This window comes from Nycticebus coucang, chromosome 1 (assembly GCF_027406575.1).
Source record: "Nycticebus coucang isolate mNycCou1 chromosome 1, mNycCou1.pri, whole genome shotgun sequence".
In the NCBI taxonomy this organism is placed as follows: Eukaryota; Metazoa; Chordata; class Mammalia; order Primates; family Lorisidae; genus Nycticebus; species Nycticebus coucang.
In genome coordinates, this window is record NC_069780.1 from 37,775,020 (window position 1) to 37,919,198 (window position 144,179).

The 144,179-nt window shown below is 38.5% G+C and overlaps 1 protein-coding gene and 1 pseudogene across 2 annotated transcripts; both read left to right on the forward strand.

Annotated features, from left to right (window-relative positions):
• The first annotated feature begins 22,602 nt into the window (after positions 1–22,602).
• ENPEP (glutamyl aminopeptidase) lies at positions 22,603–112,067 on the forward strand. Of its 2 annotated transcripts, none has more exons than XM_053566197.1 (20): positions 22,603–23,532; positions 34,895–35,036; positions 37,535–37,666; positions 49,948–50,068; positions 52,418–52,572; positions 53,213–53,326; positions 56,281–56,415; positions 58,859–58,924; positions 63,559–63,624; positions 63,758–63,909; positions 71,507–71,586; positions 80,834–80,970; positions 81,122–81,180; positions 87,984–88,134; positions 89,194–89,267; positions 89,369–89,473; positions 89,560–89,730; positions 93,618–93,758; positions 110,077–110,155; positions 111,271–112,067. In XM_053566197.1, the coding sequence occupies exons 1-20, from the start codon at positions 22,892–22,894 to the stop codon at positions 111,421–111,423; spliced, it is 2,874 nt and encodes a 957-aa protein (XP_053422172.1). In that variant the 5' UTR covers positions 22,603–22,891; the 3' UTR covers positions 111,424–112,067. The 2 variants fall into 2 exon arrangements, with proteins under 2 accessions (XP_053422172.1, XP_053422203.1); XM_053566228.1 differs by having other exon boundaries at positions 81,125–81,180.
• LOC128591771 (uncharacterized) lies at positions 26,791–26,865 on the forward strand (annotated as a pseudogene).
• Positions 112,068–144,179: the final 32,112 nt, after the last annotated feature.

Below are 144,179 nucleotides of genomic sequence, written 5' to 3' on the forward strand. Positions count from 1 at the left end.
GCTGAGTGGAGTTGACATTGTAGTTGGGGAGATAGGGCACATTGATACACCAGTGAGTAAAATAATTTTGGGGAAAACACTTTGAAAAATTCAACATATAATGGGACAGAAAGTGCTGAGAAGGAGAAGAGCAGCAAGAAAGAAGCTAAGGGAGTGAGCACAGTGGTCTCTGCAGAGTTGACGCTGAGGCACGGATGAGGCAAAGGAGTTAGGCTTATGAAGATGCTGGCAAAATGTGTTTTGAGCAAGCAGAGTAGCCCAGAAATGGGATTCCAAATGCTCAAGGAACAAAAAGAAAGTTACAGAGAATGGAGCCCTGGGGCTGTAACGGCACCAGATCAATCTGGCTCAACTTTTAAATCACAAAGTTGTGATTGTTTTTCAGTTGCCATGGACCCCAGGTTAAGATCATGTTAGCTGAGCCTTCCCAGATGAACCAAGTGTGCAACAGTGATGGGTGGAACCTGTGTGCTAGGACTAGACCAAGGAGTGGAGTCTGAATGAAAAGGCTGATACTGCGTGGCAGGACCCAGAGTCCAGCTGGATCAGGCTGTGGCATCACTCATGGCAGGATCCATGATCCTCTGACAGATCACGCCTCATTACCCTATGCTTATAAAAACAGCTCAGCCCCTCGTTAGGGACACACTGCCTCACTACTACCTCTAGTGTACTCCTCCTTAGTGTGCCCAGTAATAAATCCCCTTGTTAGGAGCAACTTGGTAGTGTCTGTTGACCCGATGTTCACCAACTGGAAGGACCCCTTCATGGAAGGGGTAGCGGATATAAGAAAAGAGAGCTGGGAGAAAAGTGTGTCAATGTTGCTCCAATTGCATTGGGAAGCTCTTGAGTTTTAAGCAGGGAAGTATTGTGATTTATATTTTTAAGTGGTTACTATGACTGCTGTGTATTCTCTCTCTCTCAACAGAGTCTGACGATGTTGCCCAGGATAGAATGCTATGGTGTCAGCTTAGCTCACAGCAACCTCAAACTCCTGGGTTCAGGTGATACTACTGCCTCACTCTCCCTAGTAGCTGGGACTACAGGTGCACAGCCAGCTAATTTTTTCTATTTTTAGTAGAGATAAGATCTGACTCTTACTCATTCTGGTCTCCAAATCCTAAGCGCAAGGGATCTTCCTGCCTCAGCCACCCACAGTGCTAGGATTATAGGTATGAGCCACCACGCCCAGCCCTGCTGTATTTCCCTCCCTCCCAACTAAAGTTCGTTCATTCTTTCTTTCTCTCTCTGTCTCTCTTTCTTTTCTTTCTTTCCTTCCTTCCTTTCTCTCTCTCTCCCCCCCCACTTCCCTCTGTCACTCTTTTTCTCTTTCATTCTCTTTTGAGACAGCATCTCACTCTGCTGCCCTGAGTGGAGTGCCATGGCATCTTAGCTCACAGCAACCTGAAACTCCTAGGCTCTAGCAATTCTTTTGCCTCAGCCTCCTGAGTAGCTGGGAATATAGGTGCCTGACACAATGTCTGAATAGTTTTTCTATTTTTAGTAGATAGCATCTCGCTCAGGTTGGTTTCGAACCCCTGAGCTCAGGGAATCCACTTGCTTCGGCCTCCCAGAGTGATAGGATGGGCCTCCCACCACGCTAGCCCCTTGCTGTATTTTTCTATATAAAATTTAGTCTTTTCTCATGAGGAAAGTAAACTTTATATAGGAAAATTTCATAAAACTTTTCCTTAATAAAAAATAAAATCAGATTTAAAATGTGAGATATTTGTATGTTCTAATGTGCATTTATCTGAATATCAGATGTCTTAATAAGGGCTTATTAAAGTGTATGTGTTATTTGAGCAGCTTGTAAGCCACATTGTACAAACTTTCTCCGAGGGAAGGAGTAAAATGTAATAGTGTCCTAAAGAGAGACCTAGGACGGGCCGTGGGGTGGGAAGGGGAAATGATTACTCGAGGGGAATGTGTCACATATGGAATGGAAAACTCAGCACAAATAGGATGCAAACAATCAAAATAAAAAAAAAATTATGGAAAATTGCACAAAAAGGGAACCCAGATAAGGAATTAAACTTATCCTAATAAACCAGAAGTATGGAATTGTGTTAAAAATAGATTTACAAAATCCAAATCCAAAATGGATTTGTATTTTTTAGAGATAGGATAAAACTAAATTTCTCTTAGTTTATTTAGCTTAATGGATCAAGATTTGAAGAAGGGCTGTTATTACAGTACAGGGAAGTGGCAGTTACTAATAAACATGTAGATTTTTCCAGAAGAACTTTGGCCTGGTGTAATTATATGTGTGTGTTTGTGAGTGCGTCTGTGTTTATTTTCACAAAATACTCAAGAACATATCTTTAGAAAAACACTCTAAAACAAAACAAAATAAAAACAACATAAAACTGCTAAAGAATTTTCCCATAATTGTATCACAAAAGAAAACCACTATTTTTAACATTTTATGATTTATTATCTTTTTTCTATACATATATATTGCTATAACAGCAGTTTAATATAACTCATATCTTTCTTTTTTTTTTTTGAGGAAGAGTTTTCCTATGTCACTCTCAGTAGAGTGCTGTGGTGACACAGCTCACAACAATCTCAAACTCCTGGGCTTAAGCGATTCTCTTGCCTCAGCTCCCCAAGTAGCTGGGACCACAAGTGCCCGCCACAACGTCTGGCTATTTTTGTTGTTGTTGTTGCGGTTGTCATTATTGTTTGGCAGACCCAGGCTGGGTTCCAACCCACCAGCCTCGGTGTATGTGGCCAGTGCCCTAACCGCTGAGCTATGGGCGCTGAGCCCATTTTATTGTTTGACTTATCCTTTTTTATATACATCTACTACATTATTTCCATTTTCTTCTTTGTTTACAATAAGCCGGCATTGGTTAATAATTAAAACAGCTAAAAACAACATTATCATAATAATCACTTACTATATTATAGATAAAGCTGGTTAAATGCTGTTATACACACATAGTTACGTTTTTAAATTTTTAATTAAAAGAGGAAGTGAAGTTTTCTTTCAACTGAAATTTTATCTGGTCATCATTCCCTCCACTCATTCCACCCGTGTAATATGTTTAAGGAATCTGGTACTGTACAATACAATGTGGGGAAGACGAAGGGCTTAGAAAACAAAATGAATAAATCTAAATCCTAAAATACTGAATGAGGAGGAGATACACATCATCTCAAAAAGTAGAAAACAATTTAAAGTAGCAAACATGTGTAACACAGGGCACAGCATAAGTTCTGCAGCACTTGGGGACAAAGTGAAATGAAGTCCATGACAGTAAGGTCAGTTTGTTTGGACAAACAGTTGTATGCCAGGCATTGTACCAAATTTCAAGAACACAAAAGAGCATGAGATCCTCCCAAAGCTCTCAAGCTGTGCTGCCCACTAGGTAGCCACTCCCAGGAGAATGGAGCATTTAAAATGTGGCTAGTCCATAGGCGGGCCCGTAGCTCAGTGGTTATAGCCCCGGACACATACACTGAGGTTGGGGGTTCCTTTTTCCTTCTTTCTTTGTTTTTTTTTGGCTGGGGTTGGGTTTGAAACCACCACCTCCAGTATATGGGGCCAGCACCCTATCATTGAGCCACAGGAGCTGCCCTGAGGCTGGGGGATTCCAACCAGCCCAGGCCTGCTAAATAACAATGACAACTGCAACTCCAAGAAAAGAATAGCAGGGCGTTGTGGCGGCCACCTGTAGTCCCAGCTACCAGGGGACTGCGTAACAACTGCACTCTACTGAGGGTGACATAATAAGACTCTGTCTCAAAAAAAAAATGTGGCTAGTCCAAACTGAGATATGCTATGAGCATAAAACACATTAGGTCTCAATATTACCATAAGAAGAATTACCATATATTATTAATTTTTATATTAATACATGTGTTTATTTTGAACACAGGAGATTATAATGTTTTAGATATATTGACCTAAATAAAGTATATTACTAAAATCAATTTCACCTATTTCTTTTCTTTTTTTTTGAGGCAGTGTCTCAAGCTGTTGCATTGGGTAGAGTGCTATGGTGTCACAGCTCACAGGAACCTCCAACTCTTGGGCTTAAGCAATTCACTTGCCTTAGCCTCCCAAGTACCTGGGACTATAGGCACCTGCCACAATACCTGGCTATTTTTTGGTGGTAGTTGTCGTTATTGTTTGGTGGGCTCTGGCTGGATTCCAACCCTCCAGCTCCTGCATACATGGCTGGTGCCTGTAGCTCACTATTATTTCTATTAATCAGTGCTGCTCTGGATTTTTAAGTCTGGGTAGTGAAATGGCACATTAAATCTGTATAATATAACCTATCCAGAGTGCCAAGAGCTGGGAAAGAGAAACTATAAATGGACAAACGTCCATTATATGCCCACTAGTCTGTGAGGAGGAGGGAGTCTTGGTTAATGTCTAGAAAAAACGAATATACTGAAAATAAAACATGGCAAGGAGCGAGGAGTAATAATATTTTGCCTGAGACCAACTGAATTGTAAGTGATCATAGAATATGGACATGAGGCTCGGTGCCTGTAACACAGTGGTTACGGAGCCAGCCATATGCACCAAGGCTGGCGGGTTCGAACCCAGCCCAATCCTTCTAAACAACAATGACAACTGCAACAGAAAATGGCCAAGTGTTGTGGTGAGCTCCTGTAGTCCCAGCTACTTGGTAGACTGAGGCAAGAGAATTGCTTAAGCCTAAGAGTTGGAGGTTGCTGTGAGCTGTGACGCCCGGCACTCTGCTGAGGGTGACATAGTGAGACCCTGTCTCAAAAAAAAAGCATATGGATGTGGACACAGGTGGGCATAGTATGGAACTTCAGGAGAAAATCTGGATTAGTGTTGAAATTTGCGGCTTCTTTGAGTAGATGTGTTGCTTGAAGTTATAAGATTGAGTTATCAAAAGGGAGAAGAGAAAGACCAAAGAGGAAGTGCATTGGTGGGCAGGAGGAGGAGGCAGAGCCAGAGCAAGGTAATGGCACTGGGAGAGGAAATGGAGGGAAGAAAAGTGGTTCATTCATTTGTTTCTTCACTATTCTTCTATTTACATTAATGCAGTCTTCAGTCAGTAAACATTTTTAAAATAGCAACTCTGTGGCAGGTATTGTGAGGATTTCTGGAAATAGGACAATAAACACATAATGGAGAAAATAGTGTGATGCAAGGGGAGGGCTGAGTAGGGAGAGCTGTGATGAAGGGGAGGGCTGAGTAGGGACGGTGGGGAGGGCTGAGTAGGGAGAGCTGTGATGAAGGGGAGGGCTGAGTAGGGACGGTGGGGAGGGCTGAGTAGGGACAGCTGTGATGAAGGGGAGGGCTGAGTAGGGACGGCTGTGATGAAGTGGGGGGCTGAGTAGGGACGGCTATGGAAGTGAAACAATCTAGAGGCCAGTAGCTTTGCACAGTGACAACTGGTGAGCAAAACTATCATTAGACCACACCACCAACACAAGAAGCTAAATTAATCAGATGGGATTAGAAGATTACCAAATAAGGCACAAAATGAAGTAATCAAATGTTTAATTATTTTTATTTTTGCTAAATAGATACAGACTAAAGCAGAGTTTCTCAGCTTTGGCACCATTGCCATTTGGGTTGCAGAATACACGGGGAGAGTGTCCTAGGCATTGTTGACGTTCAGCCACATCCAAGGTCTTTACCCCAGGGAAGCCAAAAGCAATGCACCCCTAGCTCATTTGTGACAATCTAAACATCTTCAAATATCGCCAAATGTCCCCTGGAAGGAGGCAAAGTCACCCTTGATTGACAACCACTGACCTAAAGTAGAAATTCAGAGATTAAGTAAAACTAATACGTTGGGTAAAGAGTATTACTTAAAGATGCTAGTCATGCTAGCATCTTTTTTATGGCTGAACAGTCTTTCATGGTATACATATGCCACAGTTGATGGGCACTTAGGTTGTTGCCACAACTTTGTGATTGTGAAGTGAGACTTTGCATCTTTTGTATTTACCTGGATGATTTGGAGAACATTCTCCTAAGTAGCTCAAGAATGGAAAAGCAAGCATCCCATGTAGTCAGTATTAAGCTGAAAGTAGTAATCAACTACCATGGGCCCACATGAGAGAAAAACACGATTAAATTCAAGAAGAATTTAATAACTACAATGTTGGGGTATACAACACATTGCTTGGGTGAAGGACTCAACTGTAACTTGGACTTTACCTTACAAACACAATGTAACCTAATCTAATGTACCCTCATGTTAATCCAAAATAAAAAACAATACATTTATTTATGACAGAGTCTTACTTTTTTGCCCTCTATAGAGTGCTGTGGCTCACAGCAACCCCAAACTCTTGGGCTCAAGAGATTCTCTTGTCTCAGCCTCCCAAGTAGCTGGGACTACAGACGCCTGCCATAATGCTTGGCTAGTTTTAGAGATGGAGTCTGGCTCCGGCTGAGGCTAGTCTCGAACCTGTGAGCTCATGCAATCCACCTGCTTTGGCCTCCCCGTGTCCTAGGATTATAGGGGTGAGCCACTGCACCCAGTCCAAAACTAATAAATTTAAATACTCATACTAGCAGATATTTCCTTCAGCTACTGATTGCTTAATACAGGAGAGTTTTATTTCTCATATAAGGGTCAGTGGCGGTGTGGCGTTAGGAAGGGGATGTGTTCATTTGGAAGCTCAGATTCCTTCCATTGTGTGACTCTTGTACCTCTAATATGTAGCTTTCAAGATTTTCCTGGTTATCAACATTTAGCTGGCAGGCAAAGGAAGAGACAGCGTAGGATTGCATAGGTGGTTTTTATAGGCCAGGTGAAGAAGAGAATATAGTACTTTCTCCACATTCCATTGGTCAAAATGAAGTCACATTTCCGTAGTAAAGAAGGCTGACAAATGCTGGTAGCTGTGAGTGCAGGAGGAAGGGATATTTATCTCATGAACAATTAGCCAGTTACTGCTAATAAGCCAAAGGTGACCTTGGACCTCAAGTGTAATTTTGTCTTTCATTATCAAATGTGAATGTTTACACGAATCAAGTTAATAAAATTCTTAGATAAATCTCTGTGTTTCTTATTGCCTTGTACAGTCTGTTGCTTTAGAGTCAGCAGTATTGAGTTTCAGTTGACAAGAAAAATCAACTAAACTAATAAGGGGGGGAAGGGGGAAAAAAACCCCACAAAACCCCCAAAACTTAAATAAGGAATTCTACACCGGGTGACATGCGCTCATTATGCCAATTGCTTTATAAGCAGTAGGAGAAAATTAGAAAGGCCAGTCTGCAAAAAGATGCAGGACAGAAAGATCAAGTGTCGTGAACGAAATCACAGGATTGGTTCAGAATTTGAACTCATAGCTGGAGTCAGCACATGACCAGCTGCCTGGATGTGGATCTGGGTAAAGTCACTTTATGTCTGTAATGCTGTATTTGAAACATGAAAAATTAGGCATCAACAAAATGACCTAATTCTATTTGTATTAAAAGTCCAAAATTAGGAAATCTACACAGGAAAAAAATAATAAATGGCATGGGTTGGGTTGGTGTGGGTTGAAGAGAAATGGGAACACTGATTCCACAGAATCTCTTCATTATAGCGGGAATGCTACAAACTAGATTGTGTTAATGACTTCACAACTCTTTGCACCCACATTAAAATATTGATTTGCGGCTTGGCACCTGTGGCTCAAGCAGCTAAGGCACCAGCCACATACACCTGAACTGGCAGTTCGAATCCAGCCTGGGCCAGCCAAACAACAATGACGGCTGCAACCAAAAAATATCTGGGCGTTGTGGCGGGCACCTGTAGTCCCCGCTACTTGGGAGGCAGAGGCAGGAGAATTGCTTGAGCCCAGGAGTTGGAGGTTGCTGTGAGCTGTGATGCCACAGCACTCTACCCAGGGTGACAGCTTGAGGTTCTGTCTCAAAAAAAAAAAAAAAACAACTATATATATATAGATAGATAGATAGATTTGCACACGTTAAAAAAAGAAAATAAAATAGATTTAATTAAAATGGCCTGAAATAAGTCAGCTTCTCAAATCTATTACTTATTTAAAAAACAGAATAACAATTAGTTTTCATTAAATGGCATTAATGTATCACATTTTGCAGTCTTATTCTTTTGTTTTTTTACTATTCTAACATTTATCATCCTTTAACTATCGATAATAATCTGGGCAGTCTTTACATTACCTAAATTATAAGACTACTTTTTGAACACCCCCAGGTAGATAGGAATACTCTTAGGACACTGGAGCATAAAAAGTAATGTGATGTTCACTCCAGCTGGGCTCCTGTTGGGGACAGGTTTCTCCCAGTGTATTGGTACGCTTGACACCCAGATAAATATGCCTTATATTTACATCTTGTAGTACATTTTTCTTTAGAAACACTATTAACAATGTAATCTGTTGCCCACATTATCTGTATAGGTCTATGTAGCCTGTAAGGTAGCTGAAATACAAAATTGTTCCGAGGCCATAAATAGTATCAAATTCCTCCTTTTAGATTTGGAGGCAGCCGAGTGTGGCAAGTGACAGCTGGGGCTCCTAATCACTAACTCATAGCATTGCTGGATGCACTAAAAGGACAGTAACTAAAAGACGTCTGGCACCAAGCATGTACCATGGAGGCTGATTCTATTCCATTTGGTTTCCTTCCTCTTTTCTTCCACTTGAATGCAATTACCTCTACCTCCCCCCCCCATTTGTCCATTTGTTTCTATGGTATTCCAAAGAACAAATAAAATGATCTTTTGGAAAATAAAGAGTTGCTGTACCTAAGCCATCGCTAGAATGGGAAATGGGGTAAATCGCTTTGCATGTATCCCCCCTTCACAGTAAAACAAGTCTGCTCAGGGAAAAAATAATCAAGTTAAAGTAAATATTCAGAATAGCCATACAAGGAAATATGCATCAACTGTGAGCATGCTTTGTAGCCAAATAGCTTTTCTGTATATGTGAAGAAAGGAAAGACGTGCTTTGCACAGAGCCTCAGGCTTCTGTACAAATTCCAGCAGCAACAGGCACAGCGTGTTTCTTCTTATGTCCTGTCAATCTGTCACTGGATTAAAATGAACCCTGAAACGAGGGGGGCCAGTCTGTGGCAGAGAGAGTTCACTGATCATCAAAGACACACACCCCTCTCTCAAAGGGTGGAGCTGTTGAGGCCTGTGTCCCAGCCCCCTTGCTATTAAGAGTAGCCGGATGATTTGTTCTGGCCAATGGATGCCAGAGAAAGGGATGTGGGTGACTTCCGGGCCCAGGTGATTGGGTTCCTCACATCCTCTTCCTGGCCACCTTGGAGGCTGCATAGTGAAGAGGAAAACATCACAATATACAGGGAGCCCGAGTCACTCCTTGGAAAAGTATTATCCGGGAGAGAACTCTAACATTATTTATTTGGGATGTGTCTGAGTGAGAAAGGTGACAAATGAATGATATAAACTATGAATGTTTATAGCAGTTAGGGAAGGAATGGATATTGTGGTCTGTCTGGATCAGGGAAGGTTCACTTGAGAAGAGAGGTAAGCTGGATCCAGAGAATGTACTAGAATGAGAGGGAGACGAAAAGAAACCCAGGCAGGAGCATGGTGTTGGCAATGGATCATTTATATTTGCAAGACAATCAATAGGCCATTTGGCTTGGGGGTAAATTTGGAAAGGGATTTTGAGAGATTAGGAGCCCCCTGTAGAGAAGGGAGGTGGTTTTGATTGCATAGGTGAAACTTGATCTTATCAGTGAATGGGACTCCCTGAAGATGTCTGCGGAGCCCTGCAATACGACTAAGCAACATGAAAGATGATTTTAGGAAGAAGATAGGAGCTAGGAGAGCAAGAAAAATAAAATAAATAAATAAAAAGAAAAGAAAAGAAAACACAGCCAGTTAAGGTGCTGGGGAGGACAGGGGCAGTAGGTAGTCAACGACAGAAGTACAAATACCCTGCTATCCTCAGTCCTGTCTTTCTGTCTTCCATGAATATGATACATTCAAGTCATGTTTGTGCTCCCTTGAAGTGTGGCAGCAGACTTTATCAATTTCCCTTTTCCTGTTTGCCAACAAATATTCTGACTTTGTTTGTGGCAGCCATGTGTGCTATCCTGGGGATGAACTGGGGTTATTCACGTCAGTTATTTCCACGACATTCCTCTCTACCAGCTGAAGCTGCAGCGAACACGCAAGTCAGGCCTTGCCAAGGACATGGAGGGGATGCCTCCCGAAGGCTTCTGGGAAATCTTTCTTCACAAGAAAGAACTACTTGAGAGGAAACTTTTTACTCTTCTTCACCCCTTCCACTTCCTGCTTTTCATTGTGATTGTGATTTCTGGAGCATGGCCACCAGCTTAAGACCACCAACAAAAATGGTGGAATGAAAAGGTAGGCAGAGCTTAGCTTCTTGATGACATTTCTGAGTTGCCAAACATGGTGGTACTTCCTGCTTTAGACTTGCTATGGGAGATAATTTGATGTCTTTATAGATTTTTGCCACAGTTAGCTAAGTTTTCTGTTACTTGGAACTAACAGCATCTCTTGATTTATAGACTCCAAAATAAATTCTTTCTCAAAAGGCATCTATGGGTGACACCTGTGGCTCAAAGGAGTAGGGCACCGGCCCCATAAGCTGGAGGTGGTGGGTTCAAACCCAGCCCCAGCCAAAAAACTGCCAAATAAATAAATAAATAAAAGGCATCTTAAGTTTCACTGTACCTGACGGTTTCACACAGGGAGCTATATTTGAATCCTGACTAAAGATATTGTAAACAATCAAGCTAAGACCCTCGCAGTACATGCATAGAAATATCTTAACCTAGATACCAAAGATGTCAGATAAACCAAGAATGAGTCATTAGCAATCCTTTAAAAGCTAAATGGAAAACAAGACATCAAAGGAGAGTATCTAAAATACAAAAGTCAAATAATTTACCAGATTACCTGCCAATGATAAGAGTACATATAAAAGGGGCAAAGCATTTAGATACAAAAATTTTACTATATTCAAAAGGTGTTATTTTGCCCTGGATTTGTAACATTATCAACCCCCCTAAAGAAAAGCATTTATAATTAAAGCTTTAAAATCAGAAGTGAATATAATTTTTCCCCAAACATAAATTTAATGAAGGATTCCAATAAACAATATACATTTTATATAGAACTACATATATCTTTGTTACTGAACAAGTAATTTATCAACCTATTAGCAAATATTCTACAGAAAAGGCAGGAAAATAAATGCATAAAAATCCCTTAAAGCCTTGAGCAAAATCTATACATGTCCCAAGGAACAAAAACAAGTTCTGAAGTATATGTCTAGAAAATCAGAAGTGAATGGAGGAAGATGTGCTTTTGTGCAAAAAGTGAAGTTTCTCCTAATCTGACCCTTTTCCTACTTGAAAAAGTTCAACTCCTGAGGCTATGTTTTCATTTGTGTTTTTATTTAGTGCCTTTCCAACAAGTGAAATGCCTGATGCATTGTGATTCTCAATAATGTTTGTTGAAAGAATATCTAAAAGCTGCTGTACTATTTTTTGTGGATGCTGTAACACATTACTACAAACTTGGTGGCTTAAAATAACAGAAATTTATTCTTTCACATTTTTGGAGGCCAGGAGTCCAAAATGAGTGTCAATGAGCCAAAATCAAAGCTACCTCACTCCAGAAGCTGTAGGAACAAATCTGTTCCTTGAGTCTTCTGGTGACTCCCAACATCTCTTGGCTGGGGGCTGCATTTCTCCAATCTTTAAGACCAGGATCTTTAAATCTCTTTCTGCTCATTTTCATATCACTTCTATCTTTGTGTAAAATCCCTTCTTCCCTTCTTTAAGGACATGCGAGATCGTATTTAGGGCCTCTCATAATAATCCAACGTAATATCCCATATCAAAATGCTAAACTTAATCATAACTGCAAAGGTTGTTAAAAAAAAACAAACTTTATTTATTTTACTGTTTTATACTCCTTGGCCATCTCCCTCCACCAAAGATACTTTTAAAAAAATTAGATAACATTCCCATGTTCCTGGTATTATGATGTGGATATCTTTGTGGGGAGGAGGCATTTTTTAGCTTAAGACAAAAGCCTTCTGAAAAAGCAATAAACTGAAAACAGAAGAAATGCCAAATAGAGAAAACACCAAAAGGAGAACTCTAATGTTCCTCTTACCCATGTGGATAACTTTGATCATCTTAATGCGGTTAAAGTCTTTATTTACTTCCAAGAAAAACAAAAATTGAAGACAACTTTATTAGGTTAAAATTAATGTGGCAATAAAGAAATCGCAAACCAACCAGCTAGTGCTAATAAATAAAAATTGAAAATAGCAGACATTTCCTCTGAAATAAATAATTAATAGTATCTAAGGTAAAGAATTCTAAGGTCTATTAGAACTTTTGTAGGCAACATGATCCAAAATCATCATTACTCGTATAATGTGCTTGGACTCTTAATGGAGTAAAGGAACATTGGGTGAGATAGTTTTTCTACATCAACATTATTTTTGTAGATTTCCTAAGATAGAAGAGAGAGAAGGAAATTTTGCCAAGAATTCTGACACTACAAAGGCTGACAGGAAATGATGAGTGAATTAGGCATTTCAGGAAGTTTTAAAACTCTTCAGAATGCAGAGCTATTATTGAGTGCACTGAGAAATATAGAAAGATAATTCTGAAATTCTTAGAACAACAAAAACGTAGGCTATCCTATCACTATTATTTTTCTCCTACTCTTTCTACATCCAGCCACTTTGTCCCAATATATTGACTGTTGCAAGTTAGGAAACTCAATAAAGAGTATACATTTTTCTCATCACCCCATGGAATATTCTCCAAAATTGATCATATCCTAGGCCACAAAACAAACCTCAACAGAATAAAAGAATTGAAATTTTACCTTGTATCTTCTCAGACCACAAGGCACTTAAGGTGGAACTCAACTCCAACAAAAATGTTTAACTCCAGGGCGGCACCTGTGGCTCAAAGGAGTAGGGCGCCGGCCCCATATGCCGGAGGTGTTGGGTTCAAACCCAGCCCTGGCCAAAAACTACAAAAAAAAAAAAAAAAAAAAAAAAGCGTTCAACCCCACACAAAGGCATGGAAATTAAACAACTTTCTGTTGATTGACAGTTGGGTGCAGGAAGAAATAAAAGAGGTAATCATTAACTTCCTTGAGCATAACAACAATGAAGACACAAGCTACCACCAAAACCTGTGGGATGCTGCAAAAGCAGTTCTGACAGGAAAATTTCTCGCTTTTGATGCTCACATTCAAAAAACAGAAAGAAAGAACAAACTCATAAGCCATCTGATGAAATTGGAAAAAGAAGAACAATCTAAGCCTAAACCCAGCAGAAGAAAAGAAATATCCAAAATTAAATCAGAGATTTATGACATTGAAAACAAAAGAATCATTCAGAAAATTAATGAAACAAGGAGTTGGGTTTTTGAAAAAATAAATAAAATAGATAAACCTTTGGCTAGAGTAACTAGAAATGAAAAAGTAAAATCTCTGGTAACCTCAATCAGAAATGATAAAGGGGAAATAACAACTGATGCCACAGAGATACAAGAGATCATCTCTGAATACTACCAGAAACTCTATGCCCAGAAATTTGACAATGTGAAGAAAATGGATCAATGTTTGGAATCACACCCTCTCCCTAGACTTAGCCAGGCAGAAATAGCCTGGCTATTTCTTAGCCAGGAAGAAATAGAGCTCCTGAACAGACCAATTTCAACCACTGAGATTAAAGAAACAATAAAACATCTTCCAACAAAAAAATGCCCTGGTCCGGATGGCTTCACACCAGAATTCTATCAAACCTTTAAAGAATAGCTAATTCCCATACTGCAGAAATTACTCCAAAAAAATTGAGGAGGAAGGAAACTTCCCCAACATGTTTTATGAAGCAAACATCACCCTGATACCAAAACCAGGAAAAGACCCAACTAAAAAGGAGAATTTCAGACCAATTTCACTCGTAATATAGTTGCAAAAATTCTCAACAAAATCCAGCCAATAGATTACAGCTTATTATTAAAAAAGTCATACATCATGATCAAGTAGGTTTCATCCCAGGGATGCAAACCTGGTTTAATATACGCAAGTCTATAAACGTTATACACCGCAAAACCCAAGATCATATATGATCTTCTCAATAGATGCAGAAAAAGCATTTGATAAAATACAGCTTCCTTTTCTAATTAGAACACCGAGGAGTATAGGCATGCAAGGCACATTTCTTTTTTTTTTTTAATTGTTGGGGATTCATTGAGAGTACAATACAAGGCACATTTCTTAAACTGGTCAAAGCTATCTATGACAAACCCACAGCTACTATTTTATTGAATGGAGTAAAACTGAAAGCTTTTCCTCTTAGAACTGGAACCAGACAAGGTTGTCCTCTGTCACCTTTACTATTCAACATAGTCCTGGAAGTTCTAGCCAATACAATTAGGCAAGACAAGGAAATAAAGGGAATCCAAATGGGAGCAGAGGAGGTCAAACTCTCCCTCTTTGATGACACTATGATCTAATACTTAGAGAACCACAAGACTCCTGAAAGTCATCAACAAAATACAGTAATGTCTCAGGATATCAAATCAATGTCCACAAGTCAGTAGCCTTTGTATACGGCAATAACAGTCAAGATGAGAGGCTAATTAGGGACACAACTCCCTTCATCATAGCTTCAAATCAAATGAAATACCTAGGAATAAAACTAACAAAGGAGGGAAGAACCTCCATAAAGAAAATTATGAAACCCTAAATATTAACAAATGGAAGAACCTACCATGTTCATGGTTGGGAAGAATCAACACTGTTAAAATGTTTATACTTTCCAAAGCCATCTACAGATTCAAAGCCATTCCTATTAAAATATCAACATCGTAATTTCAAGATTTGGAAAAAATGATTCTGCATTTTGTATGGAACCAGAAAAAAACCCGAAAAGCTAAGGCAGTTCTTAGTAATAAAAACAAAGCCAGGGGAATCAGCATACCAGATTTTAGGCTGTACGACAAAGCCATAGAGGTCAAGACAGCATGGTACTGGCACAAAAATAGAAACATAGATGTTTGGAATCGAACAGAAAACCAAGAAATGAAACTAACATCTTACAACCACCTAATTGTCGATAAACCAAACAAGAACATATCTTGGGGGAAAGACTCCCTATTCAATAAATGGTGCTGGGAGAACTGGATATCCACATGTAAAAGACTGAAACTGGGACCCACACCTTTCTCCACTCACAAAAATTGATTCAAGATGGATAAAGGACTTAAATTTAGGGCATGAAACAAAAATCCTCCAAGAAAGCATAGGAAAAACACTGGAAGATATTGGCCTGGGGAAAGACTTCATGAAGAAGACTGCCATGGCAATTGCAACAACAATAAAAATAAAAATTAAGTCCTTTTCAGGACTTAATTAAACTGAAAAGCTTCTGCACAGCTAAGGAGACAACAACCAAAGCAAATACACAACCTACACATTGGGAAAGGATATTTGCATATTTTGAATCAGACAAAAGCTTGATAACTAGGATCTATAGAGAACTCAAATTAATCCACATGAAAAAAGCCAACAATCCCATATGTCAATGGGCAAGAGACATGAATAGAACCTTCTCTAAAGAAGACAGACAAATGGCTAGCAAACATATGGAAAAATGTTCATCATCCCTAATTATTAGAGAAATGCAAATCAAAACCACCCTGAGATACCATCTAACCCCAGTGAGAATGGCCTACATCACAGAATCTCGAAACTACAGATGCTGGAGTGGATGTGGAGAGAAGGGAACACTTTTACACTGCTGGTGGGACTGCAAACTAGTACAACCTTTCTGGAAGGAAGTATGGAGAAACCTCAAAGCACTCAAGCTAGACCTCCCATTTGATCCTACAGTCCCGTTACTGGGCATCTACCCAGAAGGAAAAAAATCCTTTTATCATAAAGACACTTGCACTAGACTGTTTATCACAGCCCAATTTACAATCGCCAAAATGTGGAAACAGCCTAAATGCCCACCAACCCAGGAATGGATTAACAAGCTGTGGTATATGTACACCATGGAATACTATTCAGACATTTAAAAAGATGGAGACTTTACAGCCTTTGTATCAACCTGGATGGAAGTGAAAGACATTATTCTTAGTAAAGCATCACAAGAATGGAGAAGCATGAATCCTATGTACTCGATTTTGATATGATGGCAATTAATGACAATTAATGACATGCTGGAGGTGGGGGAAGGGGAGACCAGACAGAGAAAGGAGAAGGGAGGGTGGGGGAAAGGAAGAGTAGAGAGACGGAAGGAGGGAGGGGGTGGGGTCTTGATGTGTACCACACCTTTTGGGGACAAGACATGATTGTATTTACCTAACAAATGCAATCAGTGTAACCTGGTGTCTTGTACCCTCAATGAATTCCCAACAATAAAAAAAAAAATAATAATAATAATAAATCCTTTCGTTTTATTGTGTTTGCTTTTTTAACTATTTTCAAAACTTCTACATGCTGAGAACAAAGCAGGATTTTAGGCAGGGATCCACCATCTCATCTCACAACTGGCTGAGTCAGCGCTTCTGTTCCTAAGTCCCCTTAAATGTTTCTTACAGATAAATGGCATTTGCCAGCCTGTCTTTTTGGCCTCTTTTATATAAACCTGTACTCCTCGAAACTTCCTTTCCTTTCCCTTTTCCTTTCCCTCAATCCATTGTCCTGGGTAGAGAGCTGTAGCATCATCCTAGCTCACAGAAACCTCAAACTGTCAGGCTCAAGTTATTCCCTTGCTTCAGCGACCCTAGTAGCTGTAACTATAGGCATGTGCCACCACATTGGACTAGTTTTTCTATTTTTAGTAGAGATGGGGGTCCCACTCAGCTCAGGTTGGTCTCAAACTCCTGAATGAGCTCAATTAATCCTTCTGCCTTGGGCTCCTAGAGTGTTAGGACCACTGTGCCTGGTCTCTGGTGTTTTTCTTTAAATGCATTTACCCATGTAGTGGATACTGTTGGTGCACTGCTCATATCCCTTTCCCCAGTCTGCTCATTCACACCTCACAATGGACATTAGCAGAGATTCACCCTCAGTGCCTCACTTACCTGGCCCAGGTGATTGCTATTTATCTACTTCTACAAACGGTTGGCAGTTAAAGACTCACTGCCGCAGAGACCTAAGGGTGACCAAAGTGAGGCCACCTCAGTGCTGTAATGTGTGCTCTAGGGTCTCCCTGGGATCAGAATTAGGTAGGTCTCCAGTCAAAGTGTGTCTTTCCTTGAGCTGCCCAGCTTGGGTTCCCTGGAGCACGGTCTCCATAAACCTCTTGAATCCTCGTCTCATGGCCTCCTTCTAAGGAATGTGACCCAGGGTGGTACCAGGAATGAACGTAGGAAGCCAAAGCTAAGTATAGTTTCTGGAGTTGAACAACCCCCCTCTCCCCGAGACGGCAGAGCAGTGGGCATCACAGATGGTAAGTGGGGGGCTGAGAGTTCTGGGGCCTGTGTCAAGCTGGAGGATTCCTAGTATTTTACCGGCAGTAAACTGGAAGGAGCTACCGGAAACTCACTGCTGGTACATTGTTTCTGTTTTTGGAAGTTATACAAGGCATGATAAAAATTGGAGTGTGGATTTGGATGGCTACTAACAAATGCTACTGATGCTCTGAAGAGAGAAAAGATCAGATCTGTTGCTCATCAATTACAGTAAAATGTGAGCATCAAAGGGACAAAAAACAGAAACAAAGTAACTAAACAACCAAAGCAGGGCTCTACACACATGCTTTTAAGAGTATTCACTAAGATTTCTCTTAACGCCCACATGTCAATATTTACTCTAGAATTCCTTACCTAATACATATTTTAAAAAAGTAAATACTGAGTCAACAATTATTTATTGAGTTATTGAATGAATGAATGAATAGTAGCCCACAGGCAAATACTTTTTCGAGGGGCAGGCCAAGTGAACTTATTCTGAGAGCAAACCAAATGAATAACAGGAATATAATCCTTGTTTGTGAATTGAGAAATCCTGGTGCCCATGAGGGATGTGGGTGGAAAGTATTGTGAGCATGAATCTGTGTTTCCCAGAAACCCTGCTGAGAATTCTCAAATCATCCTGGAAACAACCAGAAAAACCATTGTTCCATTGACTTTTATTTTTTATTGGATCTGTTTTGGAGATTTATTTTTTTTCTCATCTTCTTTTAAAATCCTCCTTTTTCTTTCTCTCCCTTTCCCTTTCCTTTGCCTCTCGCCCTTTCTCATTCTTCTCTTTCTCATCTTCTTTACTAAGTATTTCCTCGAATTGTGCCAGTCATTGGACAAATGCAGCATTTACCAACCAACAAAAATTAGCTGGCGCTGGCAGAACATTGTCTGTCTTAAAACTATTCCTCACATTTGCAGCAGTTTTCAGCTCTGGGAAAAAGTTAATCTAGTTCACTTAGCCTTAAAACCAATTGAACATTTTTTTTATTATTGTTATTTTTTAGAGCCCAACTACAACCTGGTGTGTATTAAACATTTTAAAACAGTTGCTGAGGCCAAATAAAAGATCAAGAATAAAACACAGGCATTAAAATTACAAGCTAATTGTCCAAGATCACAAAGAACATTGCCAATATGGCTTTAGAACTCATAGTTAGCAGAATCAGGCACAAAGGTGCTCTCCTTTTTCCCTCTAACTGAACCTTTGATGTTTGGAAATGCATGGATTGACCATGGGAATTTATAGAACTTACATGCTCTATGGCAGTGATCTTGTGGTAAGATGGAACGAAACTGGTTCAGATGCTCCCTGGAGCATCTGTGGCGATACAGCCCAATTTGTTGATTCTGTTTCCTATATATCTGTGGCAGTACAGCCCAATTTGTTGATTCTGTTTCCTCCTCTGGGAATCTCGCTTGCCATTTTGTTTGCTATTGTCCTGAACCACAGGGTTTAGCTCTGATAAACTGGATAAAGGGCCAGCTAAACAAGCACACTGCAGTGTTAGTTGTTGACAACATTTCTACATACACAGCTAGTGCTGGGGTGAATCAACAGCACCTGCTATCATGTGCGTATAGCTTGTTTGTCCCTACCCAAACTGTTGGGCAGTGAAAACTCATGGGGAGTGTTGAGGTCATGAGAGCTGTATTCTTTACCTAATACACCCCTCGAGGGTGGCTTGTGGCCATTCTGTAACAGTGAGCTCTCGCTTAGGCAAGACTGGATCAGTCCTCTGGAGAAAGCGCATGTAAACAGCCAGGACACCTTTGCGTTGTGCCTATTTCCATGTGTCTGCTTCCCCTTTGATCTTCTGCACTGATTTGATGCAGCACTTAAGTCCTCACCAGAAGCAGAAGATGCCACATACTTTTCATAAAACCTGCATAACTGTATCCTAAATATATCTTTTTAAAAATAAATTATCCAGGCTCAGATATTGTGTTATAACAAACCAAACAAAACTAAAACAGCAACTTATGTACAAAGAAGACCCAAGAGCCTCTGTGGGATGTATAATTCCTGGCACCTAACAGAAAAGCTTTAAATCAAAGCTCTAAGTGAAAAAGAGAGGTGCACATTAAGTATTCAATATTATAGTGGGTCTCTGGTGTCAGTCTACCTGCCGTGGGAAGGAATTGGCCAAGAAGTTGCTCACCTACTCTAGATCAGATGTGATTTCCAGGTCCTCAACTCCGGGGCACAGCTTTCCAGTCTTTCCTGGAATTTGAACTGAATTTATTTTATCTCAACATTTGTAGTATATAATGTCCACTGACCCTTACCATTCTGGATTCTTGGTGTTCTTCTTTCCCGCCCTTATTCATTTATTCATTCATTTGGTTATTCAGTAAGGAATCAATAAACACTTACTGAGTGTTGAATAAGGAACAAGTACTGGACTGTGTACTAAAAAATGGGTAATGATATTACATACATTATTAAAATCTATGGTGGGGGTGTGTGATCTAGGATCTATAATGAACAGCTCTCCATTCACTCTAGGCTTGGATCTAATAAGTGGAAATTGACCAGGGTAGTAAATTTTCAAATCACCTACATCTATTGCAGATTAATTCAATGTAAGATTGTCCAGCATAAACTGGTTAGTCTAAGTGGGTGCCTGTGATGATTCACTGGTCTTATGGGAATAGATTCTCATTCTAAATCTCTCTTCTCCCTCCCAAGACTACCTTGATTGTTAATGTGGAATGAGGCCTTTCAAGGTCAAGAGGCTTCTGCCTCAGACCCAGTCTTCCAGTGTCAGTGAGAGGAAGAGCACTGCAATGGAAACTGGTGTCAAATTTGAGAGCTGGGGGCTGTATATGTAGTGAGCCCTGACATGTTGATCATGACAAGTTTAGCGCACAGGCTGGCTTTGCTCCCTCCACTCATCTGTGTTTTACCTCTATCATATTAGGCAACCCTAATATGATGATCCTGATAAGAGGTGGTCCCCTTAACTGAATGTAGACACCTCACACAGGTTGATACTAATAAGATACTGTGGCTAGAACTGGACCTTAGCTTCAAAATTTACACACATATGCATACACACTATATACCTGGATAGAAGAGATTTTATTTCTTCTAGCAATAAAATGCATTTAGATAATGTATCCCTTATACATGGAATTTCAGGCAGAGTAGGAGGGATATTTCATAGCAGGTGGCCATTCTCAATCCTCCTTGACAGTACTCTTCCCCAAGGGTCTACTATCTTTGTTCAATCTAGTCCAAGCACAGGGTTTACTGATAAAATTGCTGCCTTTTTAGATAAGGTCAACTTTAAGAAATTTCATGTGTTTACCTTTTCTGAAATTGAAAAGAAAGTTTACAGTTTAATATAATTTTATGTACACTGCTCCAAATGCTTTTCCTTCTGTTTTTCCTTTCAATATGTTGAAGTATATTTGGTCCATCGTTTGCCTTTTATTTTTGAGAAATACATCAAAATACGTCACCCATCCAACATTTAGAGAAATACAGATAATCTTTTCAATAAAAGGGAGTTTCAAGGGCTAAAATTCAGGAAGGTCATTCACCAAATTTAAACAAACTATTATCTCAAAAAATTCATTGCTTCAGAATGTAAAATTAATAAATACAAGGTCGACCTATAATTTAGTCTTCCCTTTAATTCTTTTTATCTCATTAACTATTTTATGATAAACGACAGAAATGGTATAGAGTGAAATGAACCCTTTTACTTTTAAAGGTTTTTGTTGTTGTTATTGTTGTTGTTTAGTTTGCATATTAGAACAATTCAAAGCAGCATTTCTCAGAGTGTGTTTCACAGAACATAAGTCCCTCAGAAAAGTTCCTCACCAAAAAAGGCTCTCTTGTCAACTAAATGTGGAAAGCACTCCCACGAGTTTTTCTCTCTGGAAGGCTCACAATGTGCTCATATGTCACCCTTAGAGGCTCTGAGAAAGTGGAGGCTAATGAACAAAGATTTTTATTATAACTTTACCTAACCCAGCATTGTCTGCTCGGCAAGTATATCTATTAATATCCATAGATTGCACTTTTGGAAATACTAACTTTTTTATAGTTACCTAAGCCTTGAATATTTCTCCTCTTCAGAGATGGAGGCAGGGTAATGTAGGGGAGATACTACATATACGGCCATGGACTCAGACACCCTGTGCTCAAACCCCAGTTCTGCTACTGACCGGTTTTGTGGCCTTGAGCAATTACTTAATCTCTTCAAATATCAAGTCCTCCCATCTCTAAAATCCGTATGTTAATAGTACCAAATTCATAGGGTGGTTGGGAAGATTTAAATAACTCCTACAAAATACTTACCATTATATCTGGCATATAGAAAACTCTCAAGATTTTTATAATTATTTTTGTACTGCTATTTCTAGAGATGGCTTGGGTCTCTACATCTAAGCTACCCATAAGTATGAAGGTTATTGTGATTTCCTGTCCCTCTACTTTGTCATTCAGAAGCAAGATTTGCAGTGGTAATAGTTCTCTCAACAGGCTGGCTTTCCAATCTGAAACATGCTTCAAACCTGCTCCACCACATCAAAATCTACAGAAGTTCATGTCACTTGGGGGCAAACTGCAGACACAAGACCTTCTTTGTCTTGGAATTTCAAGCCTTTCCTCTTTTTGATTTCTGTCTTCTAATGCTTTCCAGCTCCACTACTGCTTTGAATATTTTCTTCATGTTCTCCTTCTCTCTTTCATCCGATATACACTGCACTGATTCAGTGTTACCTGGCTGTGCTGTGCTAATTCACCAATTTAAAAAATGTTTACTGAGTAGGTCTCTGAATCTTTGTATCACACTCTTGAGCACCCAAATTCAGGACATGACCTCTCCAAAGGGCAGGGTTTGAATGTTTACATAATAAAAGGGAAAAGAATGGATAGAAAACATTTAGCTTCTTGGGAAGCTACCTGATAAAAATAGCCGAAATTCAAGAAGCCTTTTAGTTAAGAAAAAGAGAGAGTGTGAACCGAACAGGAAGAAGCCGCAGACCTAGTGGCAAAGGTTGAGATTTTCTACCGTAAGCACACCTCACCTAAACGCTTTCTCCCTGAAAGCTGCTGACAGAGCTTTGGCAAAGGATCATCCTCTCTTGGTTGATAAGCTAAGCCCTGTTTTATATTTAACTTGCTGGAGTGCAGGAAGGGTAGGGGTGGGGATGCGTGGTTTATAAGAGGAGCTGTGACAATACTCTGGGCAGCAGTCTTCCTCCAGCTCGCCTCCCCTGAAGGACTCCTCATTCCAACCCCTCCTTGTTTCCGCCTTCATCCTTGAGGGGCCGGTGGGAACGTGGAGAGAGAGAGGAAAAGACGCCAGAAGCCAGAGAGAGGTGTGGGAAAAACGAAACCAGGCTGCCACACCAGGGGATCCCTTCCAATTTAAAAAGGAAGTCTGCTGACGTTAGTGAAATTTAACATCCTTTTATGTGTAACTTTTGACTTGGGAAACAAACATGAACTTTGCAGAGGGAGAGGGCTCTAAGAGATACTGCATTAAAACAAAACATGTGGCCATTATCTGTGCGGTGGTGGTGGGAGTAGGCTTAATAGTAGGACTTGCTGTGGGCTTGACCAGATCGTGTGACTCCAGCGGAGACTCGGGACAGGGCTCAACGCCGGCTCCTTCCCACCTGCCCTCCACTGCTAGTCCTTCGGATCTTCCTCCCCAGGACCGGGACATCTGTCCTGCCAGCGAAGATGAAAGTGGGGAGTGGACAAACTTCAGGCTGCCGGACTTCATCAGCCCTGTACACTACGACCTGGAGGTGCAGCCCCGGCTGGAGGAGGACACGTACACGGGCACCGTGACCATCTCCATCAATGTGAGCAGGCCCACCCGGCACCTGTGGCTGCACCTCCGGGAGACGAGGATCACCCAGCTCCCGGCCCTGAAGAGGCCCTCAGGGGAGCAGGTGCCCGTGAAGAGGTGCTTCGAGTACAAAAAGCAGGAGTACGTGGTGGTGGAGGCCGAAGAAGACCTTCCCCCCAGCGGCGGTGACGGTCTCTACGCCCTGACCTTGGAGTTCGCCGGCTGGCTGAACGGCTCCCTCGTGGGGTTTTACAGGACCACATACACGGAGAACGGGCAAACCAAGTAAATATCCGTTTTGCTTTACATCCCCGAGGCTCACATACCTGCTTTCTGTTTCTTTTCCTTTCCTTTTCACTTTCCACCTTTTCATTATTTTGTGGGTCTGATCTTCCTCTGCCCTTGGTTTCAATTCCGCCCGCCGTCTGGAAAGTACAAATTGTTGCTCTGCTGTATTTTAAAAGTCGATCATAAAACTGTAAAGTAGTGAAAGAACTGCACGAAGTAAAACATCCGTGTAAGTCATTATTCCAGCAGGAGAAACCATGGGAGAGTGCACCCTGTCCTTAATATTTACAGAAATTGTGTCCGATTTTAAAACCAGGTATGTTGGGAAAATTTCCCCCAGGGATATTCTTGTATGGCAATGATGCTAAACTCAACTTTTAGGTGAAGTGATTTTAAACTCATTTTAGGTGAAAAATTAGTAAATGTTAATTACTGTGTTGTCCTTTTATTAGAGAAGAAAAACACTGAAAAATTACATGAGATTCACAGACTTGTCTTTGCGCCTTCATCTAGGAAGGCAGGCAGGATGGTGTCTTTTTTATCTTGTATGGTGGGAACCCTGTTTTACATATAGGCTTTCAGGAAATCCTGGTTGAGTTCACACATCAGTAGGAGCATATGGATCAATCTGGGGGCTCATGGCTTGTCTTGCAATATGCAAAGGTAATGCCAAGCCTTTTCAACATAAAAGGCACACTGAGTAACTTAGTGCATACGAATATTTTTTGCACTAAGACGTTGATATGTGTGTGTGTATGTGTGTGTGTGTGTGTGTGTGTGAGTGAATGAGCACTCGGGCATAGTCTACCCACCTGCCCACCTGCCCACCTGCTATTTGTATTAATCTGTGGCATTACTATAGCTATGTTAAAGGCATAAACTTTATCAATGAACTCAAAAAACCTTCCTGCTGTGGACGTGGCCCTTGAATCAGAGAGGAAGGCTGCACCACACCTCAGGTGTCACAGGACTGGAGAGAACCTTGACTTTTTCCTGATTAGATTCCAATGAGGTAAATGATTAGAAAAGTTTTGCGTTGTGATTCAGAAATGTAAGTATACTGAATAGTCCTTTCCTCTGTCGTTTGAAGCATTTTATAGAGGAAAGCAAATCTTTTGATCCAAATTTTTCCTACTGTTTGTTAAAGAGACCTAGGACTAAAAGAAACATTTAAATATCCCTGTATTACTGTGTGATATCCTAATAGAGAGGAAATAACTTGAAGAAAATATTCAGAGGGATCAAGCTTATCTAGAGTCTATATCTTAATATTGCTGACAGCAAAACAATCTTCTTTATTATTTACATATTTTTCTGTTTATAAAAATTGTATTTCTGAAAGCATAAAAAATTATAAAAAAGGAAAATCAAAATAACCTATAAATAATATTACCACCTAGAGGTAATTCCTATTAACATGTTAATTTTACATTCTAATATTTTTCTAGGCAATCAAAATTGTAAATGCATTATTTCTGTTCTATCAATCTATGTACCTTTTTAGCTTAATACATTATGAACATTTCCCTTTATTCTTAAATACTTTTAAGAATCTTATTTTAGGCTGAGTGTGGTCGCTCACACCTATAACCTTAGCACCTTGGGATGCAGAGGCAGGAGGATTGCTTGAGCTCAAGAGTTCAAGACCAGTCTGAGCAAGAGCAAGACCGTCTCTCCTAAAAATAGAAAAACTAGCTGGGCATTGTGGTGGCTGCCTATGTTCCAGCTGCTTGGGAGGCTGAGCAGGAGGATAGCTTGAAGTTCTGTGAGCTAGGCTGATGCACCCTGGCATTCTAGTTTGGGGCAACAGTGAGACTCTGTCTCAAAATAAATAAATAAATCCCATTTTAAGGATTACCACAATATTCCATTGTATGAATGCACCACTTAAAACTAATTCCCTATTTTTGAAGATTTGAGTTGCTTCCAGTATTTTATTATTATAAATAAGACATGAAAGAACGTAATTGTAAATATATCTTTATATATGTATCAGTTTATTTCCTTTGGTTAGGATATAGTGCTAAAAATAGAATTGACAGGCTAAAGGATACAAATGTATTAAGAAACTTTCTTTTTTTTTTTTTTTTTGTAGAGACAGAGTCTCACTTTATGGCCCTGGGTAGAGTGCCGTGGCCTCACACAGCTCACAGCAACCTCCAACTCCTGGGCTTAAGTGATTCTCTTGCCTCAGTCTCCCGAGTAGCTGGGACTACAGGTGCCTGCCACAACGCCCAGCTATTGTTTTGGTTGCAATTCAGCCAGGGCCAAGTTTGAACCTGCCACCCTCGGTATATGGGGCCGGCGCCTTACCGACTGAGCCACAGGCGCCGCCCTATTAAGAAACTTTTAACTTCTATTTTGCTTATTTATTATATAAATAATATACATTATTTGCAGAAAACTTGGAAACAGAGAAAACGATAAGAAAAAAATAAAAATTCGTACAAGAATTTATCACCCAAGTATGGCCGTGGTTGACGGACTCTTCTAGTATTTTGTCTTGAAGATAACACCGCATTATTATATTGAATGCAGGATGTTTTAACATCCTTTTTCAATATAGCAACAATGCTTTAACATGTCATTTGGTATCATGCCACAAGCGAGTTGATGGATATGTGGTAAGCCATTCTATGACGCCAGTGTGATTTATTCAACTTTTCCATTAAATGTGAGTGTTTAATTTGCTTCTACATTTTTACCTATGAGCACCTAGAAGAATACAATGAACATCTTTGTTAATAACTGTGAACATTTTCTCATATTTTTATGAGAAAATCCCTAGAAGATTGGCCAAAACCACATACGTGTGAATGCATGTATTTGTGTCTGTATGTATACACACATGTATAATGTATATACCCATGAACATGTGTATGCGTGCGTGTCTTCAAACTGACTTTCAGAAAGTAAGTTCCAAATTCCATTTCCACCAACAGTGCATAAAAGTGCCTATTTCTCTAAGCCTTACTAGGGAAATAGGCACAAAAAATCATTGACACAATGGTTTTTTAAAGTGTTTGCCAGCTTATTGGAGAAAAGGGCACTGTAAAGAGATTCTAAAAATTCAGTGGTGAAAAGCGAAAACGAGTCAAAACTTTTAAATTATTATTACTAAAGCTTTAACACTCCTTCATAGAGTGTGGAGACAATAGAAATTTCATCTGAGCAAAGAACAAAATATTTATAAAAGAAATAAAATTTTACACACACTAGAAGGCCAAAAAATATGGGGCCCCATAGTTTCCATTTATGGCTTCTCAGCCTTTTGGCTAAGATCAAGTGTAGCATGTCATTTCCGTTAAAAAATTTATTTATGTACTTTATAAGTCTGGAAAAATATTATATAATCAAATATATACTATACATTGTGACTCTTTGGATTGTTTTACTATACCAGTTAATTTGACCATAAAATACATACCCGAGAGCCGTCATTCTGAAACTCCACTGACTTAATTTTTTGTTGGAAAGTACTAAGTGACAGCAAGATTGGCAAGTAAGGCTGATGCTCAGCGAGGCTCTCCCTGGCGTTCCCGACTGTGTTTTCACTGGGGGAAGTCGAAGCTCCCCCTTTACACAGGACGCTGCCAGTTCTGTACTGCACACACAGTTTTGAAACAGTTCTGGCGTCTGCTCAACAAACTCATTTAGGCTAAATGGAATATTTTTTGTTTTCCTCGTTGTGAAATATTTCAAGCACATGAGAAAAGTGCATTATGGTTTTTTTTTTAAGCCTGGGAGTAACATTTTGACAACGCAGCCTCCAGGAATTCTCATCCACAGAGTCCATATAAGGGTTGCCAGAGTGAGTTCACTGGGAGTAGCACCATTCTTTCATATAGTAGGGGGAGCTTCATCTTATACCATGTCCATACAATTTTTTTTTTTTCGAGACAGAGTCTCGCTTTATCCTCCTTGGTGGAGTGCCGTGGCATCATAGTTCATAGCAACCTCAAAGTCTTGGGCTCAAGCTATCCTCTTGCCTCAGCCTCCCAAGTAGCTGGGACTATAGGTGCCTGCCATAACACCCCGCTGGTTTTAGAGATGTGAATATCATCATAGGAATACACTGGAAGTATGCAGTCAAAATTATATGGTCTGACCTTTCTGTCTTAATGTGAAATTTAACTCCAGGATTGAGTATTAACAGTTTGGGATATTAATGCAATGACCACAATTCAAATTAATTAAACATGATTGCACTGTGTAAGTAACCCAAATTACTTGATTTCTGCAAACACAGCCCTGGATCTCACAAAGAGGAGACAACTATCCAAGATTCTTTGCCTCAAGATGGAAAGGCAGAGGGAGAAGCGGAGAAGTGTAGGAGCTGGAGTTCCTTAGCAACAACTTCCACCCGATCTTGCTGGAGACAGACTTATAGTGAGGTTTGGAGAAAGAAGTTTAGAAACATCAAAAGTCACTTTTTCTTTATTGATCTACCTCTTCTGAATCTGTTACTTAGGGTGTGAGGAATAAAAACATTTAGAAAATCTGGAACTCTTGGAATTTTTCCCTGCCCACCCTTTCTTTCTTCCCATTCTTTCTCAGGGTGTTACATCACATTTCGTTGTTCTCTTCCCAACCAGAGTGCCCCTCTGCTCAAATCTCCAAAGTACGTATCTTCTTCTCTCTGAGGTTCAGCATTTCCTTCTCAGCATCTGAATGGTGCTCACTCAGCATTCCTCCAAGTGTGTCCCCCAGAGTCCTAGTTGCATGGGATCTTAGTGATATCATTGGGGGTGGGGGAACAAAAACAAAACTAGGGAGGGATTCTGTTAGTTTGGGCAGTAATACTGTTAAAATAAATACAAAGTGATCTGTTTTTGTTTTTGGATGATGGAACTTTTCAAAGACTTTTATTGTACGAAAATGTGCACCCCTACTCTAAGGAATGACCTAGAGTGCAGTTTCCCAGTTATCTGTGACTAGGGACTCTTCTGTGGCATTCCTAAGGGTAGGGATTTATCTGCCTTGTTTATGGCCTAGCGCACGAGAAGCACTCAAATATTATTGAATGAATATATGGAAACATTTTCACAGTCAAGCTTTCACAGTGCTGTCTAGAACATTCTGGGACCTACTTCATCACCCAGCCCCTTTCCCATAAATGAGTCCAACTTCCACCAAGAACATCTCTTCCCTCTTAGTCAGGGTGGAAATTTTCCTTTGGTTCATTTTCTCCCCATTCTGTGAAAGGGAAGAGTTTACAATTTTTTCCTTTTGGTTTAAGAATGCAATCTTCATACTTAAAGGACTGAGAAATAGTAGAATGGACAAGGAACATGAAAATAAGTTAACGGAGCTTCAGATCTTTTCTAGTTTGGGTTTTCAGAGTGTTCTTCTTGCATTGTTAGGATTTAAGCTGGATTTTGATATTATGGTGAAATTTCTTTTTTTTTTTTTTTTTTATATTTATTTTTTTTTTTGTAGAGACAGAGTCTCACTTTATGGCCCTCGGTAGAGTGCCATGGCGTCACACGGCTCACAGCAACCTCCAACTCCTGGGCTTACGCGATTCTCTTGCCTCAGCCTCCCGAGCAGCTGGGACTACAGGCGCCTGCCACAACGCCCGGCTATTTTTTGTTGCAGTTTGGCCGGGGCTGGGTTTGAACCCGCCATCCTCGGCATATGGGGCCGGCGCCCTACTCACTGAGCCACAGGCGCTGCCCATTATGGTGAAATTTCAATAGGCACAGACAAGTGAGAATATATCAAGGCAAAAAGGAAAGGGATCAAGTGAGAAAAACAGAGAAGGGATGAGAAAATTAATTCGTAGGGGGAAGTTTCTATGAAGAGGCCAGCTAGAGATAACTCAGGAAAGCAGGCAGGAAGAAAAGGAAGAAAGGTTATGATAAGCTTTAGGATGGAAAAATCAATGTGGATGGTGAAGGAAAGCACTAACTCTCCACCTGGGTATTTGGGAAATAGAGCAACAATCCAGGAAAAAGGAAAGGAGGATCAGATAGAACAGTGATTTCAGGGAAGAGAGAATAGGACACAGTGGTGAAAATTGTTTGGAGGGAAGGTTTCCAGGATTTTCAGATTGATTAACTATGGGGAAGGGTGAATTAAAGTTATAGATTTAGGCTGCCCTAGATATCTGATCTGGCTGAGAGCCCTCAGCTTTAATTGATATTAAAAATGGAAGGCAGAGAGCTGGTTTGGAAGGTTATAGATTCCGTGCCAGAGGTGTTGATGGCCTGCCAGACATATAAGAAGAGATAACTAGTAGCCAGTTGGATAAATAAGTCTGAAGCACAAGCTTAGAATCTGTGATAAAGATTTAGGAATTGAGTGGAAATAACAAGGAGATGATCTTAGCTGTGTGTGTATGTGCGTGTGCGTGTGTGTGAGAGAGAGAGAGATTCTCACATGCATGATGTCTAGATATACTCAAGCATGCAGATATTTCATCTTTTTTTTTTTGCAGTTTTTGGCCAGGGCTGGGTTTGAACCCGCCACCTCTGGCATGTGGGGCCAGCGCCCTACTCCTTGAAATTTTTGTTATATGTTATATGTCAATTTATTCATTATAGTCTTAGATTGACATAGCAAGCTATTATTCCATTATCAATAAAAATAGATTTTCTTTTTAGTCTTGTTTACTTGGTGCAGGAGGCTAAGTAATTTCCTTTATACTGGAAGTGAGGAAACAAAAAGAAATTTTACTTGACTTTGAATATCTTCTACATAGAAAAAAGTAAAATTCGAAAATAAAGTTAAAGTAATTAACTGGTTCATTCAAACCACCATAAAAAAAAACCACACTAGGGTCTGAATAATCTAGGTGGGTGTCTTGCACTGTCCAGCTCCCCGACACATTTCTGGAGTCCTGTAGTCAGTGTGCACAGACCCTTAGGAATGTGGCGGCCTCTCCTGCATCAGAAGCCCTTTGTTTAAGGATTTCACCTCGACCTTGCTGTATATTTTGCTAGCTCATCTTATTAAATTGCTGAACACAGGCTGAGAGTCTTCATTAGAAACAGCATGCCAGATGATTTATGAGATAATCAGGTAGCTCTTTGTTTTGTTTTCAAAGTTGACTCAGGGTGAACCAAGCTGAGACTTGTGTCATTGCCTCTCTCCCTTCCTCTAAGTCATTGTGATCTGATCACTCGGAGAAGTGTGCTTCCTTTTCGTAAATAAGTAAATCACAGAGAATACTGTTGTGCTGCACTAGGTGTAGTAAGTGACTTACTACATTATCATGGTGTGGAGAGGCCCCTGTGGAAAAGCAGCTTCCCTTAGCACGCTGCGCCGCACGAAGATTTTTCAGGGCATACCCAAGACTCACTCTGAACATGTGCTAGTCGTCAGGCTTGTCTTATTAATGTGCAACACAAATTGTCTGATTTTCAAAAGAACTTTCCATCACTGAATAAAACCTCCTCAAAGAAGTTGTGATCTGCGAAGTGGTTTTGTATCGCCATCTCATTTATCTTGTTTTCAAATTCGCATATACCTCAGCATTTGGAAATGATGAGTGACTGTTGATGGAACTTAGCATATATAAATAGGGGTTTTTGAGTTATTTAGAAGTTCATCAGAAAATGACAGGTTACCATTTTTAAACATTGCCTATAGTATTTATATACCAAGTAATTTTGTTTCAGTACATATTCCAGTCAAATGCATTTTAAGTATTTTGGATTGTGGAAAATGCTATGTCAGAAAGCATAGTTAGCACCTGCATGTATAAGATACAGAATAAGATACATCCTAACCCCATTATGTAAATTTTCAGAGAGTTTCAAATGTATCACTGGAGGTGATCAACACCCTCTGACTTTCCCATGACCTGTGAGGAGGCTCCCCCATGCTCTGTTAACTAAGTTTTACAGATGAGGACACAAGGTTTGACATTTGGGGGCTGAGATGCATCTAGCGTAGGGTCGGAATCTAAGGATTTTGCTCTTCGTAGCTCTCTGGTTGATGAATGTCACTTTACCTACAGCAGTGTAAATCCAGGTCACAGGAATGGTGTTACACTTGTGATTAACAATCAAGGAGAGGCCCACCAAGGTAGACCAAACACACTGTACAGAGACGTCTCCAGCACGGTACTGTTTCCTGTCCAGAGGCAAGTTCAAGAATACTGTAATGGAGGGAGACAATTTTTGCCTACAATCAAGAGAGAAGGCAAGAAAAAGGTTGAAAATTCTTTTCTCTCTTGGGTCCTCTGGAGTGTATTTACTCTCTAGCATCTAGCAGAGCGTGAAATAAAGTATTCGAAAACCTACCTAAAGGCTATTGCTTAGGAAAATGTCATTCCACTCCCTCTTTGCCCTCACCTACCACACACGAAGTCGTGCACACACAGAGACACATGCCGATTCTCAAATGAGTCAGCTGGCTTATTCCTGAGGAATGACTAAGCTGAAACTTTCTTCCAGAGAGTGACTTTTCCTTTTCCTCTGCTTCTAGAAGAAACCAGAAGCCAAAGGAATTCTTCTTCAGAAGAAGAAAAAGGCAGCTGACTAAACATGGGGTTGGAGCTTGGTGAATCTTATAAAATCTTAATATTGTGGGACCGTGTATAGGTTTCTTTATATTCTATATATAACTATATATGTATATGGTTAACTACAAACTCCAGTTGACTACAAGGCTAATTATTCTATTACAGAATAAATTCTTAGCTGAGAATTTCCTTGGGTAACTTTTTATTTTAAACTAATTACAAACTTACAGAAAAGTTATAGGAATAGAACAAGGACCTGCTAGAAATAGGCAGTGTACCCAGATTCGCCAACTGTTTACATTTTATACTAATTCCACCCCCATCCCTTTAAGAGAGTACCTTCAGATACTGTTCCCTTTTACCCTTTAACATCAGAGTATATTTCTTAAGTACTGAGGCATTCCCTAAAATAAGCACAGTACAATAAAATCAGGAAATGTAACACGATACCATTATCTAAATCACAATCCATAATCACATTTCTTTAATTGACCCAATCATGTCTTTGTAAGGATGCAGTCTGGAAATTATTTGTTGCATTTAATGTCACACCCTTTTAGACATCTTTACTCTAGAAAGTCCTTTAGCCCTTCTTTGTCTTTATCACCACTGATATTTTTGAAGAGCACAGGCCAGTTATTTTGAGAATGTCCCTCAATTTTAGTTTGTCTGACTGTCCTTATGATTTGAAAATGCAACTCAAGCATTTTTGTCAGGAATATCACAGAAGTGATGTCGTGTCCCCCTCAACAAATTAAGAAACAAATCTTGTTGGTTTGGACTATCATTAGTGATGCCACATTTCTTTTTTTTTTCTCTCCCCCTTTTTTTTTTTTATTAAATCATAGCTGTGTACATTAATGTGATCATAGGGCACCGTACCGTTGTTTCATAGACCGTTTGACACATTTTCATCACACTGGTTAACATAGCCTTCCTGGCATTTACTTAGTTATTGTGCTAAGACATTTACATTCCACATTTACTGAGTTTCACATGTACTCTTGTAAGATGCACCGCAGGTGTAATCCCACCAATCTCCCTCCCTCTGCCTACTTCCCCCCTCCCTCTCCTCCCTCTCCCCCTTCCCCCTATTCTTAGGTTGTAACTGGGTTATAGCTTTCATGTGAAAACCCTAAATTAGTTTCATAGTAGGGCTGAGTACACTGGATACTTTTTCTTCCGTTCTTGAGATACTTTACAGTGATGCCACATTTCATTGCTAATTTAAGGTAGTATACAACAAGTTTCTCCATTGTAAAATTAAAATTATTCTCTTTGTAAGTAATTTTCCGGGAGGCTCTTTGAAAGTATGCAAATACCCCTTCCTCGGCAAAATTTACCTACTTGTTTTGACATTCACCGATGATTTTCTAAATTCATTATTTCTTTAAAAAGTCTTAGAGGGCAATCTATTGTAAGGAAGGTTTTCCCTTCTCTGCTATTTATTTATTCCTCTTAAACATCAGAGTAAAGATTCATGGATTTTTATTGTATTCAATAGTTTTATTTATTTTGATGTTCCAGTAACTCCAGATGTGGCCGATCCAGTCAAATCCTAGACTACAGTAAATTCTTGGACCAACATGAAATGCAGACCCTTCCCAGGGCCTGTGATACTTTCCTGATTTGGCCTCTACTGACCTCGTGTCAAACTTGTCTTTTGGCCCAGTCCCTTCTGGTTCACCGTATTTCAATGACACTGGACACCTTTCAGTTCCTCAGCCACATCAAGTTTATTTTCCGACTTAGAGAATTTAAACTTTCCTGGTCCCCCTCCTCGAACACATTTTCCTTACTCTTCACATGTATGGCTTTTTCTCAGGATTCAGATCTCAGCAAGCAGTAGTCTATTCCAAGAGTTTCTCTCTCTCCACTCTACGGAAAATTGCTCACCACTGTCCTAGTCATTCTCTGCCACGTCCACTGTTTTATTTTCTGTATTGCTCTCATCACTCTCCTAAATTATCTATTTGTATGTGTGTTGTCTAACACCCTGCAAGAAATCTGGGGCCTTATCTACACAGTCTTTGTTGTTTCCTCAGCACCCAGAGTAATATCTGCAAGTTTATCTGCATGCATAAATGTTTGTGTGTTCACAAGTGCATGTGTGTGGGGTGTGTGTGTGTGTATTCAAAAGCTTGTTTCCAACTATCCTATGAGATACAAACAGCTGTGTTCTGTCAGGGAGTAGAGGAATGTATATTCCAGAATCCAGTTCCTGTCTCGAATGGGACATTCTTTTTTATACACCAAGGACAAAACCTCAGTTTCATTTCCATGCAAAGCCAGTGCTGAGTAATCCCCTAGGTGAAATAACCTTTAGCCTAATTTAAAGCCCCTTTCTGAAAAGAAACAGCAGCAGTTTTTTATGTCTTTAACCAGGCCTATGCTTGTGTAAGCAAAATGACAATTTTTAGTATTTCCATAATTTTGAAGTGAAAATATGTTTTCTGAGTAATGGTGAAAAAAATATTAATGAACAATACTTTTTTCTTACATGTAAGCATATTATACTAAGAGTATTGCTGTATATTTACTTTAAAAAACTAAGCAATGTAAAAAGTACATTGTTGCTCAATGGCTCTGGGATGGAGATAGTGTGAGCTCATGATTGGATTTATTTTTGCTCATATATTGACTTTTAGTTGTGGCATCAAAATATCTAACTATTTGCATAAAATATCTGGAGCAATCTGTCTTGGGATTTCCATGTATTCTATCAACCTAAAAATTGTAGGAAGACTTTGATGACTATTTCTAGGTGAAACCTTAAATTAAGAAATGTCAGAGTTATAATTGCATCATTATTTTTTTCAAGGAACAGAAGCATGAGGGCTGTCAGAAGTGGGAGTATGCATTTTGTTTGTTTCTGTGTTTGATTTTAAGGAGCATTGCGGCTACTGATCATGAACCAACAGATGCCAGGAAATCCTTCCCTTGCTTTGACGAGCCCAACAAAAAGGCAACTTATATAATATCTATCATCCACCCCAAAGAGTATACAGCACTTTCAAATATGCCAGTGGCGGTGAGTGTTTTTGAAATGTCCTGTTTATGCAGATAGTCTGTTTAAAACACCAGGTCAAGGCAGCGCCTGTGGCTCAGTGAGTAGGGCGCTGGCCCCATATACCGAGGGTGGTGGGTTCAAACCCAGCCCCAGCCAAACCACAACAAAAAAATATCCGGACGTTGTGGTGGGGACCTGTAGTCCCAACTACTTGGGAGGCTGAGGCAAGAGAATTGCCTAAGCCCAGGAGCTGGAGGTTGCTATGAGCTGTGACGCCACGACACTCTACCAAGGGCAACAAAGTGAGACTATCTCTAAAAAAAATAAATAAATAAAACACCAGGTCAATTCCCTGATTCACTATGATGAGACCCTACTGAATACTAAAACTAAATGAGTGCCAATTGTTTATTCAGAAGATTGAAATACACTTGGGCAATTTCTCTTTGAGTCTTAGAAGTCTTGAAACAAGTCTAAGACATCACAGACCAGTAAAAAAAGCCACTTTGGGGTTTCTGAGCAAGAGAGAACATAACAGGCACGCCTCTGCTGCCACGCTCTCTACCTGGCCGAATCCCCTGGTGATGACAAGTTACAGTAATGGCAAACTAATGGAATTACAAACTGTAAATGATTTAAGGGCCTACTCAACATTTAGTCTTCAGTTTTGTATAAACCTAGATTTATTTATTTATTTATTTATTTTAAAGATAAAGCTACTTTAAAAAGTCATCACAAATACTGGGCTGTAGACACCAACCTCAGGGAACACTGTGCCAGTAGGTTTTCTGGTCAACAGGAAGTGCTGGTTGAATATTAAAAAAACGAAAAAACAGGCTACAATAATTTCTGCCTGTATAATTATTCGTTAAGTTAAAACTCTTCCCTCTGTTACTGCCCCTCATCTCCAGAATGGGTCATGTAGTTGCCTACAGTGTCGTTAGCTCAAAGCTGAGCCTTCTAATCATTTATGCATTTGACCTATAAAAAGAGCAGGCTCATGTTTAGGTACAATTGTCATCTCCCTAGTACCAGGAGGACACTCAGCCCCAGACAGTATCTCCCATCCTCCTGATTCACTGTCTGAAATACCATCATCAAAGTTAATCTCTTTTAATAATAAACTATGTCTTGAAAAAGCAAGAACAAAATAAAGCAAACAAAAGCTTAAGAGTATTAAAATGTACTTTCGTCAGTCATCCGTGCCTCGGTGTGAAATTAGCTTTTCAACTTGTTTTCTTCCGGTGGTAGACACCTGGAAAATTAAGTTTTGATTGGAGAAGAAAAAAGAAAGGATACATTTAAAGTATGACACACCCGTCCAGAAGATTGGATCAGAGCAAAATGCTTTCAGAATGTCTTGGCACAGCTGGGGAAAGTGAAGGGCGGAAGAGAAAGAAGGCAGACCTACTAGCCTCACTTTACATCCCCCTTCTGACCTTTTCTTTGGGCAGAGCTACACTTCTTCACCTCTACTACCCTGTTTCCCCCAAAATAAGACTTATTTTAAGGTGTGCTCCCAAAGATGCGCTAGGTCTTATTTTCAGGGGACGTCTTATCTTTCCTGTAAGTAGGTCTTATTTTCGGAGGATGTCTTATTTTCGGGGAAACAGGGTAGATCCAGACAGTTGTCTTGGAAGGAGAATAACTGTGGGCATTAGGAGATGGAAACTAATACTATGAGGTTTGAGTTATAGAGTAACCTGCATTGCAGGAACCCCAACACCCCCTTTACAAGCACATGCGCAAAGCCCCCCCCGCCCCCACCACAAAGTCAGGGATGCATCAGTTCTACTCCAACCTCCCTCACGTCTTCTCTTTTTAAAGCTTCTGGTTTAGAGAGTGACTTAGAGTGGCTGCAGGGAATGTGGAAATGTTTAAACAGTGCGGCATGCGTTGGGCAAGTATTCCTGCTTGAAATCTTAGGACTAGGGATTGATCTGAGGAGAGCAGTGCTGGCATAGACAAAACACCTGGATGGGTCAGCAGCTGCACCAAGCAATTGGATCCTGCTCTCTATCAGTGGTAACCAAGGCACAGACTTTAGTAATCTCATCTTTCATCTTCAGTGTAGATAACTAGAGGTGGAAAAGGAAAGCCAACATTCTGCTGTGCCTGATTGCCCACCTGCACATAATCAAATCAGCAGACCCCTCCTTCGTTCTTCATTGGTACAAGAAACTGAGCAAGAGCCTGTTCTTCATTAAGGGATTACAGCACCCATAAATATTATGGTCAGGATTGTGTGGATAGTGTGGAAAGATAAACTCCTGTTAAATTGATGCCAAAATTTTAGTTCTCCCTGAGAAACTTAATACAGGATATAATTCAATCACTCTTTTGTGGCACTAAAAATAAAATGAATTTTCATTTAGTCTTTTTCAGCATCACCACAATTTTACTCCTGAGCTTTGACAAAGAACTTCTGACTAGAGAGCCAGGTATAGGACAATTGTTTGTCTGTCCTTGTCTATTATTGATCTTTTGATAAATAAAAGATTATCTTTTGTTTTCAACAGAAAGAAGAGTCAGTGGATGATAAATGGCAGCGAACAACTTTCGAGAAGTCTGTCCCCATGAGCACTTACCTGGTGTGCTTTGCTGTGCATCAATTTCAGTCTGTAATGAGAATATCAAATAGTGGAAAACCTGTGAGTCTTGTTACGTTTTAAAAAGTTGCCACCTCCGGGTGGTGCCTGTGGCTCAGCGGGTAGGGCGCCGGTACCATATGCCGGAGGTGGTGGGTTCAAACCCAGCCCCGGCCAAATTAAAAAAAAAAAAAAAAAAAAGTTGCCACCTCTATGTTTGTAATTAATTTTCCACTTTTTATGAATAGCATTTTTTCATAGGACATGCCAAAAAGCCCTATTAATCATGAGGTTCTATAAGCTTGATAATACATCAAACAATGTAGAAAAATGTAAGCTGAAAAGACAGGTGAAAAAATGAACAAACACAATAGAAATAGGTATGCATGACCTTGAATTATTTTAGAGAAAATTCACTATAGATCAGAAGCTAGTTCTTAGGCACACCAGTGCAAATATATTAAAATGTGTGGATATACCCAGTTTAATAAAATGGTTGAGTGTATATGTTGGGGTGTGGTTCTGGGTAGAAACCAAAGGGGGAGGAAAAAACCAGATGTAAATGAATATCCTTCAAGTAAGCAAGCACTGAGAAATTTGTGCTGCCGTTTCTGTATAAAATTCTTTTTTCTTTCTTTTCTTTTTTTTTTTTTTTTGAGACAATTTCGCTTTGTTCCTTCGGTAGAATGGCCTGGTGTCATAGCTCACAGCAATCTCAAACTCTTGGGCTTAAGCAATCCTCTTGGTTCAGCCTCCCGAGTATCTGGGACTACAGGTGACTATCACAACACCTGGCTATTCTTTAAGAGACAAGTTCTCTCTTTTGCTCAGGCTGGTCTGGAAATCTTGAGCTCAAGTGATCCACTCACCTGAACCTCCCAGAGCACTAGGATTACAGGCATGAGCCACCGCACTCAGCCTTCCTACATAAAATTCAAAATAAGACAGCAACAAAATATCAAAAAGTATTTTTTTAAAGTGAGAGAAAATATAGATAAACTTAAAAAAAAAATCAATTTTTTGGCTAGTTCAATAGATGTCTTTCAAAAAAACAAATACTTTTACCTCATTCATTTTTCTTTTCATTTTGGAGGCCTCCACTTAGTTTATGTCCTGAACACTTACTTAATTTGTCTACTGAGTAAGTTAATCCACCTCTGTGCTATATATTTATAGATATGAAACTTTATAATCTTTGAAATATAGTTTTATAAGGAAGAAATCTCACACACACCACCTTTATTATACAGACAAGAAAATTGAAGCTTAAGGAGTTTGAGTCATTTACTCAAGATTACCTATCTGGCAAATGGCAGAGACTCAAATTCCAAATTCTTTTCAAATACTGTACCTGGTTAAGCCTCCCAAAACACGATATTCTGAAAATATCTTTACTTCTTCACTAGTCATTTGTAGAGAAGGGATGGATGCTTCTATTTACTGTGAAACCAGCTTCTGTAAAACTTTACCTTCATGTTGGTATAGTAGGGTTCGTATTGAGATCCCCTAAAGCTGTATTTCTCTCATGCTGCCTACACTGTATCTAAATTATAGCGAGGGGGTGAATGTCCAAAGACCTTTGCAAAGTACCCACATTTTGTCTTTCCCTTGGCACGTATGTTGCTTTGATGAGACCCTTCGTCCTGGTCAAGGACACTACCAGTGGCTAACAGATAATATCAGCTATGAAAAAGAAGCAGTTTCAGAAAGAGGAAGTTGTTTCTTCCGGGTTGTGCTAAGTGCAGTTGACGGCACCTCTCCTGCTTCATGCAGAGGGCAGAACATTAGCCACGCTTGTTTTTTCCTTTCAATCTCAAAACAGACGTGGAATTTTTGGTCTGAAGAAGCTTTCTTCATCATGTGAAATTCAATTGCACGGCTGTCTTTCATCACGTGCAAGTATTCTCCACACCAATTGTTAAAAATTATTATTCTGTTCTGGGCACGTTTTTCTATTATGGGTGGAAACTTCAAGACAAGGCAGAAAGCTAAACAGTTCTACTAATGATGATACAGTTTCATAAATAAGATCAATGCAACCAATGAATCGGCTGATGACATTGTTACTTTCTAATAGGGAAAGCTTGACTTTGCAATATGTCCTCTGAGCAAGGACATGTGTTTGTAAGGCAGCTTACTAGCTTGGAGAGTCAGTAGAGCTTGCAACAGTTAGTTAGGTTCTAAGAATGGATTTTATATAAAGGATTTGGAGCGACATAATGGAAAATATAATTTGGCGAAAGATCCTAAAATGCTCTGTCTTTGATAAATATATTTTTAATAATTCTTGTATGAAAGTTGAGTACATAACATTCTATCTTAGTGAAGTGTTTTCAACATTTGGGAGGGAAACAGATAATATTCTCATAATATATTACTTTCTGACCATCTACTTAGTAAGAGAGCAACAGAAGCCAATTCCCTTTTAAGGGAATTCTGACCATCTACTTAGTAAGACAGCAACAGAAGCCAATTCTTTTCTGTAGAAGGGCTGGAGATTGTAAGGCACCTACTGTGCCTCCTTTTACTGTCTCCACCCCTTCTACAGAGGCAACCAGAGTTTTCCCTCCAGAAAAAAACTGTGGGGCTGTTCCCTTCAAAAGTTGAACGAGCCTTACAGGAAAAATTTAAGGCATGTGGTGTGATCGGTGGTACTCTGCAGTAAATTCTTCCCCTTTGGCATTTGGGAGGTTCCCCTTCTGGCTTTCTACACACTTATTCTAAGTTGAAATCTAATAGTTGACATCCGCCCAAGTACAAAGTGATCCAGGTATGATTTTCCACTTCAGAGGGAATTACAGGAAAGTCAACCTTCTTAGATCTACTGAAATACAGCGTTAGAGGAAACCACACTAGCCTCATAGTCCTACACTCTTTATTGCTGAACAGACCACCTAAGACAGGGAGGTCTGTGAAGAAAGCAAAACGTAAAAGAAAAAGAATTGAAGACGAATAAAAACACGGGGAGAGTAAATAGCACTAGTTGAAGAAACAGAAGCGCATTTTTAAAAGGTCATAAAAAATTAAATGTGCCCATACACGCAACTTCTAAGTGTACTCAGAGGTTCAAGGAGATGTGATCATAATAAAATAAGAAACAAAAAGTGACGAGAAAACAATTAGAAATAGTAGTAAGAGTTTAAACATGTAATTTTCAAAGCTTGTCGCGGGAACCTGTTTGTGATCAATTTCTTCCCAAACTAGAGCACAATAAGCCTATAACTTCAGTTCCCACCTGAGGCTTTGTATTTTTCATGAATTATATGTTTATATGTGTATATTGCTTCAAGCCCTGATACGTCTTGTGGGGTTCTCATTTTTACATTTTATCAATAATTTCTGAGTGTTAGGAGCAGTGGGGGGTACATCAAAGCATAAATTTATTGATACAAGTACCTGTATTACTTTTTAATTTAAAAAATTGAAATCGAAATTGTTATGTACATTTCTTTTTTCTTTTTTTTTTTTTTTGAGACAGAGCCTCAAGCTGTCTCCCGGGGTAGGGTGCCGTGCCATCACAGCTCACAGCAACCTCCCACTCCTGGGCTCAAGCGATTCTCTTGCCTCAGCCTCCCAAGTAGCTGGGACTACAGGCACCTGCCACAACGCCCGGCTATTTTTTGGTTGCAGTCGTCATTGTTGTTTGGTGGGCCCGGGCTGGATTCAAACCTGCCAGCTCAGGTGGATATGGCTGGCGCCTTAGCCACTTGAGCCACAGGTGCCGAGCCCGTTATGTACATTTCAATGTATTTCTACATTTTTAGTAGAAATTTCATGAATCAAAAGACCACTCTTATCTACTCTGCTTCTGACAGCACATTGATCACCTGCTATTCATAATCAGATTATAACATGCAATCCAAGAATCTGTAATACTCTCATCAAACTCTCTTGTGTATATTTATCCTTCTGACAAGACCTCCTTTATATCAATAAATACAGAATCAAGGCCTATATTCTTAGTTGTTTCCTGGAGAGAGCATAGCAGACATCAGTAGTTGAACCATTTGTTATGTTCAAAATATCATCATTGCTCAAGAGAAAAATTAGATTGGTTGTAAGGTATCAAAGAAGACTTTTAACTCTGTATATTTTGTTTTTTGAAGATAAATTACATTATGTTGTTATTCAATTCTGAAAAACAAAAGTAACTTGAAGAGTTATTTAGAGTAGTTTAGCAACAATTGAGGCCAGACGCTGATGGATCTTTTACAACTCCATCAGCAAGAAAGTTACTCCTGAGGCCTTCTTTAGGTTTAGTTAATGGGTTCAGGATTTTAAAGTAAATAAAATGAAATAAAATAAAATAAAGAAAGGGAAAAGAGATTATATGACTTTTTAGTTAGGTGAACTAATTCTTGAGTTATTAAATAAAAAATGTGATCCTATATTCTTGAAGGAGTTGTATCATGGGAAACAACATCTCCAATAAGTATTTCAATAGCCTGATAGTTCAGCTGAAAGTTTCACATTGGGATATATTATCATTTATTTTTTAATCTAGAACAATGTGAATTATAAATATATATATTTTTGGTGCCATGACTCAGATATTTTTAATTTTAAAATTGTAGGTTAAATGTACATATGTTATAGAAAATTTGGAAGGAACACAGGAAGAAGAAAAAATAAAAATTACCCATATTATTATATATAAAATTATTCTAAGTTATAAGTTATTACAAAGTGACCTACAGTAACTTTGCCAGAATGTTTTAGCTTTTATTAATCCTTTGCTTAAAAGGGATTAATCCTTTGTCCAGAATAGATTTCCCTAGGTTTTCTTCTAGTATTTTTGTGGTTTTAGGTTTGATATTCAAGTCTCAAATCCATCTTCAGTTGATCTTTGTATATAGTGAGAGATGAGGATCTAGTTTCATTCTTCTGCTTATAGATATCCAGTTTTCCCAGCACCACTGCTGCGAAAGGAAGGGTATCCTTTCCCTAGTCCATGTTCTTGTCAAATTTGTCAAAAAATCATTTGACTGTATATGGCTTTCTTGCTGGGTTTTCTGGCTTTACTATGTTTCACTGATGTATGACTGTATGTGTTTTTTTTATAACAGTACCATGCTGTTTTGGTTGTTAGAGTATTGTTGTATAATTTAAAGTCAGGCAATGTGATGCTTCCAGGATTATTCTTTATGCTTATGATTGTTTTGACTATTTGGGCTCTTTTTAGAAGAGGTTCCTTATGAACTTTAGAATTGCTTCTTATTATACTGTGAACAATGATATTGATACTTTGATAGGGATTGCATTTAATTTATTTATACATTACTTTGGCCAATATGGTCATTTTAACGACATGAATTCTTCTGATCCTTGACATGGGATGTTTATCCATTTGTTTCATCTACAATTTACTTCATAAATGTTTTGTAGTTTCTCTTGCAGAGATCTCTCACCTCCTTTGTTAAGTATATTCCTAGGTATTTTTTGTAGCTATTGTAAATGGAATGGCTTCTTGATTTGGTTCTCAGGTAAATTGTTACTGATGTACTGTGTGTGACACACCTGTTGGGGAGGAGACGTTGTTAGAGGAACTTTACCCAGCAAATGCAAGCAGTCTAACTTCAAAGATTCCCTAAAAAGAAGAAGAAAAAAAAAAGAGATGCTATTGATTTTTGTACATTGATTTTGTATCCTGAAACTTTACTGAATTCATTTATCAAATCAAATAAATTTTTGGTGGAGTCTTTGGGGTTTTCTGGATGTAAGATCATATCACCAACAATCAGGGATAATTTACTTCCTCTTTTCCAATTTGGATGCTTTTTACTTTTTGCTCTTGCCTGCTTACTCTGACTAGGACTTCCAGCACTGTGTTGAATAAGAGTGGTGAAATGGTCAGCCTTCCCTTGTTCCAGTTTTTAGAGAGAATGCTTTCTATTCCCCCCCCCCATTTAGTATGCTATTGGCTGTGGGTTTGTTGTATATAGCCTTTATTATTTTAAGGTGTGTTCCTAGTTAGTTTGTTGAGAGCTTTTTATCACGAAGGGAATGCTGAATTTTACTGAATGATTTTTCTTTGTCTGGTTTGTGTGTAGTACCATCCTTGCATCCCTGCGATGAAACCCACTTGATCACAGTGAATTATCTTTTGATAATGTGCTTTTGAATTCCACCGGCTAGTATTTTGTTGAGTGTTTTTGTGTCTATGTTCATCAAGGATATTTATTGGCCTGTAATTTTCTTTTCTTGTGTTCCTGTTAGGTTTCAGGACCAAGGTGATACTGGACTTGTAGAATGAATTAGGATGAATTTCTTTTACTTCTATTTTTTTGAATGGCTTCAGGAGGATTACTATTAGTTTTTCTACACCTGTTCGGTAGATTTCCTATACGTGCTGCTCAGACAGCTCTTCTTAGTAGCTGAGTTCTAAACTCAAAATTTTGAACGTGGTTTGAGCCAGTGTAGTCAAAGCAGGAAGAAAAGTATTTACTCAAACTTAAAGCCAAAGTTTTGAGTATTTATGCAAGTTTATCTATGAGTAAGTGCAAAACAAAAATTTAGGAAGACTATAACATCGAAAGGCAAAACTTGAAAAGAAATCCCATAATGTATTGTTATACTTTTTTGCCAAGTGCTCGTTTCCCCTACTTTTCTGCCTATTGCTGGTGGAACATTTAGAAGAACATGAACTTACAGAATTTAACATTTTGATGACATGTTTAGTAGAACAAAGTGCCTTAAATATGCATTTATAGAATTGAAAGCAATATAGATTTCTATTTATCATCCTGGCTGTCTCAATATTGATAATGAAACAGAGAGTTCCTTTAATCAGATTATTTTGTAAATCTTTACTGAGCACCTACCATGTGCATAGGCTGATGGTAAGCCTTTAAAGGAATAAAATATGATAGGACATCTGTACCTCAATTGAGATGTGAAGCAGAGGTAGTCATCATTGCCTAGCACCACCCAAGTGTGTTTTCAGATATGTCCTGGTGGTACCATCCATCTGGGTACCAAGACCCTGCCTTGTGTTTTAGGGGCTCTGTAAGAGTCCTGCTCATTTAAAGTGCTATGTCTCTTTGGAGCAGTTCAGATGAGAGCCTGCGAAATCTTGAGAGGTGAATGGTGCTACTTCTGATGGATGGTCAGCAGGGAAAAGTCAGGCTGCTGTTCAATAGGTAGAGTGACTATGTATTTTTTTTTTTTTTTTTGAGACAGAGTCTCAAGCTGTCACTCTGGGTAGAGTGCTGTGGCATCACAGCTCATAGCAACTTCCAACTCCTGGGCTCAAGAGATTCTCTTGTCTCAGCCTCCCAGTAGCTGGGACTACAGGCCCCCACCATAATGCCTGGCTATTTTTTTTGGTTGCAGTTGTCATTGTTGTTTAGCAGGCCTGGGCCAGGCTCGAACCCACCAGCCTCAGTGTACCTGGCTAGCACCCTACTCACTGAGCTACAGGTGCTGAGCCAGTGACTATGTATTTTATTATCTATAAAATATGGAGGGCATAGCAGGTATTATTATTTGTGCTGCAATGAATGGCATAAACAGACTTCTATTCCTGGGAAAACCTGAATGTATGGTTACCATTGTCAGCTGAAGGTGCTCAATAGCCAAGGCTAATATGGATATGGATCCGGGGCAAAACTGGCCTGCAGAGCTCCCAGGTGGAACTCTGCAGGCCTTGGCCCACCTTCTGACCCAAGCGATAGTGGCAGTGGTGACTGATTATCTGTTTAAACTGATTTCTTTTGTTTCATGTGGTCTTTCTAAGTTCAGTGCTTTTATCTCAGATTCTAACATACCCTTTTAGGCTCTTATCTCATCAACCTTCTTTCTCCTTTCTTGACCTGGGTAACTTTCATCTGGCTTTCTGAGACAGAGTATTCTGGCCATCCCTCCACCCTCTCCTCTCCAACCTATTATTACAGGAAAAACTCCGTGGTTTGCTTTTTCCTAGCCGTCTGATTTTATTGTTAAAAGCCTTTCCATATCAGGCTCTGACCCTGTAGCCTTGTAGCCACATGAGACCTTTAGTGTGGTCTTTTGACTAAATTTAAATTTTACTGTGTTACTATTAAGTTTCAATAATGAGATTTGTTCTGTGACATTGGATTTGGTTGAGGGACCGCACTTGGGGATCTGGAGGGCCACATGGGCCTTGAGGCCACAGGGTTCCCATCCTTGGTTAGGTTTTCACATGTATTGTGTGGGCATCCGGAGCCTATTTTGGAAGTCAAAACCATAGCAGTGATTCTTCTGCGGCAATTTTTTACAGTCAGAAAAATAATACTGCCAAATTAGTTTGCTTAAATATAAAAAGCTTTTGATTTACAGAGCTCTTTGGAATTTGTAATTGTGGATAAGAGATTTTGGGAACCAGACCAGTGCAAGGATTGGGGGTAAAGTAAAAAATCAGTGATACAAAATTACTATACTCCATTATTATTAAGAGCACCAGCTTCATAGGATTGGAGTGTAGAGTGAAAGAGACATTGTGTGGGAAGTGTTTATCACATTACCTGAAGAACTGTAAGTATTCAATAAGACTAATAAGTAATCATAATAATTACATTACTGAGTGTTTTACTTGATTTTGTTTGCCATAGGCAAAATAACCATTGAATGTAAAGATGGTACACAGCTTTCTTAAGTTGTTCAAGGGAGGTTGATCTAGTGGAGGATCCAGTCATGACTGTCAAGTAACGTAGAGTCTAGGAGAGGGACCCACCCTGTTAGAGGAGTGATGATCATCAACCAGGGATCCATTCTCGTGGGCTTAAGTCTCCACTTGCTGGAGGCATTTGAATGAAAGCTATAACAGTAAGAATCCTAAAAACCCACTTCACAGTCAATTCCAATGTGATAAGGGAAAAGCAACAACGGCGAGGCGCAGTGGCTGATGCCTGTAGTCCCAGCACTCTGGGAGGCTGAGGCAGGTGGATTGCCTAAGCTCACAGGTTCCAGACCAGCCTGAGCTAGAGCAAGACTCTCTCTCTAAAAATAACGAGGCATTGTGGCGGGTGCCTGTAGTCCCAGCTACTTGGGAGGCTGAGACAAGAGAATCAATTGAGCCCAATAATTTGAGGTTTCTGTGAGCTATGACAACACAGCGCTCTACTGGAAGGTGATAAAGTGAGACTGTGTCTCAAAAAAGGAAAAAAAAAAAAAGAAAAGAAAAGCAACAACAGTGATAAAAAGGTGTTTCACAACCCAGAGAATAATCAGTTGAATATAGGCTGTAGAAAGTCCAGACTTTTACCACTGACTGTAGTTCAAAAGATTCAGTAGTCTGCAACACAGCTAATAGTGTCTGGCAGTGATACACCCAGGTAATTTAACTCGCTTAGGAAACTTACTATCTTTAAAAAGGAAATGTATCCATAAAAGTTAGGTTCTTGAAGCCTTACACACTTCATTCATATATGTAAAATTTACATATGTAATCATAGAGTTTATATATTAAGTAATAAAGTTTATATAGATAGTTGTAAAATGTATATGTAAAGTTTAAAGTTAACTTTTAATAGGGTCCTTGAATAATAAAGGACTCCTTTTAGAGGAAGAAAGAAAATACACACACGTGGGTGTGTGTGCGTATCCCTCCTCATTACATGTTATTTCAGGATGGCTAGTCATGCACTTTAAAAAAAATCATGTCAGTAAAGCAAGCACATGCTAGACAGATGGTGATTATTAAAAAGTGGTGACAGTTTGGGAGTAATTTACTGAACTGTGTCATGGACAGAAGTTCTGCAGCTCAGCAGATGCCAGAGGAGGGTTAATCACCTTTGTCAAGGCCCAGAGAAAGGGGAAAGACTGAGCACACTTGCATGTGGAAGGTGAGGCCAGAGAGCAGGGAGGTGTAGCCAGGATGGGCAAAGGCATCCGACGTGGGAGGATGGTTTTTAAAATCACCAGACCACATATCAAAAGTAATCTGTAGACAGACCAGGCTGCAGTTTCTCAGAAACAAAAAAGGAAGAGATAAAGGATTGCTTTTATTTTGGTTGGATTTGCATTAACACCAACATTATTTAAAGACATCGCTTTCCTCTGTCACCAACAAAACTGCATAGTAAAGGCTCAGCACCCTGAGCTCAGCTCAGAGCCGGCCACATACACCGAGGCTGGCAGGTTTGAGCCCAGCCAGGGCCTGCTAAACAACAATGACAACTGCAACAACAACAAAAAAATAGCTGGGCATTGTGGCGGGCGCCTGTAGTCCCAGGTACTTTGAGGTTGCTGTGAGCTGTGATGCCACAGCACTCTACCAACCACGACACAGTGAGACTCTGTCTCAAAAAAAAAAAAGGAAAAAAGTATATAGTAAGAAAAAAATGGATTATCTTGTCTCAGAACGAGGCTGCTTAAAATGGAGTCCATCTATCCACATAGGAAATGAGAAAATTTTAGTCAGCAAGAGCACAGTGAGTATTTCTGCCCCTCATCGTTCCACTTCCAGGGAGAGGCCGCCCTTTAGCTGTTGCCCCTCTCCCTCAACCCTCCCTCCCGCCTGCACTGCTGGGACGTTATGTGCGGCTCAGAAGCACAGGGTGTGTGGACAGCAGCAAAGTGCAAAGAGGAGCTGTCCTGGTTGAAGTTGTTGATGGGAGAAAAAGGACGGGGTAGGAAACCTGAGAGCTTTTACATAATACTTAGCTCAGAGAGGAAAATTCTGAGTCTCAGTTTGCGATTTGGCCATCCTGCTGAAGGTGACGCTTTTGCTTCCCTATGGACGATCACCTTTGTTCTGTTCAGGGGCCTCAGACCACCAACTGGATCCTTAGTGTCACTCTTTGAAACACGCATGTCATTATCCAGAGAGGACGGGAGGGCAATGAGGAAACGTGTCATCACTTCTGGCAAAAAAAAAAAAAAGGCCTAAAAACTCAAAGCATGTTGAGATGATCACTGAGGGAGTTGTATTGTCTTTGGAGGGGAAGATGAATTCATTTTAGGCAAATAAGGCAAGAATGTCGGACGTGGGACAGTGAGACAGCCCTGCAAGTTGAAGGGATGCGTCCTTTAACTTACTGGCTCTTCTCAGTGTTCTTTCCTTCTGAGAATCGATGTCTCAGGATTGGCTTAAATGAGTGTGCCTTGAGAAAAATAAAGAGACTAGATGTCGGTTTTTCTTTTTTCCTTTTTTATTTTGAATTACCTGGTCCAGTTAGGTAAATGGTCTCGAACTTACTAATGACCACATCTTGTGCTTAAATTGAGGGTTTTGAATCAGATTTTAAGTTTAGCAGGTATATTTTATTTGAGTTTCTTGCAAACTTTTAGCAAACACTAGTTGCCTGAAGCACCTTCTCTTTTTGTTTTGAGACAGAGTCTCATTATGTCGCCCTCGGTAGAGTGATGTGGCGTCACAGCTCACAGCAACCACAAACTCTTGGGTTTAAGCAATTCTCTTGCTTCAGCCTCCCCAGTAGCTGGGACTACAGGCCACAATGCCCGGCTATGTTTTTGTTGTAGTTGTCATTGTTGTTTAGCAGGCCCAGGCCGGATTTGAACCTGTCAGCCTTAGTGTGTGCGGCTGGCGCCCTGTCCACCGAGCTATGGGCACCTCCCTTGTTTTATTTTATATACTAAGCAGTGCCTAAACACCTGCGATGGTCCTTCCTTAGTGTCCAAGGGACCACATCTAATTACAAGCACTGTGTTTAAATGAATTCTTGCTTTTTTTTTTTTTTTTCAAAGTCATATATGCTTAGAACTGGGAGGGGGCAGTTTATACTTGATTTGGTTTATAAATTATGTTGTAGGGGCACAGCATGATACCCTAGCAACTTAGAGAACTGACGTAGCTTACCTAGATTACTTCCTCTCAGGAAAATTTTGGATCATTATATATTAGGCGTTGGGAGCAGAATAGTTGATATATCAGAAGGGTACTTTGGAACACCTGAGTAGCATAGGAGGGTAACATGCACTCAAGGGCTCTTTATGTGGGAAAAAGCATGTGAGTTCATTTCCTCAAAGATAAACTACAATGGAGAGAGAGAGAGTTAGATGCATGCACGGACAGACAGACACATAGACACATCATGGGTAATCAGAAGACAGTATATATTCTAAATGAAAAAAAGTAATAACATTTTACATGTCTAGCCCATCGTACCAACCGTTGTGCTTTACATTATTTTTCGTCATTAAAATCTCTCAGACTAGTGGAATTTTATTGTCCTTTTTTACATGAGTCTCAGTGGTGTGAAGTGATTTATCTGAGACCACACAGGAGGCTGACCTGGGATTCAAATTAGACTTATCCAGCTCCAAAGCCCACTTTCTTTCAACTATATCATGTATCATAGCTTTTGTGTTTTATTGAATGAAGAATGAATTTTCATGGATTTTTTTTGTGTTTTGTTTACTAGCTCACTATTTATGTCCAGCCAGAGCAAAGACACACAGCTGAATATGCTGCAAACATAACTAAAATTGTGTTTGATTATTTTGAAGAATACTTTGCAATGAATTATTCTCTTCCTAAATTAGGTGAGAGCCGTTTCTTATTTTCTTATTTTTAATATTGCCTTTGTTTTCACCTGAACTAACCCGCTTCTTCCAATGATGTCACCATGAGTGAACAGTCACCCCTGTGTTATTTTATTATTTGTCTACAATGTGTGTCTAAGGCTCACCAGGCGCTGAACGATCCATTCTGGATTCCTCCAAGAATAATGTCTATACTCTGTTCTTATCAGATAAACAGGTAGTCTTTTATTTCCACGTAAAGATGAGAGGATTGTGCATAAACCTGCTGATCTTGATAACGACGGAGCCAGACATGGGAAGGTAGATCAGCTGATTTCAAATCAGTGCCCACACCAATAGCTTACATTTTCTCTCTATTATCAACGAGTTGGAAAATAGAAAGAAATGATATTGTGAGAGTCCTACGTGCTTCTTATCCTTCATTGTACAAGACAAATTGTAGATTTTCCAGAGGTTAAAATGAAACACTAGCATTCCTTCCAGAAATGTTGTTTTCTGAGACAGGGGGAAGCATGCTCTCTTTTTAAAACAAAAGTGGGCCTATAACCAAAACATGACACTCTGTCAAAAGCAGAAGTGCTTTGCTAATAACCTTGAGTCCTATTAGCAAAGACTTTAAATAAAAATACCCATATAGATGTTTGTAGGGGTGAAAATGAAGGCAGTAAGAAAACAAATCAACCAACAAATAGAGCTTCCGCCCTTTACTTTATAAGAAAACAAATCAACCAACAAATAGAGCTTCCGCCCTTTACTTTAATAAATCAGTGCAAAGCTGCCGGTCTGCCAGATTCTCTACCGAGAACCACTGCCGCGCTGAGCAAGTCTCCTGACGCCAGATTTTCTGCTCATGGAAACAGCTCTATTTTTTATTGCTTAACAACTATTACAAGAGGTAGAGAAATAAATTTTCATCAAAATCAGAATGCTGTTTAACAAAATATTAAGCACATGAATTTAAAGGTTTCCCCTTGGTCTCACCTACACCATCCAGGAGAACTTGGGAAGTGGCAATCTCACAAATTTCTTTTTTCTCTTCTCTTTCTTCGTCCTCCCCCACTCCTTTATGTGCATTCTCAACCTTTTCAGAAATAATTCTATTTTAGGCTCCTTTAGAAATGATTTCTGCATTTATTATACTCTGAAAAATTAAATGTGCTGCAGTAAATTAATTATAATGGCAACACTTTCCAGAGAAATGAGACTACAAAACATTCTTTTGTTCAAAGATTAAGTGAAAATTACATTGTGAGACATATTGATACTTGGAAGAGAAACATCTCCACCGCTAAGTGATATTCTTATGATAAAATAACCAAACCTAAAAATGAAGATAAAATGCAAAAGAGACTACTATTATCATCTTGACCTCTATTTAAGATAAATCCCTTTTTATTCTTTTATAAAAAGCTTTAATGAATCTTTCACTGGAAATAAAAGGACTTTTCTTATAATATATTAATGGAAACTCAATTTATTTTCACTGTTGTGCCTCATTTATCTTATATGGAATAATAAAGAAATTACATTCTCAGGAAAGTTCATTAACTAGAGAAGCTGTCAATATTTTGCCCAGTGATCAGCTGTGCACTTTCTGTTTGGGGTTTTAACAGAGAACTGATCAATAGTGCCTCCTTCTGTCAGATATTTTGTCTAAGTTTATAGGATCCAGCAAGAAGAATAGGAATTGCTCATACAATCCAACATTTTAGAACTGGAAGGGAATTTAGAGAGAATACAGTCAATTCCACAATTCTCCAGCCTATTTAATACATAAAAGTGGATGGTAGGGAATTAAGTTGACCTCAAATTCTATAGAATTAGAGAAAAAAATGTAGTTTTATATTCTCTTATATTCTGTATCCTTGGATGGAAACACATTTCTGTGCACTTAGAAGCTCTGTATTTTTAAGTCCTCATTTGAAAACTTCATTCTTCTTTTCCTCACAGCTTACCCCCTCAAACAAATGCTGTCTCTGACTTAAGTGAAAAAAAGCCAATAAAATGGGAGGAAAAAAGCTAATAAAAATGAGTACAGCGAGAAACAAAGGCTATGAAATTCTAGAGGCCTTGAAAAGAGCATTGTTGCCATTAGTGTCCTTCTTAAAAAAACAAACAAATATAAAAGGAGATACTTTGCTATCTGGAGCCAACAGGAAAAGCTCTGTGGAAATCTTCAGTGCGCTGGGACTGAGATGTTTGCACAAATGATTACTGTTTTTCACTCTAAGATATTATTTTTAGCCTTTTAAAAAACATTCATCCAAAGAACTTAATCTGGTAGACTAAGAAATGTTTTGAACAAACAGAAAGAATGTCTTTCTCTCTGGACTCTCTCTTTTTCCATAGATAAAATCGCTATTCCAGATTTTGGCACCGGGGCTATGGAGAACTGGGGCCTCATCACATACAGAGAAACAAACCTGCTCTATGACCCTGAGGAATCAGCCTCATCAAACCAACAGAGGGTGGCCAGCGTGGTTGCCCATGAACTTGTGCATCAGGTATAGGATCTTAGTATCAAATTAGTTTGTTTTTGGAAGTGTCTTAAAACCATACGAATAATTCAAATTATTTATGACTTAGCAAATAAAAAATAGCCAACTAAAAAAAAACTTGCATGACAATCTTTCTTAGTGCTAGTAAACACTTAACCATAAAGAAACTTCAAATGCATTGTTTTGCCTTTAGGAAATATACAGGAGCCTGTCCTATAAATTTACATACAGAGTGTGCCAAAACAATCCATACGCATTTTAGGAAAGAAAAAACTGCATTAAAATTGTAATACTCAATATAAAGCAATAACAAAAGATGAATATAAGTCACATTAAGCACCTCTTATAACTGCAAAAATGCAATGTGATTTGAGTATTACAAACTTAATATTTTTTTCCTGTCTTAAAATGTTTTAATATATATTTTTGATGCCTTCTATTTCCTGGCAATACCTAAATAAAGACAATAAACTAAGGAGAGTTTAATATCATTTAAAGATCAGGATACAGCATGAAATAAATGTTATTCCTGATCCTTCTGTGTCACAGTGGCAAAATACACATAGACAAATATTTTCAAAATGTCTAAGGCCTCTCTACCATAAGCATAAGAATTTAATTATCTCTTTATTGCTTATAATTTCAGTGGTTTGGAAATATTGTGACCATGGACTGGTGGGATGACTTGTGGCTAAATGAAGGATTTGCTTCTTTCTTTGAGTTCCTCGGAGTAAACCATGCAGAAAAAGACTGGCAAATGGTAAGCCCTAAACACATAAACTCCAAATCTCTACCTTCCTCATGCAAAGCAAACTGAAGCCTTTGGACTACAGAAGTGGTCCTGAGTTAGGGGCCAAGTACAGTGGTGAACTGGGAATTCCATTATGAGAATAGCATGGAGCCAGCTGACTTCCACTAACCTATACCTTGCTGGGAGCCTTTGCCCTGTCTCTAGAGGGCAACGGACCACCATAATCTAGGAATATCTTTGACAGAGTCACTCAAAAACACATACCAGGGCAGAAAAACAATTAAGCAGCATTGAAAGTGTTAACTCTGTGCTCAGGAAAGTATCCATAGCACTAACCTTTTGCAAGTGTCAAAGTCTCGTTTTTGTGAACAACTTCCTTTAGAAAGATGGCTGAAATCATGTTGGGGAAGTGATAAGAGCATAATCTTAGTAGTGAGACTTCAGTTCAAATCCTGGACACATCATCTCTTGGATTCATGACAGGAAACATAACCTTTAGCAAGTTACATAATCTCTCTGCGTCAGTTTTCCCCTCTGTGAAATAAGAACATTGTTCTTTATCTTTGTAAGCTCCAAAGCTCCCAAAATGTACATATAACTATAAATAGTGTGCCCTTGAGAGGCCTGGAACAGAAACTTCTATGAGCTTTACAAATTTTTTTCAGAAAAGCTAGGTATATTTGTTATTTACATGTAGATTGTGTAAGTATTCTTATCTGACTGTATGTGTGAATGTCTAAGTATGTAAAGATGAGAAAGTAGAGAATTATGACAGGTTGTCTACCATGTAAAATATTGCCCTCTACTGGACAGAATAAGAAAAGTTAAATAATTGATGCTCCAGTTTCCCTAGCCTATTTGAAAAAGTGAAAAACCTCGTTTGCAACAATTACTAATTTAAAATTTTTTACCTAAACCAGGGTTTTTCCACCATGGAACTATTAAGATTTTGGACCAGATAATTTTTTTTGTGGGAGGCTGTGCATTGTAGTTACAGCACCCCTGGTCTCCTAAATACCAGTAACCCACCATCCCACCTATGACAACCAAAAATGTCTCCATCTGCTTCCAGATGTCCTCTCTGGGGGACAAAAATATCCCCCAGTTCTGAACCACTCATTAATGATTTTTAGAAGTTATTGAAAGTAAACTGTATAAATGGAGAATTATTTTGCCCTTAATTTTCTCTCTCAAAGTAACCTGATGCTCTTCTTATATCAAAATGTTGTAAGAAATTACAACTTTCTAATATTGTCTAATTTTCTAATTTCAGCATCTCAAAAACACTAAATACCAGAGTTTGGTATGCACATCTTAAATAATATTTAATCACATGTCCCAACATTACTGTAATTCATTAATTTCTTCATCCATCCATTCATTCTTCATTCAGCAAACTCCAGAGAGGACCCCAAAATGAATAGTGAATAAAACACATTTCTTGCCCTTAAGGAGTTTCCAGTTTAAGTTCTTGTAGAAGGATGGGTCATAATAAATAGAGATATTTTATAAGAGAACTTGATAACCACCACAGTAGTGAACCTTCATTTCACAGTTAAAAAAAATCTAAGGGTCAGACAGGTAATATAACTTTCCAACATTACACAGACAGTTGTTAACAAAATTGAAATTACAGTCAAGTTTCCTGATACCAGGAAATAACAGAATCTTCTGTTATTCACCTAAATTTCTTAGGTATACAGAAAATGAAATCCAAGTCAAAATTACTTTGAGTGGCAGGCTGGGCATGGTGAGTCATGCCTGTAATCCCAGCGTTGTAGGAGGCCGACCGACCCAAGTGGATTGCTTGAGCTCAGAAGTTCAAGACCAGCCTGAGCAAGAGCAAGACTCCATCTCTAAAAAAAAACCTAGATGGGTGTTGTGGCAGGTGCCGGTAGTCTCCGCTACTCAGGAGGCTGAGGCAAGGGAATCGTTTGAGCACAAGAGTTTGAGGTTGCTGTGAGCTATGATGCCATAGCACTCCACTGAAGGGCAACAAAGTAAGGCTCTGTCTCAAAAAAAAAAAAAAAAAGTCCTCAATTGGCAGCCATCACTTGACAATATAGTACATTGCCTATTAGATGTGAAAACCACAAAACGGGAAAATGTAAACTGACATTACATGTTCTTCTTTTGGAAATATTTTTCATTAAAAGTTTTTTATTTTTTAAAATTAGTAGTGATTTAACAGAGTGTTATTTCAGATGCTTAAGAATCAAAATAATAAGAGCAGCTGATGTGTTAGGTTTTCACTCAGTGAGTTACTATGGCAATTGCTTACCATGAATTATATCCTGTGCACAATTTCGAAAAGGAGATGTCATTATTACCTCTATTTAACAGGTGTGGGAACTGCTTAAGTTTACATATCTAGAAAGTGGGTAGACTGAGCTTTGAAGCAAGGAAGTCTGGTTATACTGCCAGGCTTGTCTGCCAGTCTATATTGCTGAGAAAATTCAGGAGTGAAATGAGAAGTGATTATAGAACTAAAGAATAAACTAATGTTTTACTTGATTATTATGATTTATGCAAATTTCAATAACAAGTTGACACAAAGTATCAAAAGTGAACATTTGGCTGATTGACAGGCTACTTCACCTAATTCTCAGGACAATGCTGTGAGGCGCTGTCAACATCCCCACTTCTCAGAGATGGAAAAAGGGCTTGACAAGTTTGGCAAATGACCAAAAGTCACTCAAAAGTAGCAGGAACAGAATTCAGGGATACTTGTGTTTTCTTAGCCTGTCATATAAGGGAAACCGTCAAAGGAGTTATAAATAGGAGTAAAGTCAACATAGATTAGTGAATGTAAAATATGATTAGTTTGAAGACCTAATGTTTGTTTTAAGTAATTTGAATAATTTCTGTTTATTTTCTTTCAATTTTTCTAATATAAGGTATTTTAAAATATAAAACAGTATAAAGGAATTACTATATTTCTTGGGTTCATTCTGTCATTTCAGCGTGAACAGATGTTACAAGAAGATGTATTATCTGTTCAAGAAGATGATTCTTTAATGTCTTCACATCCGATTGTTGTCACTGTGACGACCCCTGCTGAAATAACATCCGTATTTGATGGAATATCCTATAGCAAGGTGGGGGAAATATGAAATATTGTTCAGACTATCTTCCTATTTTCTGACTGTTGGGGGTGTAGGTGCATAAAAATAATTAAGAATGGTGAGGGCTATACCAACGGGCTTTGAAAAACATTGTAGAACTTATTCTGAGTACTAAATATTCAGTAGTTTATACTTTTCAGTGGAACCGATTAAAACTAGTCGTTGCCACAAGATTTTGAAAGAGATTTTTAAAAATTCCTTTTTTTTACTTTTGTTGATACCTGTTTTCATTCTGATAATTGAACATTTAGACTTTAGGCACAAATTTTTAAATTGTTTTATTTGCTGTTTAAAAAGTCAATAAATATTCTTTTCTTCTTTGGTCAATAAAAAATGTCATCTATTTAGGGATCGTTTCAAGTCAAACTTTTAATGTTTACAATAAAAATTTAATCAGAATTCAGTTAGAAAAAAATTCTTTTATATTTTTAGAAAGATTTAAGGATAACTTTATTAGCATGCTATAGATGAGGCATTTGTATCCACTAAAATTATCTGGAAAGCTGCTGAAAACCTGTAAGGCAGAGTTTTATGTGACACCTTCACTCCTACAGTATCTCCCACAGTTTCTCCTTCAAATATCGTCCATATCTATGTCTAACATAATTGAAACTTTTATTTCTGCCTCAGCTTCTCATGGTTTACTCACTACATTAGGTTGCCCAAAAGCTATAGCAAAACATTTTGTTATGCTGAGTGATACCTAAAGTTTTATTGAAGTCAAAAATAAGATAATTATTAAAGTGAATAGTAGATATAATTGGCTTGCATAGAAAAATTTTCTGTATGTTAGTATTTGAAATTTATCTTTTGGCTTTCCCTTTCATATATTCCCATGGTGTATTTTCTTTCATTCACATTCTCCATGATTCCTTTTCTATTTCCTTTAAAATGAAAATTTCTAATCCAAATACAGTTTACCTTACACGGGACAAGTTTTTATTTATTGAATCAGTTTTTCCATGAATCCTAGATATTCTATGGGTTTAAGATATTAGATCAGGAACAAAGAAATGCTTTAAAGCCTTTCACCTTCTAATTAGGGACAAAAATAATTTAGAATACTTAATAAAGTATAGTAAAAATTATTAACTAAAGTGGGGAGCCAATGTTTTCTCCGAAGCTACTTGAAAATTGATTTAAAATTTTATAAATAATACAGTTTGGTATTAATCTTATAACACATGAAAAGAAAGTAGAGAGCAGAGGTATTCATCAGATGAAAGAAAACCAAATGAAATATACCATTTTTGAAGAGGATTTTATGCCTAAATTATTTGTCTATATTAAGCCATTTGACCAGATAATTTCTCTACTTCCCTCTGATAAACATTATTCTTAGTTTAATTATTAAAATATATTTAATAAGTTGCTAGAATTTTACCCTGACACTACTTTCTTGATTCATTAAAGAACATGATTTTTTTAAAGTCTGTTTCTCTTTCATTAGGAAAGCTCCATCTGCTGGTTTATTTGAAGAAGTGCAACATAATTATTTGAGCTTGGAGTTACTGAAATGATGGCCATTTTAAAATATCTCTTTACCTTTTAGCTTCGTCTTATTTTATTTATTTATTTATGACAGAATCTCATTCTGTAACCCTGGGTAAAGCACCATGGCATTGTAGCTTACAGCAACCTCAAACTCCTAGACTCAAGCCATCCTCTTGCCTCAGCCTCCCAAATAGCCAAGACTATACTGCCCAGACAAGGTCTCGCTCTTGCTCAGGATGGTGTCAAATGCCTGAGCTCAGGCAACACACCCACCTCAGCCTCCCAGAGTGCTAGGATTACAGGCATGAGGCACTATGCCCTGCCTACTTTATTTATTTATTTTTTAGAGACAAAGTCTTGTTTTGTTCCCCAGTCTGGAGTATAGTGGTATGACCATAGCTCACTGTAGCCTCTAACTTCTGGGCTCAAGTGATCCTCCTGCCTCAGCCTCCCAAGTAACTGGGATTACAGCCATGTGCCACCACACCTGGCTAATTTTTCTTACTTTTTTGAAGACAGGGTCCGGTTATGTTTCCCAGGCTGATTTCAAACTGCAGGTTCAAGAAATCCTTCCACTTCAGCTTCCCAAATCACTGAGATTACAGGCATGAGCCACTGTGCCTGGCATCTTCCACTCTTTTTAGATGCATAGATATAAGGAGTGTGTCAGGTGGTATTTTTATCCCAAAATAATAGCACCATGTAATTTAGCAGAATCATCTTGAAGAAATAATCTCACAATAGGATCATGAAACACTGGTCACCGTAGTGATAACTGATATTGTTCTTTATATAGCCTCTAGTACAGCTGTTCTCAACCTGTGGGTCGTGACCCCTTTGTAACAATGAAAATACATCACAGCATTAGGAAGGTTGAGAACCACTGCTCTAGTGTTTTAACTTGCCATTTTTTCCATCATAGGGAGCTTCCCTTTTGAGAATGCTTGAAGACTGGATTACACCTGAGAAATTTCAAAAGGGGTGTCAGGTATGATTTACTATTTCTAGTGGATTAAAATTAAATTTCACTGATATATGGCTGATAATAAATGCTAAAATATGTGGTTAGTTGAGAATAATTCCCTTTTTAATTTCCTTACTCAGGGATAGATCATATAGCAAAAAATAAAAAGTTGATTTCACATTCAGTGGAGCACCTACATTATATCTGTAATTATTAGTTAGTAGAATTTGCACAGAGAAGTTAAAACAGATTACGTAGTTATTTTTGATATCCTTTCTGTGTGTATTAGTCAGCTTGGGCAGCCATTACAAAATACCATAGATTGGAAGTCTTAAATAAACAACAGAAATGTATTTCCTCACAGTTCCAGAGGCTGGTGAGGGAAAGAGCAAGGTGCTGCCCAGTTTGCCTCCTGGGGAGGGTCCTCTTCCTGGCTGGTGCATGTAGGTGGACAGCATCTTGCTGTGTCCTCCCATGGCAAGACATACTCTCTCCAGTGCCTTGTAAAAACAATGGTCCTATCATAAGGATCTCACCCTCGTGACATCATCAAACCTTGGATACCTCCCAAAGACTATATTTCCAAATAGCACATTGGGGTAAGGGCTTCAACACAAACAAACTTGAGGGAACACAATTCGATTTATGGCAACATGATAAGATATAAAAATGTAAATGTAGCCATAAGGGTCTTCCCTACAGTGAATGTAAGACTTCCCCCCCTCCATTATTGGATTAGATAATGATTAATTTAATATTCTTATTACGATGGAGTCAATTAATAAAGAGGGCCTGCTTCCCTTTTTTTTTGAGACAGAGTCTCACTATGTCACTCTTGGTAGAGTGCCATGGTGTCACAGCTCACAGCAACCTCAAACTCTTGGGCTTAAGTGAGTCTCTTGCCTCAGCCTCCAGAGTAGCTGGGACCACAGGCGCCCGCTACAACGCCCGGCTATTGTTTTTTGTTGCAGTTGTCATTGTTTAGCTGGCTTGGGCCATCCTCGGTGTATGTGGTGGGTATTGTAACCATTGTGCTACAGGTGCTAAGCCCTTGCTTCTTTCTGGGAAGAGAAAGGACAATAAACTTTCTAAAGCACTTCACACATCCCACTTAAGCGGATGTTTCAGTTTTAACTGCCCTGTCCACAGGTTGCCTTTGTTCCAACCTAGAGGTGGAAATGTCTTCCTACTCTTTCCTTACCCTCCATCCTCCTTGCTTGGTGACCGAGGAGTCAGGTAGAGCAGCGCTAACGACATTCAGCTCCAAAAGCAGGAACAGGGAGGAGCAGCGCCCCCTTCTGGCTTCCACTGAGAGGACCAGTCCTGCTTCTGGACGTCGTTCCCAGGACAAGGTCACCATTCCTACGGCTCTCGCTACCACCGTGTCTTCTTAGGTGGCATTTAGCCTTCTCTGTACTGCCTTGAAAGAAAACGGACCGCATCTACCCAATACTAAAATACCTCGGTGACTATTTAAGTAATAGATAAATCCAGGATTTAGGAAATGTTTGGCAAGTATTCTACATGATTACATTGTTCTCCTTTGTCCATTAATAAAATACTTTGTGTATACATTAGGTGCAAAGGGAGAAGCTATGTTTATGCTTCTGTGAACATGAGACTATCTTGCAACTTTTCTATCAGCTTCAAACTCAAATCTTGTCATTTCTTCTCTCAATTTAAGCACTTCAATCAGGAAATCTGTCTTCTGCCCTGTTGAAAAATTACACGTTAGGTGACCCCCAAAATGTTTTTTAAATGAATTAGTGAGTGAGTAGTCTATAATAAATAATACAGAACATAGAAATAAAATTAAGAATTAAGTTAAAAATTCCTTCTACATAGTTTTCTTTCTAAGTTAAATTGTAATTGCGAAACAGCCAATTCTTTGTATCCTCAGAATTTATTTCAAATGAAATAATCTCTTGTGTTAACTTTTTTAGAGAAGTTCCAAAAGAGACCTTCAAAGTGAAGAGCTATTCTAACAACTTAATAATACTCCCACATTTTCTTAAACTCAGTATCTGTTGTAATTAATAACAAAAATCCAGTCTTGTATAAAATGAATATTTCTCAAGTTAAAGAGCAGTCTTCCTAACTCTGACTATAGATGGTGCTAGAAACTGAGCTAGGATGAAAAGATACTAATTTTTCATATTATTATAGTGCTATGGAATGAATTGACCAAATAAACACAAAACATTCTTTTTCTTCAATATTCAAACACTAGCTAATATCTGAAAATGGGATATGATGGATATAGGCCACTATATCCATATAGGCCACTTAATAAGCTCTCAGACCAACTGGAACTTTCCTTACAACATTCAAGCAGCTGAACTGTATCTCCTGAGTTGTTATCATCACTCAGTGATTATTGCCCTTAAATCCCTCAACCTGTGAAAGTGGAGTTGAAAGTCGTTCCCTCAAAAATGCGAACTTTCTGCCTCAAAGGACTCTCTATTAGCTAGCCTGATATGTTACTAATTCTGGGGATGCTCCGTTGTCTGTTCTCTTTCTTGCTCATCACCTTCCCCCAAACTCAATCTCAGACAGCAAAATAGGGACAGGACAGGGGTAAATAACAGAAAAATAACAACTAGAAAATCTTTAAGGCTATATCCATATAGATAAGAAAGTATAGTAGATAACAAGACGTTCATAACAAGTATAGTTATAGGATAGAAACTGAGAAATATATTTGTCCTTTCTTTTTCTTTTATTATCAGTAGCATCCCTGATAAGAGGAATGGCTCAGTTGAAAAGGCCTTTTCCCTTCCCGAGATACTAGCATAGAAATACCATTTTTTTCCTTTTCTTCTCACTGACCCCACCTGATGAGGAACTAACTATAACAGGTAATTTTGACTGGAATGACTACATCATAATTATTCAAGGTGAAGAAAAAAATTAATACAGAGTATCCAGAAGTATTAATCTAGATAATATAAAATTAGGACCCCCCCCTTTTTTTTGCAGTTTTTTGGCTGGGGCTGGGTTTGAACCCACCACCTCCGGTATATGGGGCCGGCACTCTACTCCTTCGAGCCACGGGTGCGGCCCAAATTAGGACCTTTTAACATACTAAACATATAAACTGTAAATTTCCATGGGACTATAGCCTTAAAGATTTTCTAGTTTCTCTAATTCAGGAGAAGCAAGAGATTGTGATTAAATAAAACAATAACAACCATGATGAAAACAGCATTCACTGATCCAGGATTCAGACTTCTTATATTAATTGCAGGCAAATCAGTTCACCTCTATGTGTACCCAGGTAGTTAGGCAGAGCAGTTTTCTTTCTCTCAAAAATGTGGGAGCTGTATTAAATAATCTTTAAGATTACTGCCAGTTCCAAGATGACAAGTTTCTAAGCTCAGGACATTGTGAGTATCCAAATAACCTGCACTAAATTAATTTTTAAAAGATATTATTCAATAGAAATTGTCATTAACACACAGCTATGGTTATAATTATTATTGTACCAAGTATTCCCTGGAATGAATACCTAAAATTGGTCTTTGTGGTGTCTCCCTTCCTTTGCCTGCCCCCTGGTGGTAGTTCCAAGAAGTGAATTAACCAAAAGAACAAATACAGAGACAGCTTTCCAAACTGGCTTTAACCCTCTTCCTGGGAGTCCTGGTAAATGGCTTTATCTTTCTGTGCCTGAAAAGAAGAGAAATTTGGAAGATAATGTGACTTAGATACAGAAGCTACTGAAAGATTATAGCAACTTAGCAAGAAAATTATACGCGTAAAGTTAACAATTAGGAACATTTAAGATGGTTCTATTTCTATCAAAGACTTCCACATTTAAAAGGGGACAATTCTAGAAAGTAACAGAGAAGTGATACAACAGGAGCTTTGGAAAGTTTCCTGGGAAACCACAAGTGCTTCCCAGGCATGGGATTAGAATTTTTCCTGGGGTATATCATACTACATCTGAAAACTCATGTATAGAAAGAGGTTTTGTGATCACAATTGCCCAAAGTGGGAGACTTTTCTGTAAAGGGTTTGTACTATTTAAATATTTAAAGAGTGAAGACATTCTTAAAAGTGAATAATGTCCTCCATTCATTATCATCATCATTAATATTATTATTCAAAAGGTATATACAGTGTATATTTATTTCCTTAGAGCAGAGGTCAGCAAACCACTGCCTGCAGGCCAAATCTAGCCTATTAGCCATTTATTTTTATTTTTATTTTTTTAGAGATGGGGTCTCGCTATTTTGTCCAGAGTGCAGTAGCTGTTCACAGACACAGTCATAGATCACGGCAGCCTCATGTGCCTGGTCTCAAGCTATCCTTCATGCTGCTGCCATTGGAGTAGTTGGGACTATAGACACACCACTGCGCCCAGCTCCATCCATTTTCTTAAGGCCCCTGAACTCAATAGGGTTCCTACATTTTTTAATGGTGAGAAAAATCAAAAGAAAAGTATTTCATGATTCATCAACAACATTGCATGGAATCCAAACATCAGCGTGCATGGAGTTTTTTTTGGAAGACAGCCATGCTCATTCACTGGCATTTTGTCTATGGCTGTTTTTGTGTCAGAGGCAGAATTGAGCAGGGGTGACTGTGGTTCAGTTCATACTACTGAAGTATGAGAAAAGCGAACATTGACTTCCAAAACACTTACCTTTTACCTACAGATATATTTGGAAAAACACAAATTCAAGAATGCAAAAACTTCAGATTTTTGGGCAGCACTGGAAGAGGTAAGGTAGAGTATGTCCCCAAATATTTCTTTGTCAAATTTACAAATAATTTCCCAATTCTCTTTTTCTCTGACCGTTCTATTCTTTTATTTCCCCTTATTTGTTAATTGATTGATCTTTTTTTCAATGTTAGGCAAGTAATCTACCAGTAAAAGAAGTCATGGACACCTGGACCACACAGATGGGTTACCCTGTGCTCACTGTGACTGATGCTCGGAAGATCGCACAGAAACGCTTTCTGTTAGACTCAAAAGCTGATCCTTCCCAGCCACCATCAGCTCTTGGGTAAGGCTTTATAATCATTTCAAAAGACAAGGAGAAATTTGGCAGAAATACTGTCAGTTTGCGTAGATCCTGCTCTTGAGTACATGATAGATGGGTATGAAGGCACAGTTCTCTTGGGAGAACAAAGGAATTCAAAAATAGCTGAGTGATCTCTAGGTTCAAAATGGGGAACAGAGTGCACGCGTTCCTGTCCTGTTCTTCCCAGATATCACTGAAAGTACCAAAAGAAATAAACCGATAAGAGTAAAGGAAGGAAAGGGCCATGGGGGTGCAGGCATCATAGAATTCTGGAAGAAGAAAAACAGGAGAAATATTGACAGGACAGAAACAAACTGAGGAAGATACAATCGGACAATAACAAAGGGACTTCCCTATCCCTAGACAGGCTCTAGGCTCGTCATCGGTGTGAAGCGTGGACAATAAGAGTGAGAAGAGTAGCTGAAAATAGGGAAATAATTTCAAGTCCAGACTGAGGACAAAGGCAGCAGTTGGACTTGCTCCTGCCCCACACTTTCTCTCTACTACCATTCTTTCTCTGTATAGAGCTTCTGGCAATGACCTCAGGCAAGAATACAGAGGGCTTTTTTTTTTAAGAAATTGACTGAAATAGTGGAGGAGAGCTGAGGACTTCCATGTGGCTGGTACTCCTTAAGCAAAGCCTTCCTTATTATGACATTTGTAAGATGCGTGGGCTGGAGCTGCCAGCCCCCTCGGCACAAAGCTCCCAGTCAGACCTGTTTAGCAGAGAAGCCTGTGGCAAAAATACACCTTCTTTCTCAATAATAGAGAGATACAGACCAACCATCAAGAATAATCAGTTTAGTTCTTTGGTAAAAACTATGAATTGGATAATTAAGGATCATAACATATATGAAAAACATCTAGAAGCCTAAAAGTTTAAAACCTCATGGGAACAACCAGACAACCAACCCGTTAAACAAACAAACAATAGCAACAAAACCCACTGACTCTATAAGAGGCATAATTGAGGAAGGTGAAAACAAATTTATGAAATATGTTCAGAAATCACAGATGCTGTTCTACTCGTTAACTAAGAGCAGAATGTCTTGAAAAGGACAAACTGAATATACAAAAGAGCCTTGAAAGATTAACTTTTTAGTCATCAAAATATTAATAGACCAACTAGAAATAAATTTGGGGAATTTTCCAAAAATAAAGGATAAACACACATAGAGCTGGCAAATATGAAAGAGAAGACAAGTACGCAAAGTTTAGCACCCAAGGTTTCTAAAAGACGACCGAGGAAAACAAAAAGAAACAAACGAAAAACCATACCTAGATACAGCCTTGCAAAATTTCTATAACCAAAGACACACCAGTTAGCGTGGCACGCAGCTTCTCCCCAGCAGCCTTGACTGTAGGAAGAGAATGGAGGAGTGTCCCCAGAATATGGAAACAAAAAATATTTCCAACCTCGAATTTCAGAGCCAAACTAAACCAAGTATGAAAGTAAAGACATTTTCAGAAATGTAGCCCCAGAAAAGGCTTTCCATGTGACTCTTAGAAATTTACTTAAGGCTACAATCCCAAGTGGGACTGGAGGGCTGAAGGAGAGAGAGAGGGAGAGAGAGAGAAAGGAATAAATCAATCACCAAAGAAAAAGATGTGGGACATGGGATCAGGGAAACAGTGCGCCCAACCTAGGAAACCCAGGGCAGGTGAGGCGCCTGGTGCTACATGTTTCTATGAGAGCAGAATGACTGGGGCAAAGGAAGGCAATGCCAAGGAAAAAGAGACGTTCTCTTCAGGAGAGGGCATAGACGAGAGGGTGGGAAAAGTGAGGATTTGGTGAAGGCTCATCAGTTTGGTAAACTATAGAAAAGAAAATTAGGAAAGTCAAAATCAAAGAATGCATGTAAACACTAGGCGCTAAACTTATGGAGCAGGGAGGATGATTTTATGCCATTAATAGAGTGTAAGCAAACAGAATCCATTTGACCTTGTCTTGACATTGTAACAAGAAAGCGTACCTGAGAGAAAGGAGATGGAAGCCGGAGAAAAGGCAGAAGCAAGTGCCAAGGTACTAATTCAGTGGTGTAGGGAAGCCCCTGTCCACCCCTTCAGGACATCGTGCTGTCTGTGACCTCATGTTGGTAGTTTGAGCTTGGTCATGATGGGAGGGGTATCACATGGAAATGGACAAACACTACATTTTGCCCTCTGAGAACTGGGTGTTAAGCGTTTGCCAACCCCCCAGTGGACATCCTCATTTGACAGTCAGGAGAGCAGGAAGGCTAACCTTTAAAAAGTGACAAATGGCACCATGAGTCTATTATTTAGAGGTACAATTGCAACCTATGGAAAATCTAAATTTTACTTCATTAAATATTATGGTTAAAAAGGGAAGAGAAGAGAAAATGATAAAAGTGAGCTCATCACTGTCTTTCACGGACATGTTAATAAATATTGTCTAAATAAAACAACAGAGGTGTGGGAGTTAGACTACAAAAGCACTAAAACCAGACCACTTACCAGAGAGTGCTTCTGAGAGGAGGGCCGGTCTGAAGGAAAGGTGAGGAGGAAGATGGTAGCTTTCAGCACCAGCTTTTCTGGTTTTTGATTTAATGATGAATGTATCCACAAATTACAAAAATTAAATTCTCTCCTGAGCATTTAAACAGCACAGAGTAACTTAATCAAATTCTCTCGCATTTACAAGAAACTTATGAATGTAATCAAATTCTTCTAAATATCACTAGTTACAATTCTATAAATTCATTTATAATTTCAAAATATAAACACCTAAAAAGCAGATTTAGAAATCTAATTTAAAATTTTTGTCCTATATATCTTTACAAATCTAACTAATAAAACTCAGATATAGGGGTGGCATCCGTAGCTCAGTGGGTAGGGTGCCGGCCATATACACCAAGGCTGGGGGGTTCCAGCCCAGCCCAGGCCAGCTAAATAACAATGACAACTGCAACAAAAAAATAGCTGGGCATTGTGGTGGGCACCTGTAGTCCCAACCACTTGGGAGGCTGTGGCAGGAGAATCACTTGGGCCCAAGAGTTTGAGGTTGCTGTGAGCTGTGATGTCATAGCACTCTACCGAGGGTGACATAATGACACTCTGTCTCAAAAAAAGAAAGAAAGAAAGAAACCAATAAACTCAGATATTGTATGTCACATTTCTTAGACATTTTTATCATATTAAAATCAAATCCTTTTTAAAACAAGACTTTTCTAGACATTTAAGCATGGCTACTGAGTTAAGATTTTTTTTAAGTATTTCAAATAATATTATAAATCTAATATGTCATTTTCTCCAATTTGCCAGATTTTAAAAAATGTTTTAAATGTTGTAAAAGCTGGCAAAGTATGCCCAACATGGCTGTTGGTTGGGCTTAAACATCATACTGATATGAATACAACTTACACAAAAGTCTTTAGTATATGTACTATAACATTTTTCATAACATAACAGTTTTTTTTTTTATTTTTATTTTTTGTAGAGACAGAGTCTCACTTTACCGCCCTCGGTAGAGTGCTATGGCATCACACAGCTCACAGCAACCTCCAACTCCTGGGCTTAAGCGATTCTCTTGCCTCAGCCTCCCGAGTAGCTGGGACTACAGGCGCCCGCCACAAAGCCCAGCTATTTTTTTGTTGCAGTTCGGCCGGGGCCGGGTTTGAACCCGCCACCCTCGGTATATGTGGCCAGCGCCTTACCGACTGAGCCACAGGTGCCGCCCCATAACAGTTATTTTTTGATATGTCTCTGGGGTGCCAGCCCCTCCTAGTTGAAGGAAACAAAACCAGAATCTCAGGGCTTCAGCCCAAGGACTGGATGTTCCACTCCAAGATGTCATCCCAGCTGAGCCCTCCTAGAGTGGACCCTGGCCAGTGGGAAAAACACAGCGTGTCCCTGATTTGCAGGACATTGTTTCAATTTTACACTTTCCCCGTTTTCATTGTCCCTTCTTTCAACTTTCAATACTTGGTCTAGGTAGAGAGAATTTGGTGGCGATCCCCACTCAGGTGCCCTTCAATCTCCACTGCCTGGTCTCACTGAAGAGACCCTTTGCCCTCTTGACCCCTCTTGATCATTTCATTGACATTATTTTATAATTACATATATCAATTATTGCACGATCTATTATTCACCAGCAATTAGAATAACATGAGGAAGGAGAATGATAGGATGAGAAGGTGTTTCAGAAATTGCTTACTAACTGTAAGTTGGTTTCCTTTGTAGTTACATTTTTGTGTTCTAGCAGATGAGATTTGTGAAGTTTATTACTGCTAGAACCTTTGCACATAAAAATTTAGAAAGACTTCTCTCTCATGGAACGAAGTTCCATTGGGAAAGTTTCACGGTAACCATTCTCTCTTGTCATATGCGTCTCCTGATTTGGTAGGGTCCTGGAAGACCTTCTTTCCTGAGGATGTGATATTAGAAGTGAGCAAATTGGTATGGGGGGAGGGAGGGGGCTGACCACTTGGGATGCTCAAAACAGAAGCTACAAGCAGTATGAAGGCCCCAAAGTTACAAGGAGCCTTGTACACATGGCTTACAATGCTTAATGAGTATTTACTAAGTGGGCCCTATTTTAAATACTTCAGATATATTTCATTTTCTAAGAGTTGAGGAAATTGATACGGAGTATGATTAACTTGTTCAAGGTCACACCAAGTGTAAATGATGGAGGGTTGCTTTGAACCCCGGCAGTCTGGCTCCGAGACCCTGGAGAGCGGAGAGTGACTGAAGAGTGGTGGGAGAGGAAGCTGGAGAGGGAAGTAGGGAGCAGCTGTGCAGAGCATGTTAAAGATTTTGGACAAGAGTGATGATTTTCAGGAGATTATTGGCAGCATCACATTTACATTTTTCAAAGTTCCTCTGTGGCTGCATTGTGGAGAACAGAGCATCAGTAAGATGGAAGCAGAGGGACCAGTTAGGACGATATTGCAGCAAACTACCCACGTGACAGTGGCTGGCAAGGATGAGCCTGGACTTGGACAGTGGCCTGGGCTGCAAATGTTCTGAAGATTTGGTTGAGCTAACACTTCTAATTAAAGAATGAACAGTGTGCAAGGCATTCAATGAGGTGAATTGGCAGGGAACGATCTCCTCTTAGAATATTGTTCTCATCTTGAGCTATCATGGTCATAGTCATGTTTCTAGAGAATGGAAAGATCTTCGTAGACACCTTTATGAAAGCAGACTCCATGAGGGAGGTAACAGAACCTGTTTTCTGGCTTACAGTTCAACGCTTTGGGAATTAGGTCACAATAACAGCACACTCGGGTGTTTCCAAAAATTAAAATTGTCAAAGTACTTTACCGTTCAAGGTATTGGAGAATGAAGAGCACTCAGAATTGTTAAATTAGCTACTTCCAGGATGCTGCCTGGCACCTAAGCTGGGTCTCACTCTTGCTCAGGCTGGTCTCAAACTCCTGAGCTCAGGTAATTAATCCATTTGTCTCCGCTTCCCAGAGTGCTAGAATCCCAGCCTGGTCAGATTGGCTCTATTTTATACTGCAAGAACCTGTTTTGGGTAATGAATTATACATCTGAAAAAGAATTCTAATAATCCTAAATTTGAGATGCCATAAAAGAGACTTTACCATTTTATTTATGTAATTTCTATTTCTTAACATTTTATACCCCCAAATCTGTTATTTTACTAAGTTTAGATAAAATTAAACTAGATCCTGTAATTCTAAAAGTACAAAATTATCTCAACTCAACCTTCTGTCATTTTTGTCCTATGATACTTCTAAAGACCTCAGAACAGTATTTTTGTGCACGACCTTAGTAGCACACCTGCCCCCTTTTGTCACTGTGTGGTCCTAGAGACCATGTTTTAGAGGGGATGACCGAAACATGAAATCCTGGCTGTGCACCTGGGTCACCCAGACACTGCTGGTCTGTTGTTTCCAGTCAGGTTGATGCTGGGGAAAGATGAGAAAGAAGGAAATGTTAGTTTGTGTGGCAGCACCAATCAGCAGGGCATTGAAAGAGTGAAGCGTGTAGGAAGGATGTGACTCCTTAAAACTGCTTTTTGTTAGTCTTCTGAGAAGCTGCCGTTGGCTCTGAGGTTGACTTCCCTGAAAGAAGAACCTGAGGTGATGGAGCCTGTAAAAGCGACCCGCTCGGAAGTGTTTCTGGGAAAGATGGGCAAGGGAGCAGGGAGTGGGGCAGGCAAGGGAAGGAACCCACCCCGGAAAAGTGCTGTGTGAAGCGGGCCCTCCAGAGAGGTTAACTTTGGCTCAGTCATTCAGGGAAGTCCTGGAGCTAGTGCAGCTCGTGTTTCAGAGGGAGCCTGATGGGGGAGGCAAGGAACATTCTGATGGCCACCAGTCCTCGCTGGGCTGCATGCAGGAGGATGGAAATTCCCAGGGACTTCTGGCTTTCCTTGCTCAGGCAGCCTGAGGACAGTCCTCTGACAGAGACCAGGGACTCTGGGTGGTTGGGAGGGAAAGTGCGCTGGGATTCAGGAGCACCCGAAATGACAAAGGGATCCAAGGAGATAAGGGTGAAGCACTGACAGGGCCCTACAGGACCCCAGAGACAATTGATGTATTGGTTTTATGGATCAGATAGAAAAAATACTCCACTGCAACAAACACCTCCTGGGAACTAGCGCAAAACTCAATCCTATACAACCCTTCACTAGTTATAAAGCAAGAAATTACTTCTTTTAGGTATAAAACAAAAATATATTCTTCTTGAATGACTTATTTTATCTTGAAAAGGAGAAACGTCTTCCTCAGTTCTCTGTTGTTAGGAAATTGAATCCTGACAAACCAACTTGGAGTTGAAATCTAAACTATCCAGCAGTACATATAGATTTGTCTTCTCTCTCGAGCTCCTGAATTTTCTGACTTGAAATGATACAAGAGCAAGCTGTCAAAAAGTCATTTGCGAACTCTTTCAGGAGCATTAAGATTGAAATGTTAAGTATATAGGTATTAAATCAAAGCACAAAGTTGACCTCTCCCAGCCCTACTGTTACTAAGGAAATACTAAATAGCTAAAAAGAACAACCACCTTGACCATGCCGTCTAGCTGGTGGTTTTTCTCTGGCACCATGCCAGTTCCCACGATTCTAAATAGGAGATACCTAGAGAAGTGCGTGAGAAGCTTTGGGGGTGGGAGTGGTGCTATCAATTCCACATAATTTCTAAAATGTGTTATTTCCTTCACAGAGTTTCATAGATTGTCTCCTGGATTCTAAAAATGTGTGTTCCTTGACAGAAGCTACAGCACGTTGGAGTGTGTGCATGTGTGTGTGTGAATGCTCACTCTTCTAAGATGATGTGTTGTATTTGTATAATTTGTGTAATAACTTTATTTCAAACCTTCAAGGAATTTTACTGAAATAGTAGTCTTCATCCTTAGATAATCTTGGAGACAATTTTTTACATTTTATAGATGAAATTGAAAGCAGTGACACAGCCTATCTTCATCACTGAAGATGTAGTATTGTATTATCCGTATGGATTGTATATTACACACCGAATAACCACTTGTAAGGAAAATCGGCTTTTATATTGCTTTAAAATTATTTCTGCTTCTGAAATGTTTATCTTTTACTGATAAAAGTTAATTTTTTCTTTTTCAAAAATTTTAGTTACACATGGAATATTCCGGTGAAATGGACTGAAGCTAATTTGTCAAATATTAAACTCTACAACAGGTCAGAAGAAGGAGGTAATTATTATCATTGATTGATTTCTTCTTTGAATTATGTACTGCATTAAACCAATGTAAGTGTAAAGAAGCCATAATAGAGCTGGAACCAAATTTCAACCAAAAGAGACCGCTTCAATGATTTATTGATGATTGCAAATCTTTATCTACAATGAGAACTTCTCTATCTTGAGATATTCTTTTCGGTGATTTACTGTGATTGACCCAATAATAAATAGCTGAATACAAAGGAGAAGGGTCACATACTCAGCCACTGAGAGATTAATGCACAAATTTTCTTTATTCCTTTCTTTCCCCTCTCTACTCCTCCCTCCCTTCTTCCCTCCCTTTTTCTCCTTCTCCCTTCCTCCTTTCTTTTTGATTTTTCTTTTTATCAGATAACTAAGCCATTGAATTTCACATCCTGTTAGGTGACAAGTCTGGGTTTAAAAAAATTCTCTTATTAAATTAGAGCAATCTTTTTCTTAAAAAAACATATTTCTGTGTTCTATCTCCTTTGGTCTAGTTTTTCCTTATTTGAAAGATTTTGGAGTTGTATGAAAACAAGGAGACCTTATCACAGACCTCCAAATCCCTGAGAAAATAATAAATACGGCAGACTTTAGCAGCAGTCCCAGAAGATTCCTGCTTTTTATAGTTTTACCATTGTACTTCTTTCAAAACCATTTCTTATCTAAGACAACCTAGACTCTTCTTTACCCCATCCTCTGAGGACCCAGTCTCAGAACAGCATTTGGTATAGATTTTGACCTATGTCTTGCTGAGGATAAAAGGGTAAAACCCATCCTTTATTTACATATGCTTAATTGCTTCTGGAAAATATTCTAAAATATTGATTGGTTATTTCTCCTGGGAAGGGAACTTTTAGCCTGTTTCCAGTATATTGCTTTTTTACTTTTTTTTTTTTTTTTTGCAGTTTTTGGCCAGGGCTGGGTTTGAACCTGCTACCTCTGGTATATGGGGCCGGTGCCCTACCCCTTTGAGCCACAGGTGCCACCCTATATTGCTTTTTTAAAAAACAGTGTTATTGGCTCGGCATCCATAGCACCATGGCTGGGGAGTTCGAACCCAGCCTGGACCAGCTAAGCAACAATGACAAATGCAACAAAAAAATAGCCAGGCATTGTGGCCTGCACCTGTAGTCTCAGCTACTTGGGAGGCTGAGGCAAGAGAATCACTTAAGCCCAAGGGTTTGAGGTTGCTGTGAGCTGTGACGCCACAGTGCTCTACCGAGGACGACCTAGTGAAACTCTGTCTCAAAAAGAAAAAAAAAATGCAAAAATACCCCAAAACAAAACCCAGTGTTATTGAGATACAATATATACCATGAAATTCACTCCTTTAAAGTGTACAATCCAATGGGCTTTAGTATATTCACAGATGTGTGTAATCATCACACAGTTAATTTTAGAGTATTTTCATCATTTCAAAATGAAACACTAGTTCTAACTTCTCTGTCCTCCCATACCTCCGGCCCTAAGCAACCACTAATCTACTTTCTGCCTGTATTGATTTGCCTGTTCTAAACATTTCATGTAAATGATATGATATGTGTATTTTGTGACATCTTTCCATTAGTGTATGGTTCAAGGTCTGTTCATATTACAGCATGTATCATTACTTTATTCTTTTTATTGCCAAATTATATTCCATAATACCGGTTTACCATCTTTCCTTTATCCATTTATCACTTTATGGCTCTTTGGATCATTTTCACCTTTTGTCTATTATGGATAATCCTGCTGTAAACATTTGTGTACAACTTTTTTGGTGGATCCAGTTGATTCCTTCCATCTTTTGGACTTTTTTGGTTTGTTTTCTTTCACTTTTATCATAAACTATTTCATGATTTTTACTTTTACTATAAACTCTATCAGCTTTGCTATTATGGAAGTAAGACTCCTTTACTACAATGAATTTTTCTCTTGCTCATTTCTGTTAATAATAAGTTAACATTAACTTAATACTTCTAAAAATAATTCTAAAAATAACATTAACTAAATAATTCTAAAATTTTCCAGAATTCCCAGGTCAATGCCATTTTGTCTTAGCATTTTATACATGTTTGTGTTGTGTTTGAGTACCAAGCTCTTCCTTCTGTGGTCTGTCTTCTGACAATTTTCATACTCATAAGTACCTCTGCCAAAGGAAAACAGAGAAGACAGAATGACACTTTTAAAAATGTATAATAGCCCTTATAAAAGGCATAATAAGAAGGTTAGGATTCCACTGGGAGGTTTTCAGTGGCTTTGATTTAACTGCTGCATATTTTCCTCATTGGTCACCATAGTTAGTTGAGGGTTAGAAGAATGTCTCGGCAGCTGCAAGATTTGCTGTTTACAAATTTGAGAGCATGAATAATTCATCTACCCTAGCACAATTTACCCAGCATTTTCATGAAATGAGGTTTCCATACAAGTGAGTTTTTCAAATAACTAAAGCTTACTCAAGTGCTTTGTAAAATAAATTTCAAGATTCACAATAAACATTGTTCTGATATGTCTAATTTTTTTTAGATAGAAGCTTTAGAATAATAAATTTGATCCTTAATTAATGAATGAATTCTTTACTTATATGCAGACACAGAGGTAGGCATGGAGCTAGTGCTGGGGGAAAAAAAGTCCAATCTTAACTCTTGTGTTGATGATTGTGTAGGATGGGTCAGCAGGCAGGTGTAATCCTGTGTCCTAGTGCCCAGGAGGGCACCAGCCCAGAATCGGAAGTTCAGGAAAGGTTACTAAAAAAAAAAAAAAGAACATTTAGGCTGAGCTTTCTGAGTAAAGGCAGAGTGTAAATGGGTGATAGGGTTAATCTAGTGTAGAGGGGTCGTGTACTCAGGACAGAGAGTGTGAAACTGAGAGAGCAGGGAGCTCTCACTGCCCCTCTATCCCTCTGCATTACATTTGACACATTTTTCGTTCTAACTATTGACTTATCCCTGTCTCCCCACCCCACAGAATATTCCTGGAGGAAATGGAGCATACTCATTATTGCTCTGTGTCTCCAGTAGGTGCTGTCAGCAGGCACCTACTGATTATTTGTTGAATGAAAGAATGAACACACAAATGAAGGAGGAGGGTCTGACGTTCACAGAGCTGTGATGACAGACCTGCCTTTATTGAAACTTCAGAATCACGGCTGGCCACTTAGCCAGGAGCCAAGTAGACATCTTTTCCTACTTCAAAGTGCCTGCTCCAATTTTAGGCTATGCAATACATCCCTGTTTCCTGTTTGAGGACATCTTCAGCTCTTAGCTCAGAGCACAGATGACGAACATGTGCCGAGTGTGTGGAATGGGCAGCCAGCTCATGTTACCAGTCCTGCCTCCCTTCTCTTAGTTTCTTTGATGATTCATCAGTTAGAAATTCCCCAGGCAACAGTGGGACTTCCCCCCAGGTCTTTTACTTACATCGGTATTGTACACAATATTTTAAGCATTCAGCCAAAAAATTAAACATGTAATTTCCAGCAAAAGAAGAGGACCTCTACCACAAATCCTTTTCTGGCTATTTCAACCTACTCCAAGAAACCTCTCCATTCACCAACTATAGCAGTGGTTCTCAATCTTCCTAATGCTGCAACCCTTTAATACAGTTCTCCATGTTGTGGTGACCCCCAACCATAAAATTATTTTCATTGCTACTTCATAACTGTAATGTTGCTAGTGTTATGAATCGTAATGTAAATATCTGATATGCAGGATGGTCTTAGGCGACCCCTGTGAAGGGGTTGCGACCTATAGGTTGAGAACTGCTCAACTATAGTGTACTTTACGCTGTCAGTTTCACCAGTCTTTATTCCTAGTATTATTACTTTATATTCTAAACAAAATCATTGTTATTTAAGTTTCATACGCTCTCTCTCTTTTTTCAACTAAATTACAAGCTTCTTTATGATATAAATTGCACATATTTATCGTCCCCTATTCATCTTATTACAAATAAGGTGTTGTGCTATATATCCTAGGAGTTTCGGAAGTCCTGATTGATGAAGAATTGCTTGCCTTAGACTTCTGTACTTTCAGAAGTTGCCTGTGTATATTTTAGTTGTATTTCTCTCTTTAGTGTCAGCTACTATGTTGTTATTATCATTGCATCTCGGTTTAGTAGCATACCCCCTTTTTGCTTTTCATTTGCTGCTTTCTAATGTTTAGAATGTTATACGAAATCAGGTAACCGATCTTGCTAAAACATTGTATTTTAAAATAGACATTTCTAAACACGTAGGGTCTGACTTTGTGATAACTGTTGCCATAGTTCTGACTTCCAGATATGGGTGGTTTAGACTCTCTGGTTTCTGATTATCGTAGAAAAATCTATTATAGTTATACTTAAACATCTAATACCAAAATCATGACGAATATATGCTTTTGTACTTGACCACAAAGAAGGAAGGACTTTATTTGTTTTTTCAAGCTAAGCTTCATGGAATGCTCAAATTTTGATTGGCTGACCATAGATTCAGTTTTGTTGGTTCACGAGCTCAATGGAGTCTTGGAAGAACTGTTCACCTAAACCAAACATACAAGAGATTAACCAAGAAGGCTAATTTGTCCATTTATACAGATAAAATATACTGGCCTAGTAATCAGAATACTCATGCCAGATAATTAGTTATGTGTATCTCTTCCCAAGAAGAAAGTTTACTTAGTAAGAATTAGGAAAGAATTAAGGTAGACTAATTGATTTAGAGATATCATCATTTCGTGATAACTTGGTATACTGCATGAGCCAAGTGAGTTTAATTATTGTATTTAGAAACCATCAATAATTGCTTGATGCAATAATCAATTTTTATTCATGCAACAGGCCAAAGGAGGTATTCCTGACCTGCCATCTCTCCGAGTTGGCTCTCTACCAATGATGACTTAGAAATCCTGCCTTCTTTGTTGTGGCTCTACCACAAAAGATTTCTTTGCTAGATATTCTGCATCTGGCCCAAAGTCAAGGGTCAGACAATGGAGGGACCAGGAATAGAAGTGCTTTGAAATGAGGCATTGACTTCTCCTTTCTAGCAATAAAATCCTAGAAGATCATCTTTCAGTAGAAGTCTGTTTGTCTACCTCAAAAATTTGTTGTTTGGGGACACCACCTTCATGGATGATCTTAGCTAGATCTCTTGATTAACTTACTGCAGCCTCTCCATCGACACTTGCTGCTTCACCTTGTACTTGTACTTTTATTTTGTGGAGATGTCTTCTTTCTTTAAACCACGTGAACCAGCCTCTGCTAGCTTCCAAATTTTCTCCTGCAGTTCCCTTAACTATCTCGGCCTTTCTATAATTGAATAGTTAGGGCCTTGCTCAGGATTGGGTCTGCTTTTATATCCAGACCATTAAAATTTTCTCTGTATCAGCAGGAAGGGTATTTCACTTTCTTATCATTTGTGTGTTCACTGACATAGCACAATTTTTTCAGGAACTTTTTCTTTGCATTCATGACTTAGCTAACTGGCACAAGAGACCTCTCTTTCCGCTTGTCTGGGCTTTCCATATCCCTTTCTTGCTAAGCTTAAACATTTCTAGCTAGAGGTCATTGTAGAGTTGGTTATTAATTGGATTAATTTCAATACTGTTGTGTCTCAAAGAAGAGGGAGGCCTCAGGAGAGGAAGAGAGATGGAGGAAGGACCAGTTGGCAAAGCAGTCAGAGCACACACAACACTGATGGGTTAAGTTCACCGTCTTACTGGTTGTGGTTCATGGGACAATTTCAATAATACACAACATCAAAGATAGCTGGCTGTAGATCATTGCAACAAATATGATAGCACTGAAAAAAGCTTGAAATACTATGGGAATTACCAAAATGTGACATAGAGACACAAAATGAGCACATGCTATTAGAAAAATCGTGTTGACAGAGTTGATTATCAACCTTGACACAGGGTTGCCACATTTGTAAAATGCAGTATTGGCAATGCTGGTAAAGTGAAGTGCACCAAGTTGAGGTATGCCTGTGCAGGAAGATCCGTAGGCCACTTGCAGAGATTTAGAAGCAATCCTATAATTATTACTAATACAATCCCGAATACTTGCTTGCATCGGTAATTTGTTGAAAACATTACCACAAATGGATAACTAATCCATTTTCTAATGGATCATATTAGCTTTAGTTTCAGAGATTAAAATTTTCTTTCTTGACTCCACATTCTGATAATGTAACCTACTTGATATTTTTAGCTCTTCAAGTATGCTCTGAGTGTCATTCATCAAAAAGCACTACTTTTGTATCATTCAGCTATTTTTACTATTAAGTGATGCCTGAAATTTAATAAGATGTGAATTTATGTCATTTTGCACTGAAAAGTTACTTGCTTAAAGGATTAGTGCCACCACAGCATTTATATCGCCAAAGAAAAATGTTTTATTCTCTCGGACTCACAGGCTATCACAAGCTGTCTACTTGTTTGAAGTTTGTTATAATTATTTATATGTGGTAGTCACATAAAAGAACTGTCACATGTGTTCTGTTACTGAAATCTATAGGGTGGAAACTAAATAGCACCTGGATGAAATTTTGAAAATGTAATTGTCACTTTTCTCTATCCTTTAGGCATAGAATAAAAGAAACAAATAAGAATTTTCTAGAGAGAGCCTTTACCCAGAAATAGTTAATGCAATACTGTTATTCATAGAGCCAGTAAGAAACCAAACAAAACGATTTATAAGTTGAGTAATGTGGTATTATGTGGCCATTTAAACGTACACTTCTGAATATATAAAATGAAATTGCCAGGAGTTTATAATATAATTTCAAATGAAAAAAGACTACTAATCAAGAAAAGATGAGGGTCCATTTATGTGTGTAATACATAGAAAATACATACACACATGAATGCAGAGAGACGATAAAATCGTGGCAACTGTACTGGGTAATTTTTACATTCTTCTTTTTTTTGTATTTTCTAAGTGTCCATAAAAATAGGTACTATTGTTATAATCAGAAAAAAACTAATTGTAAGTGGAGAAACAGAAAGAAACGTATACTCCAACCTGCCACTGGGATTAGGCGTCAGTGTTTTAGTTCTACTCACTTCATTATGTAACTAAACAACCCAACAGCATTTTGTTGTTGACAACTGTTCTGAAAGTAGCATGAACTTGGAAAGTCCTTAACTACTGACTTCCTGGATCTCAACTTCCTCCTCCATAAAGTGAGAAAAATCACGGTAACTCTAGACAGGCTTAACTAGGTACATATAAAGAACACTAAAATATGGCAGTATTTAGGTGGATTGCCAGGAACTTCTCTGAGTTATTTATATTTGCTTTGCTATTTATAGAATTGGCACCATATCCCTGTTCATAATAATGGGGATAGCTACCATCTGTTGGACACAGTACACATAACTGCATCACCCACACTTTACTTATTTTATCTTATTTAATCTTCACAACAGCCACTGTGAGGGATTTTTATTCCTACTTCTCTTGTGAACTGGGACACAGAGGGGTCAAGTGATTTGGCCAAGGTCACACAGCCAGTAAGTCACAGACCAGTGATTTTATTCTAAAGTTCATGCTCTTTCTCCCATAACATATGGCTTTACACTTAGCAAATGACTCTCCCCCTGATACAAACATTCAAAGTGTATGGTTGTCAGAAGATTAGCCTCCTTTCAACAACTTGTCCATGGGAGAATGACAAAGAAAGATAAATACTACATGAGTGAGGTAAGGGTTTATAATTTGTCAAGCACCTACTCTGAAAGTTTCTAAAGAAACTCATTGTCTCGTTGAAGGGCTTACTCATATATTAGGAAAAACTACTGTGTCCTGGATAGCTTCCAGACCTTGCAAACACTTCCAAAATTTAAATCATCTTTCCTCCCCAACTGACTCACCTTCCTCTGTTCTGTAATGGCAGTCCCATTATTCACCCAATCATGCAATCCATTTTCCCCTTCTCTAACTGTCCACATCACTCCAGAAAAAGGGTTGTGTTGATTCTACCTGTGATATGTCTCTTGAATATATCACCTCCTTTCTGTTTTCACCTTTTCCATGTGAGTGTAGGCCCCTCTTCCTCTCTTGCCCTAGATTATTACAGCAAACACTAAATTCTTACCTCTAGAATCTCCTCCAAAATATCTCCCATAACACTATCAAAATTTTCTGTCTAAGAAAAGAAATCTTTCTCAAAAACAGACTTGAGCATGTTATTCAGAAGATGAGTACCCTACTGTGGTGTGGCTCTTTATACTGAAGCCAGGGCTTTTGTTTCTATTCTCATCTGCTCTTTTCCAGTATCACACCCTATACTGTCACTACATTAAACCATTTGAAATTCCTCAGATATACTCAGGGTCCCTATACCGTAACTTGAATTAATGTGTTGTCTATTTTTAACAAAAGAGAATCTGAATTGAAAAGTATAGGAGTAATGCTAATGAACGGTAGTCAGGTCAGAGCATAGTTATTATTTTAAGCAGGTATTTTGTACCTAAAACACAAGTCTGTTCCTTCAGTGCTGGGCTTCTAAAATATATATATATCCACTAGAGCCCTACATAAATATTGAATGCTGCTTTAGAGAAAAAGTTAATTGGTAAATCTATTGATGAAAAAGCATTGATGTAACCAATAGAAATAAGGAAGTAGACGACTTTACAAAGGTAAATAAAATTGAAAGAGTAAGTATGAAAGGGATTACAAAGTCAAGAATGTTGCATTTAGATTTCAGTTCTATTGCCACACATGTTAAAAATGTTACTGATTCTCAATCTATTATTATGCTTAGCAATAGCCCCTTTCATCAACTTCCATGTTGATTTTAATAAACAAAGTACTTTCAGTGTTTATATTTTTATCCCCTTCCCAGGCTGCCTCTTTGAATTTGCTTTGTGTAATTAATCCATTCTGTTTAGGAATATATAGCCTACCCCCAAAGGCATGGATTTTTCTGTCTTTAGGCATTGTATGTTTTCTTTTATGGAGGGATTGACAAGCACAAAATTATTTCACCCATTTGGCAAGCTTCTTCCATTAAGAAGTATAAGACACAAATTATAAGACACTTATTTGTATTATTTCTTTTTTAGCTCACTCAGTAAAGTTACAGTGACATACTAAAGTTAGGCAACCAAGTAAGAATTAGCTTTGGGGCTTTGGATCCAAATCAAGCTAGGCTTCTTGAGCTAGGATTTCTTTTCTCTTCTTGTCTTGTCTTCTTTCTCTCAAGGTCTAATTTCTCTGTGTTTATAGTACATACAAACATGTTTCTCATTAGTATTTATTTACTACCACAGGAATCACTTTGAACTCTTCTAATCCTAGTGGAAATGCTTTTCTCAAAATAAACCCAGATCATATTGGGTTTTATCGTGTAAATTATGAAGTACCCATTTGGAACCAGATAGCCGGAGATCTTTCCTTGAACCACAGGGTAAGAGATAGCAACGGTTGGGAATTGTTTCATTTTTGTTCTTAAGAACAGCGTCTTCGTGATATTAATTTTTCTCAAAATGCTTTGCTTTAAGGTTCAAATTTCTTACCGCTCCTTCTCAGAGTTTTTCTTGTTTCTTATCTCTCTTTAGCAGAGTTTTTCTTCTGCCGATCGTGCAAGTCTTATTGATAATGCCTTTGCCTTGGCAAGGTAAGTTTTGGAATGAGACTAGATTACTGAATATACTGTGGCGTTTGTCATAAATAGTTTTTTAAATGAGTGAAAACATTGATGTATTAATCAATTTTAGCTTAAAATATCCCAAAATCACTATTTAAAACACTGCTATTTTTAGCTCTCTTTTTAGAAGTTCCTATGAGCCTCATAGTCAAAATACCAATATAAACCTTAATGTACACACAGAAAGTACCTACCCTATTGACTCTGAGTATGGGTTGCTTATTTCAGAGTCTTTGGGTTAATTAGGAATGAAATTTACAAATGCTCAGAAGTGCGCTGTCACAATTTAATTTAATAAAAAGACAAAAAAAAAAAAGGTGTTTCATTTAATTTAGTTCTATGAGTCTAAGCCCAGGCTAAGATTTTTATGGCTGGAATTGCCAAATCTTGGTAAGGTTATTGGGGTAAGAAGAATGAGTCATGGTGCTGTAGGATTGATCATAATGAAGGTACCATTCAGGAAATTTGACTTGTCCAATAGCCTGATGTGAACTTGCACTTGGGGAAGACAGTCAGCATAGATTGGGGAAAATGAGAAGTAGTATCCATGGTACCTTTTAGTTTTTGTGTCATGTAGTCCGTACCAGTAATTCAACAAGCATTTATCGAGTTTCTGGTACTTTTCAGGAGCTGGGAACATGGCTAATTTCATTTCTCTGCCTTTGTGGTTGCTTCATTCTAGACAGAGCACTAGACTGAGATTGAGTAGCCTCCTAGGACGCCTTTGTATAGGGGTCCTTCTACATGTCCTCGTTATTTCTCCATATTATATTATCATTGCTTATTAATTGTCCGTTTTACTCATCAAACTGTAAATACCATGAGGACAGGAACCCAAACCCATCTGTGACTCTGTGTGGTCAGTAGTAGTTGATGCTCAATAAATAATGATTAAATAGGTAACTGGCAGAATAGTTTAACAGTACTAAAGGCATGGGGGAACTATTTTACAAAGACTTCTTAGATAGCATATTGGAAGTCAAAAAGCCTTCTTGACATTTTTTAAGGAAGGAATTACAGGGTTAAAAACCAGGCTTTTGAATCTGTTTAAAATCTTAGTTCCATATCACTTTGAGTAAATCTCTCAACTTCTCTCTGGCTCAACTTCTTTACTAGTAAAATGAAGTTGACCTTGTAAGATTCTGGTGAGGAACAAATGAGGTACATAAAGCACTGAAAAGATTTTCTGGTGTGTCAAGAGTGCTCAATAAATTATATTATTTGACCAAAATGCATCAACCATTGATTAGCAGCAACAAAGCTGTATTTAGAAAAGCTTTGTGAATTTGTAATCCAGATTTGCTTTGTAGGTAATGGATAGTATGATAGGATGCTGTTTAGTGAATCTCCAAGCTTAATCTCCTGGATATGTAATAGATTACTTTCCTACCTTACAGTATACCATCACTCATGGAATAAATACGCATTGAGCACCTCCTATGTGCCAGGCACTGTGTAGACCCTGTGAAATTAAATGGTGAAAAAAGATGATCAATAAATATTTCAAAACATAATGGAATCATTTGGGCTTTTTCCTGGAAAACTCTCCCATGAATGTACCATAACCTTTTCTAAAGATCAGTTTCTTGGCTGTTAGAAATTATGAAGAACTGAAATACCTTTTTTGTTTCATTCCCGTCACGACACAATGCAGACAGTTCATTTCGTCCTATGATGGAATGAAAGCCTCTTGACAGCTCTTCATGAGGAGCTGTGTATAAAGCAAATAATTCACACTATTGAAAGACTTTCTCCCTTTGCTCAGCTCCTGGGTTATAGCCTCATAAAATTTTGAAAAGCTGTGGAAAGGAAGAAAGTGAAACAAATTTGAAAGCCAAAGCATATGTAGAATCTCACCACAACAGAACCAGAAAATACCCGGGCAGTCACCTGACCCAGTTTCCTTTTGCAACACATGCAGAAAACTGGACTCAGAGAGAAACAGACTCCACCAAAGCTGGTTAGAGCAGAGAAGACAGCTTAAAAGACCCTACGTCAGACAACTATGAAACTGTAGGGGGCAAAAAAAGCAAAAATGTGTAGTTAAAAACAGGTAAGTGTGTGTTGTAGGATTAATATTTACACAAGTCTACTAAGGCATTCAAAGAGGAATGTTTTTATTATGTTTAATGATCAGGACTAAAAGTATGCATCTGAACACAAATGTATTATTTATTCCCTTGTCCCTTTACACTTGCTCTGAAGAGCTAGTCCTCTTCTGACCCTTCTGGAGAATTACCCTTTGATCAAGGTGAGGCATAAAGAGTCACCCCGTCACTTCTGGACCATCTAAACCCTCTCAGCTCCGTGACATACTGTCACGCGGCCATCACCACAGCTCACTACTTCATTGACAGCTTCTTCCTACCCCAGCTCAGGCCAGCCAGCGGAAGTGGGAATAAGGTCCTTGATTTTTTCTAACTTCCCTGCTTGAAACTTCTACATCTTCTCTCCACTCACCACTGATTCCTCTGCAGCCTCTGGTTTCTCCAAAGTTAAGGCAAGGAAAGCAAGGAGAGAGAGTAGGTGAGAGGAGGGAATCTTGGTGTCCCATCTGCTTTTGGTTCTTTCTGGATTTTGTGGCTGTTCAATCCTGATTCTTTTCCTCGTGTGAGGTCGTCACAGCATTTTTGCCACGTATGTCCGTCCCATTGTCAACAGTCTTTCTCCTGAAGCTCCCTTCAGGTGGGCAAGTGAAAACCTCTGATTCACTTCTGGGCCACAGGAAGTGTTCATTTTATCCTCTGTTCCTGCAGTGTTTGGAAGGACAGGCCACCCCATGCAGCCCAGACTCTTTAGTCTGAGGTCGAAATACTAGCCAGACAGTATCTCACCCTTTCTCAGGTGTCCAGCGTGCCCCCAAACTCCAGCAAACACGTAAATCTCAGAGTGGTCTCAATGAAACACTTTTCTGTAAGTTTAATCTGATTGAAAAACATCCTCCACCCCTTCCCCTTGGAGGACAGAGCATTTCCAATACGCTGATGATGGCACTCTCCAAAGTGCCTCTACTAAAAGGTTTCTCTCCTCCGTAGATGCTCTAATCTCTTGTATGGACTGGTGGGGGGTTATGACCTATGGATCCAGACCACCTGGTTTGGTAAGCCAAGGAACCTTGTTCTGGGGCTTTGCCAAAACTGAGATAGAAAGAATTCCTTTCCCTCCCTCCCCACTTGTTATAATGGTTGTATTTTTTTTTCTTCAAAATAGTTTATACTGTGCTCTGAAGCCCACTGTTTGCTGTAGCCAGGAAAGTGATGGGTGGCACTATAAAGGCACACGGGCTGACAAGCCTGTGGGTGGGAGCAGGAGTCACTAGGTGAGGGAAGAGTGGCAAAGACGACAGCTTAAAAGACCACCTAATCTAATGATCCAAATCCAAGTGTCAAGGGCAAGTGTCCCTAAGGATATCCAAGGTAAGGGCCAAGCTAGCAAAGAAGGACCACAGCTGAACGTCAGCCCAGGCACGATTACAGATCTCTGTTTTAACATTTTATAATTGTTTGTAGAGGTGATCTGAGAACAACACAGAAGTTTTATAGCCCCTCATGGACTCCCCCACCTTTAAAGGAAAGGATGAGATGGGCAATGGGAAAGGAATTCAAAGGAGATTCAAATGCAAAGAGATTACTTTAAGTCAGAAATTTGAATTTATTTGGCAAGTTAATGGCACGAAACTGGACACCGTGGGGGCTAGTTAGTGCTGCTCACACCACCTGAAGGTCTTGCTGAAGAACCCAAACACATGGGTTAGTTTCATCCATTTTTATGGTCTCCTTAAAGAGCCATGACTGACAGGACTCCGTACTTAACTTGGGCTTCTCTGAGGACTGTGCAATCTTCTCAAGTCATGCCCGGAAAACAAAACTCAGACCATCTGCTGCAGGAGGCCGCGAGCCTTCCCGGGTGCTCGAGCCTGTGCCAGTGGGGCAGTGTGACCTCTTTGTCCTCTTCTCCACTGCATTTGGTGGGACCTTTCTGTACATTATCGCTTCCGTCCTCTCCACAGTATAGATGACAGTCAAATCCTATGATTTAAATCCCCCAGAGTGGGCTTTCACTATATAAATGGAAAAAGTTTGAACAAAGAAAATTAAAATTCTCAGCCAATTCTGCTGTTTATCTGTGGACTTGACAAGTGGAGCTTGAGACCCAAAGTTGAGCGAATACTGTGTTGGGTTGGCTTTCCTAGAAGCAGTGTCTGAAATGGAGGTTTTTTTGGTAGGTAGAGAGAGAACCAGGACAGAGCAAGGAGAAATGCTGAGTAAACTGTGGCCTCAGCTGGAGTCTAGCTTTGGCAGATTTCACCAGGAAGCTAGGAATTGTACCAGAGAATGGGTCTGACTTGAGGGAAGCTGGCTGGCCTTGCATGTCTGAATCAAACAGTCAACATGTGTGTGCATGTGCGTGCGTGTGTGTGTGTGTGTTGGGGGGGTTGTATCACTTCTTAGATAAGATGGACGTCTTTGGCTAAGAATTTTTCTCTCGAGAATGCAGCAGCCAGCACAGGAATGTAAGGGGATGTGGGAAGGTTACCACAGATGTCTTTGTTCTAAAAACTTGTTCTTAACCTTGGTCCCTACCAAAAGTACAAAACTACCTAGGAAACTGTGAGACATACAAATTTGTGGGACCTACCCCCCTTCCTACTGAAATAGAAACTCTGGAAGTGGGGCCTTACAGTGTATTTAATGAACCTTTCAGGTCTTGCCAATCTGTGCTCAGATTGGGAGAATTATGGTTCTAAAACATACTGTTCTTCCTCTGATGTATCAAATACCACTGATTCAGTGGGTAGCAGCACCAGAGTCACATGCTTTGTGGGGAATGAAAAGTGCCTCAGCTTAATGCTCAAAGTATTATCTCTGTAATATCAACTAGGAACAATTCATTCCCAGGCCAGTGTTCTGACCCTGAACATCAGACTTAAAAAACAAAAAACAAACAACAACAAAAAATACTGATGCCAAAGTACAAACTACCACATATCTACTAAGTATATTGGAAAAAATAAAGCACTAGAATAGGATATTGACTTTTCAAGCATTTGAGTTAGTCAGGACCTTTGGATCATTGGATTCCCGCCTTCTAGACATACCACCCAATTCTTTTGGCCCTTGGAGCAACAAAGCTCCATTCCTCTGGATCATTTCATCTATGGGAAATGTGGGTTTCTAACCCAAGAATCTGCTAGTCTTCCTAAACTTTCAGTAATCTCTTCACTAATTTGATCCTCAGAATGACGGCTATTCTTTATAATTCTTTATAATTTTCCTAAGAAAATACTGATTGGGCATAGTTGTTGCTCTATCCACCTAGGAAGCAGAGAATCATTAAACTTAGAAATTTCTCAATGAGTTTCAGATGTCAACACAAAACTATAATTTTTTTTTTATTATTATTTGAGATTCATTGAGGGTACCAAGAATTAGGTGACACTGACTGCAGTTGTTAGGTAAAGTCCTCTTGTACAATAGTGTCCCACCCCCTAGAGATGTGCCATACACTGTGCCCCCTTCCATGCCCCTCCCTCCTCCCCTCTCCCCACTCCCTCATTCCCCTACCGCACCCCTTGTATTAGCTCATCTACTGCCTTCATATTAGAATTGAGTACATCGGATTCTTGCTTCTCTGTTCTTGTGATGCTTTACTAAGAAGACTCCGTTCATCCTCCATCCAGGTTAATACGAAAGATGTAAAGTCTCCACTCCATTTCTCAATCTTATTTATACTTTTATTAAAGAAGTCTGAGTGCTCCAAAATGTAAAGGTCAGGAATCAAGAAAATAGGAGAGGAAATCAGCTCTCTGAACTGAAAAGAAAAGCAACTCAGTATTACGTCTCGTCGGTACAAATCATATTATGCCAAAGGGTTTTATTTCTATCATTCCAATACTAGTTCATTCTTTAACCAAACTCTTAGGGAAGAAATTAAGAGATAATTATATTATTTATATTATATTATCTTCATTCAAAAAATGGCATCAAACTAACAGTACTCAATGCATCAATATTACTAAATTCCATAATTAAAAAATTAGGCTTTAAACTTTCAGAATTTAATTTGGAAAGACAGGATTCCCATCTAAAAGTCTTTCCAAAAGCTAAGCTAAAATTTGAAGTATAACAGGTTCCTGAGAACATCTTTTCCAAAGATTCTAAAATTCCTTTAAAGAGGAAGAAATTGGATTCTTAAACTTTGAAGTGTCAACAGTATCTTCAATTTTTCTAAAACTGAAGAATTCATTTTATTAATGAAGATTACTGATAAATGTATAAGAAAGATGTTATAAAGGAATATGTAAGTTCAATTTGAATGTCTTAAGCATTCAGGATTCATGAGTACTGTTATTCATGTTTCCTTTTCATAAGCAAATGTAAATAATTACAAAAAATACATGCACAATGGAGCATTTGTACATATAATATACATCAGCTTGTGGGCCTAAAATTTAGAAGTTTCTAGTCATCAATATTAACAGTATCACTAAATTGCTTTGTTTTTATTTGAAATTTTGCTATAGTGATTTTTCAAAAGTACAAGGTAATATCTGCCATCTTACTTAGTATTGAATGTATGAAAGCACCAATATATCATTTTGAACAAAACTTTTTGATTGGGCCTCAAATAAATGCCATTTCTTATTTGTTTAACAGAAAAGTTCTCATTAAGATGGAATACTGAGATTGTCATATTAGTAGTTTTAATCAATGGAAAATGAGTCTGTGGTTTTTAATTAACTGTGTGGGTTTTTTTCTTTTTTTCTTTCTTAGAGCTCAACTGCTAGATTATAGGGTGGCTCTGAACTTGACCAAATATCTCAAAAGCGAAGAGGATCTTTTACCATGGCAGAGAGTCATTGCAGCCATCACCTACATCATTAGCATGTTTGAAGATGATAAAGAGCTATACCCTATGATTGAGGTGATGTTAAGGCTGTGGTATCTTATGAAAGTAAACGTTTAGCCATTCGTAGAATAGGATACTTTCTGAGAGAAGGAGCTTTTGGGGACACATCTGTCTGCCAAGTGGAACCAAAAGAAAATGCCAAGACTTGGCTAATCGAAGAAAAGATGTGTTATCTATTCTTTCTCGATTTGAAACGTATTAGTATTTATGGTTCTGTACACCAACTACCTCAAGGGATATTTTAGTGTTAGATGGAATATAAAAATGAATGTTTTATTTAAAATAGACAACATTTTAAACCATGAACACTAACTAGATCCTATTTTTAGTGGATTTATCTATGTTAAAATGAATTATTCTTTATCACATTATAATATTATATTTTAAAATTATAACGTATAACATTATACTTTCTTGTTTTTACTGCTGACACCCTAGAAAGAGTTTTTATCATGAGGTAGTCATTCTAAATACCTTTTTTTTGCTTTGCAATTTCTATAAACGTGGGCAGGACACTTTTAATTTTAAACAATTTCTGGATTCAAATCTCCAGCCCTTCCACTTACTATGGAAAAGATGATTCCATGATTTTATATTTGTGACTCCTAATTCCCTGTGTACAATAGGAACCTCAGCCCTTACCTGTCTATGGTAATGGCATGGTGAAGATGAAGGGATAGGAAAGTCCTTTGTAAATCTTAAGGTATTATACAAATATCGGTTATTTTTCTCGCTTCATCAATACGTCATCGGTCTTCTTAGTGCAGGAAGTATGTCAGGTGTTTAACATTTATTGCATATGTTAAGTAGCATAAAAAGTGGGCAGGGGAGAACTTTAAAAAAAAAAAGATTTTATGGAACATTACAGAAAAATCCAGATGGTTCATATCTTCAGGATTGAACCAAATTTCCATGTGATAAAAACCGAACGCGTACATTCCTTTCCTAAGGGAAAGCCCGAAATTCTTTGAACTAGTGGGAAACTAGTTTAGAACAGGGAGATGCAGATTACAATAACTGGGATCCTACTGACAGGGAGTAAATTATTACTCATTGTACATTCTTTTATTTCAGGAATACTTCCAAGGTCAGGTGAAGCCCATTGCAGATTATCTAAAATGGACCGATACTGGAGACCATCTCACAAAGTAATTTCTCATCTTTTTAAAATTAATATTCATTTGACATTTGTGTGTTTTAAGACTTGTTGAACAGTGCTGAAGACCCTGGCCTTGGTTTCTTTTTTAAGGTTACTCCGTGCCTCTGTGTTAGGGCTTGCGTGCAAGATGGGAGACAGAGAAGCCTTGAACAATGCTTCCCAGTTATTTGAGCAGTGGTTAAGTGGGACTGTAAGGTAATTACTCACCTTGTTTTATTTCTGAAGACTTTGGACTAAGAAGAGAGTAAGGGAAGTCTCTGAAACACTCTTTCTTTTTCTAGGCTCCCAGTAAACCTCAGGCTTCTGGTGTATCGGTACGGGATGCAGAACTCTGGCAATGAGACTTCATGGAACTATACTCTTGAGCAATACCAGAAAACTCCATTAGCTCAAGAAAAAGAAAAATTGCTCTATGGATTAGCATCAGTGAAGAATGTCACTCTTTTGTCAAGGCAAGTTGGTTTTTATTTCACTTATAGGAATGGTCATTAATAATTTATGTGTCCCAGCTACTAAAAAAAAAAAAAAGAAAAAAAATGATTTATGTGTCACAGCCTTTTTAAGAGGAATTAACGTATAAATTCTTCCACCAAGAATGTATTAAAAATTATTTTTCCTCCAAGAAACAAAATGTCAGTGTAAGATTGACTTGAACAATAAATAAATGTAATCTCATATGAAAAAATTCCTGGGGGTAGGTGGTTTCCAACTGTGTGCAGCGGCTCAACGCTTTCACCCAGAACTCGGGCTCCATCTCTTTCTGTTTCTCCATGACCATCACCCTGGGTGTCTCATGGCCTCCAGAGCTCCAAATAATTTGTCTTTACACAGTATGTTCAATGAAAGAAGGACAGAATCCAAAGAGCTGCTCACAGGGCTTTGTCTTTTATGCTAAGAGGACACTTATCTCCTCTTCCCCTCAGGATCCCGCCTGGTTTACTTCTTCATCAGTTGCTGACTAGGTTGAACTTGAATTCTTTTAACTGATTTGCACAAATTATGATTCTCTGGGCCTGGGGTAGTAGTCTACCTTTCCTCGGATCAAGGCTATCTAATGATAGCAGAACAAAACGAGGCTCTGTCAGTTGAGAAAGAGGAGCGTTGTCGCAGTGTGTGGGCGCACACACACAGAAATGTAATTACATTTCACTCAGAAGGTACAAAGACCACTTGAAGTCCATCTTTGAACCTTTTACCAGTCTACATTTAGGCCACGAATCAACTACCCTCTGCCTTAATTCATTTTTTGCTTAGTTATGGTGTCTTAGTTATTTACTTCATTCATTTAACCAATACTAATGGTGTCCTTTCTGTGTGTAGATGAACAGATAGAACAAAAAGGAATAAAATGGGGTATCTATCCTTGACGAACTTAGAGTTTCATGGAAGAGGCAGAATTTAAATCATAAATTATAATGCAATGACAGCTTGAAAGGACTACCAGAAAGTGGTTTGTTTTTAGTCAGCATAGCCAGTGATACACTTCCACTAGCTTACTTCAGAGATATCTGTCAATTCTTCTGCTCTCTGTCATTGTAGTCCTTCAAGAACTTGATCATCTTGACATCTCACAAAACACACAGATCCATCACTTTGACAGCACTGTGCTAATTGTACCTAATAAGAAAATTAACAGATACTTTAGACGCTTCAGTAAGACTCTTGTGAATGAGGGAAACTTCTAATCTAAGCAGCATATAACAAATAAAGTAAATTGCCCAAACATTCAAGAGCTCTCCACGTCAGGGCAGTTTCTAGAAGTTCAACAGTCTGCGTATTGCTATATTCCCTCCAAGGTGAAAGACAGTTGCTGCACCTTGCATGACCTACCACACAAAAGATTATTTTAGTGAGCTTAGGAAGCTTTTCTTAAATTTGGGAGGCAACATATCCCACATTTGAGTGTGTTGCCTCTACCAGCTGCAAAATCAGTTTTGAATGATGACCGGAGCAAAAGAAGTTTCGGCAGCAAATTCAGGCTGCAGCAAAAGCTTCCCCTGGCCTCCTTACTTATATGACATATAAAACAAATCTGTTCTGTTTTCATATAAGTAGATTTACCCACATCACCACAAATACAAAGAAAATGTAGTATCTTTATTTCTCATCTGATTGTTCCCAAGAGTTCTCACACCATTGAGTGATGAGCCAATAGAGGGCGGAAAAACTGATGTTGACTATTTTTGTCTATCAGGCCAGTTGTTAAAATAAGTTGTTAGAGTAGAATTCTAACCCAAATTATTCCTTGGAATAAATTTTCCGTCTTATAGGGTTCCTTCCTTCCTCATGTTCCTTCTCTCCTTCTGTATAGGGAGACATAAGTCACCCTCCTACTAATGAAGAAAGAGACCTCTGGTCTTTTGTGGGTATGCCTTAAGGTATTCACCTATTTTGGTATTTACTCTGTCCTGGCCCAGAGTTCATTGAGTTTTCATTGATCATCTTTTACCTGCTGGAGTCCTGTCTGTCATCCAGAGGTAGAAACTGTGATCCCAGTCCCTTCCTTCTGTCCATGAAACACCTACACTGTATGGTATTTTTGTCTTCCCAGCAGCCCTTCCAGTATCCCTGCCTCTTACGGCTAAGCTGAAGAAATTTCTAGGTCCCCCTTCATAGACCCCCAAATCAAAGGAACCAGGAGAATTACCTTAAGTCCATTAATATATTCACCTTATTCACCTCTCCTTGCTGACAATGTACTCTCACTGTGCATACCGTTTTGGCAAAGCACAAAGATAGATACTGGACTACAGGCCCTCTCTCTAGGACGGGAGGGAGGGATGACTTCCCATTTCACATGTGGAATGGACTTTCCTTAAAGCTTGTGTTCTCCAATCTCCCTTAAGGTAAATTTCTATGGTCAAATATGCAAGGGCTCTTGATATAGTAATAGAAACAAAAATTCAGAAATATCTTTTCTCTTTGACAGAGGCTAACTCTCAAAACTATCTCACATCAAGTTGAACAGTAATATTTTTGTTGTTGTTACTATCTCTTATCCTTATCCTAAAGATATAAATTAATTGATCAATGGGTAGGAGGCCAAGGGGCAGCAAGACTTGGAGAATATCTGACCTATTATCTGTAGACATCTATTTTTGAGGTTCCCTTCTCAATTTGAATAGAATAAGTGCTGACCTTACTTGGAAACACTTTTTAAATACAATATGCACTTATAAAATCTATCCATTTGGTTAATTTAGCTTGTTGTATTTGTGTTATGCTGGATAGATTAGAAGATTGTTTCTTACAATCTAGGGAAAAACAAAGTATAATTGTTATTCTATGAAGTATAAAAGCATAAATACTTTCTCTTAATTTACTGACTCTTTTTAAAAATTCAGTGGGATAATAAGTGATTGAAGTGCTACATTCAGTAAGTGCTGTTTTTAAAGATTAATAGTTAAAATTCTGTGGGGTTTTAAAATTATTTTTGGTATTTCCAAAGTAATTTTTTTTTTACTATTTCTGTGGTTTACATTTTACTAGTTCTCAAAATCATAGCCTTAAAAACAGTTGAACATATTAGAAAATTTTAAATTATCTTGTTTCATTTGTCAAATTTGCCATATTTTGCGTTGTATAATGCACACTTTTTTGCCCAAATGGTTGAGGGAAAAGCAAAGATGCTTATTATATGTGGGCAGTACAGCTTGGGAGCAGGGGAGCCCACTAGACCTCCTAGGGCCACCACACCCTCTCACCTGGGCCCACCAAGTACATGGGGTTCCAGACGGAGAGGACCCAAACCTGGTGGGAACAGGCTGGAGTGACCTCCATTGAGTGCCACCATCAGGACAGGGTGTGGTGGCAGGGCTGGTGAAGTGGGTCATGGCTGTGTGGGATGAGGGGTGGGGTTTGAGGACTGGCTGCTTGGAGGGGACTGGGACTCACCTGGCTGCCTGTGGGCCAAGCGGCCTTAGAAGCTCCTGCTCTGCGGGCCAGGCGCATGGCTATTTCATCTGTGGACCCTGATGTGGCAGGGAGTCAAAGGCTCTCAGAAAAGAGCAAATGGGCAGCCTTCACAGATTGGGTGACTGCAAGAGGACAGTGCCATCTGCATGTTTACCAGGGGAGCGTTAACCCTCCCCAGACGTGCCTGTCCTAGCCATGAGCTGGCCACTTTCTTGAGGAGCATTTTCCTGAAAGTGTGGGCCAAAAAGTGGGTGTTCATTATACATGGGAGCACATTATACATGGCAAAATATGGTAATTCACTTTGCCAGTTGATGCCTCAAGAATTGAATTGCTGGGATGAAAACTATTTTGTAATGGAATTTACCTAAGGATGAACATTAAAAATTCGTTTTGAATTATTTTTCTCTTTCACTTCTCTTAGGTATTTGGATTTGCTCAAGAACACAAGCCTTATTAAAACTCAGGATGTGTTTACAGTCATCCGATATATCTCATATAACAGCTATGGAAAACATATGGCTTGGAATTGGATACAACTCAACTGGGACTATCTAGTCAACAGGTGGGATGATCAGATAATAGTCTGCTGTTCTGTTTGTCCTGTATCATCTATAGGTTCCTTCTTTTTCTCTCTGGAGCACTTTCTTTGACACATATATAATATTCAAATTGGCATATTATTAGAAGTAAAGGATCGTGGTATTTTCTTTCCAGGGAAGCAATGCAGTAGTGAACATTAGGTACAATCATTTTTCTGGAAATTATAGTTTCAAACTGATTTAGAAGATTCTGACATCTAGAGAGATGACTAAACAAATTAATACATTCTGTCTGTTGTGCTAGTACTTAGCAAAATGCCAGGTACATATTTAGTTCTCAATTAATGTTCAATTAAAACTAAATCACAATTCCTGGACTAGGGTTCAAGTTAGGGCTCTGTATCAGTTGGCCTTTTATGGGTGGTAACTTTCATATTCCCTGACCAGGTAAGTAAATTTCAAGTGTTCTGAATAGTTCTTAAAAAGGGAACCGTATTTCCGAGGTAATTACAGTTTTAAAACGTGAACTAGCAAGGACAAGAAAAGAGCAAAGTCAACAAAAGAGATGCTTTTCCACACGTCTTATTTCTTTAGCCTCATGCAGAAGAAATGTTATTTTTTGTTTGGATCTTCTAAATATAATGCTCAATTTCCATTAAAAAGGCATTTCCTTGACAGAGTATAAAAGATAATATAGTATAATAATATGTCTCAAATAAATTTGTAAACATTTATGAAAAGACCCCTTGACCATCTGCAATCCCCACATTAGGAATAGTCTTTGTCATCACCTGCCAATTTCTTCTCTCAGTTCAGCAAAATTGCTTAGTTGATAAAAACTGCCCTGTGAGAAATACAAGTGCAAGGATTACTTTTCTTTCTTTCCTCTTTTCTATCCTACAATTCACCAGAGTGCTTTTGTGTCCACTTACGTTTCTTTTCCTTCTGAGACCCAAATTATATCTCTAGCTTTCAAGATACACTACATTGTGGGAAGCCAAGGCAGGTGGATTACTTGAGTTTGAGACCAGCCTGAGCAAAGGTGAAACCCTGTCTCTACTAAAAATAGAAAAACTGAGGCAAGAGGATTGTTTGAGCCCACGTTGGAAGTTGCTGTGAGTTATGACACCAGGGCACTCTACCCAGGGCCACAGCTTGAGATTCTGTTTCAAAAACAAAAAAAGAAAGAAAGAAAGATATACTGCATTGCTTCTTCCTATTTGGGATTTCTTTTGGCTCTTTTATTCTTGTGACTATAGAGTGTAACTGCTCATCTAGCTCTATGAAGATTGCTTTGTGAGAGCATGTGTGTGTGTTTGCATTGTTACTCTGTTTATAATTATTTCAATGAAATTCTTGGTTTAGAATGAATAAATCTACCCATTAACAACAAGTTATCTGTATGTAGCAGTTCATAACATACGAGGCAATAGCCTCCATTTTGAAAGAAGTATGCCTAATAACATGTACTCTGCATTTTGTTCTAATCAAAAAGACCATAAAACTAACTTTGTGTGTGTGCTATAAGGACCTATGCAGATGAAACACAGTGCTTACTTTTGAGGTATTATGAAAAGATAAGTAAATAACGTTTTATTTTGCGTAATATAATGGCTGTTTACTTATGGTGGGTATTTTTTGTTGTTGTTGGCTTTTTTTTGTTTGTTTGCTTGTTTTGATAGAGACTCTTACCCTGTTGCCCTGGGTAGAGTGCTGCAGTGTCATAGCTCACGGCAACCTTAAACTCTCAGGCACAAGTGATTCTCTTGCCTCAGCCTCCCAATAAGCTGGGACTACAGGCATCTGCCACAACACCTGGCTACTTTTTTCTTTTTCTTTTTTTTTTTTTTTTCTGAGATAGAGTCTTACTATGTTGCCCTCGGTAGAGTGCCATGGCATCACAGCTCACAGCAACCTCAAACTCTTGGGTTTAAGCGATTCTCTTGCCTCAGCCTCCCAAGTAGCAGGGACTACAGGTGCCTGCCACAACACCCGGTTGTTTTTTTGGTTGCAGTTGTCATTGTTGCATTAGCAGGTCCGGGCTGGGCTTGAACCCTAGCCAGGCTCAAACCCGCCAGCCTCGGTATTTGTGGCTGGTGCCTTACTCACTGAGCTACTGGCGCCAAGCCATATTTTTCCTATTTTTAGGGGAGACAGGGTCTCACTCCTGCTCAGGGTAGTTTTGAACTCCTGAATTCAAGTAATTCACCTGCCTTAGCCTCCCTGAATGCTAGAATTACAGGCATGAGCCACCATTCCTGGCTCATTTACTTATTGTTAAATAAAATATTTCTCAAGGCCTATTTGAATAGCCCTGTGTGATTTATGTCAAATAATTCATTTTTATTTTTAAAAATTAATTCATTGTTCTACATCTACAAAATTTAAGAAGTAGGAAAAATAGGCTTTTCCATGTCATAAAGATCATATATATTGGAATGTAAAATAAATTTATTAGACCTAATAAACTGAAAATTTTTAAGAAAGATAAATTGTTAAACTATTTCCAGAACTAGTTCCAAAGCCTTGCCCAAGACTTTTAGTATTTCTTCACAATCTAATGATCTAATTCTCATGAAGTTACTATTTCAAATGGCCCTAAATATAAACTTATATAATAACCACATGTCTAACACACAAAACACCCAACATTAATTATGCTTGAATAAATAAAATTTCCCCATAAAATTGCATAAGACAAATTAAACAAAAATGAGCCAAACCTTATTCAATATTTCCAAACTCTTGAATGTTTTCCAAATTTTAGGATCCAATGAGCCAAACCTTATCCAAATATTTACGAACTCTTGAATGTTTTCCAAATTTTAGGATGAATAGTTTTACTACCTCCATTTCTGAACAATTTATTGTCACTCTAAAATAAATAAGCTGCTTTTAAAATATAGCTTTTATCAAGCAAATTTTTGTATGATTTTTATGACAACTGATGGCCATAACACTAAGGTCTATGCCAGTTTAACCACAAAGTCCCAAAGACACTTTATAAATTAGTCTTTGCTTTTGTTTCTTCAATTGTGAACTTGAATGAACTCAATAAGTCAATAGTATGGTGTGATTTTAGTTCATGACTATAGTCATGAAAAAGTAAGTCAATAGGACAGACTGGAACTACTTAAACACTTCTTCATAAACAAATTTAGTAAGTATTTACAATATTTGCATGGATCAAAATGATTTTTGATAGCATAGTAATGCTTACATAAATATTAAGTTTAAATGAGTCTTGCTCTACAGGAGATATTGAACAGTACCTTATACATGGAATAGAACAATCGATACCCACCAGTGTAAGCACACCAAAATTTAAAGCTTATAGACCTTATAAAACAATAGCATAAAAGGGAAAACTAAACAAATGTCACTTAACATGATGGACAGAACAATATCCTATATTATCATCACTAACACTGAACATGAACAGTCTTAAGGCTCCACTTAAAAGACATAGACTAAGGACTGGGTGTGGTGGCTCATGGCTGTAATCCCAGCACTCTAGGAGACCAAGGCCAGCAGATCGCCTGAGCTCATGAATTTGAGAACAGCCTGAGCTACAGCAAGACCCCACCTCTAAAAATAGCCGGACGTTGTGGCAGACACCTGTAATCCCAGCTACTCAGAAGGCTCAGAAGGCTGAAGCAAGAAAATTACTTGAGCCCGGGAGTCTGAGGTTGCTGTGAGCTATGATGCTACAGCACTCTACGGGGGTGGGGGGGGAGGTAGGGGGGAAGAGACAAATTGAGACTCTTTTTTTTTTTTTTATTAAATCATAGCTGTGTACATTGATATGATCATGGGGCATCATTCACTAGCTTTACAGACCGTTTACCAAGTTTCACATATACCCTTGCAAGATGCACCGCAGGTGTAATCCCACCAATCCCCTTCCCTCTGCCCACCTCTCCCCTCCCTCCCCTCCCTTTCCCCCTTCACCCTATTCTTAGGTTGTAACTGGTATAGTTTTCATGTGAAAACCCTAAATTAGTTTCATAGTAGGGCTGAGTACATTGGGTACTTTTTCTTCCATTCTTGAGATACTTTACTAAGAAGAATATGTTCCAGCTCCATCCATGTTTACAAGAGGAAAAGTCTTCAAGAGGTAAAGTCTCCATCTTTCTTCAAGGCTGCATAATATTCCATGGTGTACATGTACCACAATTTATTAATCCATTCGTGGATCGATGGGCACTTGGGCTTCTTCCATGACTTAGCAATTATGAATTGAGCTGCAATAAACATTCTGGTACAAATATCTTTGTTATGATGTGATTTTTGGTCTTCTGGGTATATGCCCAGTAGAGGGATTACAGGATTGAATGGCAGATCTATTTTTAGATCTCTAAGTGTTCTCCATATCTCTTTCCAAAAGGAATGTATTAATTTGCATTCCCACCAGCAGTGCAAAAGTGTTCCCTTTTCTCCACCTCCGCGCCAACATCTCTGGTCTTGGATTTTTTTCACTGGAGTTAGATGGTATCTCAAAGTAGTTTTGATTTGCATTTCTCTGATGATTAAAGATGATGAGCATTTTTTCATATGTCTGAAGGCCGCGCGCCTGTCTTCTTCAGAGAAGTTTCTCTTCAAATCCCTTGCCCAGCCTGCGATGGGATCCCTTGTTCTATTCTTGCTAATGCGTTTGAGTTCTCTGTGGATTCTGGTTATTAAACCTTTGTCAGAGACATAACCTGCAAATATCTTCTCCCATTCTGAGGGCTGTTTGCTTGCTTTACTTACTGTGTTCTTGGCTGTGCAGAAGCTTTTTAGTTTGATCAAGTCCCAGTAGTGTATTTTTGAAGCTGCTTCAATTGCCCAGGGGGTCCACCTCATAAAATACTCGCCCAGACCGATTTCTTCAAGGGTTTTCCCTGCACTCTCCTCTAGTATTTTTATAGTTTTATGTCTTAAGTTTAAATCTTTGATTCAGTGAGAGTCTATCTTAGTTAATGGTGAAAGGTGTGGGTCCACTTTCAGTCTTCTACAGGTTGCCAGCCAGTTCACCCAGCACCATTTGTTAAATAGGGAATCTTTTCCCCACTGAATGTTTTTAATTGGCTTGTCAAAGATTAAATAACGGTAAGTAGCTGGATTCATCTCTTGGTTCTCTATTCTGTTCCAGACATCTACTTCTCTGTTTTTGTGCCAATACCATGCTGTTTTGATCACTATTGATTTGTAGTATTGTCTGAGGTCTGGTAGCATAATTCCTCTTGCTTTGTTTTTATTTCTGAGTAATGTCTTGGCTATTCGAGGTTTTTTCTGATTCCATATAAAACGAAGTATTGTTTTTTCAAGATCTTTAAAGTATGACAGTGGAGCTTTAATAGGGATTGCATTGAAATTATATATTGCTTTGGGTAGTATAGACATTTTAACAATATTGATTCTTCCTAGCCATGAGCATGGTATGTTTTTCCATTTGTTAATATTTTCAGCTATTTCTTTTCTTAGAGTTTCATAGTTCTCTTTATAGAGATCTTTCACGTACCAGAAGTGTTCATTGTACTTATCCATCTGGTACAATGAATACTTCTGGTGACAGGTACACTAAAATCTCTGATTTTAGTACGGTACAATGTATATGGATAACAAACACAGGTATATTCCTTTAGAATGCATAAAAGCTAGGATGCATATATAAAAAACATATTCTTCAAGATAAAATTTGAGGCAAGACAATAATTTTGAGTACCCTTCTGAACTAATTACTAAATAATTGGACGTTTATATGAATTTCAAAATTATTTTTTAATTTTTTTAATTATTGTTAAATCATAGCTGTGTACATTAGTGCCATCAAGGGGTACAATGTGCTGGTTTCATATACAATCTGAAATATTCTTATCAAACCGTTCAACGTAGCCTTCATGGCATTTTCTTAGTTATTGTATGTAGACATTTGTATTCTGCATTTAGTAAGTTTGTTATTTGCTTTTTTAAATTTTCATTTTCTTATAATAAAATTGATTATGAGTTTTTTTTACACAGAATGCAGATAAGCAAAAATAGCTGTAATGCAACCTACTGGAAATAAGTCTTATTGTCACATTACTATTTTTCCTTGAATTTTTCAATGGCTGTTTATTTTTTTAATTTCCAGAAATAAAATCATATTATATAGATGTTTCATAACTTGCTTTTTTCCACATAATTCTATACTGTGGGTAACTTTTAATGTCTTTAAATGTGCATCTTCAATGTTATTTTTAATGGCTTCACAGTGTAGTGTTTCAATGTGTAGGTACACCTTAGTTTATGTAGCTGATCCCTGTGAGAGGGTAGAATTGTTCCCCCACTACTGTTTGTCACGTCTTTTAAACAACATCTTTGAAATAGAATCTCTTTGTTCTTTTTTAAAGGTCCTTTACAACTTCTTTAGAATACAAATAAGACTCAAAGTAATATTAGTGCATTAAAGGATATGATTATTTTCAGGATTTCTGATAAATGTTGCAGAATTGCCTTTCAGAAACATTTTATTAATAACTGCCTATATTTATAATCCTTTCCAATATTCAGTGTTGTTATTTTTCAATATCCTTGCTAATTGAATATATGAAAACTGATATCTGATTTTATTTTTAGTTATTTATTTTTTTAGAGAGGGAAGTCTCAGTCTGTTGCTCAGTCTGGACTGCAGTGGTGCAATCATAGCTCACTGTAGCCTCAAACTCCTGGGCTCAAAATATCCTACCAACACAGCAGCCAAGACGACACGGATGCACCACGGCACCTGGCTAATTTTTCTTAAAATTTTTTAGTAAAGATGGGATCTCTCCATGTTGCCCAGGCTAGTCCTGAACTGGCTTCAAATGATCCTCCCACTTCAGCCTCCCAGGTAGCTGGGCTTATGGTATGAGCCACTGTACCTGGCTTATTGTAAATTATAACACTTTAATCCTGTAAATATTGTGGAGCACCTACTGTGTGCTAGGCTTTAGGACTGGCGCTGGAGAGGCAATAGTAAAGAGAAATAGACCTGATTTGTTGCCCTCATGAAGCTCAGAGTCTGATGATAGAAACCAATATTGAATAAAGAATCACACAAATACATCTATAGTATATTAGACATAAATTATTTTTTTTTTTGACATTTTTCTTTTTTTTTTTTATTGTTGGGGATTCATTGAGGGTACAATAAGCCAGTTACACTGATTGCAATTGTTAGGTAAAGTCCCTCTTGCAATCATGTCTTGCCCCCATAAAATGTGACACACACTAAGGCCCCACCCTCCTCCCTCCATCCCTCTTTCTGCTTCCCCCCCCATAACCTTAATTGTCATTAATTGTCCTCATATCAAGATTGAGTACATAGGATTCATGCTTCTCCATTTTTGTGATGCTTTACTAAGAATAATGTCTTCCACTTCCATCCAGGTTAATACGAAGGATGCAAAGTCTCCATTTTTTTTAATGGCTGAATAGTATTCCATGGTATACATATACCACAGCTTGTTAATCCATTCCTGGGTTGGTGGGCATTTAGGCTGTTTACACATTTTGGCAATGGTAAATTGAGCTGCAATAAACAGTCTAGTACAAGTGTCCTTATGATAAAAGGATTTTTTTCCTTCTGGGTAGATGCCCAGTAATGGGATTGCAGGATCAAATGGGAGGTCTAGGTTGAGTGCTTTGAGGTTTCTCCATACTTCCTTCCAGAAAGGTTGTACTAGTTTGCAGTCCCACCAGCAGTGTAAAAGTGTTCCCTTCTCTCCACATCCACGCCAGCATCTGCAGTTTTGAGATTTTGTGATGTGGGCCATTCTCACTGGGGTTAGATGATATCTCAGGGTTGTTTTGATTTGCATTTCTCTAATATATAGAGATGATGAACATTTTTTCATGTGTTTGTTAGCCATTCGTCTGTCGTCTTTAGAGAAAGTTCTATTCATGTCTCTTGCCCATTGATATAAGGGATTGTTGGCTTTTTTCATGTGGATTAATTTGAGTTCTCTATAGATCCTGGTTATCAAGCTTTTGTCTGATTGAAAATATGCAAATATCCTTTCCCATTGTGTAGGTTGTCTCTTTGCTTTGGTTATTGTCTCCTTAGCTGTACAGAAACTTTTCAGTTTAATGAAGTCCCATTTGTTTATTTTTGTTGTTGTTGCCATTGTCATGGCAGTCTTCTTCATGAAGTCTTCCCCCAGGCCAATATCTTCCAGTGTTTTTCCTATGCTTTCTTTGAGGATTTTTATTGTTTCATGCCTTAAATTTAAGTCCTTTATCCATCTTGAATCAATTTTTGTGAGTGGGGAAAGGTGTGGGTCCAGTTTCAGTCTTTTACATGTAGACATCCAGTTCTCCCAACACCATTTATTGAATAGGGAGTCTTTCCCCCAAGGTAAGTTCTTGTTTGGTTTATCAAAGATTAGGTGGTTATAAGATGTTAGTTTCATTTCTTGGTGTTCAATTCGATTCCAAGTGTCTATGTCTCTGTTTTTGTGCCAGTACCATGCTGTCTTGAGCACTATGGCTTTGTAGTACAGACTAAAATCTGGTATGCTGATGCCCCCAGCTTTATTTTTGTTACTAAGAACTGCCTTAGCTATATGGGGTTTTTTCCGGTTCCATACAAAACGCAGAATCATTTTTTCCAAATCTTGAAAGTACGATGTAGGTACTTTGATAGGAATGGCATTGAATAGGTAGATTGCTTTGGGAAGTATAGACATTTTAACAATGTTGATTCTTCCCATCCATGAGCATGGTATGTTCTTCCATTTGTTAATATCCTCTGCTATTTCCTTTCTGAGGATTTCATAGTTTTCTTTATAGAGGTCCTTCACCTCCTTCGTTAGGTATATTCCTAGGTATTTCATTTTCTTTGAAACTATGGTGAAGGGAGTTGTGTCCTTAATTAGCTTCTCATCTTGACTCTTATTGGTGTATACAAAGGCTACTGACTTGTGGACATTGATTTTATATCCTGAAACATTACTGTATTTTTTGATGACTTCTAGGAGTCTTGTGGTTGACTCTTTGGGGTTCTCTAAGTATAAGATCATGTCGTCAGCAAAGAGGGAGAGTTTGACCTCTTCTGCTCCCATTTGGATTCCCTTTATTTCCTTGTCTTGCCTAATTGTATTGGCTAGAACTTCCAGCACTACGTTGAATAGTAAAGGTGACAGAGGACAACCTTGTCTGGTTCCAGTTCTAAGAGGAAAAGCTTTCAGTTTTACTCCATTCAGTAAAATATTGGCTGTGGGTTTGTCATAGATAGCTTCAATCAGTTTTAGAAATGTGCCACCTATGCCTATACTCTTCAGTGTTCTAATTAGAAAAGGATGCTGGATTTTATCAAATGCTTTTTCTGCATCTATTGAGAGGATCATGTGATCTTTATTTTTGCCTCTGTTAATATGGTGGATAACGTTTATGGACTTGCGTATGTTAAACCAGCCTTGCATCCCTGGGATGAAGCCTACTTGATCATGATGAATGACTTTTTTGATGATAAGCTGTAATCTATTGGCTAGGATTTTGTTGAGAATTTTTGCATCTATATTAATGAGTGAGATTGGTCTGAAATTCTCCTTTTTGCTTGGGTCTTTTCCTGGTTTTGGTATCAGGGTGATGTTTGCTTCATAGAATGTGTTGGGGAAGATTCCTTCTTCCTCAATTTTTTGGAATAATTTCTGCAGTACAGGAATAAGCTCTTCCTTGAAGGTTTGATAGAATTCTGGAGTGAAGCCATCTGGACCAGGGCATTTTTTGGTTGGAAGATTTTTTATTGTTTCTTTGATCTCAGTGCTTGAAATTGGTCTGTTCAGGAGGTCTATTTCTTCCTGGCTAAGTCTAGGGAGAGGGTGTGATTCCAAATATTGATCCATTTCCTTCACATTGTCAAATTTCTGGGCATAGAGTTTCTGGTAGTATTCAGAGATGATCTCTTGTATCTCTGTGGGATCAGTTGTTATTTCCCCTTTATCGTTTCTGATTGAGGTTACTAGAGATTTTACTTTTCTATTTCTAGTTAGTCTGGCCAATGGTTTATCTATTTTATTTATTTTTTCAAAAAACCAACTCCTTGTTTCATTAATTTTCTGAATGATTCTTTTGTTTTCAATTTCATTGATCTCTGATTTGATTTTGGATATTTCTTTTCTTCTACTGGGTTTAGGCTTAGATTGTTCTTCTTTTTCCAATTCCATAAGATCTCTTGTGAGATTGTTGATGTGCTCTCTTTCTGTTTTTCAAATGTAGGCATCTAAAGCGATGAATTTTCCTCTCAAAACTGCTTTTGCAGTATCCCACAGGTTTTGGTAGCTTGTGTCTTCATTGTTGTTATGCTCAAGGAAGTTAATGATTTCCTGTTTTATTTCTTCCTTCACCCATCTGTTATTCAACAGAAGATTGTTTAATTTCCATGCCTTTGGGTGGGGTTGAGCATTTTTGTTAGAGTTGAGTTCCATCTTTAGTGCCTTATGGTCTGAAAAGATACAAGGTAAAATTTCAATTCTTTTGATTCTGTTGATATTTGTTTTGTGTCCCAGGATATGATCAATTTTGGAGAATGTTCCATGGGGTGATGAGAAGAATGTATATTCTTTATCTTTGGGGTGGAGTGTTCTATATACGTCTATCAAGCATAGTTGGTCTAGGGTCTCATTTAAATCTCTTACATCTTTGTTTAATTTCTGTTTAGAGGATCTGTCCAGCTCTGTAAGAGGTGTGTTAAAGTCCCCTGTTATGATGGTATTATCAGATATCATATTGCTCAGACTGAGTAAGGTCTGCTTCAAGAATCTGGGAGCATTTAAATTGGGTGCATAAATATTTAGAATTGAAATGTCTTCTTGTTGTAGTTTTCCCTTGACCAATATAAAGTGACCATCTTTGTCTTTTTTGACTTTAGTTGCTTTAAATCCACATGTATCTGAAAATAAGATTGCAACTCCTCTTTTCTTCCGAATTCCATTTGCCTGAAAAATTGTCTTCCAACCCTTGACTCGGAGCTTTAATTTGTCTTTTGAAGCCAGGTGTGTTTCTTGCAGACAGCAAATGGATGGCTTGTGTTTTTTAATCCAGTCAGCCAGTCTATGTCTCTTCAGTGGGGAATTCAAGCCATTAACATTTATTGAGATAATGGATAAGTGTGGTAGTATTCTATTCGTCTTATTTGGTGAGAGTCCATTGCTTAGTTTTATCTTTTGCATCAGTGTGGAGGTTAGGTTCTGTCCTTTGATTTCTGAGTTCTTACTTTGCTGCTGATCCATTGTGGTGGTCAGTGTGCAGAACAGGTTGAAGTATTTCCTGTAGAGCTGGTCTTGTTGTGGCGAATTTCCTCAATGTTTGTATATCCGTAAATGATTTGATTTCTCCGTCAATTTTGAAGCTTAGCTTAGCAGGGTACAGAATTCTGGGCTGAAAATTGTTCTGTTTAAGTAGATTAAAGGTAGATGACCATTGTCTTCTTGCTTGGAAAGTTTCATTAGAGAAGTCTGTGGTCACTCTGATGGATTTGCCCCTGTAGGTCAACTGGCGCTTACTCCTGGCAGCTTGGAGAATCTTTTCTTTTATCTTGACTTTGGACAGGTTCATCACAATGTGTCTTGGAGAAGCTCGGTTAGAGTTGAGGCGACCTGGGGTCCGATATCCCTCTGAAAGCAGTGTGTCAGAATCTTTGGTGATGTTTGGGAAATTTTCTTTTATAATATTCTCTAGTATGGCTTCCATTCCTCTGGGGCATTCTTCTTCCCCTTCTGGAATTCCTATAACTCGTATGTTGGAACGCTTCATAAAGTCCCATAATTCTGACAGTGAACGTTCTGCTTTCTCTCTCTTCTTTTCTGCCTCTTTTACTGTCTGAGTTATCTCAAGAACTTTGTCTTCTACCTCTGAAATTCTTTCTTCTGCATGGTCTAACCTGTTGCTGATACTTTCCATTGCATCTTTAAGTTCCCTAATTGACTGTTTCAGTTCCTTCAGGTCTGCTATATCCTTTTTATATTCTTCATATCGTTCATCTCTTATTTGATTCTGTTTTTGGATTTCCTTTTGGTTATTTTCCACTTTATTAGCAATTTCCTTCATTGTTTCCATCATTTCTTTCATTGTTTTCAACATGTGTATTCTAAATTCCCTTTCTGTCATTCCTAACATTTCTATACTGGTGGAATCATCTGCGCAGTAGCTACCTCATGGTCCCTTGGTGGGGTTGTTCTAGACTGGTTCTTCATGTTGCCTGGAGTTTTCTGCTGATTCTTCCTCATGAGTGATTTCTTTTATCTGTTTGCTTGCCCTAATTTTCCTTTCACTTCCTCTTGCTCTTTAAGTTCTTGTGCCTGTGGACTAAAGGTTACAGGACCAGAAGGGTGAGAAGGTTGAAGAGCAAAAAAAAAGGGGATGAAAGAAAGGAGGACCGAGTGATAAGAAAAAAAGAAAGATAGAGAAAGGAGAGGGGGTGGGTATAAGGAATATTGACAAAAAGAAGAGAGGCACAGAAAGAGGGAGACAGGGCAATATAGGTGTACAGTAGGGTACTTTGACACAACCTTAAAAAACCCCACCTTCTGGGGGTGCCCAGTTGCGTGGTTCCCTTGAGGTCAGCAGCTCTTTGCTAACTTGATCAGACACAGTACCCCACCTCCACCAAGTAGAGAGGAAAGACAAAAATGCTATAAATCAAACCAAAAGAAGCAAACAGAAAACTTTACAGGGATAAAATTGGGTGAAAAACCAAATTATATCGGTAGAAACACTAGCAAAAATGAAGTTGAAGTTATTAAAAAAGGCAGCAATGGGAAATTATAATTAAACTAGGAAAATTGAGAAAGAAAAAGGGATCTGTGTGGAAAAGATTGAAATTAAAAAAACAAAAGAATATCAGCAACGTCAAAATAAACAAACAAAAAAAACAACCAAGCAAAAAAAGAAAGAAAAAAAAATAAAAAAAAATAAAAAATACACAACCAAAAACAAAGCAGTTTGTATATGTTATTGAATATTGTCTGGGCAACACGTGGTCTTCTGGGGTATGAGATGTTAGTCACAGTTCAGATACGACTGGAGGCTGCTGATTACTCAAACCCCAGCAGGTAGACACCCTGAATCTCTCTTCAGCCTACTTAAAAGGCACTTCGAACTTGTAAACTTGTTGAGCAGAAGCTTTCCCAGCTTTCTTGCTGGAATCGCTGCTGAAGTGGCTATCCACTTACTCAGTGTGCCAAAACCGGTCTCACTCTGCCCCTGAGGGTTAGGGCTGCAAGGCGGCTCGGACCCCACCCTTAGGCTACTTGGTTGCTGGGTTACCAGCTCCCACCCGTTTCTAGCTCTGCGACCCTGAGGGCGGAGCTTGCCGGGGCAGATCGCTGACAATGGATCCGTGTGACCCACCGCCAAACACTATTAGCTCCGTCTGGCTCAGCGGCTCAGACTGGGGCCCTAGACAACGGCCCAAGTTCTCTCACTCCCGCTCAGGCCTTCCCCAAGGCAGTTCAACTCAGTGCCAAGTCCAAGGACATCAAAACAGTTCACAGGTAAGGCCTTTCTGGTTTGCAGTCTCGCTGCTACTGAACTTACAGTTGTGGGCAGGTTTAGACGGATTGAACACACGTGACCACTTGCCGGTTTTCCACGGATTTAGTCCTCCTCTTGGGGTCCAGAAGTCTCTCGCTGACTCCCTGTATCCTCATAGGAGTGATGATAGGCAGTTCCCACCAGCCAGAGACGCCTGGATTCCTATCTCCCCAGACTCACGGTGCCCAGATGCAAGGAAGCTGTTACTCGGCTGCCATCTTGCTCCGCCTCTCCTCGACATAAATTATTAAAATACACAAAAGTTTAAGCTTAGGCAAAAATGCTACTTAAAATGGCAGGCCAAGAATCTAAACTAGATTCTACCAATCTAGCTGGTGGTCTAGGAGATAGTAAGGTTAGGGACACTGAATTGGATGGAAACTAGGTAGAGTCAATGTATGGTCATAGTGGGAACTGAAGGAAAGGTATATTATGTCATAGAGCATTTATAAATTCATAATTTTAGAGGCCTATTACTTATGGGTAATTTCAAGGTATCACAAGCATGCCATCACAGGCATGGCTGAGGTCAAGTGAAAAGAATATCATTGGGAATAAAGTCAAGCAACTAAGCAGCTAAGATGCTATATTGATCATCTGTGTGGACTTTGAGCTCTTCCAAGATGATGGCATGGCTTGGAGTGGAAAGAAAGACCAGGAGTCAGGTGCCAAAGTGTATCATAAATGAGAGCGAATAACCTGACGAAGCAGAGGGTTGTTTTTTTTTGAGACAGAATCTCAAGCTGTCGCCCTGGGTAGAGTGCTGTGACATCACAGCTCACAGCAACCTCAAACTCTTGGGCTTAAGTGATTCTCTTGCCTCAGCCTTCTGAGTAGCTGAGACTACAGGCATCTGCCACAACGCCTGGCTAGTTTTTTGTTGTACTTGTCATTGTTGTTTGGCAGGCCCAGGCTAGATTCGAACCTGCCTGCCTGTGTATGTGGCTGGCACCTCAGCCGCTGAGCTACAGGCGCTGAGCCTGAAGCAGAGGGTTTTAAAGAGAGCGAAGGAATAATGTTGTGGAAGCAGCAATGGGGAGCATGAACATACCAAGCCCATTTCATGCCCTGATGTTACAGAGGACGTGGGATAGTAAACATGCTGTAAGTGAGAAGTATTGTTCCCGTGAAGTGACAGTTCTGGGGGCCAGGTGGAAGGATTTGAAAGATTGGGAAGATACAGGAAGTAGGTCAGAGAAAAGGAAGTGTACACATTTACGGACAGGGTTTACCTGGTGCCTCAGAGTCACATTTCACATAATGACCAATGACATTAGGGATGAAAAATATGGTGAATTTAAATTTAGTGGTGTCTGTGATAAAAGTGGGCATTGGACCCAGTACTGAAGACTGATGTTGATTGCTGGAACATTTCATCTTTTTCCCGTTGGTACATTCTCATTCCTTTGCTAAATTCATCGTGGCATTTTCTCCTCTTACTGTTTTGTGAGAGTTCTTTGTACAGTAAAAATATTTGCTCTTTATCATGCACGTTAGTTTGACTTTTTTCCAGTTAGTTTGACTTTGGTTTATGATAGGTTGTTTTTAGTATAAAATTCTAAATTTGTATAAAACGAATTATACTAGTTTTTATTGTAATGGTTTCTGTTTTTGCTATGAGATAATTTTTAAATGTACAATTTTTACTTCTTTGTACAGAGATATATTTTCTGTGTCCTTCCCCAACATTCCAGTGGTCTAAAATTTATATATAACTTTGTGGTTGTTTTTCTTGCACTGTGATTCGTTATGATGAGATTTTTACCCCTATCACAACCATTTGTATTATGATCTATAAGAAACTTCTGATTCTTGCTCTTGAAGAGAAAAAATACAAAAAGAATAAAATCGAAATTCTGAAATTCTGTCTTGGTGCTTAGTTATAGTTGTCTTTCTTAGCCTGATATAGATCATAATCTCCAAAATGTAAGAAAGCTTTTGGAAAGCATAATAAATAGCCTATGCCTTCAAATTTCTGTACCAGCAGGAAGATTTATAGAGTTTTAATTAGGATAATGGTACTAGAACTGTTTCTTCAGTCCTGGGTCCAATGCCCACTTTTATCACAGACACCACTGTCCTCTTTCTGTTATATTGTAACAGAAACTCAGGATATTCCTATGTTTCTGTTACAGCATAACAGAAGTATGTGTGGCTAATTATTTTTCACCCAGGTTAGACTCTTGAAGTGAGCAGTCCAAGTTGATAGGTTGGTTCTGCTTTATGAGGCTAGACCATGATCCTATCTGTGTGGTTGAAGCTAAATCACTGGTATGTACATGTTTCGGCTTGGGAGAACAACACAAACAAAAAACTCAAAGGCAAGCAATTTCTCTTTATTTAATCAAGGAAACCAATGTGGAATTTATTGTGCTCATAGTCTGTTAACGAGAATTAGGTCACATCTCTACACCCAGCTATAAAAAAGACTGATTTGTGCTCAGAGTCTATTGATGAGAATTAGGCCGTATCTCTACACCCAGCTATAAGAAAGGCTAAGAGACAATGGTTGCTAGCTGTATGCTCATGTGTGCAGGAAAAAAGAACAAACTGGGAATAAGCAGTCTACCATATTTGAGAAAGTGTTGTGAATGTAAACTTGTCTATAAAAAGAAGTAGAGAATTTACTGAGAATTTCTCCATAATGGAATTATTTTAAGTTAACTGAGTTTCTTATTGTTTTGCTTACTTTGAAAATTACTTTTTAAAAAATCCACAAAATGAAAAGGAAATTTCTCCATTTAGAGAAAAGATTTAAAGTTCTGCCACTTTTACTTCCCTTTTCTCTTCTAAATTTCTCTTCAGATACACAATCAATGACAGAAACCTAGGCCGAATTGTCACAATAGCGGAGCCGTTCAACACTGAACTTCAACTTTGGCAGGTATAAAGATAAATTTCTCTACATTTGTCTAAAAAGGAACAGAATTCAACTTCGTTTTCCAAATAGATATATTACCTCCATTCAAATCACAAAGACAATGAGAATGAAATAATCCTTTTTCTTTTGTCTGTTTTTCAATTGTATATATCTAAGGCGTAAAACGTGATGTTTTGATATATTTATCTTGATAAATATATATAGTAAAGTAAGAAATATTTTTTGTGTCTATAAAATGTACACCTATTTCTTTTTTTTCTAAACTGAAAAAATTTTCAAATGACCAAGAAACAAAGTTTAAAAGCTGATTAAGGTGAGGCCTTGGGAGGCTGAGGTGGCCATGAGACTGTTTAGTTTACCAAGACGTGGGCAGAATGTCCCTCCTTTCCTGATAACTGTAACTCTGGAATAAGTTTGTCAAAATTTGATTCCACTAACAGTCATAATTTGGGAATTTTGAAATTAATCACATATCTTTCAGATTTGGACTATTTCAATTCTTGGAAGGTAGGGGGACATGTCTATTACTTTTGAACAAATAGGGATCGTATGAAGTTTTACTACCTGTGTGTTAAATATTGAAATGCTGAAAGTCTTCCATATGTTAAAAAAACAAATTAATTTTTATTTTTGCATAGCAAATAATGGTATGATTGAGTTTGGAGGAGGCTTTTGAATGTCAGAGGGAGGGATGGAACCAAGTTTAGTAGAGTTTTTTTTTTTTTATGAGCCCTTAGTAAGCAAACTGAAAGTGTGTTAAAATACTCTGGACTCCTGGAGTGCATTCGTTAAGCAAAACCTTGCTTCCATAGGCCAGATTTTCTGGGGAATACTTTGGGGAATTCACAGAAACTAAAATGGGCATGCCAGCCACTGACAGGCTGCCCTCCTTCCCCACCGTATTTTGGCTTGACCTATTGCGGGGGGTCTGAAAGGGGGAATGATTTCTTCTAAGAGATGAGCTCAGTCTGAACGCGGCACCAAGAGGTGTAACTCCGGGTTGGGCAGTGATACTGAATTTCCAGGTAAGAAGGAAACAAATTCAGTTTGTCAATGAAATTCCTGAAGAACAGTTTGGCTTAAAATGACTTTCCTAATTATTTCTCTCTCTTTTGTAGATGGAGAGCTTTTTCGCAAAATATCCAGAAGCTGGAGCAGGAGAAACACCTAGGGCACAAGTGCTGGAAACAGTGACAAACAACATTGAGTGGCTAAAACAAAACAGGGACACCATAAGAGAATGGTTTTTTGATTTATCTAAGAATGGCTAAAGTGTTCAGATGTCATAGTTTAAATCTGTCAATCTGTTGTTTCTCCTATTAAGCATCTGGTGACCTAATCTGCAAGCGCTATGGAGGGAGCCTTATAAACAGCCCTTCTATTGAGTACTGTGTTTCTGAGCCTGGCAAAGCTTTCCGGTTGTTCCTCTTTGTTTATGAAGGAACATACAAGAGCGTTTAATATACTCAGGGATTTCTTCTAAGTGTGCTTCATAGGAGATTCTTTACAAGCTGAAGAGAATTTAATAGTTATTTTAATGTCTTTAAATATCATTCTTTGTATCTTAAATCTGTGAAAATAGAACAATTTGGTCTTAGCTTTACATTTTTAGTACCAAAGAAACACCACTTAATCTTCTGACTTGATTGATTTTTAAACTTTAAATACCAGTACTTGTGGGACCAATATTACCATTTTAATCTTTATTTTATTATCGAGAATTACGTAGACCTAATATCATTTTATTCACATATGTCTTACCACTTCAAATCCTACCAAAGTAACCTAGGCTTACATTTTACTTGAGGATTGCATGAATTAGCCAAAGAAATGGCTGACTATCGCCTTTGCTTTTATAAAATCAACAAGAGAACTCTCCTTTTAAGAATAAATCTAAATGATTACCTTGAAAAAATACTGTTTTCCAGTGTCATTTTTACTTTAAAATAAAAATGACCGCAGCATTCCCCAAATAATTCAGCACATCACAAATATGATTTCAGAACTTGGCCTTTTTCATGCTTGGTACACTCTCATTTCACTCCATTCCTCACAAAGATCCTTCAAATATGCTTTGAAATTACAGGGAACAGAGTGCTTAACTCTCCTCCATGGATTTCAGAAGAAGAAAGCTAAATAATTGGAAACAGTTCAGGAAAGAAAGAAGGCAGATCATTCCATAAAACTAAATGGAATTAGAATTTAGCTTTGACTTCACCTAGCAATCTAAGTGTGAAAATGGGGATACCCATGGACATCCCCAGCATGATTCTGCATATCTAAGGATATATCTTCTTATACATACATTTTATCTATAAACCCTTAGATCCTAATCCATACAGAATATATGGATCAAATTTATATGCATGACTTCATTAATGATTTCGATTTCATAGAAATTGATGGCAATAAATATGTTTAATATGGCACTTGATGCCTAGTACATCCACAGTGTAATTCCAATAGGCAGAAAAGATGGTAAATTACTATGTTCTAACCTACTACATCTGGAAAATCTAAACTTATTTGGAATTTCAGAAATATAAAGTAATGTACGATTGGCTTGATGAGAAGTAAAGTATGTGGCAACAATCAAAATATTAGCTTAGACTTTACTTATGCAATTATGTTCCCTAATCATAAACTCTGAAATTTTATATACTTTCCTATGCTGTTTTTAATTATCACTTCTTAACACACACAGCTAAGCTGGTAAATTCGAATGTAGTTTGGGGAGAAAAAAAGATAAAAAAGAAACATTTCCAGATAAAAATTTGTAAAATATTATTTTAAATTATTTCAGAAACTAAAACATATTAAAACATAAATCATGAGGAAAACCCCATAGAGATTAACACATAGGCCAATTATTAAGGTCACCAAAATGACAAGATGGAAAGCACAGCTCCAGTTGTTTTTTTTGTTTTGTTTTGTTTTTGCAGTTTTTTGGCTGGTGCCAGGTTTGAACCTGTCACCTCCGATATATGGGGCCCGTGCCCTACTCACTGAACCATAGGCACCCAGCTCCAGTTGTTTTAATCTATAAAAGGTTTTAAGAAAATACTGCCAAACTTCTTCATTAGCCATCTCCCTTTGGAGAAAAAAATAAAAAATAAAACAACTCTTGATGAAGTCACATAAAATCTATAACTTTAATCAATACATTTTTGCCATTAACACTTCAAGATAAATTGAACATGTATTATAATTGGAAGGATCTATGTCAAAATTATTACAGTGATTATGCCTGAGGAATATAGCTGATTCTTATACAAGGAGACACAGGTCTGGGTTTTAGGACCAATAAAAACTCAAATAAATATACGCATGTCATAAAAGATTTATCTGTGACATGATTATAAGGGGAATTCATGCTCCAATTTTTTATACAAGTCCAAATGTGAAGTTTATCAAGAAGGAAATAAAAATTTAGACAAAATGCCTGATATACTAAAAGAGCCATAATCTGAGGTAGGTAAAGGGCTGTGCTTTTTCTTTTTCCTTCTAAATATAAAGTGATAAACTACATGCTGGAGTCAGCTAAAACTAGTCAATGATTGTACATAAAGTATCAAAGTTTGGCTTAAAGTTTTAAATCAAATGTACAGTCACAAAATGAGAGTAGAGGCTAGGTGAGGTGGCTCATGCCTGTAATCCTAGCACTTGGGAGGCCAAGGTGGGTGGGTGGATTGCCTGAGCTCACGAGTTCCAGACCAGCCTGACCCAAAGCAAGACCTTGTCCTTAAAAATAGCTGGGTGTTGTGGCAGGTGCGTGTAGTCCCAAACACCTGGGAAGCTGAGCCCAAGAGTTTGAGATTGCTGTGAGCTATGACGCCAAGCACTCTACAGAGGGTGACAAAGTGAGACTCTGTGTTGAAAAAAAAAAGAAGGAAAGTAGAACCAAGCAACATGGGATCTACAACAATTGGAGCAGTTGGTCATAATTCACAAAGCTGAGAAGAGTCCCAGGTGTCCATTGGTATCTGTTCTTTGAATCTCACTCCCTAAATTCATGTTTCAAGTAACTTTTGCTCCAAAAACTACCCTAAATCCTAGTTCTGACTGTCATGCTTAAATTCCTCACGTGGATATTTTTTATTTTCCATGTTGCTATTGGGAGGAAGGAGTTCTTTCTTTTGAGAAACTAAGGAGTAAGATTTAAATATGACAGGATCTGAGTCAGACGCTTTCATCTCGCATAGTACCTCATGCATAGGGCCATAGCTTAACTCATGCCTTGTTTTGCTAACTGCTAGTCTTTTCCAAACCAGAAACCGCCAACAACAGGAAATTAGGAATGTAATCTAAGGTAAACTACAAGGTAAACTCCAGCATTAGAGTGGTCTTTGCTGTATCAGAGACGGTAGAGGAGCAGGATTGTTTTTGTGTTTTTTTTTTTTTTGTAGAGACAGAGTCTCACTGTACCGCCCTCGGGTAGAGTGCCGTGGCGTCACACGGCTCACAGCAACCTCCAACTCTTGGGCTTGCGCGATTCTCTTGCCTCAGCCTCCCCAGCAGCTGGGACTACAGGTGCCCACCACAACGCCCGGCTATTTTTTTGTTGCAGTTTGGCTGGGGATGGGTTTGAACCCGCCACCCTCAGCATACGGGGCCGGCGCCCTACTCACGGAGCCACAGGCACCGCCAGGAGCAGGATTTTTTTTTTTAAGTTTTCCAGAATATTAATGCAAGTGCTGTGAGTCCCTCAGAAACTTCTCTGGCAGAAATCCTTCCTCTTATTCCTCCCTAAATGTGAATTATTCCCAATTCCTAATGTGCCCTTCAAAGCGGAGTCACCTTCCAACACAGCAAAAGACCTGGCCTTTCTTTGGCCCTTACTCACTTCTCCCCTCCTTTTTTAGAAATAGGAACCAGGTATCCATGGGTCAACACTCCCTTCTGTTTTCTTCCAGGGATCTACCTGTTCAGAAAGCATGTGTTCTGATATGCTTTCAATAATGAAGCAAACTTAGCAATAACAAAGATCCATGCTCTGGAACCCGACACCAACGTGGAGTCGACACCAATATGGAGTTCCTTCTGCAACTGCACAATGCTGTCGTTGCTCAGATACTTCAGTTAACCAAAGCATTATGTGGGAGTTTTAAGTAAAAGCAGGATTGTAACCACCATTATTCAGAAATAGTCCCAACGTTCCACTATTTGGCTCTGAGGATACACCTTTAAATGTATATTTAGAAATTAAAATAAATTATTAGCTTTTAACTGATATTTCCATAATAGAAGTTGGCCTTAATCACAAGATAAAAGAGCTGCCAAGTCCTGCCAGAGTCAGGTCTTAAACTTTATCTTAAAAGGTAGTAACATTTAGCTAGAGGGAAACACCAAAGATGAAAAAGAGGCTGGTGATTTTCATAAATCTGATACCTGTAGGAGAGAGTGAGATACTAGAATTAATGTAGAAAGGTAAATCTGAATTGGTCTAGTAGGACCCAGAATATGTGAAATCTTAAAAGCTAACTTAGGTTTTTATCCTACAGGCAATTAATAAACCACTACAAATGTTAGGAACAGAGGAATAACATACTAAAAATTAAAATTAGGAAGACCAATTTGATTTTACAAAATGAAGAAAATTGGATAAAAGTAGCCAGAGAATCCAACGGAATTAAGCTGGAAGTCTAAAGTGATGAAAGCCTCAAAAACTATCTTCCCTTCCATGCTGATTTAAAGCAAAATCTATGATTAGCTTTCACTTGGTTTTCTAGCATTCACTCTTCTATCTCCCACAGTAGGATTTCTGCATCTGAAATGATGTAGCTAAAGTATGTTTGCCTAGTAACCACTAACTCAAAGGGCGACTTTAAAAAATTCGTTAACATGTATCTAACCGGAACAATTATTAACAACCAAGAGGACTGATCACTCTCACTTACTGATTATCTGGGGCAGCTGTAACAAAATACTACAAACTGGGTGGTTTAAACAAGAGAAATGTGTTGTCTTAACAGTCCTGGAGCCTAGAAGTCTGAAATCAAAGTGTTGGCAGTGTTGAGTCCTTCTCAGGGCTCTGAGGGAAAGATCTGTTTCAGTCCTCTTTCCTTGGCTTGTAGATGGCGGTCTCCAGGTTTAAATGGCCACTTGAACTTGGCCATTTGAACTTGAACCTATTTGTATATCTCTGAATTCAAATTTCCTCTTTTTATAAAGATACCAGCCATATTGAAATAAAGCCTGCCATCATGATCTCACTACAACTTGATTACGTCTTAATGACTAAAGAACCCCATCTCCAAAGAAGGTCACATTCTAAGGTACTGAGGGTTACAACTTCAGTATGTGAATTTGGGGGGTACCATTCAACCCTTAACATTCTTCTTGAAATTTTCCTCTCCTTAGGACTCCTTCTCATACATCTTTGAGCACTCCTCCTTCTCACTCTCTCTGGATTCTCTTCTTTCACTTGCCCCATTAAATGATGCTTTAAGGAGGACTCTGTGCTCCTTCCTCTTCTGTTTTTATTCCACATGATACCTCTGGGGCTCCTTGCCTGCATCAATTTGCAAAAAAAAAAAACACCAAAAAACAACTAAACTAAAACAAATGTAGACACAGACGTACACGTTTCATAAAAATTAACTCAGAATTGATTATAGGGCAAAATGTACAATGCAAAGCTATAAAACTTCTAGAAGAAAATATAGGACACCTTGTGTTTGGTGATAAGTTTTTCTGTGTGACACTAAAAGCGCGATTTATTTAAAAACCAATGAGTTGGACTTGATTAAAATTAAAAACTTTTGCTCTATGAAAGATACTGTTAAGAAAATGAAAAGAGAAGCCACAGATGGGGAGGCAATATTTGCAAGGTACATGTCTGATAAATGTCTTGTATCCAAAATACACAAAGCATTTTTAAGACACAGCAAGGAGGGAAAAAAGTTCAATTTAAAATGGTCAAAAGATGTCATGTGTATTTTTCCACAATGAAAAGCCTATGAACATATTATATCTATCTCTACACCCCATATCTATATTCTATATTTAGTATTCACTAGGATTGCCACAGTTTTATTTTTTCTTTTCTTTTAGACCCACAGTAGAATTGTGTCTCCTTTCCCCAATAAATCAGGCATAACCATCTGACTTGGTTTGATCACTGAAATGTAGTGTGAATGTTATGTGCCACTATTAAGCTTCCAGAGCCAGCTTCAACATGTTTTCTTTTCCTTCTGACACAGCAACGGACAAAGTTTTAGAGTGTGGCTTCTCCATCAGCCAAATTTGAGAAGAAATAGATGTGAAATAAAGCCCTCAGCATACCTCAATGGATATTTAACAAGAGTAAGAAAAAAGCCACTGGCATATTAAAGTAAAAGAAAATCTGGACAAACAGTTCATCAGTGAAAACCTGAAAGGCAGTTTACCAGTGAAAATATAAAGATGGCAAATAAACACATGAGAAATTTCTTAACATCATTTGTCATTAAGTAATTGAAAATTAAAATGAGATTTATTATAAACCTATTAAAATGGGTAAAATCTGGAAAAAAAAAACCCAATATTAATTGCTGGTGAAGTTGTGGAGCAATAGGAACTCTCATTCATTGCTGCTGAAAATACAAAATGGTACTGCTACTTTGGAAGACAATTTTTAGAAACTTGTACTCTTCACTATTTGCCCAGCTAATTTGAAAATTTATGTCTACAAAAAGACTTGCATATGAATGTCTATAGTAGATTTATACATAAGAGCTGAAAGTTGAAACAATCAAGGTGGCATTCAATCCGTGAATGGAAAAACAAACTGATACATCCAAACAACGGCATATTAAACAATAAAATGAAATAAGCTATCAACTGACAAAAAAGGCATGAATGAATTTTAAATGCATATTACTAAGTTATAAGAAGCCAATTTGAAAAGCCTACATTCTGTAGGATTTCAATTACATAACATTCTTCAAAGCAAACTACAGAGACAGTGAAAAGATCAGTGGCTGCCACGGACTCAAGGTGGGGGAAGAGTGAACAGGTGACGCTCAAGAGATTTTTCAGAGCAGTGGCACTATTCTGTATGATATTGTAGTGGCGGATACACGACATTATGCATTTGTCAAAATCCATAGCACAAAGAATGAATCTTAATATGTGCAAATAAGAAAAAAATTTATTTAGGAGGTCACAGTATTCCAGATCAGCATTACAAACTCTGACAGCATTACATTACAAACATTATTCACAATCTCACATAAAGGGATGGAGAAAAAAAGTGCTGACCTCTGTAACTGTGAAAATGACTTAAATTCTGAAAGATTAAGGAAAAAGAAATTATTCACAAGCACCGTATTTCATTTGATAAAAGCCATTTCCCACAGGAGAGGTGGTTAACAATTCTGATACTGCTGTAGACATACAGTAAAATTGGTGATGGACGGCAAGAGCTAGGTTTTACACCGTTGGAGTGGGAGGTTACAGAAGAAGAAGGGAAGAAGACTAGAATGATTCATGTGGTAGTGGATTAGAGTTTGGGGCATCAGTGTGAACTCATGTTTAGCTTAAGATAGATGTACATATAGAGATATTTATAGACATGTATTTATAGGAGTCATTATATACTTATGTATATCTTTGCTGTTCAATTGACAAGGTCTAGACACAGCTATACTCCAGTAACATCCATATCTCGGTTTCTAATATTGTTCTCTAATAAAAACAACCATAAGCTCGGTGCCCGTAGCACAGTGGTTATGGCGCCAGCCACATACACTGAGGGTGGCAGGTTCGAACCCGGCCTGGGCCAGCTAAACAACTGCAAGCAAAAAATAGATTGGCATTGTGGTGGGTGCCTGTAGTCCCAGCTATTTAGGAGGCTGAGGCAAGGCAATAGCTTAAGCCCAAGAGTTTGAGGTAGCTGTGAGCTGTGATGCCATGGCACTCTACCAAGAGTGACATAGTGAGACTCTGTCTCCAAAAAAAAAAGCAACCACAGCTCTTTGGACAAATGGCTAATCCTGGAACTGGAGTAGAAACTATCCGGGCTGAACCTATTGCACCTTATAGTGCTAGAAAGTGAGGAACCGCTTAAAAACAAAACAAGACATGACAAAAAATCCTCATAATCAGAGTATGTCAGAGAGGCAGAGACGCCAACTGAAAGAGCTCCCAACGGCCAAAGCTGGATCAATTTGTGCAAGAAAACAATGTGCTATTGAATTATAACCCAAAGTATCAAATAAATATCCATGAATCCACACTGATATCAATAAATGGTTAAATTAATAAATGGAGGACACAATCTTTTGTGCAAAAGTCCAAATAACTGATGTATGAGATAGGACAAGTAAGTTCATGAACTCAATTGTCATGAACAGGTGCTATCTACCTCATTGCTGAATATCACTATGCTGACCTCCATGTACCCTCTTTGGGAAGCTATGCATCGAAGCCAGACCCTGGTCCATCCTTCAAAGCAATTTTGAAGTTCCTTTTCTGGTATGGGCCATCAGGGCTGTTGTGGTACAAAGTTGGATAATTAAGTTTGTAAACTCATCTTAGAAAAAGTGCTTTGAGGGGTTACCATCCTCCCCTAACCCATAGCCACAGGGTAATCATGAGAAAAACATTGCATAAATCACAACCGAGGAGCATTCTACAAAATCTGACCATTACTGAGAATTGTCAAGGTCATCATAAACAGTGAAAGTCTGAGAAATAGTTAGAAACAGGAGAAGCCTGAGGAGTCATTAACAACATAATGTGGTATGCTGGTTGGATCCTTAAATAGAAGGATGTTAGAAAAAAAAAAGGAAATCTGAATGAAGGATGGACTTAAGCTAATAAAAATAAAATTCAATAACTATGAAATGTATGAATGATTCCTTAATAGCTTTCCTATCCTTGCTAAATTTCTTCTAGTGTGATGGATTAGAAAGAGGACGAGCTTTTGCACCAACCAGAGCAGATATGATCTCAGCTTCACCCCTTGGTAGCTGTTGGATCCTGAATAAATTTCTTTTAACCTTACTGACCCTATTTCCTCGCTTTAAAATGGTGTGGTCCATAAGACTGTTGTGAGGATATAAAACACCCAGCACATTTATTGACACACAGAATTCAATAAATGTTAGAATCTATTCTTTTTGTAAGTTGCAATGAAATGCAGAAGTCAGACAAGGCAGGTTTATTATGTAGAAGGCTGAATGTTTAAGTCTCATGTCGTAGATTAATACTTTGCCATCTGACTCTTAAAGGATGGGTATCACTTGTCAAAAATTAAATTTTTTGGATGCATTATGCCCTTGATAAGAGATAATGTGTCTAGAAGCTATTGGAACTTTTCATAAAACTTCACCTTGTACTCATTCTGTATTTGCTTATTTGAGATCTAATTATATCTTGCCTATTTGAAAAGTCCTTTTCAAATATCCCTCTTTTTATTAAAAGGGAATGAGGAAGAGAACAACCATTTAATTCATTATAATGGCTAATAAGAAAAGCGATAGACACAATGCACTTTGGTTGTGGATTGTGCCTTAATAAAAGGTGGATTTTCTTTTGAAGTGCAAAAGAAAATCCAGTAACAGCAACCCAAAACACCCCAGACCTATACTGTGTGCTGAAATATAAAAGTCAGAAACAAGAATATCTTTATTTTTAACTTGGATACCAACAAAAATCAAATGCAGTTGATATAAACAAAAAAAAAATAGATAAATTAAAAAAATAAAGACAAAGCAGGAAAAGGCGTATTAATGGGGAGAAGATATTAAAATGTGAATAGCAAAGAAATTCAACTTTCAAAGTAATTTCCAGTTCCTCACTGGCTGGGGAAAAAAACACTCTGTTCTCACTAGATTATTCCGCACATAGTAAGAATTAAGAGCAGCCTCTAGTGGCAGATTAAGGATTTTACAAAGTGGCCTTGCAGAAACAAATGCCTTCTTAATTTATTCTGAGCAAGCTCAGAGCTAAATCTGCTAATCAACTTTGGCAGGTATGTACAATTTCACCCAACTGTGAGTGTCCTTTATATTTAATTATTTTTTTAACAGTTTAGCCATATTTTAATGAGCAAAAGGGTTGTTTTGGCAATGCACAAAAGAACAACTGTTACAGTACAAATAATTATTTAATCTACCTATTAATTATATTTTATTTATAGTCTTTTTTGAATGCATAGTTTGAAAAGCCACTCCAAATCCTTTGTAGACCGAGACAGGCTATTAACTGAATGGGCTATTATCAGAATCGTGGTGGGGCTGGGTGGGAGAGTATTTTATTTTAAGGAACAAAGGATTTTCTAAAACCTAAATGAAGACAGGTTTGATGAAGCCCAGCTCCCACTTAGCGTTTTCTATCTCCTTAAATAAGAAGTCGTCCGAAGTAAGAACACCGTGAGGAAAACAGAAATACCAGAGAAAGAATAAACTTCGCTGAACTTCGCCTTTCTCCAACAGTGTGAATATGTCAAATAAATGTTTTCTTGTTTACACACCTGCGTTCCTTCTTCCTCTGAACTCTATCACTCAAACCCTGTTTTTTCAATACTTAAAAATGTTAAAATGAACGAATAAATAGACTGGTCTTCTTCATCAGTTACTGCGACAAAGACACTGATGTTACCTTTGCCTAAAACTCAACAAGCGGTGCTGGGATGTAAGAACTTCCCGTGATGGCAGCTGGCCCCACTGTGGGGCAAGCCACCCTCGGCTCTAAACATTATCCATACGAACAACCAGAAAGCTTTATGAACATCCAGGAGCAGACATTTTGTTTTTTTTTTAAGTTTTCACAAAGGACAGCGTTGAAATCACTGGGGAAAAAAATCTCTGGAAACTGGGACGCAACTGGAGATTCAAAGTTGACACAAGTCATCCCAGAAGAGAGACCCAGGAGTTTCCCCTATCGCGGTCTGCCTCGCCTTTCAACCAGGCTCCCGCATTTGGAACGAGCGGCACAGTAAAGGCTGCAAACCGCTCACCCCTTCCCTGGCTGTGGATATTCTCCCCTGCTCTCAGGGTCACCCTCTCCTTTTCTTCCTTCTCCGGGCCCAGCTGGGGTCGCGCCCCACCGCGGGCGCAGCAATGGCGACACCGGACCGGTGGCACCCCCTCGGGTCCCGGCGCTCCCGCCTGCCCAGATCGGGAGGCTGCCGCCGCTCCAGCACCACCGGGCCTCGGGGCCTCCGGCTCCGGGCCGGTCCCTTCTCCGGGTCAGGCAGCCGCTCCAGCTGGGGACCGGGAGCCCGCGATGTGCGCGGAGAGGCGGGGAACACTAGGACTGAGCCCCCGGCTTCTCCAAATAAACTGCGCGCTTTCTCCAAGGGGAAGGAGGAGGCGTCGGAGAAAATCTGGCTAGTCCCTCACCCAGTTGGTTCCCGACACAGGGATTTCTGTCTCCGGGAGCTTGGGGGGAGGGTGTCTCGTGGAGTCTCGTGTGTGTACGCGCGCGCGCGCCCCCGCGCCCAGAGGGCTTCTGGTCTTGGGGGGTCCAGTGAACCAGGATACAATGGGCGACGGTTGTACCTTGCCTAGGACTTAATCACTTCTCCCTGAAAATATTGCTAATGTTCCTTCACTTGAAAAAGGAGACCGGAAACAAGTTCTTTTTTTTTTTTTTTGTAGAGACAGTGTCTCACTTTTTGGCCCTCGGTAGAGTGCCGTGGCCTCACACAGCTCACAGCAACCTCCAACTCCTGGGCTTAAGCGATTCTCTTGCCTCAGCCTCCCGAGTAGCTGGGACTACAGGCGCCCGCCACAACGCCCGGCTATTTCGGAAACAAGTTCTTTTATAAAACCTTGACTGGCCCTTTACTCCCATTGAGTTCCTCCTGAAATTACTTCAAGGGAGAATGAACCATAAAACAATATTGCCTTTTTTGCATTTAATTAATATGATCATTTAATTTTTTAGACTTTCTCTGCTTGTCTTACACAGGTGCTTTCAAATAAATTAATCTAGATTATATTTTATTAACTTTATTAAAAATTCCTATCTCCTCATAGGAGTGCTGAGATGATGAATTAATATTTGCTAAGCACTTGGAAGGTGAAAACTACATAAAACTTGATGGAATTATTCTATTATTATTGATACAGAAAAACAATAACTTGATGGGACTGGTAACCCAGGCCATCTGCTATGTTAATTGAAATTACACTGTCAAAAGGTTTTGCCTATTCAGGCAAAGTGGTGGAGTACAGAAATAATTATCCAAATTATTAAAATTCCCCAGAAAATGGAATCCTACTTTGAAGGCAAACGGAGTCTCCTAACTGATTTTGTTTTGTTTTGATCTATTATTATTGTCACATTTAATCACTTGTGTAAATGTAATCACCTGGATAACTTTTTAGTTTTAATTTCTCTGTTTTGTGATTTATTTATTTATTTATTTTTTGTAGAGACAGAGTCTCACTTTATGGCCCTCGGTAGAGTGCCGTGGCCTCACACAGCTCACAGCAACCTCCAACTCCTGGGCTTAAGCGATTCTCTTGCCTCAGCCTCCGGAGTAGCTGGGACTACAGGCGCCCGCCACAACGCCCGGCTATTTTTTGGTTGCAGTTTGGCCGGGGCCGGGTTTGAACCTGCCACCCTCCGTATATGGGGCCGGCGCCTTACCGACTCAGCCACAGGTGCCGCCCGTCTGTTTCGTGATTTAAAATGAATTATTTTAAGGCCAGATCTGCATTAACAAATTGAGAATTAAATAATATTCTTCCTTTCACAGTGGCCCCATTCTTTTACTTTATATGTAGGCATAGTAAGAGAAATTTAAATAAAACTCCAAAGAATTTTAATTTTTTTTACATTCATATTACTAGTTGCATAATATTTCTGACTAGTAGAGAGGAATAAGATTGATAATGACTAACTTTTCTAAGGTATATTAACCAGAGCAAAGATAGGCATTATATCTAGAATTAGATTTTCAGTTAAACTTATTTCCACTGGAACACTCTTTTTTTTTTTCTTTGCAATTTTTGACAAGGGCTGGCTTTGAACCTGCCACCTCGGGTATATGAAACCGGCGCCCTACTCCTTTGAGCCACAGGCATCGCCCACTGGAGCACTCTTTTAATTATTAGGGCAATCACTTTAATTTCCCTCTTTACTTTGCTAGTACCAAGTTGGCTATAGCCCTCAAAATAACATGGTACAAATTGTGTTTCAAAAGTAATCTGAAGAGTTTTAAAAATAAATTATTTTTTCAAAACAGGGTCTTTAAAATGTAATAGTCTAAAATAACAAGTAGCCAGCTACAATCAATCATTATGAAACTTCTCTATATTCAAGCACAGAAAACATTAAAATTTAATATTACTAAAGTAGGCCAGACCACTATCATCAACAGAACAGTCATCGTCATTTGTACAACTTATTAAATTACTCAGTATGGGAGTGCCAAGAAGGGAAAGAATGCTGTGAATTCACCGAAGGGAGCAATTCTTTTTAGTACATTGGTACTATTTAGCGTTATGTATTTAGTAATCCTGAAGTAGAGCTAGACATTTAATGTAATTTGGCAATTAAAATATGCAGCGTGAGAGTGATCTCAATGAAGATGTATTGTCACCTCCAGAGTTATTTAGGGGTTTTCTTAAAATATCTGAAGAGAAAAAAAGCTTGAAAACACAAGATGGAATAAATCCAAGGTAGTAATGCTTCAGCTGAACATCTGTCAGAATTTCCATTTTGTTTAAATTTCACACATTTGTACTTTTATAGAAGAAATTCCTGTCCGCCAATTTTGGCACAACAGGCAATCCATTAAAAGTTCAACGACAATCACAGCAATAATAGCTAGTTTCCAAGTATCTGGTATAAATGCAAATAAACTCCAGATTCTGTTGAGTAAAGATACTTACTCCAGTTAACAGCATAAGTGAGACATTCAGGTCTATTTTAGTATACATTCCTGTTTTTAGCTATTCATAATGTAACCTCAATAATTCATTTAGATTTATTACATGTTTGTTATGTTTTATTTCCTGGATTTTAGCCAGGAAAACATTGTAAGCAAATATTAATAGAGAAATGATAAATAGATTTGTTATGATTATGCCTAATTTTGTTAAGTTTTGATTACCTATTAAATGCTAATATTTAATTATATAGATTTGACCCCTAAAAATAAAATAAAACTTGAGTTGTCATTGAATTAGTGCCAAATCTAATAATATAAAAGTTGCTGGGTGGCGCCTGAGGTTCAGCACATAGGGCGCCGGCCCCATATGCTGAGGGTGGCGGGTTCAAACCCAGCCCTGGCCAAACTGCAACAAAAAAATAGCCCGGCGTTGTGGTGGGCACCTGTAGTCCCAGCTACTTGGGAGGCTGAGTCAAGAGAATCGCCTAAGCCCAAGGATTTGGAGGTTGCTGTGAGCTGTGTGACGCCACGGCACTCTATCGAGGGCGATCAGGTGAGACTCTGTCTCTACAAAAAAAAAAACAAACAAAAGTTGCTAAGTTTTCACAAAATATAATTTCATTTTATTTTTTAAAGAATTCATTAATATATATTTAGTGAATTTCTACCTGATGCTGGATAGTCTTAGGAGCTGTGGATACAGAGATAAGTGTGATGCAACTTAATGATCCTTTCAAAATAAAATTGCTTTTTAATAATCTGATTACATTTGTGTTTATCAAAAAGCTATGTCTTCTAATACACGACACATGTTTAGAACACGAATTTTCAATTTGTTAGGTCCTAGTATCAATATTTACTACTGTATCTTTGCATATAAATGGGCTAAATGTTCCACAAACTGCATTTTCTGAACTCTTTGCCCTACAGTTCTCAAAAAAAAAAGTTATCTAAATACTTATGTTACTGCATTGATGGTTTTGATCTTGTTTTTACTTAGGAATTAAGAAAGCGAATAGGTAACTGATGAATTCCTGATAACAGTGAATTCCATACCACATCTATCTTCTTTCCTCATTATATCATCTAAAATATGATATAGTTCTATAGGTTTTTGTGAAATACAATAACATATCAAAGTTTCTGTGAAATTGTATTGTAAAATATGGAGATGCATTTCCTTTGTGTAATTCATGCTGTGAATTAAAGTATAAATATCAGAGCCACAAAGGAAAAAGCATGACTGAAGTATATCAGGGCTAAGGATTACGCAAGCTGGAGACGGATTAATTTTCTTTTAACTCAAACATGGAAACTCACTTTAAGCTGTGACAAAGAAAAGGAACATTGGATTTTACAAATGTTCTGTATGCCAATAACAATGAGATAATTTGATACTGATGTATAAGTTGTAGAGACAGTTGAGAAAATAGAGATCCATTCATTTTACATTTTAAAATTTATTCTCTCTTAAAATTATGTAAGGTTAGTTGCCATTATAGAAAATAAGTACATAGCCATAAAATTATATTCAAAGACATTCTTGCAGTGTTTTACTTAGTTTATACTATAGTGTCCTTAAAACTAAATCTTCAAACATGGTTTAACATTGGCTTTAGAATTAAAAGCCCTCACCTTTTCTAAAAAGGACCTGAATGTATTAATTTTTCAATATTTTAAATATTTAACATTGAGTCACACAAAGCCATCCACTATGAAAAGTGAATAATCCTATCACTACTGGAAATAGAAATTTTCTAGATTCTGAGCCCAGATTTATTCAGTTTTTAGAGAAACTTAGTCTAATTGCAGTATACCTTGGAAATGAGAGTTTTCTGTTCTACTTAATGATAATTAGGATTACCCTAGTTTACCACTGCAAGGAAAATGTATTCATAGGAATACATTTGGAAATCCTTGGCTGTTGGCTTTTTGACTATCTGTAGTTTATAAATATTAATCCCAGTGGGATCCCGGGATGGGTAAGGGCTTATGGCCTAGGAATCAGTTATAAAGAAAAGGACTCAAGAACTTTGAACTACATTCTAAAAATCTTGGCATAGTAACTAAGATTTTGAAGGCAAAATATATACATTAGAATGTTGGTGTGTTTATGTATACTTTGCCTTATATATATTTTTCTAGTTAAGCTATATTGGTAATATAAAACAAAAATAAGGGTGATAAAAATAACTTGGGGGGCTTGCTTGAATGAGTAATGATAAGAAAAATTCTTGGACATAAGATTTTCTTTTAAGATAGCAAGTTAGGAGGAGAGCAAGATGGCGGCCGAGTAACAGCTTCCTTGCATCTGGGCACCGTGAGTCTGGGGATATAGGACTCCAGGCATCTCTGGCTGGTGGGATCTGCCTATCATCACCCCTGCGAGGATACAGAGAGTCAGCAAGAGACTTCTGGACCCCAAAAGGAGGACTAAAACAGTGGAAAACCGGCAAGTGGTCGCATGTGTTCAATCCATCTAAACCCGCCCGCAACTGTAAGTTCAGTAGCAGCGAGACTGCAAACCAGAAAGCCCTTGCCTGTGAATTGTTTTGGTGTCTTTGGACTTGGCACTCAGTTGAGCTGCCTTGGGGAGATTCTGAGCAGAAGTGTGGAGAACTTTGGCTGTTGTCTAGTGCCCCAGTCTGAGCCACTGAGCCAGATGGAGCTAATAGTGTTTGGCTGTGGGCCACAGGGAGCCATTGTGAGCCATCTGCCCTGGCAAGCTCAGTCCTCAGAGTCACAGAGCTAGAATCCGGTGGGAGCTGGTAACCCAGCACCGAGTAGCCTAAGGGTGGGGTCTGAGCCGCCTTGCAGCCCTAACCCTCAGGGACAGAGTGAGACCAGTTTTGGCACACTGGGTAAGTGGATAGCCACTTCAGCAGTGATTCCAGAGACAAGCACTTTCCTGGGAAGGCTTCTGCTCAGCAAGTTTACAAGTTCAAAGTGCTTTTTGTGTGTGTGTGTGTGATTTTTGGCTGGGGCTGGATTTGAACCCACCACCTCCGGCATATGGGACCGGTGCCCTACTCCTTGAGCCACAGGCACCACCCAGTTCAAAGTGCCTTTTAAGTGGGCTGAAGAGAGATTTAGGGTGTCTATCTGCTGGGGTTTGAGAAATCAGCAGTCTCCAGTCATATCAGAACTGTGATTAACATCTCATACCCCAGAAGACCACGTGTTCCCCAGGCAATATTCAACAACATATACATACTGCTATGTTTTTGGTTGTGTTTTGTGTTTTTTTGTCTTTTTTTTTTTTTTTTTTTGGATTGGTTGCTTTTTTGTTTATTTTGATGTTGTTGATGTTGTTTTGTTTTTTAATTTTAACCTTTTCTGTACAGATCTTTTTTCTTTCTCAATTTTTCTAGTTTAATTATAATTTCCCATTGTTGCCTTTTTTAATAACTAGAACTTCACTTTTGCTACTGTTTCTACCGCTATTATTTGGTTTTTCATCCAATTTCATCCCGTAAAGTTTTGTTTGCTTGTTTTGGTTTGATTTATAGCATTTTTGTCTTTCCTCTCTACTTGGTGGAGGTGGGGTACTGTGTCTGATCAGGTTAGCAAAGAGCTGCTGACCTCAAGGGAACCACCCAGCTGGGCACCCCCAGAAGGTTTTTTTTTTTTTTAAGGTTGTGTAAAAGTACCCTACTGTACACCTATATTGCTCTGTCTCCCTATTTCTGTGCCTCTCTTCTTTTTGTCAATATTCCTTTTACCCATCCCCTCTCCATTCTCTCTCTATTTTTTTTCTTTTCATTCAGTCCTCCTTTCTTTCATCCCTTTCTTGCTCTTCAACCTTCTCACCCTTCTGGTCCTGTACCAAAAGGACTCATCGAACCCTTAGTCCACAGGCATGAGAACTTAAAGAGCAAGAGGAAGTGAAAGGACAATTAGGGCAAGGAAACAGATAAAAGAAATCACTCATGAGGAAGAATCAGCAGAAAACTCCAGGCAACATGAAGAACCAGTCCAGAACAACCCCGCCAAGGGACCAGGAGGTAGCTACTGCAGAGGATTCCACCTATAAAGAAATGTTAGGAATGACAGAAAGGGAATTTAGAATACACATGATGAAAACAATGAAAGAAATGATGGAAATAATGAAGGAAACTGCTAATAAAGTGGAAAATAACCAAAAGGAAATCCAAAAACAGAATCAAATAAGAGATGAACGATATGAAGAATATAAAAAGGATATAGCAGAGCTGAAGGAACTGAAACAGTCAATTAGGGAACCTAAAGATGCAATGGAAAGTATCAGCAACAGGTTAGACCATGCAGAAGAAAGAATTTCAGAGGTAGAAGACAAAGTTCTTGAGATAACTCAGATAGTAAAAGAGGCAGAAAGGAAGAGAGAGAAAGCAGAACGTTCACTGTCAGAATTATGGGACTTTATGAAGCGTTCCAACATACGAGTTATAGGAATCCCAGAAGGGGAAGAAGAATGCCCCAGAGGAATGGAAGCCATACTAGAGAATATTATAAAAGAAAATTTCCCAAATATGACCAAAGCTTCTGACACACTGCTTTCAGAGGGATATCAGACCCCAGGTCGCCTCAACTCTAACCGAGCTTCTCCAAGACACATTGTGATGAACCTGTTCAAAGTCAAGACAAAAGAAAAGATTCTGCAAGCTGCCAGGAATAAGCGCCAGTTGACCTACAGGGGCAAATCCATCAGAGTGACCGCAGACTTCTCTAATGAAACTTTCCAAGCAAGAAGACAATGGTCATCTACCTTTAATCTACTTAAACAGAACAATTTCCAGCCCAGAATTCTGTACCCTGCTAAGCTAAGCTTCAAAATTGACGGAGAAATCAAATCATTTACGGATATACAAACATTGAGGAAATTCGCCACAACAAGACCAGCTCTACAGGAAATACTTCAACCTGTTCTGCACACTGACCACCACAATGGATCAGCAGCGAAGTAAGAACTCAGAAATTAAAGGACAGAACCTAACCTCCACACTGATGCAAAAGATAAAACTAAGCAATGGACTCTCACAAAATAAGATGAATAGAATACTGCCACACTTATGGATTATCTCAATAAATGTTAATGGCTTGAATTCCCCACTGAACAGACATAGATTGGCTGACTGGATTGAAAAACACAAGCCATCCATTTGCTGTCTGCAAGAAACACACCTGGCTTCAAAAGACAAATTAAAGCTCCGAGTCAAGGGTTGGAAGACAATTTTTCAGGCAAATGGCATTCAGAAGAAAAGAGGAGTTGCAATCTTATTTTCAGATTCATGTGGATTTAAAGCTTTGTCAAAAAAGACAAAGATGGTCACTTTATATTGGTCAAGGGAAAAATACAACAAGAAGATGTTTCAATTCTAAATATTTATGCACCCAATTTAAAGGCTCCCAGATTCTTGAAACAGACCTTACTCAGTCTGAGCAATATGATATCTGGTAATACCATAGTAACACTATGGGGGACTTTAACACTCCTCTTACAGAGCTGGACAGATCCTCTAAAAAGAAATTAAACAAAGATATAAGAGATTTAAAGGAGACCCTAGAACAACTGTGCTTGATAGATGCATGTAGAACACTCCATCCCAACGATAAAGAACATACCTTCTTCTCATCACCCCATGGAACATTCTCCAAAATTGATCATATCCTGGGACACAAAACAAATATCAACAGAATCAAAAGAATTGAAATTTTACCTTGTATCTTCTCAGACCATAAGGCACTAAAGGTGGAACTCAACTCTAATAAAAATGCTCGACCCCACACAAGGGCATGGAAATTAAACAATCTTCTGTTGAATAACAGATGGGTGCAGGAAGAAATAAAACAGGAAATCATTAACTTCCTTGAGCATAACAACAATGAAGACACAAGCTACCAAAACCTGTGGGATACTGCAAAAGCAGTTTTGAGAGGAAAATGCATCGCTTTAGATGCCTACATTCGAAAAACAGAAAGAGAGCACATCAACAATCTCACAAGAGATCTTATGGAATTGGAAAAAGAAGAACAATCTAAGCCTAAACTCAGTAGAAGAAAAGAAATATCCAAAATCAAATCAGAGATCAATGAAATTGAAAACAAAAGAATCATTCAGAAAATTAATGAAACAAGGAGTTGGTTTTTTGAAAAAATAAATAAAATAGATAAACCATTGGCCAGGCTAACGAGGAATAGAAAAGTAAAATCTCTAGTAACCTCAATCAGAAATGATAAAGGGGAAATAACAACTGATCCCACAGAGATAAAAGAGATCATCTCTGAATACTACCAGAAACTCTATGCCCAGAAATTTGACAATGTGAAGGAAATGGATCAATATTTGGAATCGCACCCTCTTCCTAGACTCAGCCAGGAAGAAATAGACCTCCTGAAAAGACCAATTTCAAGCACTGAGATCCAAGAAACAATAAAAAATCTTCCAACCAAAAAATGCCCTGGTCCACATGGCTTCACTCCAGAATTCTATTAAACCTTCAAGGAAGAGCTTATTCCTGTACTGCAGAAATTATTCCAAAAAACTGAGGAAGAAGGAATCTTCCCCAACACATTCTATGAAGCAAACATCACCCTGATACCAAAACCAGGAAAAGACCCAAACAAAAAGGAGAATTTCAGACCAATCTCACTCATGAATATAGATGGAAAAATTCTCAACAAAATCCTAGCCAATAGATTACAGCTTATCATCAAAAAAGTCATTCATCATGATCAAGTAGGCTTCATCCCAGGGATGCAAGGCTGGTTTAACATATGCAAGTCCATAAATGTTATCCACCATATTAACAGAGGCAAAAATACAGATCACATGATCCTCTCAATAGATGCAGAAAAAGCATTTGATAAAATCCAGCATCCTTTTCTAATTAGAACACTGAAGAGTATAGGCATAGGTGGCACATTTCTAAAACTGACTGAAGCTATCTATGACAAACCCACAGCCAATATTTTACTGAATGGAGTAAAACTGAAACTTTTCCTCTTAGAACTGGAACCAGACAAGGTTGTCCTCTGTCACCTTTACTATTCAACGTAGCGCTAGAAGTTCTAGCCAATACAATTAGGCAAGACAAGGAAATAAAGGGAATCCAAATGGGAGCAGAGGAGGTCAAACTCTCCCTCTTTGCTGACAATATGATCTTATACTTAGAGAACCCCAAAGACTCAACCACAAGAGTCCTAGAAGTTATCAAAAAATACAGTAATGTTTCAGGATATAAAATCAATGTCCACAAGTCAGTAGCCTTTGTATACACCAATAACAGTCAAGATGAGAAGCTAATTAAGGACACAACTCCCTTCACCATAGTTTCAAAGAAAATGAAATACCTAGGAATATACCTAATGAAGGAGGTGAAGGACCTCTATAAAGAAAATTATGAAATCCTCAGAAAGGAAATAGCAGTGGATATTAACAAATGGAAGAACATACCATGCTCATGGATGGGAAGAATCAACATTGTTAAAATGTCTATACTTCCCAAAGTAACCTACCTATTCAATGCCATTCCGATCAAAATACCAACATCGTACTTTTAAGATTTAGAGAAAATGATTCTGCGTTTTGTATGGAACCGGAAAAAAAACCGTATAGCTAAGGCAGTTCTTAGTAACAAAAATAAAGCTGGGGGCATCAGCATACCAGATTGTAGTCTGTACTACAAAGCCATAGTGGTCAAGACAGCATGGTACTGGCACAAAAACAGAGACATAGACACTTGGAATAGAATTGAAAACCAAGAAATGAAACTGATATCTTACAACCACCTAATCTTCGATAAACCAAACAAGAACATACCTTGGGGAAAGACTCCCTATTCAATAAATGGTGTTGGGAGAACTGGATGTCTACATGTAAAAGACTGAAACTGGACCCACACCTTTCCCCACTCACAAAAATTGATTCAAAATGGATAGAGGACTTAAATTTAAGGCATGAAACAATAAAAATCCTCAAAGAAAGCATATGAAAAACACTGGAAGATATTGGCCTGGGGAAACACTTCATGAAGAAGACTGCCATGGCAATTGCAACAACAAAAATAAACAAATGGGACTTCATTAAACTGAAAAGCTTCTGTACAGCTAAGGAGACAATAACCAAAGCAAAGAGACAACCTACACAATGGGAAAGGATATTTGCATATTTTCAATCAGACAAAAGCTTGATAACTAGGATCTATAGAGAACTCAAATTAATCCACATGAAAAAAGCCAACAATCCCATATATCAGTGGGCAAGAGACATGAATAGAACCTTCTCTAAAAATGACAGATGAATGTCTAACAAACACATGAAAAAATGTTCATCATCTCTATATATTAGAGAAATGCAAATCAAAACAACCCTGAGATATCATCTAACCCCAGTGAGAATGGCCCACATCACAAAATCTCAAAACTGCAGATGCTGGCATGGATGTGGAGAGAAGGGAACACTTTTACACTGCTGGTGGGACTGCAAACTAGTACAACCTTTCTGGAAGGAAGTATGGAGAAACCTCAAAGCACTCAAGCTAGACCTCCCATTTGATCCTGTAATCCCATTACTGGCATCTACCCAGAAGGAAAAAAATTTTTTTATCATAAGGACACTTGTACTAGACTGTTTATTGCAGCTCAATTTACAATCGCCAAAATGTGGAAACAGCCTAAATGCCCACCAACCCAGGAATGGATTAACAAGCTGTGGTATATGTATACCATGGAATACTATTCAGCCATTAAAAAAAATGGAGACTTTACATCCTTCGTATTAACCTGGATGGAAGTGGAAAACATTATTCTTAGTAAAGCATCACAAGAATGGAGAAGCATGAATCCTATGTACTCAATTTTGATATGAGGACAATGAATGACAATTAAGGTTATGCGGGGGGGAGGAAAAGCAGAAAGAGGGATGGAGGGAGGAGGGTGGGGCCTTGGTGTGTGTCACACTTTGTGGGGGCAAGACATGATTGCAAGAGGGAATTTGCAATTCCCTCTTGCCTAACAATTGCAATCAATGTAACCTGGCTTATTGTACCCTCAATGAATCCCCAACAATAAAAAAAAAATTAAAAAAGATAACAAGTTAAGAAGGAGCTTTTGCATGATCAGTCTCTGGAGGAAGAACTCAGGACACTGGGGTTCTATAATGTCAAAAAAAAATTACTTCAGACTTAAGGTCAGATTTTTAACATATATTATCCTATTGAAAATGATTAATGTCTTAATAAATTTGAAAAATGGAACTATGTAAAAAAAATATTTCACAAAAAAATTTCACAATTATTAGGCTCTTTATCTTTAAATCAATGTTTGTGTAATTATTCATATATGTTGTATATAAATATTAATCGCAATTTGTAGATGGTTAAACTGAGAAAAGATTATTTTCTATATAAATATTAATCCCAATTTGTAGATGGTTAAACTGAGAAAAGATCATTTTCTTTAGAGACAATAGGTAAGACTATGGCCTTGGCTCAGTGTGGTGGCTCATAATCCCAGTACTCTGGAAGGCTATGACACGGGAATCACTTGAGCCAGGAGTTTAAGACCAACCTGAGCAAGAGCAAGACCCCCGTTCTTACTACACACAGAAAAATTAACTGTGAGTGGTGGCACATGTCTGTAGTTCTAGCTACTCAGGAGACTGACAGAGGCTTGAGTCTAGAAATTTAAGGTTGCTGTGTCCTAGACCATGGCACTCTAGCCCAGGTGACAGAGAGAAAGAAAAAGAAAAGTAAAAAAAAAAAAAAAAAGACTATGGCTTGTTTTCCACATTTCTTTTTAAGGAAATATTACATTATTACATTGGGTAAAATTATCTAGGAAAGTATTGCAGATATGTTGATATAATTATAAATGCCGTCCATACAATAATTCTGTTATTTTTTAAAATGAGGACATCAACTCATCTTCTGTAATGTTTGCTTACTATTCAAGAATAATAATAATTATAACGTTTAAGGAACTCCAAAATTGTGAGTATTTCATGGCGAATTAAGAATTAAAAATCTTCAAGTCTTTTCCCAGCCCTATCTTCAAAAATTATATGACTTTGGTTTACTGACCGCGTATGTAAAAATTTAATGTATGACATGTAATGGATCCTCTAGAAAAGCCTCAAACAGTAGCAGTTAAATGATTCCCAGTAGATAAAATGATTTATATTTACCTTCTTTGTCTTTTTTGATATGTCAGTTAATTTTAAATCTTTTTTTAAATTTTATTTTTAGTGACAGGGTCTCACTTTGTCACCTAGGCTGGAGAGCAGTGGCCTGAACATAGCTCATTGCAGCCTGGAAATCCTGAGCTCAAGTGATCCTGAATAGATAAGACTACAGGTGCACCCTATCATGCCTGGGTCATTTTAAAATTTTGTGGAGAGGGATCTCGCTATATTGCCCAGATTGGTCATGAACTCCTGTCTTCAAATGATCCTCTTACCTCTGCCTCACAAAGTGCTGGGATTACAGGCATGAACCTTCACACTCAGCTAAATCTTATGAATCATTCTAATCCACAATTCAAAATGAAGTCAAGCCTGAATCTCAGTCTTGGCTTCAGAAAATACATCTATCTCAGAGAAGCCTTTTTTGTTTTTAATTTTTAGACCAAATAAGAAGAATGAGAGGTATTTTCCTCTGCAGTTGTCTTTCTGCTTTGTTTCCAGATGCTGGTGTAACTGGGAAAACACTTACATTCCATACATCTGCAAAAAGTCTGCTGTGTCACCTCTGATGGCACTTCTGCAAGACTTTGAAGATTTACATAAGAGAGTCCCTATAAATTTGCTACTTATTGCAGATAACTGGGTAAACGTATCTTAGATTAGATTGGAGAGAAGCTTTGCAACCATTCTGTAAAGTTTATCCAACATTCCAGTCTAGGATTTTTCTGTACTTCTGTGCCACCATTTTTACTGGTAGTAATTTGTTAGAGAATGTGAAGCATCAAAAAATACTTTAAATGTTTAGTTGAAATCTACCATTCTACAACTTTTAGCCTTTTGTCCCTTTTCTTAGGGACACAGGATATGTGGGATATATCCATTACATCTTGCACTACTGGTTTAAACACATGTACAGATACCACATCATTTTTAAGTCTATTCCAGGTCAATCACCATCAGTTGTTTCCAGCACTCCTTGTGTTATATTTTGCTGTCTTCATCATCCTGATAATACGCCAGTGCTCTCAATGTCTTTACCAATGCCTTTCAAAGTATATGACTCAAACTATAACAAAAATCAAATCCTAAGTTGTTATTATTCTAGAAGTGGACTATTAATAGATGATATGGAACCTTTATTCAATTGATATAGCCAAAGACATGTTTGTGTCAATTACCCCCAAATTTAGTGGGTGAGCTGGGTGCAATAGTGCATGCCTATAGTCCCAGCTACTTGGGAGGTTGAGGTGAGATGACTGTTTGAGCCCAGGCTTTCGTGGACAGATAACACCTATGAATAACCACGACAATACGGGCAACAGAGTAAGACATCATCTTTAAAAATAACTTTTAAAAAACTTAGTGGCTGAAAACAACAAATATTTATTATCTCACACAGTTTTTGTGGCTCAGGAACTTGGGAGTAGCTTAGCTGTATCATTTTAGTTCCCCCATGGTATTAGAGTTAATATTTCAGTTGAGGTTACATTGGACCACACACTGTGATCACACATTGTCATTTCCATGTACACTATTGGTTGCACAGGTCAGCTCTATCCAGTATGGGAAGGGTCTACACAGAAACATGAGTACCAGAAGGCAGGGATAATTTAGACGCTACCTTGGAGGCTGGCGCAAGGGTCCAACCTTTATCCTCTAATGACTTCCTCTCTCCCACATGCAAAGTACGTTTACATCTTTCAAGGCCACCAAAAGTCTCATTCCCATTAAAGCATCATCTCAAAGGCTAGAATTTTGCTATCACAACTCAGGCCCAGAAGTGCATGAACTTTTTGTGTGTGGTTCCTTTAGTATAGCTCCTTAAGTATAGTTCCTTAATCTAAAGACCTGTGAACTAAAGAGATTAGATATTTGCTCTTCCCCTTTGATCCACACACTGGGTGAGTTAGTTCCATTTTAGTAGTGAGTACGTGAGATGCTTATATTTTCATTCTTGTGATACTTCACTTGGGTCTCCAGTTCCATTCAGATCGTTGCAAAAAATATTAATTCTTTTTTATGAATGAGTAGTACTCCATGGTATGGTATGCACATACCTCATTTTATTAATTTAATCATGAATTGATGGGGACTTGGATTGATTCCATATCTTTGCAATTGTGAATTGTGCTGCAATAAACACTTGAGTGCAAGTGACTTTTTGATAAAATGACATTTTTTTCCTTTAGGTGAATAACCAGTAGTGGAATTGCTGGATCAAAAGGTAAGTCTACTTTTAGTTCTTTGAGGAATTTCCATACTACTGTCCATAGAGGTTGTATTAGTTTGCAGCCCCACCAACAATGTATAAGTGTTCTTCCTCTCCACATCCCCCACCAGCATCTATCGTTTTGGGACTTTTTTGATAAAAGCCATTTTCTCTGAGGTGATATTTTGCTGTGGTTTTCATTTATATGTCCTTGACAATTAGTGACGTTGAGCATTTTCTCATGTTTATTAGCCATTAGGCTATCTTCTTTTGAAAAGTTTTTATTCATGTCTTTTTCCCAGTTTTTAGTGGGGTTGTTTGATTTTTTTCTTCTTGATTTGCTAGAGTTCTTTGTAGATTCTGGATATTGGTCCTTTATGCAATGTGTAGCATATGAATATTTTCTCACATTCCCTAAATTGTCTACTAGCTCTGTTGATTGTTTCCTTGGCTTTTGGATTTAATCAGGTCCCATTTATTTATTTTGGTTGTTGCTGTGATTGCCAGTGGGGTCTTCTTCATAAATTTTTTGCCTAGGAAAATCTAGAAGAGATTTTCAAACTTTTTTTCTAGAATTCTATGATGTTGTGTCTTAGATTTAAGCCTGTTATCCATCTTGAAGTAATTTTTTGTGAGTGGTGAGAGATGTCGATCCTGTTTCATCTTCTACAGGTGGCTATCCAGTTTTCCCAGCACCATTATTGAATAGGGATTCTTTTCTCCAGTGTATGTTGTATGTTTTGTCAAAGACCAGATGGTAATGCATGGATGAGTTTATATCTAAGTTCTCTGTTATGTTCCATTGATTTATGTCTCTATTTTTTGCCGGTCCCATGCTATTTTGATAACTGTAGCTTCATAGTATAGCTATATGGCTTAAGTCTGGTACAGTGATGCCTTCAGATATGTCCCCACCCCACCCCCATTTTTAAAAGACAGATATGTCCCCCCCACCCCATTTTTAAAAGACAGTGTCTCACTCTGTCACCCTGGGTAGAATGTCATGGCATCATAGCTCACAGTAATCTCTGCCTCCTGGGCTCAAGCAATCCTCTTGCCTCAGCCTCCCAAGTAGCTGGGGTATAGGTGCCCACCACAGCACCTGGCTAGTTTTTCTGTTTTTTTTTTTGTAGAGATGGCGGTCTCACTCTTGATCAGGCTGGTCTTGAACTCCTGAGCTCAAGCAATCCACCTGTCTTGGCCTCCCACAGTGCTGAGATTACAGGTATGAGCCACAACACCCAGCTAGATATTTCCTTTTGCTTAAGGTTGTTTTGGCTATTTGGGCTTTTCTCTGGTTGAAAATGAAGCACAGAATTATTTTTTCTAGATATGAGAAAATGATACTGGTATTTTGATGGGGATTACATTCAATCTATAGATTACTTTGGGTAATATAGACATTTTAGCAATGTTTATTCTGCCAATCCATGAGCATGATATGTTTTTTCAATTGTTTACATCATCTGCAATTTCTTTCCTCAGTAAATCATAGTTCTCTTTGTAGAGATCTTTCACCTTCTTAGTTAAATATATTCATAGGCGTTTTATTTTCTTTGTAGCTATTGTTAAGATATTGAGTCTTTGATTTGATTGATTCTCAGCTTGACTGTTGTTGGTGTAGGAAGGCTACTTATTTGTATACATTGACTGTGTAACCTGAGATCTTGCTGAATTTATTGATTAATTTCAGGTGTCTCTTGGTGGAATCTTTGGGTTTTTAGATATAAGATCAAATCATCAGCAAAGAGCAATAGTTTCCCCTAAATTTTCTTCTCTTACTTGATTGCTATGGCTAGGACTTCCAGCAATATGTTAAAGAGAAATGATGACAGTGGGCGTTCTTGTCTTGTTCCAGTTTTAAGTGGGAATGCTTTCAACTTTTCCCAATTCAGTATGAAACTGGCTTTGAGTTTTTCATATATGGCTTTTATAATTTGGGTATATGTTCCCTCTATGCCTATTTTGTTAAGAGCTTTTATCATAAAAGGGTGCTTAATTTGTTGAATGTTTTTTCTGCCACTATTGAGATGATCATATGGTCTTTCTTTTTGCCTCTGTTTGTATGGTGAATTGCATTTATGGATTTACATATGTTGCACCATCCTTGCATTCTTCAAGGGAAGCCCACTTGGTAATGGTTGATTATTAATTGACCTGCTGTGTACTTGTTTTGCTAAAATTTTATTGAGGATTTTTTCCATCTATATTCATATGGATATTGGTCTCCTGTTTTGCTTTTTTGTTGTGTCTTTTTCTGGCTTAGGTGTAAAGGTGATACTGGCTTTGTAGAATGAGTTGAGGAGTATTCCTTCCTTTTTGATGTTGTGAAATGATTTCTGCAATATAGGTACTAATTCTTCATAGTTCTGACAAAATTCAGCGGTGAAACCATGTGGTCTGGGGCTTCTTTTAGTTGGAAGATTGCTTTTTTCTGCTTTAATTTTCTTTTTTTTTATTTTCTTTCTTTTTTTTTTTTTATTGTTGGGGATTCATTGAGGGTACAATAAGCCAGTTACACTGATTCTGCTTTAATTTTCTTGCTCATTTCTGGTCAGTTCAGGAGGTCTATTTCTTCCTATTTGAGCCTTGCAAGGTTATGTGTTTCCAGAAATTTGCCCATTTCCTCAACATTTTAGAGTTTATGTGGGTAGAGATTTTTATAGCATTCACTAATGATATTTTGTATTTCTGTGGTTGTAATATCTCCATTTTCATTTCTAATTAAGCTGATTTATGTCCATTCTCTTCTATTTCTGGTGACTCTAATAAGGAATTTATCAATTTATATTTTCAAAGAACCAACTTTTTGTTTCATAAAGTGTAATTTTTTGTTTTCATTTTCATTTAGTTTTGCTTTTACTTTAGTTATTTCTTTTGTTCTGCTGGGTGGGTTTGGGGTTTTTGGGCTCTTCTTTTTCTAGTTCTTTGAGATGATTCATTAGGTTGTTGATTTGTAATTCTTCTGTGTCATTTTGATGAAGGCTTTTAAGGCTATGAATTTTCCCCTTAGGATTGCTTTTTCTGTATCCCATAGATTTTGATAACTTGTGTCCCCTTTGTCATTTAGTTTGAGGAATTTTTTGGTCTCCATATTAATGTCCTCCTTGACCCAATAATTATTGAGCAGTAGGTTGTTTAATTTCCATGAGCTAGTGTAGAATTAAGTGCTTCTGTTGATGTTTAATTTTATTCCACTATGTTCTATGAAGGTACATAGTATAATTTCTATATATTTTTTAATTTGTTGAGACATGTTTTGTGCTGTAAGATGCGATTGATCTCAGAGAATGCTTCATGTACTGATAAGGAAAATGTATGTTCAGTAGTTTAGGTATAGAATGCTCTGTGTCAAGGAGGCCCATTTGCTTATATTACTATTATTGTCCCTTGTTTCTTTATTTATTTTCTCTTGGAGGATCTGTACATTTCTGTCAGTAGGGTGTTGAAGTCCTTGGCAATTACAATGCTGCAATTTATCACTTTGTTTAGAACTAATAGGGTTTTCTTTATAAATCTGGGTGCTCTGATGTTAGGTACATAAATATTTAGGACTGTTATGTCTTCTTGATGAATTGATCCCTTTACCATTATATAATGATGTTCTTTGTCTTACTTTACTGTTATTGATTTGAAGTCTATTTTATCTGATATGAAAATGGCTACATCTAGTTTCTTTGGATTTCCATGTGTATGTAATATTTTTTTCCATTCCTGTACCTTGAATCTGAATGAGTCCTTGTGGATTAGATGTGTTTCATCTAGAGACAGCAGATACTTGGCTGGCATCTTTTATCTATTCAGGAAACCCTTGTCTCTTGAGTGGGGATTTCAAACCATCCACATTTATTGAAAGAATTGGTAAGTGGGATGCATTTCTTTCATGCTCTTGGGTAGTACCTTATTGTTTTGTTTTATCTCTTGAGCCTTTATTTCAGATGGGCTCTGAGCATTAGCTTTTGGGTGATTTCACACTAGTGGGTGTCTATTGTGCTGATCAACATATAATGCATATCTGAGTACTTCCTACAGGGCAGGTCTGGTCTTGACAAATTTGCTCAGTGTTTGCTTGTCTGAAAAAGTCTTTATTTCTCCCTTATGTAAAAAACTTAGTTTTGGGGGGTACACACTCTAGGCTGGCCAACGTTCTGAGGATGGGGCCTGATTCCTCTCTTGTAAGGTCTCAGTAGAGAAAGTCTGCAGTTAACTTGATGTGTTTTCCTTTGTAAGTTATGTGGTGTTTTCACCTTACAGCTCACAGGAGTTCCTCCTTTGTGTTATCTTTGTTAGTCTACTGATTGAGTGCAAGGCAATTGTCTCTTTGTGGTGAGTGTCCCAGGGTTCATTGAGCTTCTTATACTTGGATATCTAAATTTATAGCAACACTAGGGAAGTTTTCCTCAATTATTCCCTCAAGTAGGTTCTCTAGTCCTTATGCATTTTCTTCACCTTCAGGGACAGTATGATTCTTATATTTGGCCTGCTTATATAATTCTAGTTTTACTCTAGGCTTTGTTCATTCCTCTTATTTCTCTGTTCTTTATCCTTGACTGATAGGTTTAATTTGAAGGTATTATCTTCAACCTCTGAGATTCTTTCTTCTGCCTACTCTAGTCTATTCTTATTCCACTGTGTTTTCTATTTCTTTGAATGAATTTTTCATTTTTAGACGTTTATTTGATTTTAAAAAAGTAATTCCATTTCTGTTGTGATTTTTTTTTTTTTTTTTTTTTGTAGAGACAGAGTCTCACTGTACTGCTCTTGGGGAGAGTACCATGAGGTCACACAGCTCACGGCAACCTCCAACTTCTGGGCTGACACAATTCTCTTGCCTCAGCCTCCCAAGCAGCTGGGACTACAGGTGCCCGCCACAATGCCCAGCTATTTTTCTGTTGTGATTTTTAAATCATGTCTTTTATTGTTTCTGTGTTTTCTGTGTATTGGTTTTCCATTTTATCCTGTATTTTATTGTGCTTCCTTGTAAACTATATTAGGAATTCTTTATCTGTCATTTTAATATCTTCATTTTGGTTGCATCCATTGGTAAAGTTATTGTTTCCTTTTGGGGCTATCCTTTCTCTCTTATTTTTCATACTTCTAGAGTTCTTTCATGGGTTGCTTGTCATCTGGCCACTTGATTGAGACCTTAGTAGTTTTAGGCCTGGCTTGCAAGCCTATCCTGCAACCAGATCAACTCCACACTGCAAGACAAGTGCTTGTCCTGAGTTGCCTCTTGGGTTGTCTCTCACAGACTGTCTTCCCCTCTTCCTAGCAGTATGAATTATGTTCCCAGCAGTGTGAATTGTATTCTGTCTAGCTTAATCCCTGAGATGGTAGATGGTTCTTGTGAAAATAAGTCAGCCATGCTTTGTTTGCTTGGGTTGGAAGATGTTATGATGAGATATAGAGTTGTTTTCCTTATCATTGGTTGATGTTTCTGTGAAAAAGTTAGCTAGAGATGTTCTTTTATGCCACATTAGGCTCTGTTTCCCCAGGTGGAATATATGAGTGCCTCAAGCTTTAGGAGAGATCCTATAGCTCCTAGGGGTTTGCATGATCACCATCACTTCTGTGATGGGGGTAGGAGAAAGGCAGATCATGGTTTGGTTGAGGGAGCCTGAAAGACTTTGGAAAGCATCTCCAGGGCTCAGAAGTTATTTTTCCAGTCACTAGGGAGGCCCACTGGCAGGAGGACCAGCACAAACTCTCCAAAACAGGAGGATTCTTCATGGTGAGAAGTCTAAACATGTGAAAGCTAGGACCCCAGCTGGGATCTTTCTGCCCAGTAGTAGGTGTTCTGTGGAGAAGAGTGGGTGCTTTCCCAAATCCCCTCTCCTTGGACCCCCATGGCACATCTATCAGTTCAGTCTATGTGGGCCCTCTCGCTACTCAAACCTCTCCCCAGGCTGTTCCTCTGACCCACTGGTGTGCCTCTCTGTAGAACACCTGTGAGAAGGAAGTTTCCAGATTGTTTACCTCTGTTCCACTACAAGTCTTCAAGAGAGTGGTGTGGGTCCCACACCTCAGTATGGATCACACTGGCAGCCAGATAAGCATAAACATCTGCTTGTGAACTTCTCAGTCCAAACTGCTCTTTCTGTTGTAATGAGTGGGGGGAGGGACTGCAGCACTTGGTCAACCAGTGTGCCTGAGAGTGAGGCATCTGGTTGCCCTGGAACCAAGGGCTAAGCTATTCTTCTCCAAATGCTACACCCTTATCCATATGGCCATTCTACTGAGTGGGGGATGGGCATGCTCTTAGATCCCCATTCCTCAGCACCAGACCACACTCTCCTATCAGATATGTCCATGCAAGCTTCCTTGCCACCTAATTCAGATGCCAGACTTCTCCCCTGTGTCCCTCTGTACCCTTCTTGAGTTTGCTGGAGGGGTGGGGGGCACTGAGACTGGCTTGCCTGTAAGAGCTGCTCGCTTGTAACTCACATGAAATGCCAGCAGGTGGGGAGTTCCCAGGTTGTGCACCCCTGTTTCATAACAAGCATTCGTGGGCAGAGGTATGGGCCCTAGTCTCTGTGGAGACCTCAGTCTGAAGTGGGTCCTTGTTAGAGAGAAGCAGCCATTCGTGCACTTCCTGACACAAGCTGCTTTCACTGTTGTAATGGGTGGGGGAGGGATAGCAGCTTTCAGACAGCCTGAGCTTGAACTACTTTCGTTTCAGTTTATCAGGGAGGTGCAAAGGGAACTAAGGTCCAGATGGAACTAAGCTGGCACTCCAACCTTTCATGCAATTCTCCTGGAGGGTGCCCCTCATGGACTTCCCAAACTCTGGAGGCATGTTATTTCACCCCACTGTCCATATTTACTGACA

Bases quoted from the DNA above. Each gene is read 5' to 3' on its own strand.
- ENPEP (XM_053566197.1), top strand. From the start codon at position 22,892: ATGAACTTTGCAGAGGGAGAGGGCTCTAAGAGATACTGCATTAAAACA. The intron at 35,037-37,534 runs GTGAGTGTTTTT...TGTTTTCAACAG, and splicing joins TTTCAAATATGCCAGTGGCG to AAAGAAGAGTCAGTGGATGA. The intron at 53,327-56,280 runs GTAAGCCCTAAA...CTGTCATTTCAG, and splicing joins CAGAAAAAGACTGGCAAATG to CGTGAACAGATGTTACAAGA.